This window comes from Lepisma saccharinum, chromosome 3, assembly GCF_977018435.1.
Source record: "Lepisma saccharinum chromosome 3, izLepSacc3.1, whole genome shotgun sequence".
Taxonomy (NCBI): Eukaryota; Metazoa; Arthropoda; class Insecta; order Zygentoma; family Lepismatidae; genus Lepisma; species Lepisma saccharinum.
Genome location: NC_139231.1, coordinates 25,102,614 through 25,246,792, shown reverse-complemented (window position 1 = coordinate 25,246,792; position 144,179 = coordinate 25,102,614). Strand labels below are relative to the sequence as shown.

The window sequence follows — 144,179 nt, the reverse complement described above, 5'->3', positions numbered from 1 at the left end:
GGAATTAAACTTCGTATATTCCATTGTAACATTTTCAAGACTTTGTCTGGCATGCTGGTTGTTGAAATAAGTATTGCAAAATACTTGTAGCAATGCAAGTCCATACCTGGTTAACGTTCAATGTCGAAGTCCCTGCTAGGCTACATAATTGTTCTATAAATAATGAAAAATTATTTAGGAATTTTGTAGAATTTTGTTCTTGTGCCCGATTTGGCTGGATAGCTTGAGCCGCCTCTGCAAGAACAAATAATTTATTTTGTTGGCATGTTGTCGACAAATCCGGAGCATTGTCTTTTCGAGATCCTGACAAAGATTAATCAGGGTTTGTCATTCTCTTTCTATATAAATTTTGTCCAAATGGTTTCAATGTTTGAGAAGATTTCTGGCGTTTTCCTTGAGAAGACTCAGTCTCTTCCAAATATTTTCCAGCTTTCTTTGAACTGTACAATGGCCTTTTATTAGATACACTGTATTGATCTTGTATTATATTATTATGATATGAGGTGCTACTCGAATTGTTAGATATCGAAGCATATGTAAATGGCATTACTGTCTTTTCTATTTCCTGAACATGGCCAGTAGATATCTGTTCATATCCATACATATAGTTCATTTTTGGGACTTTCTTCACAGCTTCGTTAAACGTAACATTCTGAACTGTCATAATTCCTTTTGGCGTTGTTTTTCAGGACAGTTTTTGTCAATTGCAGTGTGCTCCTGATTACAATGGAAACACTTGATCTTATTTGTGCAAGAGGACGATTCGTGATTCTCACCACAGCGTTTGCATTTTAATTTACTTTTGCAATTAGCCCTGAAGTGCCCATAATAAAAACAATTAGTGCACTGTTTAATCAAGGGAATGTACCTATCAATATCAAACTTTTTGTAAAACAATGTGACATATTGTGGTAAGGATTGCGAGTCGAATGTTACAATTACCGTTCGAGTTGGAACAGCAACGCGAGTACCCTCCTCGTACTTATACTTCACAATGCGTTTTACCTTTATTACTTTGGCTCTTGATGAATTTATATTTTGCAAAATTTCATCTTCACTTATTGACTGATGTACATCTTTCATAATTCCCATTCTTCGTACTCGGTGTGATGGAACAAAACCTTCCCAATTATTCTGTAACAGTAATGGATTCGAAAGGAAATCATTTGCATAATTAGATGTAAATGTAAGTCTAGCTAGATTTTTCCCAAGGCTATCTATCTCTTTCAAACCTCTAATATTTTCTTTGCTGACTATTTGGCCTGATTTTAAAATGTGAAGTTGACCAATGTTTCCTTTGCCATTTCCACCTGAGGCATCCTGATGTTTAGATTTCACAAATACTTCATACGGACCTAAATGATTACTTCTGTACTTCAATACCTGTTGCTCATAAACTTTTTTGGAACTTGATTTACTAATTTGTTCGGTGTAATCTATATTATTACACTGAGAATTCAACTTATTAACTTCTTCTACAGAAGTTATGATTTCCACGTTGCTGGAAAGTTCCATGGCACTAATGTCCGTGTCCATATTGGATTCAGCTGGTTTTGTACCAGCAAATTTGGCTTTACGGCCTTTAGATTTTTTCATGAATTAATGTTCACATTGTCGCACATATATTTAGAACGACACTAATATTCAAACAGTAAACTATAAAGTCTCAAATTCTAACTTAGAACACAAAATTATCCTTGCAACAAATCACTTACACAATCACATCTGTAACCACAGACTCAATCTCAAACAATAAAGTTCAGTAATATCCCATGTTTACTTTCCTGTCAAAACCAGGAGTTCATTCATCTGTGTGTGATTTGAATTGAAGGAAACAATGTGTGCGAAAGAAATGCCCGTGGCAACGGTTGCTAAGGACGTGAAGAAAGGGCATTTTCACCCTTAAAAAAGGGCCGATTGAGCGATTTTTTAATATTCCCGGCCTTTTGGGACGATTTCTGGGGGGGATCGTAATCGGGCATTTTTCGCCTCCGGGGCTTCCTTCATGGAGAACATTTATGTCAGTGAGTCAGTCAGTCAGTGAGTGAGTGGTGGGATTGGGGCTATATATACACAGGGTGTCATTTTCATGGCGCCCACGCACCACAGATTCGTATAGAGCAGGGATTTCCAACTGGCGGCCCGCGGGCCGCATGCGGCCCGCGATGCCTTTTTTGCGGCCCGCGAGGCCAGTTTGCAAAATACATTAATTTTATGTATTTTTTAAAAATACAGTCTATTTTTACTGAAGAAACAGTTTCAGAGTATGGATTTCCTTAAACAACTGGCGTTTCTAACAGATATCACAGGTCATCTGAACGAACTGAACTTGAAACTGCAGGAAAGAAACCAGCTGGTGTCAGATTTAAAGGGAAACATAAATGGGTTTCGTAATAAACTGAAGATGTTCAACGTTACTTTGGAGAGGAATAACCTGGTCCATTTTCCAAGCTGTCGGCGGCTAGCAGAAGATGAAGAAACACTGGACTTTTCTGAATTCAGTGCAAATATTAAAGAAAAAATGGATAAGTTTGACTCCAGATTTAAAGATTTTGAAGAACTTAAAAGCAGCATCCAGCTATTTAGCAATCCTCTTGGCGTTAACATCGAAGAACAAGAAACTTCTCTCCTACTTCAATTGTGAGATTTGCAAGGCGATGTGTTCCTTCAAACTAGGGAAGAAAAGGGGCCAGAGTTTTTCAAATAACTTTCAAAATAACGCTTTCCAAAACTTCCTAGTTTTGGGCAAAGAATGACATCGATGCTCGGCAGCACATACACGTGTGAAAGTGTTTTTTCTTCAATGAAGTTCATCAAGTACCGCTACAGAAGTCGACTGGTAGATTCTTCACTGCTTCACCTTTTGAGACTTTCAAATACAGAAATTGAAGTGGACATTCGAACTTTAATAAAATAAGCAAATCGGCCTCAATTTTCACATTGAACACTTACTATGAAGGATTCTTATTTGTATGGTGTGTTTTTCATTTCTTTCAATTCATCCATAAGTATTGGTTTTTGTGAAATAAATTGTAATTATACAATTTTGATTTGTGATTCCATTGTTTTTAATGCCTCATTTTAGAAATTTAGGTCATGCGAAAGTAAGTACTACATTTTCAGTTCAGTACTTACAATTTTTGTAATGTTTAACCCCCCCCCCCAAAAATAAAATGCGGCCCGCCAATCAACGGCTGGATATAATTTTGGCCCTCGTACTTTTTGAAGTTGGAAACCACTGGTATAGAGGACATCAAAACAAACAACTTTTCTTAGTAACATTTTTCGTTGGTGCGTCGTTTCGGCGCTACAGCCGTTCAAAAAGGCCGTTTTGCAGCCTGGATGCTGGCAACCCAACACAACATTTGATTGTATCTGTTACGTCATTTCCTACGGCGAAACAGCACACGGCAGGGTTGCAAGGAACACACAAATTTTGTGAAAATTGACAAAACTATCAACCGCAATATTAGTTGTAAAACGAAGCGAGAAACGCGTCCTGTAGACCGAACATCATAGCCTACCAGCCAGAAGATCACCAGTCATTTCCGGGCAAGGTGAATGTGAACCAACGATATGAGAAATGGTAAAAAAACGTATTCAAAATGAAGTGTCAATATAGAAGTTTCAGCCTACATGTCAAATATCAAAAACAATAAATTTTATTGGACTTACAGCTTACATGTGGCTGTTTACACCCAGCTACATGTCAAATATTTGCAAATCTCTTTGCAAGGTTGGTATCTACTGGTTTGTGTCCAGATGCCTTGTGGCACTTTTGTGCTGATAATTGAAGTATCCGAGGTTCACGTTGTTACATTACGGCTAAAACACGTACAACCACAGTAACAATGTAATGATGAATCAGTAGCGAATATACTGCCCTGTTCAAAGTTGCAAACTATTACATGTGTATCCGGTGTTATGTTACAGAACGTGTTCTCTCGTTTTGTTTTACGGTACATAATATGGTTGATTGTAGCTATGTCATTTTTCTTCTTCTTTTATGAGTGTTCCTGGCAACCCTGGAACGCATGGTTTCACGACGGGATATGACGTCACAAATGCAATAAAATGTTGTGTGTGGTTGCCAGCATTCAGGCGGCAAGACGGCCTTTTTTGAAAGACTGTAGCGCTGAAACGATGCACCAACGAGAAAAATGTTACTGAGAAAAGTTGTTTGTTTTGATGGCCTCTATACGTTTCCGTGGTCCATGGGCGCCATTAAAATGACACCCTGTATATTGGATATTTTCGCTTTAGGGCATGTAGCCTAATTTTACACTTAAAATAATAATTTATTAAACTGTATTGATCTACATTACAATTCATTTTCATGCAAAATATTGGAAATATATTGTGGACCTTGAAATAAGAAATTCATTATAACGTTCGTTGTGTTTCCATTAAATTTGAAATTTTGGACTTGAGGCTATTTTACGTAGAGGTCCTCAATTACTGATTACTATGGACTCACCCTTCTGCCACAGGTTAACATGTTACAAATATTTTTATTTCGGCACATCAAAGGCTTTTTAAATACCTCCCCCTACTTGAGCACAACATGTATTAATATTAAGACTACAAGATATTGGAATACTGCCCTGAAGCTGTCATAAATATTCTCCTATCCTTGTAGCGGCAACAATAATAGAGCATTTTCCCCCTTTTCTATCAACAATAAAAGTCGTTTCGCTGGTTAATTTAAAACAGTAAACAATGCTGCATGTTTACTCAGGTTTCCATTTGAAATTTAATTGAAATAGAAGCTAGGAAGAGTTTTAGTCTTACAAATCTGAAAAGTTAACACGCAGAGTGGGGTGATATCATAGCAGTCTGCAAGCTTGCTAAATTACTAGTTCCCAACCGGCCAGTTTAAGAAATGGATAAGTTTGTAATTAGGAATACAATTGTTAAGGAGCTAAGTTCTGGTGATGGTGAACCTGTACCTAATGTTAGTGGTGTCCAGGGGCGGTTACTGATATTGTTGCAGTGTTGCACAACGACCGGATATTATAAAATGAAATTTCATACTTTTTGTTAGTATATTTTTCATTTGTTTTCCTATTAAATATATTGAACATAAACAAACAATTTTGACTTTTATTGCTTCATAAAGCAAATTCCATTACGATCCGTTAAAAAGAAAAAAAGGAGGCAACCTGCGATATTTCACAGTGTATAAGTAGACGCACAGGTAGGCGTTGCAAAGCCGGAGCAACGGCCTGGTTTCTACAGCGAGGAGTATTGGAGCGAAGTTCAACGCTGTTCTTCCTATCCCCTGCTTCAGTCGGCTTGGTCGTTGCAATGGAATTACAACAGCCCAAGGTCAGGCGACCCGTTTCGGATCCCGCGGCGTGTGAGGGAAGAAGAGGACGGACCAGCAACAAACGCTGGGATTCAATTCTCACTGTCCTGTGTCGTAGAGCAACAGACAAAATGTCCACGTTAGGCAAAGATAAATATTTTCTTTTGGGGAGAATCTTAACCTAATTTAAGTTATGTGTGATACCGATACCAATGTAACAATTTGATTTGATTTGTTTTTTTTAAACCCACTTTATGCACAGAAAGAATAATCGGGACTGGACCTACAGTTTAAAGTGGGATCCGAACCACTGTACAATGTGCCCCCATTTGTAAAAATTAAAAACTGTTCAAAATACTGATTAATATTATTGGGTGACTATTCCAATCCAATTACAAGCATCGATTCATCAAAGTTTTCCGTCAAAATATTTAACAATAGAATCAGAACATTAAATTACTTCTTCCGTAATCACAAGAAACACATTTCTGCATAATATACTGCTGCCGAATAAATGGAAACTTCAATTTTTATGATTATTAATTATAATCCTCGAAAGTGTCACGTGTCACTCACATATAAAATTATAAACATATAATTACATTATAAATATAGGAAAAATTAAAGTTATATAAATATATTATATATTGATGAATGAATATACAATATATATTTCGCTGCAACCACCAACATCCTGAACCACGAGCCGCCATTGGGTGTCATACGTAAAAGTGATTCGACAGGTTTTCGAGTGTTGAGGCAGAATTAACGAAAACTGTTGCAGGGAAAGAAGGGTCGCAGTTAGCCCTCTTGGTGACAACAATCTCCATATTACAATAAGGTAAAATATGCGATGTTTTTGCAAATTTTGCGAACAAATATGTGAAGAAAATCGCACAAAATGGAAATGACTTCTTGAAATTGTTTTTTCGAACTGGAAAGGTGTAGTGGAGGATTTCCAGGATTTTCCAAGAGAGGGGTGTTACGTATACTTTATACGATTTAGTAAATCCTCGTATTGCCATCTTTTCCTGCCTATGACGTTCTTTTTTAGAATACTGAGCCAAATGGAGATTATGACCCCCACCAACCCCCAACCCCCTTGGGCACGCCACTGAAGAAGGGGGTAGTGAAGTGCATGAAAGTTTAGGCTGCCATAGGAAAGCTGAACTGAAAAGAAATGTAAATCCTTAATTCTAATGTTAATGTACTGAGGCAGGTAAAGAAAAAAAGCCGTCCTTGCTTACTAAAATTCATATTCTCCATCCGTTATTTGGTAGTACAGGGGTTTGCAATACGAGATTCGAGGACTGGACATACTAATGAAACGAAACGTTAACAACTTATTGCGCCTTCTGTGCCACGCCAAGAACTTGCAACATGCATGGCTACATTTTTGCCCCCCCTCCCCCTCCCCCGAACATAATATTTCCAAGAATAAAAAGACATGAAGTGCGTGGCACCAAATTTTCATAGTTCTGGGTGAAAAGTTCCTGACGCAACCAAAATTTGTAGGTAAGCGCATTCCCATACTCACCGCAATTCGGACGACGTACGTAGATCGGAACAGACCTCCCGTAAATTTTCTCAGCGCCCTATGGATTTCTTCACAAAGGCTTAATTTATGATATTTTGGCTCTAAATTCACCCTTACAACTCCTGAATACCAAGTTACACCCCATCCAGATGGAAATTTCTGGGCAAAACTCTGAATCGAAAGACTCACTTTCCATACTAGCATCCTTGAAATGTGTGGCCAGATCTTTAAAACTGTATTCAGCCAAGAATGTTAGCACGTAGATGTTGCTGAAATATGATAGTCTGTGAAAGAAGCTTTGGATTACAGTTCTAAACCTGTAATCACTTCCGTATTTAGTGAATTAAGATGATGAATGTATGGATTACAGGTATTCTATTTCAGACTGGCAAAATCTATTGGTCGATCTGAACTCAATGAAATTAGGAAGTTAGAGAGCAAAGTTGCACGGAACTAAACTTTTCTGTTAAATTCTATCAGTGAAGGTACTTCTTGTGATTCTAATAAGCATCACCATGTCAACACTTAAACTATGTATGTCGTCATCACCTTTCATTCTTCCAAACAATCACATATTCGAGAGAGATTTGTCTTCATGGCCTGCACAATACCTTAGGGCCAACCACCAGTGCCGGATCTACAAGCATCCCCCCCCCCCGCAAAATATTACCAAAGCCCTCCCCCCATACCTACACCCACACACACCCACCCAACTCAAAATTTTTAAATAGAAAGGGGGTTGGTTATGTGATATATATAGTACACTGTTTTCTCACACCTGAAAAATGATAGGTACATTTGTTACAATCACGCAGTCCTAACTTTTTCCCTGATTAAAGATGGGTTGAAGGAACCTTTACCCTGGCATTTCTCGTGAAATTCCAGCCTGATTTGATTCTAGTCTGACTGCCACTGGGTGGGTGGGTGATCTAAGGTCGGAATTTTTCCGGCTTTTCCCCGCATAAAGAGGCTCTAGGACCCAACCAGCCTCAAATCAAATGGTATCGGGGGGAGGGGAGTAAAGGTGGCCGCAGCGTGGTGCTGATCACATATCGCCTCCAAGATGGCCGACATCGAAAATATGTGGGGACCTACCGCCCCATTTCCTAAATGTGCCTTCATGGCACGGTGCCATATGCATAGGGAACTTTAACTTTACCTGTACATATTGTACATATTACTTCCGTGCTCACGTGTTTCTGTACTCCTAAGTAACTACGTTCATTTTTTATATACGCGAACCCTCTACTATGTTAATGGCCGAGGGCCCCTAAAGGCTTACTTGTGTCCGCCCCCCCCGCACTGCGGGGTTTTGCGGCTTGTAGATCCGGCACTGCCAACCACTTATATCCGCCATTCGTTGCATTCAACTTTCCCAAAACGAGAAAAAAATATCCCCATCCTGCTTTCAAAGAAAAGCCTTTCCAATTATTATATAGCTACGACAAAAAGTAATGAAATTGTACAATGAGGATGACGGTAGATTCACTTCACGTCGATGATTCTTACCATTCAAATAACCGCGATGACGAAAATGAGTGGACGATTGAAAGAAAGGGACATAAAGGATGAAGTGAAACGCCCGTGGCTTTTCTTAAAGGCGCCAACCGAGCTTTCGAACGCAGGAACTCGCCACACAGGAGGTTTCTGTGTGCTATCGTGATTTGAACCCATGACATTCAGAATACATTTTCAACTTTTCTTTTCTTTTCAAAGTATGCATTATACCTAGATAAGTTAATCGTAACTAAACCTGCAGTTTAAAATGTGTTGCAAACTGTTAAGTGGCTCTGGGAAAAATTGAACGTGGTACACTTTGATTACAAGGCATCAGTCAGGAGCGTGTCCACCCCCCCCAAAAAAAACGGATCGAGTTTTGATTCATACGTCTCATAAACGGTGCATTGATATAAATACATAGATATACATACACACACATACATGCATAGATAAATACATACATACATACTGTACATACATACATACATACATACATACATACATACATACATACATACATACATACATACATACATACATACATAAAGATATTCTCACATTTTTCTCAAAACGATGGGAAGAAACAAACAATAACAACAACAATTTGGTCCCTGAAACTTTCCTTACTTCCGTGCTCACATTCACGTCACCTCCAAGCTATTTTCTGTCTTGCACTTTCATTCTTCGATGCACTGAGGCACCAATAAAGTACAATTTTATAGATCTTCCATTCCCACGTTTGCAAGGTTTGTGTCCCCTTCATGCGAGAAGCAGGCAACCAATGGCTTCTTACTCGACGTCTCGTCTAAGGAGATGAGGAATCAAATCAGATTTCGCAACTGGAAAGGAACTTTGCAGCAATATTCCCCATTATTGTTGGCATAGGCTGATAGATACACAGGATCTGTTGCAAGCATGTGAGATTTAACACTGGAAACATAATATGCGGATTTTTCTACGTAGATTTCGAATGTACACACACATATAATATTCACATCAGGATAATTACAAGGGTTCGTTTTAAGTCCACTTTATGTACAGATAGGCTAACCGAGACTGTATCTACAGTTCAAAGTAGGATCCGAACCACTTCTACTGAATATCGAACTAAAGAAAGAGATAAGGCTGAGAATTCATTTCCTCAGGCGAAACTGTCACAAACATTAGAAACATTTGATCAACAATGCTCTCACTTTTGTGTCCATCAGATAACATTATTGCCTTGTGATCAAGAAGTTCCGGATTTGATTTCTGGTGTCGACTTATTTAAGTGTCTAGTAAATCTAGTCACGATTAATGTATTTCTCCTAGACTTTCTTTTACTCTCTGGTAAATGATTACTCTAATATTTTTCTTGTTCATTGCAACATAATGCTAACAATATTTTTCATAATATTTTAACATATATTTTGTGAGATTCACATGCCCCTGTGCCCCTCCCGCTAAATTCACTAATGATTGTTGACATAAATTGTACACACAATTAATGTTCCTTTCCATACTCTTGTATTGGAATTAGATATACGTGTATGTGTTTCGTAGATGGAGAGACGTGAAATAAGTAGCTCTGTAACTGTCACCTGCTTCATACAGACTGACTCTACATACATAGGTGATCAGTAGCCGCCATTGGATGCCAAGGTTGAGGGGGGCGGGGGAAAGAACCGTTTACTTCCTCTTGGTAGAGAGGGCTTAACATTAAGAGGCCATAGTACGGGGTAAAAAGTGGCAAAAAGTGCGGGGGAAAAATGCCCCCCTGATCGCCGTCACTGTAGGTAATGTAAGTATACGTTTCATTCCTGTGTTGAGAACAAGAGTCCACAGCTATTAATTTGAACTTCCCATAAACAAGGGTCATACTAAAAGTAATGAGCTTCATTTTTTTTCAGGTAAATCTGTTACAGCAGAAGTATGAGCATTGTGTGGTAGTAGGTGGTGCCATGTGTTGTGTTTCCTTCATAGCAGTATGACAACAGTAGCTTTCATCACGTGACCAGTATTACACCTAACAAGATGGCGGACAACGATATTTCCTTTCGTCAGCGTACTGTTACATATGAAGGGCTCGGGTGTAGAACATGATCAGTGACATTTTGGTCATGTTTGAGTTACGAAGTAAAATGTGCCATGTCATACAATTTGCATTGAACTCTGTGAAGCTTTCTGAAATTGGTAAGCACAAAACAAAAATAATTTATCTACAGTATAATTTTCCCTTAATGAACTTAGAAATGACCAAAATTTCACTTATCATGTTCTACACCCAAGCTCTTCATATAATTTCTCGTTAAAGATCCTCGGTGCAGAAATTCGCCAGAGACTTAAGAGTGCCTGTGGAAATGTGTGCATGAGTGCCAGCAGTGTTAGAAGATGGGTGAAAAAAATATTTTATAGATGGGAACACGAACATCGAAGATCTGCTTCGTAGGGGTCGCTCTCGAACAGCATCAACTGAGTGCAATAAGAACAGGGTCGGGGAGATTTTCTTGAACCTGGGCAAACCATAAATACTGCTCGTTATGTCCAGACACTGTACAGCTCCGTCCTGCATTTCGCGATATACGTCCTGGAAAAAAGACCATCCTCCAGGTCCCACTCAGTTTGCTTCACGAAATGGACAAAATGGAGTGGGAAGTTCTTCCACACCCCTCCTACATTACTGAACTGGCACCATGAGATTACCATTTGTTTAACTTGTGAAGGATGAGATAAGATGCCAACGTTATGAGACAACGGAGGCAATTGACAAAGCAGTACGTAAGTGTCTTCGACAGGCTGGAAAGGAGTTCTATCGCAGGACCATATTAAAACTTCCACAACTGTGGAGAAAATGTGTACAAAAAAGTGCAGATTATGTGAAAAAGTAAATAAAGTACTGTAAATTAAGGTTATGTACTTAGTTTTTCAATAATACGACATGATAATATAAAAAAAAGTTTCTCATTAAGTTTGCTATGACCCTTGTGTAATACAAGAAGAGCGCAAAAATTTCATTTGCAGACAGAAAAAAAATATCGACTGTCTATTGACCTGACAGAAGTACCTACTTGAAGGAAGAAAGTGAAAAATACCTAGAATTAATGTAAAGCAATTCCTCTTCGAAAGTGTGTTTTACAAAGTAAATTAATTTTTAGATACTAAAAAAACATTAATTAGAAGACTACTAAGACTTATATAACAAGAGTATTTATCTTCTGCCAGGATTTACTATGTATGTAATGTATTATCCCGTCACACCTCATGGTTGAGGTTTCCAAACGTTTCCGTTCCACGACGCTCTTAGTGTTTCAAGATTTTTCCGCGGCTCCCAAGTCAGAATGTTTGCCTATCTAGCACTTGCAACGCTCAGTTAGTGTGGTTAGGTTGCTTGCATTAAGGGGATGAGGGACAATTTCCTCGGGGGGGGGGGGACGTGGAGCAGCTGTTGCCAACTTAGCTCTTTTGAAGCAAGATCAGGTTCCTTCCTGCACACGTTTGGCTGTGAACTGTGGCATCCACCACCCCACCCCACAATGGTGCCACCACTGGCTCCGGCCCACAAAGACCAACTTTTGCCATGAGTGTACATTTTACACGTGACGTGATATTGTTATTAGTAGCAGTACCCATTCCAAAGATATTGAAATAAATTAACAACTGGTTCGAAATTATCACTTTTTCTATGGGCGCCCGCACTCGCCCCCCCCCCCCCCCTTGAGATTTCTGGAAAGAGTTAATGTAATTCGAATGGTGAAAGTGTAGAGATATTTTATAATAAAAGTTATTTGTTTTCTGTGACTTCCAGGTCGTAAATTACAGCATTATTATTATTATTATTATTATTATTATTATTATTATAGTATGAACGATAGTTCGTCCTATTCTTGAATATGCAAATGAATTATGGTTTCTGACTGCAACCAGTCACCTTCAAAAAGTTGAATCAGTTCCAAAACTTTTTATCAGGTTATTATGCACAAAATTTAAAAAAAATACTATGGCCAACATTACTCTGAATGGTTAACACAGTTGAATATGTTTACCTTAGATGAAAGAAGAAAAATGAAAAGGATAAATTTTGTACAGAAGATATTAACTTTCCAAGTTGACAGTGATTACTTTTTGAATAATATAGTTTATGAAATTCCCAGATATTCCCATAGGTATATCTCAATTCTCCCGGCGGAGTTCCTGGTCTCCTACCGGGCGCCTCCTCAGGTGGCGGATAGAGGAAAGCTCACTAGATATAGTGGGTACTGGGCAATTAAAATACCCAGGGCGGACCAAAACCAGGACTACTGCCTTGTAGTTTGTAGAGGGATCTACAAAGGCTAGGGGAAGAAAACCCTGAAAACAAATTACCTGGCCCTCTAGGTTGGGGGTTGAGCGTAAGGCCGACACCCTTACCTTGTAAAAGAACAACCCGTTGAGAAGCCAATAGACGAGCCTCGGAAGGATGGATTTATAAGAAGACGACCAGGACAGACCAGGAATATGAGAACGGTCAATAAAGAAAGGACAATTAGTATCGCAACATGGAATGTACGCACCTTAAAGAAACCAGGGGCACTGAGAGTAGTTAAAGAAATTGCTAAGAAATATGGAATCAATATAATCGCAGTGCAAGAGACAAGGTGGAAAAGACAGTCCACTTTCAAGTCAGAAAACCACATAGTGTTCAACAGTGGTGGAAACGGAAAGAAATATGGAACAGGGTTTATCGTAGATAAGAAAACGAAGAATGCTATAATAGACTTCACACCAATAAATGAGAGAATATGCACCATGAGGGGTCAAAGGGAGACTGTTTAACATCACAGCAATCTGTGTTTATGCACCAACTGAAGAGAATGATGACGAGATGAAAGATGAGTTTTATGATAAATTGGAGTACGTATACGATACAGCACCACAACATGATGTAAAATTAATAATTGGAGATGTAAATGCCAAAATAGGAAAAGAAGACATTTTTAGAAAAACAATTGGCAAAGAAAGTTTACATAGTAAAAGTAACGATAATGGACTACGGATAATAGACTTTGCCGTAAGTAAAAGAATGGTGGTTAAAAGTACTCAGCTACAAAGAAAAAACATAAAGAAGGAAACCTGGATTTCACCAGATGGGGAGACAAAAAACCAGATAGATCATGTGATAATAGATGACAGACACTCATCAGATATAACAGATATCAGTAGCTGCAGAGGGGCAGATTGTGGATCTGACCACTTTCTAGTCAGAATCAAATATAGACAAAGAATTAATTGCCTGTTATAGAAATAGTAAAGGAATGAAACAAGAAAAATATGATACAACGAAGGTAATAAAAGATAAAAGATACAGTGTAAGATATAAAGAGACATTAAAGAAGAGATTGGAAGAGAAGGAAGAGGAATGGAAAGATTCTGATATAGAGGGAAAATGGAAAGCAATAAGACACAGCATTCAACAAGCTTCAGAAAAGGTACTGGGTAAGAAGAAACCAACGAGAAGAAACGAATGGTGGGATGAGGAATGCGATAAAGCTATAAAAGAGAGAAACGACGCAAGGTTAAAGACTATAAACAGAAATACAAAAGGAAATAGAGAAGTGTTTAAAGAGAAGAGAAGAGTGGCCGATAAGTTGTGCAGAAGAAAGAAAAGAGAGTACGACAAGCAAAAACTTAGTAGAGATAGAAACGACATGGAAAGTTAAGGAAAAGGGAGATTACTTCTTGAAACTGAAAGAAGAGAAGAAAGGATTTCAACCTAGAGTTGCATTTTGCAAAGATAAGGAGGGTAATCTGATAGGAGATAAGGAAGGTATTTTGAACAGATGGGCAGAGTACTTTAGTGAACTTTTGAATGGAGATAAGAATGAACAAGAGAAGGAGAATGAGGATATGGGAGACAGAGTGGAAGAAAGACCCTTGAGGATGGAAGAGGAAGATGAAACTGACATGGAAATGGAAGAGACTAATAAAGATTTGATTAAGCCCCCTTCAAGGCAAGAGGTTAAAGAAGCAATTAGAGAACTAGCAAACAATAAAGCCCCAGGTGACGATAATATAAATGCAGAATTATTGAAGGTAGGAGGGAACATTATAGTGGATAAATTAGAAGAATTATACAAACAAATATGGGAAGAAGAAAGAATGCCACAACAATGGGGAAGAGGAATTATATGTCCAATACACAAAAGTAAAGACAAAACAATATATGAAAACTTCAGAGGTATCACACTCCTCAATATGGCATATAAAGCATTTGCTAAGATACTAGTCAGGAGACTCACGCCACTAGCTGAAAAGATGATTGGAGAATATCAAGGTGGTTTTAGGAGAAATAGGTCAACTACAGATCAAATTTATTCAATTAGAATGATAATGGAAAAATGCTATGAATACAATATAGACCTCCATCATCTTTTCATAGACTTCAGACAGGCATATGACAGCGTCAAGAGAAACAGACTCCTAAAAATCATGAAAGAAATGAAAATACCAACGAAATTAGTTAAATTAACAGGAATGACATTAAACAATACAACAAGTAAAGTAAAGATTGAAGGAGAACTTTCAAGAGAATTCCAAATAGAGAGAGGAGTAAGACAAGGAGATGTCATGTCAACCCTGCTATTCAATATAGCATTGGAAAAGCCAATTAGACATTTAAGTATAAATCCAGGAGGTACAATCTTTAACAGGATGAGTCAGTGCCTAGCTTATGCAGATGATATTGATCTTATATCACGAAACAAAACAAAACAGAACTAAATAACGAATTTAAAAAAACTAGAAGAGAATGCAGGGCATATAGGATTACAAATCAATGTACAAAAAACTAAATACATGCTTGCATCAAGAAAAGAGTCCACAGCTAATGAAAGAACGAAAAAGGTAGGAGACAAAGAATTTGAAAAATGTGATAACTTTAAGTACCTAGGATCGATAATAAACAAAACAAACAATGTATCTGAGGAAATTAAGGCAAGAATAGTTGCAGGCAATAGATGTTCACTGGGACTCAAGAAAGTCTTCTCCTCCAAAGACATAAGCAGAAAAAACAAGATTAATATATACAAAACAATTGTACGCCCAGTAGTGACATATGGGTCAGAAACTTGGACGTTAGTGGAAAAGGACGAAGAGTTACTAAGAAGATGGGAGCGGAAGATTTTGAGAAGAATTTTTGGGCCGGTGAGAGAGGAGTTTTGGAGGATGAGAACAAACGTGGAAATACAAGAACTATATAATAATTCAGATATTGTAACAGAGATCAAGTGTGGACGAATTAGATGGCTGGGACATGTATGGCGAATGGAAGATTGTAGAGTGCCAAAGAAGGTGCTAACAGGAGGACCAGGTGGAGGAAGAAGAAAAGGAAGACCTAGAAAAAGATGGCTCGATGATGTAGAGGGAGACCTGAGAAGACTGGGAGTCCGGAGATGGAGAAGGAAGGCGATGGATCGAGACGACTGGAGGCTCGTCGTGAAGGAGGCCAAGGCCCTGCAAGGGCTGTAGCGCCAAGGAGTAAGTAAGTAAGTAAGTATATCTCAATTCTCACATGCCTAAACAAGGCCAGAGGTTTAGTAGCTGATCTTGTTGATACCTACAATTTGAATTTATGATGCTGTATAAGATTGTAGGATTCACTGTTCTATTTTATAACTATGTTTTCAATTTTTTAATTTTTGTATAACCAGTTTTGACATAGTGATATACCTGGTTGTTTAATCGTTATCATCACTTAAATAAATCTGATTATTATTATTATTATTATTATTAGAACAATACACAGTTAATTGCACAATTATTAGTATCAGAGATATACGTAATAGATCTAGTTGAAAACTGTAACTTCAAGTGTAAATATGATAACTTGTTATGTTATGTTATTCTATAGCTTATGTATTTTTTTCGAGTAACTTTGTACTTTTGTATTTGATTTTTTTAGTGCTGTATTAGGTTTCATACTTTGCTCAACACTTAAAACAAACTATTATTATTATTATTATTATTATTATTATTATTAAAGAAATAGTGTTACATTTAAGCTCATACTCTATTTTACACTGATTAACTATAAAAAGCAGCTTTTGTTGTACATGAATTAATGCTAAGTATACAGTTATGCAAATTGTATATAAAGGGCTTGGGTGTAAAACATGATAAGTGACAAAATGCAGGTTTCGAGATATTGAAAGTTCATGTTTCAAAAAAATCTGAGTAACAAATCAAAATAAATTTCTAAACTATTTACAGTAAATGTGATTCACTTGTATGTTTACTATCAAACAAACAAGATATTCCATCCGGATTATTTTTTCTGTGGTGCTACATGCGATTTGTTTGAGGGTTGTTCAAGGAATTGTTGTAGTTACCATGCTTTACATGCAACGATATTATCAAAATGAGTGATCAGACTCCGCTTTATTCAAGCTGACGTATGATGTCAGTTCAATAATATTTTGACATTAGACTTTTTACAGCAACGATAACAATTTGTAATACAAAAATGAAAGCCTTTAGTAATTTTATTCAATAAACAATAACGCGAGCTACTTGTTTTCCTATGTCACGATTTTTTGTTTTGCCTATGACTGAAATGAACACCTATGAAAAGTATATTTCTTCGTTTTATTGCGTTAGTATTTAAAAAAAGTAAGTTCTGAATGGTTGTTATTAAAAATAACTATCTTATCTCTATATGGAGATCAATATTTGTAAAGAAAAATGTTTTTATATGAATGGGTTTTCAGCTTCACATAATTCGTCGCCCCCTCACAAAGTGTCGTATGTCAAAAAAAGCGAAATTTGAGATATTTCTCCTATGTGTAGTATATGGTGGTTTCCACAATCTGGCAAATCGACGTCCCTGAACTACTTTATTATCCGTTTTCGAGATATTCAGTTTTTTAGGATTTGTCAAAGTGTCGTATCTCAGCATTTAGCGAAAAAGTTATTGTCACAAACTGTCGTATATTGAGTTACGTCTCTTTGCGACGAAATTTTTCCAGCACAAACTGAGATACGCCCGCCTGGTCCCTTGCTTGTGTACCATTTTTCTCGATGGGAAGTTAATATTTTTGACATTCACCGAATTGTTGGACATATTGTTGCGAGTAAAATGTTTTAACTTTGTCGGACGAAAAAGAAACACCAAATGGCTTAGAAGTCATTAACAATCATACAATGTCCCCGGCGGGGGAGAACCGGGACTTTTTCAACTAGTTCAAGCGGCTCCGGCGCCCACCCAGCGTCGTATAAAGTGGGTACCTGGAGGAAACTCTGATCACATCACCCCCCAGCACGGCCGAGATCAAGAGAGTGTGGGGCCCTAACCCCACACAACCTATACGCCTTCATGGCGTGGTGCAAAGCACAGGGGAGCACTTTACTTTACTTTTTTTTACGTATTTACATTGTTTACAGTCTAATTACGACACATATTTCTGAATTTGCTTAGCTCTAGTAATTTGTTACTATAAAAAGAAGCAAGATGAATATTTGAGTTTAGAGGCAAGAATATTGGGTCCTCTAAACATTTGATTTTTTCTAGTGAAAATACTTTAAAACAAGGTATCAAGTTCAAATCGTTGGAAGCCAGAACAAAAGTAGTATACAGGTATCGTGATTATTGCTATTGACAGGAAACAACTGGAATTTCTCATCTGGCAGTGAAGTTCCTTTGTCGCAACATCAAGAAATCCGCCTTTGAGATTTTCGACCTAAATTCATATGGCGATTTCTGTGCTTGTGATAATAACAATCCTACTTACATCCAGATGTCATTTTAGTGTGCTGGGATCATTTCAGAACAATATAAGGTGCAAAAATAATCATAAACCAATTACGATGTTTAAGAAAGCAACCTCTCCCTTTGGGGATCAGTCAACGAATCCTGAATATTTTTAAGTTAAGAGTCAGAACAAGATTGGTCTGCAAAATTAACAAATATAAAGATGCTGATAGAGTAAGAAGTCAAGGTTGGGATCTTAGGACGAAGAAGTTTGTTCCTCAGCACCATCTGAGATAACGATATAATGAACTTGAGTGTAAAAAATTGGACAAATGTGTCGACTAATATCTGGTGAAGAAGAACAAATATTTTATATTATGAAAAAACTGATTTGTTACTTGCTAAGCTGCCTTTACTATTCACAGCAGTACCCGAAATAGCCAATCAGACGAGCATATTCTTGGATTCCTCCCGCGCTCTTACAATGTTGGAGGCAGGAAATAACGCTGGCCGTGTTTAAACAACAGAATCATTTTGTACCTAGGATTTCCTACCAAAACAGTCCGCATTTTTGTTTGGTATGCTACACCTACGGTCCCTTTAATTCATGGCAGTATTTAGAGGGGGGTTAGGGTTCAACTCCCCCCCTCCGAAACTTGTGGCATGTTGGATTATTGGAAGTTCAGAAACCACAATTTGCAACACATTTTCAAAAATGTATTCACAGTTTCACAAAAATACAACAGGGAGACAATCCTGGAATGATTGCGTTAGAATTTTCGAAACGAAGAAACACGGCAAGATGGACGTGTCGCATGTCGCTTAAGTGTCTCTCGGACTGTGTCGTTTTCTCAATACCGTGCCTCGTGTCGCCTCAGTTTTATTGTTCGCTTTAGCGCAGTGAATGTTTCACTCCAACGAGCTCGGAGGTCTTGCAACGTGTTTGAAGCTCAAATTTGTTGATGTAATAAAGTATCAATATGTACAATGTTTTAACAATGTCTTAAGATTTAAACACAACGTTCTTCTCGCTTTATCAAGTTTTTTGATGCAGTTATCGGCTGTAATTTGCCTTCAACATCGTGAAAAGAGGCCGTGTTTTCGCCAATTACGGCGTGACTGCTTTTATTTGAAAAAAGCCAGCATATTGAGGCACTTTAATCCAAAATAGATGAGTCAACATGGTAAAGTACTCTAGTGTATTGTTTCTCAACCGCCGGGCCGCGAACCGATACCGTGCCCTCGTATCAACAATACTGAGCTGCGAAATGTTCTGCTGAAAGTGGTTGACAACTATCATAATCCCAACGTCATATTTAAGTCGTGAGTTTCCGTTTTTTAAGTCCATTTTATGCACAAATATACTTATGAGGGCTCGACCTACAGTTTTAGTGGGACCCGCGCCATTATGTGCCTTCACCGGTTATCAAACCCGGGATGACTTAATTACAAGGAGGCAACGTTTTTATATTTGTCAACAATCCTACACACGTAATCAAACTATTATTACTCTTTATGTTTATGCTAGAATTCATTTATCAATATTTAATTTCATATGCACATGTTAATTCAAGCATAAAATCTTAAATACCGTATACATTTACGAGGAAAATCCTTGGGCTAAGGGCATTGATTAAAAAAAATACCGGGACATGGTTTCACGAAGGTTGAGAACCATTTCTCTAGTGTTTAGGTGTTCGCTTTATTCGGGCTGGGAAGTCAGCTAGCATATACCTTTTTTCTGGCTAAATTTAAATAGTATCCGCATCAATTGAAATCCTGTCCAGGAACCTTTTTTTCCGGATCAATTGAAATTCTGGCCAAGAACCTTTTTTCCGGATCAAGTAAATCCGGTCTAAGTTCCGTATTGAAACAATTGAGACAATACCCATCTTGGACCGAATTTAAATTGTGCGAGAAAAAGGTTCCAGTTCTGTTGCGGAACCCAATAGAACCCATTAGAAATTATGGGTTCCTGGGCCTTTAACAATCCTGATAGATTTAATTAATTTATAAGTGCATCCGTAATATATGTATTTTCGGAATTTGAATCCCATCTCCTGAAAACACCTGGGGTTCAACTATGCCACTACAAGAAAGATGTTAACGTAAAGAAATCCACTTGACTTCTGAGAAATAGTTCCTTTCCTATTTGTTAGTTCTGGTGTTGATTTGCCCGTGAATTTATTGGTCGTAGCTATGCAGTTCATAATATAAGGTCCCACAACTTCAATGTATCAGCTATTTTCCCATGCGCAAAATGCGTGTAGCCTACAGCTCCCACTCGAATAACCAATAGGAGTTCTCAGAAGTCACGTAAATTTTTTTACATTGACTTCGTTCCTACAACGGACAGAGAATAGTTTGAGCCTTGATCGTGGAATGCTGTGAGTAACCGGACGTAATCAATGAAAGCACGTAGGGGTTTTCCATAACTTAATAAACTACTTTAAAGCCTTCCCATTCTTCCTAAGTAGCTACACAATTATTCCTCGTGCCTTGAAGACTGAAACACACAATCCTCGTTCATCTATTTACACATCAAATGCACCATTGAAAGTAAAACTTCACGGTGACTTTCCCAAGCAGTCATAATCTTTTCTGATTCCACTTGCAGCTCTTGATCAATGCACATCTTCAAACAGGTTTGGTGACTTTCCAGATGGATTTGTGTTGCTGAATACTGGATGCGTCGTGTGTTTTTAGGACGAACTGCATGTACCAGTAGATATCCTGTTAACCACGCCATTCTTGATTACTATCTCGTAAGTCTCTCTCCCTTTGTTTTTCCTTTTCATATTGAGGTCTCCTGTTATTGGAGATAGACATGCAAACTAGGTGCAATACAGAGACTATCGGTCTCGTTCGAAACTTTGATAAAGTGTAATGTATAATATTGTATGAAAACCAAAAATTATTTTATTGGAAAGTTAACCAACTGTGCATCGTGGTTGCATACACTCACGCAAGATAAAATGCATGTTTTCGAGGGTCGTAGCTGGAAAACGAGGAAAGAAACGGTATTAAGAAAAGTTCCTTCCCTAAATGGCCTTTATACATATTGCTTATAATCAGTGGAGGCGATTAGGGGTGGCGAGGGGGAGAAGTTGCCCCACCCCACTTTTTCAACTTTTGCTCATGCACTATGCTTAACCTTATCTACCAAGATAAAGTAAACTGTCCTTGCCCCCCCTTCAGTTTTGGCACCTTGCCCCCTCAATTTTGGAACCCAATCGCAGGCTCGGCACATGATCCAGAGGAAACCAAGACGAGAACGAAACATATGTTCATAAACTGATTCATTTGTTTGTTATTTTACTTCGCTTTTTGTGCCACTTTCGGCGGACATTCACAAACACTCATGGCCAGGCCGGGATTCGAACCCGGGACGTTTATAAATTGAGACGAGGCCGAGATAAAGAGAAGCATTCTCGATTGATTGATGGATTTGGCTGCATCGACGTCGCTACTTTTGGCTAGTGTCGACGATAAGGATTAGAGGTGAAGATGAAATTGAGCAAGAGATAATCCACATTTAACGTTGCCATTGTATGACACTGTCTTCTGACAAAGATAACAAGTTCAATATGAGCTAATGAAAGTTTTGTTCACAGTGAAATCTATAAAAGTAATATAAATTTTGCACTAATTCAGAAAATGATGTTAAATCGTACATTCAAGAACTTCAAATATTTTTGTATAGATGGCTGCAGAGAGAAATGTGTAATATAAAAATGATAGACTTCGACACAGAATTAGGTTTAGATTACAAGATCATATTACAGGGAAGAAGTTTACATCATAATTTAGAAACGAGCCCCTTCATACTGCGTACACCAACTCTTACAGCAAACCTGTAATTTTCATTAACTCCCACAGTTCACAGTCGTTTCGTCTTTGATTTATTGACGTGCTTAAATTGAGTGTGCATGCTGCGAGCGCTTAACCTGAGGAGCATCCAAAGAAGAGAATGATAATATTCCGCTCCCAAGGTCTTATCATAATGTTGAACGCCGACAAAGCATGACTGGGTCAGAGATCATGTCACTGGGGGCTCGTCCGGGAATTAGAATCGCCTCCTCGAGTTCCAGTGACCCGAATTAAGGTGATTTTTCAAAGCAAGAAACCTTTCGTGAGATGCACCGGCCTCGGGCCTTCAGATTTCAATTACGTAGTCTCCGTCTTCTTAACTTTGGATATTTAAAAGACCATTACGTGCCATAGCAGGCCGCAGTTATAGTGGAACTTCGTTTTTTCAGACACGAAACTGAACTCTTTCATTCTCTGCATACTTTATACACGATCGAGAAGCATAATTTACTTTTAGACATTACGTCAGCAAGCTGGGAGAAAACAGCCAATCAGAGTGCGCGCTGTTGCATTCATTGACGTGCGTGTACCCGTAAAGAAAGTTTGTCTACATGCTGGGTGTAGACAATGTAGACTATGTAGCGTAGACAATGTATAATTATGTAAACAACATGGCGAAGAGACAGAGCTTAACAATGGATGTAGTCGAAATGGTAAAGGATCAGTGACGGCGATTAGGTCCCCCGGCCCCTCCCCTCATTTTTGGCACCAATCGTCGCTACTGAAAAGGATTATCTATGAAATGATAAACACTTTTCTAAGAAGAGTCAAACAGAATGTATGAAATATTCTTATGGTTGATTAAAAAATTTACTGCTTTTATCTCACGATTTCTTCTCGTCTAGATTTACCTTTTCTCCAACAGATGGTGCTTCAAGGAGATTGTCATAATTTCTTGTTGTAATCAGGATTGTCTTCATCTATATTTGAATCAACATAACAGAAAGGTGACATAATTGTTTCTAAACAGTGCTGTAGGTTGATTTTTAGAATATACTATAAAGTAATGTAATCCACATGTACATTACACGTAGCCAATGTATATAGATGCAGAATGATAGCCAACATATCAAAGGCTGCATAATTTGTGTTTATACTGTTCACAGATACTGCAATAAGACACAATACATTCAAACCATATCGTAATCGGAACCAACACGTGAAATATACTACAAAAAGTATGAGTGTGTATATAATTGTTGAAGGATGGTTATGTTTCTTGCGACATTAATGATATGGTACAAGGATTAGATTAGAATTGAGCAAAGATAATCATATATATGGAAGCAGTAGTGGACATTACAATTGGTGTGAGTCATATTCTATGATGAATGTACCACTTATCAAAGTCCACAAGATCGTAACCACCCTCTCCTCCCCCAAGATATTTGTGGCACTTCATTATAAGTCTGCTACATAAAAAACGTATCTAACTCAATTTGCATTCCGTCTGAAAAATTGCACGATGATTTTTATTAATATATTTATTTAAACGAATTTTGATCATATACTTTAATAAATTGTATATCTATATTTTAATGTAGTTAATTCTTGTCAGGTGACAGTATACAGAGACAGAAAAAATTGAGGAAACATAAAAAATCTAGCCTATAATCCTGACTGAAACCTTTAGCAAATCTGCTATTTCAGATTAACTTCTAATCTGCTGGTCGTGTGGGTAAAAACGAAATTCTAAAATTGTTAGAGAAGGAAATATGCTTTATGTATATATTATGTTAGTCAAGTGAGCAAATCCATTAAATTAAGACATGAATTATTTAACTTAATGTTTTTACTAATCCCCATAGTGTTAGTGGAAATGGCAATAGATTTCCTGAAATTCAAGACAGCATTTAGTTTAAACATTTTTACATGATCGTCACTTATTCATAATGAATTTTAGCAGCTTGGAGTATTAGAAGAACACATCCCTATACACTCACATTTAAACAAATATTATTGATAAAACACTATGTAACATGAATCTAAGAGGTCATTCAAACAATTTTTTTTATTTATATATGAAACAAGATTCCTTAATAGTCATCATTAGGGAACGGATTTTAAGGTGCAGCATCTTTCCAAAAATATAGCTGTTTTCATACCGATCGTTTGAGATATGTGTTTAGAATCAAGTAAAATGAACATACTTTGTTGCACCTTTTTTCACCTTTTACCCCCTCTTTGATGCTTCAGAACCTTTTTCCTTCCATTTCTTTCATAATTTCTTTAAAAAATTCGACAGAAAAATATTCACTCTTCTTGAACAGCTACATAAAATCATATTGTCTCATTTTGTAGAGCAGAACGAGAGCTATAAAATGGAATAATATAAATTGTACGAGGGGCGTTCAGTATGCTCTAATACTCGCCCCCTTCCCCCTCATGCAGAATCATAATTTTAACATGCGTAGAAAGTAGACATCTTGTGATGACTTTATGCCGAAATGCAAGATGTTTTACCATTTACTTTGTTCTTGGCAGGTGTTGGCAGTAGAGCATCTGTAAGAACGTGGTGAAAATGTTAAATGTTAATGTTCGTGCTGTCATCAAGTACTTGAAATTGAGAACCTACAGCCAAAGAAAATTCATGAGGACTTGGTTTGGTACAAACATTAGGGGAGTCTGCTCCATCATATCCCACTGTTGCGAGATGGTGCCGTGAGTTCAGCTGTGGCAGACAGTCATGCGAAGATGCCCATGCAGGTGGCACCAGTAACAGTAAACACAGAGGAAAACATTGAGAAGATCCTTGACGTGATTATGGCAGACAGACGAGTCGCCAATTTAGCAGAGAGTACAGGGTTGTCAACCGGCACAGTTCATAACATCTTAACCAATCATTTGTGTATGAAGATGGGTCCCGCGAAACCTGAATGCTGATCAGAAGAGAAGCAGAGTGACATGTTCAAGGCAACTTCTGGGCATCGCGCAGATCCAGAGGACTTTTTGGCCAGATTTGTGACGGTGGACGAAACATGGGTCCACCACTTTGACCCCGAAGCCAAACAAAACTCCATGCAATGGAAGCACACTAGCTCCCCAATCCCGAAGAAATTTCGTGTTCAACAGTCAGCCAGAAAGGTTATGGCAATTATATTCTGGGATACTTCTGTTGGATTATCTGGAACATGGAACCACAATTACGGACCAGTATTATGCTGACCTTATGACAAAATTGCGAGCTTTAATAAAGAGCAAGAGACGAGGAATGTTGACACTTGGAGTGCTGCTACAGCAGGACAATGCTCCCGTCCACAAGTTCGGTGTTGCCATGCCTGCAATTCGAGCTGGATTTGAATTGGTGCCTCATCCCCCTATTTGCCTGACCTAGCCCCAAGTGACTTCCACTTGTTTCCACATTTGAAGTAGCATCTCCGTGTGCAGGTTTTTCGGGATGACAATGCCGTCAGGGATGCTGTGAATGCATGGTTGCAGGAGAAAGAGGACATCTTCTTCCAACGAAGCTTTGAAGCGGTGATGGACAAAGTGCATTGAAAGGGCATAGGACTATGTTGACAACCATACTTTCATTTCTGTTATATTTTGTTTTCTTGGTGAGTATTAGAGCATACTGAACGCCCCTCGTACTATGATTTCCAGAAGTTATATTATTTTCTACAGTATTGAATAAATAATGTTAATGTAACAGTTTTAGACCTGAATAAAGGCACTTTATCAGCACCTTTTTTTCACCTTTTTGAAAACATTTTCAGAACCTTTTTTCTCTTTCTCGACCATAATTTTGCACCTTAGAATCCGTTCCCTTGCCATAATAATCAGTTTTTGATAATGATTAAACAATGGATTTACACGGAATTGTTACATAGAGTAATGAACAGAAGGTGTTAAGTTCACAGAAATACCTTTAAAAAAACATAGCTTTGTGGATATGGTATTTATTTTGTTTTTCGATGTACCATTACTACTTTCTTCATACTTAATTTTAAATATCAAACTCTTTACATTTTACTTATGGAAGTGGCAATTTTTATCATGTTTAATTACTATTTCTATCTAGGGTAGACCAGGCCATTACGGATCAATTTTTCTTTACAACGGTTTTTATTGGCCAAGGAATTATTCTATCAACACAAAACTCTACCAAAAAATTAATTATAGTTTCTACTACATGTGCATAGTATTGAAAGAACCAGAAGTTGAAAATATAATTCAGAAAAAACTATTTTGTGAGACACTGTAATTGATCCGTATTGCCCTGATAGTAGGGGTAAAACGAATCACTAACGGGGCAATATTGATCAGTTTAATTTTATGTATATAACATAAGATTAAAAACATAAAAACAAATACCGTATACTGTATTACAGTTTTGGGATCTGACATATACCGCGCACAAATTGTTTTCTTCCGACAGCATTTACGCAACGCTCATGATACCGTTTACGACAGGACTGACATTGAATGCAATCTCCCATCTGTGCACATCATGGATCATCATATGAAATGTTATAAAAACTACAAGAATTGCTAGCAATCATGTCTACATTCGACATGACATTTCTTCGTACGCCCTGACTTTTGAAACGCCCTGCTTTCTGCTTTCCTTTCTAAGTGGATGCCGTGCTTGTGTTTTGTTTTGCCTTCATTATTGAAATCTGTTGTGGAGATGTAATGTGCAATGTTGTTCGGCGCTGTCTTTGTACTCATGTAGACATCACTTTCTTTGAGGATGGCAATAATTGTCGAACTTGTTCTTGTGTGCCATCGCCGCTTTCTCTACTGCAACTTGCTGTGTTGCTTGATGAAAGATCAAACTGATCCTTGGTTGCTGTATCTGAATTGTCCCTATTAGCAATTAAATTTAACTTGTGTGCTGGAATTGCACGCCGGTTTAGTGGAAAGTTTCCAGTGGTCTCAAATGCTTTGACACCATTCCCAACTGTTGCGGCCTCTCTCCAAGCTCTGTCGAAAATACGTCCAAACACAAATTTATTAATAGTACGATTATGGTGTTGGTGTTGCCACTGAGTTGCATACTGGTGATAATACGATTTCAGGGGTTTGAAAACAACATCAAGAGGTTGCAATGTGTGTGTGGTGTGAGGAGGAAGCAATAACAATTCAATGTTATTTTCTTGGCATGTATCTGCAATGTCAAGTGCTACGTGTGCACGGTGTCCATCAAGAACTAGAATAACTTTTCCAGGAGCTCGGTGTTTCTGGAAATGTTGAATCCACACTCGAAAAGGATCTTCTATCACCCATCCGGAATCTGTCATACAAAAATCTGTACCCGGAGGCATATCATCAAGAAATTCATCATGCTGTCGTATGCCTTTAAATATAACAAATGGCGGAATAAACACTCCTGTTGCACTTGCACAAACCAGAACAGTTACATTTTCTCCTCTTTCGGCAGTTGTTAATAACACTACATTACGGGCGCATTTCTGTGCTACTACTAGCGGGGGACGATTGTTCAAAGGAAATCCTGTTTCATCTTGGTTGCAGATGCATTCAGAACGATTTTGTAGGTTACAGTCTGTCATTATCTGCTGTAATGTCTCGTGGAATGTATCTTGCCTGCGAGAGACCTTGTGGTTTGCGTATGCTGAGTTCTGGGTGGCGTTGCTTAAATCCATGGAACCCGTCTTCACCTGCTAGTCCTTATTCTTTATTAAAGGGATGCGGTATGTTCTCTTTCTCTGCAAACTTGAAAACGTATCTTCGCACAGCTTTGAGTGTTAGCAGGAATCCTCTTCGAGCTAAATCACACAATCTCGAAGAAAGAACCTGCTCAAACTAATCACTAAACACTTGCTTTACACCAGGACGACCAACGTCATCTGATCCACCAGATGTTCTTCGTTGCAATGAAGTATATGGCACACCACGAAGTTCCGCAGCTTGCCGAATAGTCTTTTCCCCGGATGTCACCAAACGCACAGCTTCACACATTCCTACGACAGACCACGAATTTCTGGTGGACTTATTTTGATAATCGCGAACCATCTGGAAATTGAAAGCGTCTTGTTAGAAGAGATACTGTTAAGTAAAAGTACGTAAAACGTACTGAAAGTGGGAGATCCGTTTTGCCCCGTTCTGGCCGATCCGTAATGCCCTGATTTACATATTCTCGACGTATGTCCATATAAATAATAACAAATAGGGTTAATCATATCAAATACTGGCACATCGCAAAAACACACCCTACCTTATCGCATGTTAAATTGTAGAGCACTTAAACCCCTACATTCTACAATGCAGCCTTACCAAACGTCGAACAGAACTTACAATGGGTACTTTTCCTGCACCGTCTCCACCAACTTGCTTACAACAATCACTTGACAGAGACGCGCGCCAACTGCCACAGCGAACAAAGACAGGCAGCGAGTAAGCGGACAGATGGCAGCATGATCGTGCCTGCAACAGTTTTCTTTGCAGGTCACGTGAACCTTACATTGATCCATAATGCCCTGTGATCCGTAATGCCCTGGTCTACCCTATCTGTGTTTAAACGTCTCACAGTAATGTAAGGAACTGCAATGATATTTTTTTTGTACTGAAACTTTCAATTTAACTGTATAGCTCTATTTTATAAATCAACGAATAACGCATTTGAGTTACTGTTTGACTTATATTGAAGCAGTGGCGGTTCCTGTTGAGCCAAACTGGAGGAAGCGATATTCCGTCCACGAGTAATGTGAGTTAAGATGACGAGTTCCGAATTATTAAAAAATGAACGTGATAAGAAATTGAGATATTCGTCTATATCTCACGTTAGCACCCATTATTTAGCAGTAATATACAGATCATGAAAGATGGGAGAGAAAATAGGATGCTAGTTAATTTATCGGTTGCATTTTCTAACTTAATAAAGAAGGGAAATAAATACAGAAAGGAAGGCTACCAGACAATTTTAGCAAATTTTCAGAAATTTTTAGTAATGAGGTAATCAAACCATGCATTTTAGATGTAAATGACGTATACTACATCACCGTAATCCAAATGTGCTTTCCATTGGACACAGAAAAATAATAAGAACGCACATGTAGATATTTATCCAGTTACCGATAATTTAGTTTTTCTTCATTGAATATTACTTAATTTATTACTCTATGCTTATGTGATCACCATAAGTGAATAAGATTATGGAATACAGAATGATTTTCTTTTAACTGTTGTTATTTTTCCCCTTGTGTTAACGCCCTTGCTTCTGGCAACTCTTCGTTGGTTACAGTTCTCCGGGAAGAGAGCACAGCTTAGGCTAGGAGTTTAGATTTGGGACGACGACACCGTTTGCCTTCCCGCAGAGGTGCAACCACGATTTTTTGTCTGGGGGTCAAGTACCAAGATAAACGTACCAATAATAATAATAATGTTATAATATTATATTATTTTTGTTATTATTATTGATTTGCTTTATTTTACTTCGCCTTTTGTGCCACTTTTGGCTAATTTGCGAAGATGGGGATGAGTGATGATATTGATGAATAGACACTCACAAAACTCCATGCCCAAGCCGTGATACGAACCCAGGACCAATATTATTATTAGTATTATTATTGTTATTATTAGTAGTAGTACACGTAGTAGTAGTAGCAGTAGTAATTGTAGTAGCGGTAGTAATTGCAGTAGTAGTATCAAAGACGTTTATACCCTCGTAAAGTATGCAAAAAGGAGGTAGAAGTTGGTGCTAAACAATTTGTATTCGAACAAACGATTTGAATTATTTTTTCAGCACGTTCAATTTCACATTAGAAAATAGTGGAAAACAAGCACACAAACTATTTTTGAAAGACAGAAAATGCTTTATAAATGCATTCCAAATATAATTATTTTTTGCATTAACATGTATAACGTTCATGCACGATGTACTGTGTGTTTCACATTATATGCAACATGGAGCGGCGTGGTCAATAAATTGTGTACGTACGTATTCAACGTTTCATTAATACATATTATACACAACAGGCATATCCAACTTCAATCAAGACTGATCTACTTTTTATTGTCACAACAGGCAGTGAGCTACTGTGAGTTGAAATGAAATGGCTTACCTTTTGGTTAGTGAGGCGTCTGAGCCTGCATGTCGTTCACCAATCTTTGGAAGTCAATCGAGTATTCAATAAGGGCCAGTTTTAGGGAATCCTCGAGATGCTCATCTGCCATGTTGGAACGTTGTTTACTCCTCAGTCAACATTAGCTCTAATTTGGTTTTGTGCAGGGACGGCGACAGGGGTGGGCACGGGTGGGCAAGCGCCCACCCAAAAATTTCTGTGCCCACCCGATTGCCCACCCAATCAAATTCAGTAAGTACATATACTTGAGGATATAGGAATGATTCAATAAATAAGTGTATTCTGGTGTCCATAACATGTACATTTTACTTGTGAATATTATTTATGCTAGAAATGTTCACATATTATCATCCCATATAAAGCCAATTTTCTCATTAGAAAGTGAAAGTAATTACTAGAGCTATTGAAACAAAAACTGTAATCAAATTAATACTTCCATGATTAAAAGCAGCTAGTAGGCTTAGGAGGCTCAAAATTATGCAGGGTATGATCAAGATTGAAGACTGCAGCTCCGGGCCATCACTAGGAAAGACTGCTTTGAAAAGTACCACATAATGAAAAAATTAGGTACTTCGGATGTGGTAAAAAATATAATAACAAACCATACCATGTAACTTGGCAAGAAGTTATAACTGAAACTGGGTAGAGGGGATTGGAGTGAGGTCTTGGTGCTGTAAGCTTCGGGTCTCCACATACGTATATAAATCCCAGCCTGGGTATGGTTAAAATAATCTCCAAATAAACAAATAAAAACACCATCTTAGCATTACTTCTCCAGCAACACAATAAATTATTTCGACTTTTTAATTATTATTATTATTATTATTAGAATAATTTAATCAAGAAGACTTAGATGGACAGGCCATGTGACACGAATGGCAGAGGAAAGAATAGTTTACAGGATTCTTGTTGGGAAACCTGATGGTAAGAGACCAGTAGGAAGGCCAAGACGAAGATGGAGGGATAACGTTGAGATGGACCTAAAAGAAATCTGTAAGGTTAGGAAAGATTGGATTGATCTTGCCCCGGATAGAAACAGATCGAAGCCTTGTGTTTCTGCAGCCATAAACCTTCTGGTCTAAGTATGCTAGAGAGTATAATATAGTTTTGATTACCTCTGTATGGAAATTCCAGAAGTGTCCTTTTTATTTCATTACAATTTTTATATACCTGTCATCTTCAATTATCAATATGGCATGCGAAATATCAAATTTATATTCGTTCTACTAATAAGAAGGAATCACAATAATCACTACAATACCGAAGTGAATACATTTTAATAAACCAGTTATGTATGTAAAAAGCTACAGAATTATTCAATTGCTAATGAGTGGCTTATCATATTTAGAAATCCTCTTTCGATACACAAATTTTGCCACACGAATCAGCCGAAAATGTCGACAGAATCTGTAGATGTAGCTGAAGTAAAGAAAAAAAGTTATGTCACGAAGTATCCAGAAGATGATTTTGTTAGTTTGTTTTTAAGCCCACTTTTATGCTCAGATGGGCTAATCGGGACTAAGTCTACAGTTTAACGTGTAGTCCGAACCAGTGTGCATTGTGCTTCCACCAGGAGAGGCGGGAGTCTAACACATGATCTCTTCATTATAATGCGACAGCGTTATGCCAGTGGGGGAAAAATATACAGAAAGAACTCTCACCAAACGTGTCATTTTATCACCACAGAGGATGCGTCCATTTTAAGAGGGTGATTGCCTGAGACAAATTGAGACTTTCGGAAAACAGTCATTGCTCACGGAATTAGTTGCCTTGATCCACCAATGAAACGCTGTGCAATTGAAACTACCATCTCAACTTTCTAAGAGGTACGAGCTAATGAAACTCCATTTTTGGAAGAGTAAGTTGTGGTTGATTTGTTTTATTTAAAGCCATTTCAATTGTGATTAGATGAAAGTAACGAAGGGGCGAAAACAAATACATTCTGACACTCAAAATACACTACAAACCCTCATAAATTATTACTTTGACAGTGGTTCCAGACTCCAGAGACTAGTTGTCCTGAAAGCATAAAGTTTCCAGGGTATGCTGCACAGGTTGACATTCTAGTGTATTCGAAATGGTCAAGCCATACAACCCAAGTCATCTATATAAAATAGATGAATTATTACTCTTACGGTGATGAACTTCGATGAATACATTGTGTCCTAAATCATTTTGTTGCCTCAAAAAATATGTTCATGTAACCATACGTGTGTTGCTTCTCCCGCATTAGTAACATGACAGTTCAGAAAACGAATAGCAACTTAGCTATTAATCTCTTCAATTCTGAACAGATTTTTCAATCTTACTTGTTTATTACTTATGAATGATATTTTGTCAAAATAGTCTTTGATTAGCCTAGGACAATGAACAAAGAATTTGTTTTCCGTGTGTGTTTTAAATCATTCCTAATAAGATGTTAATTTTAATCCAAACATTCAGTGGCGGCGGTTAGGAGGAGCGGGAAGTGGGGGATGCAGTTCCCCCACCACATTTTGCCACTTTTTGTCCCCACACTATGGCCTCTTTATGCTAAGCCTTTTCTACCAAGAAAAAGTATATTGTCCTTGCCCCTCAAATGTTGGCACCCAATCGCCGCTACTACAAACATTCAGATAGATTTTTCAGTTGTACAAAACTTGTAAGCTAAGAAAAGTGACTCCCAAGGAGTAAGAAAACTCTTTCAGTTAAAAACTCATACGATGAAAATACTATGCTCAGGAACATGCATTTAAATTACGAGAAACTTCACGATTGTCTAACATCGCACTTTCTATCACTGTCGCTCCGGCTCCCGTGGAGGAGTGGTTAGCACATCGCGCTACAACGCCAGGGGTCCTCGGTTCGAATCCCGGTCTGGGCATGGATGTTTGTGAGTGAGTGTCCATTCATCAATTTCAGCATGTCATCACTCATCCCAATCTTCGCAAATTAGCCAAAAGTGGCACAAAAAGCGAGGTAAAATAAAGCAAATCAATCAACCAGTCAAATCAATTTATCACTTTCGCCGAATACATAAAATCAAGTATGTCTTGTATTTGCAACACAAGCTTAAACCTAATTCACATTTATTTCACTGTATTAACATGCATGAAATAATGTGGTTAGAATGTACGGCTGCACAGGCTAAACACTTCCTTGAAATAATTGTGTCCATCAGAGACAGAGCGAAAGGAAATGGAACAAGATGGGAGGATATATTAGAAAATAATAAAGAGGAAACCCGGATAGGGAAAGGGGAAAGAAGTAAGAGGAGAATTGGGAGTGTAAGAGAGAGGGGATACATACGTCTTACATACACGTATAAACTATAAATGGTCTTACATTTATACTGCCCACCCTAATCTATCAATATGGCACTTCTGCCCACCCAGTCGAAAATTTCTGGCGCCGTCCCTGTTTGTATGATGAAACTGTACTCATCATTTCATCAATGCATTTCTTTTTGCCTTGTAGTGCAAGGTTCATTTCACTTAATTTACCTGTAAAGTCGGCTAGAAATGCCAGATCAAATAACCACTCATCATTTTCTAATTCTGGTTTCTGGTCTCCCCTCTCCTTCAAAAAAGACGTAATTTCACTCAGCAAACTACGAAATCTTTGCAAACATTTGTACCTACTCAGCCACCTGAGATCAATGTGAAAAATGATATCAGGTTGCCTTTCCTCAAGTGTGAGATTAAATAGCCGCCTTTGAAGTGATTAACCACGAATAGAATTTGCTATTTTAAAAGCTACGTCCATGACTGTTTTTGTGTTAAGCCTTTTGGTTGCCAAAACTTGTTGATGGATAATACAGTGGTATACAAGGAAATCAGGGAAGTCTTCATGCTGTCAGCAGAGGGCAGACGATAAAGTCATTAACGTGCCCGGTCATTGATTTTGCCATCAGTAGTAATGGAAAAAAGTTTGTGCAATGGAACATTAAGCTTTGTAACAAAAGAGTGAAACGAATTAAATATGTCCTGACCTGTAGTTCTTCCTTTCAAAGATATCATTCCTAACAGTTCTTCTTTAACTTTAAAATCTAACAAAACCATCCTAATGAAAACTAGTAACTGAGCTGTGTCTCTGATGTCCGTAGATTCGTCCAATTGGACTGAGAAAGCAACACAATTAGAAAGATCTTTCAACAATTGTTCATTTATGTTTTGACTCATTTTCTCGATTCGCCGCACGACAGTGTTTCGTGATAATTGAACATCTTTAACAGCAGCTGAGATCTCTTTCTGGTTCTTATATCCTCAAAAAGATTATCGGCTATTTCCAGAAAACACTCTTTTACGAATTCCCCTTCGTTAAACGATCTGTAATTTTTAACTATCAGGTGGCTAACTTTGAAGGAACACAGGGTAGCTTTGATGGATTGTGAGGTTGGTTTCATCTTAAATTGTTGTTGAGCAACTAAATTTGACTTAAGTTCTTTCAGTTTAGCTTAACGAATGTCAGTTTTAAGCGGAAAATCTGTATCGTATTTATTGCTATTCAGTGCTTTATAATGACGTTCTAAATTGCCCTTTTTTGGCAATGATATTGAGGCATTACAAATTAAACAACAACATTTGTCTTTTACCATTACAAAAAAGTACTCGCTTATTTAATACATTACACAAACAATCAATCCATCTCACAATAAATCATGGTTGCGTCGTCGCCTTGTAATCAAGGGGTCCCGGGTTCGATACCCGGTGGAGGCACATAGTGGTCCGGTTCCCACTTCAAACTGTAGGTCCAGTCCAAATTAGCCTTACTGTGCATAAAGTGGACTTAAAACACCAAATCAATCAATCAATCACAATAAACCAACAGCAAGATTTACATAAATGTTCTCTCAAATGTGCACGCTCCCTTTCTTCAAAACAATTATTAATGTATTTAAAACAAACTCAATTAAAACAAGTCATATTTCTCTCTCTGGTAATTTAAAAAGCATTACAGAGAATTGCGAGCGAAAGGAGCAAGAATATTTTTGATCCAATTTTTTGCAGGCTGAAATCAATATTGATTTAATAGGGTGCCAATAATTTCACGGGACGCCAATTCATTCTCTCCTTTACAACTTTTGTGCCTCTCCAATAGTGCAGTGGTAGCATCGTCGCCATGTGATAAAGTGGTTCCGGGTTCGATACCCGGTGGAGGTACATGGCACAGTGGTTTGTATCCCACCTTAAACTGTAGGTCCAGTCCCTATTAGCGTCTGTGCGTAAAGTGGACTTAAAACCACAAATCAATTTTACAACTTATTTTCATTTATATCGTTCGGCGTCCAAGGCCTACTCCCGCCGACCCTAGCTACGGTTCTAAACTTGATAAGACTAAGAAAAGCAGCCATTTCGAGCGAACCGAACAAGAAAATTTTACGAGAAGTATTTTTATTTCCATAAAATGTGAAGTTGTGGACGGTAATTGCCCCCTGCAGGTACACTTGGCTGCCAATGTTTGACCCCCCTTGCCCCCCTAGAACTTGTTTCCGTCCAAGGTTGGGGTGGGAAATGCACCCTGCTTCCCTGTGGTTGAGCCATTGCCCTCCCGTGCATGTTATTTTCCCCCATCTGCCTCGCCAGAGAATGTCCACAGACACATGAAGCGCATGCGCCTGGAGTGCGGCACACCACGATAAGTATCTCGCCGTAAGAGTCAAGTTTCGTATTCCCGCACTGTGGCCTGCAAACTTCGCACTTATCCCGGAAGAAAAATTATAATAAAATCAACTAACCAGCGATCTGTAATCAACCAAATATTTGCAATTCAGACACTGAGAAAATATAAATCTTAATGTAATGTTTGTTCACTTGTGGTCACACACGGCAGTACAACGTCCCCATCGTCCTTGTGGGGGGCCGCCTCTGGGTTTTTGGGTTGGTGTTTTAAGTCCACTTCATGCACAGTAATGCTAAACGGGACTGGACCTACAGTTTAAAGTTTGATCCGAACCACTGTGTCCCCACCGGGAATCGAACCCGGGACCCCTTGATTACAAGGCGACGACGCTACCACCGCGCCAAATGGGAGGCCCTGGACCACTTCTGCATTGAAGCACAGAATATCCTACGTCTTAATATATTCTTGTTTAGTGAATAATTTGAGTCGTCTCCAATAGCTTTAAATGTATCAAAATAATTAGGCTTTTCAGGTATTCATAGTAGTACTCGTATAATTATTTTCTGTAAGTTTTCAATTCGTGACTGAATTGGCACTGGGTGGGGGTGTGGTGCCCCTCCTGTACCACCATAGGCGCCGACTCCATGGGGCTTTGGGGGCTCCAACCCCCCCCCATGTTAACGATGTGGGGGCAGAGCCCCCAAATAATTTTGCATAAGAGGATCTAATGTGTTATTTCGCTTCTCGTGTAAAGTTAACTCTGAATTGTGCCACATGAACTTAACTTTAAATACACATTTGAAATGTTCTAGACCATCAACTTTGAGGAGGGACTATGACCAGAGACAGCAAAACACATGACTTATTACTATATACTAAGTATATAATTATGAGTATTGTTAACATTTTTACTAAAAAGAGTTTCAAAAGAAGATTTGCATGAACTAGGAGAGTGGATGGGACGTTCGGGCTACAAATGGCTCTCACACGACATTCAGAACGAGAGCATTGATATATTAGGGAGATCTGTTTTGCGCTCCGTGGTAGCAGATATTAAAAGTCGGGAACATTTTGCTATTATGGTTGACGAAACTTGTGACATATTCATCCGTGAACAATTGACATTTTGCATTCGTACTGTATAAATGAAAATTTTAATATTTTTGGGGATTTCATGGGCTTTTACGAGATTCCGAACACAGAGGTCAAAACTTAAAAAAGGGAGGGAGTGAGTCATTCATTAATTTATTCCAGTGATCTGTGCCTCCCCAATAATTTTGACAAGTCGGCGCCCCTGTGTACCACCTATCCCCTTTACGCCAGGTTCTGTTTCTAAACGTGTATATTAATGATATATAACTTATACACTACACTCTGTGCCACAATTGCTAAAAAAAATAATTAAAAAATCGGTACACACGAGGACAAAAGTTTTACCATCAAGAGAGATTTAAGAAATGGAAATTTCACTTTTTTCCCTTTTAGAAGGGAAAGAAAACTGCCGAGTTTTGATGGTTTTAAGGAATTTTTCCCCGTATTGTGTGGCGTTCACAAGTCAATCATTTGCACGATTACATTTCGTTCATAAATATTTGAAACTAAAAACGCGAAGGTGAAGATACAACTTCTATGGGTCTATATATTAGTGAAGGGCCTCCCCCATGGCGCAGTGGTAGCGTCTTTGCCTTGTAATCAAGGGGTCCCGGGTTCGACACCCGGTGGAGGCACAAGTGGTTCGGATCCCACTTTAAAAAACTGTAGGTCCAGTCCCGATTAGCCATACTGTGCATAATGTGGGCTTAAAACACCAACTCAATATATTAGTGAAATAACTGAGCAATATGCAGTTCACTACTACCTATATTTCCATTACTTGTCACACACATTACCACATAATGACTATAAATTCTTGTTGCTATAGCAACGTTAGAATTCCAAATATATCGTTTATACAGCGTATAGTGCAATAAATAACATAAAACATAATTAACGTTGTACAAAGTAATAATTATACATTTTTAAACGTTAATATAAAGTGATTTGTATAATATGAAATTAATAGTTTATATAAACATATAATTAATTATATTGTGAGGATCCACAGGACCGTCACAACATTCCCCTCCTCCGGGAAAATGAAAACTACGAAACAGCGAGGAAGAGTTTTCATTTAAAAATCAGTCAGATGTTTATCAACATAACTAAAACAAAGTTACAAATGCACAATATTGTCTGACATTCGGCAACAACTTGCACATAAACAGATTTGTGCCTAACAGGTAATAACAAATCAGATCATAATAGAACATTCAATTGTACAAAATAATAAACAGAATGGTTTCCTTTTTCCAGTATCTACTCTCATAAATTTAATTTTCAGACAAGAGTTGATTCCTCTTTTCTTCCGAACAGTTAAACACTCGAAGATTTGAAAAGTTCACCTTGTCATAATTTTGCTGGTTCATTGTGTAAAGAATTGCATTATTGTCCTTAATTTCCTTGACAAGGAATGGCCCAATATACAAGTTGAACAATTTATGAATCTGGCTGTTAATTTTAGAACTAACTTGCCTATTTTTTATCATAAACAAATCTCCTGTTTGAAGTTCGATCGAGTTCAATGCATTCTTAGTCTTTCTACTTCTTCTAGATTTTCTAGTCCTGATTTCTGCTAAAAACAATTTGCGTTTCCATGGCAAAGATTTAATTTGTTCTGGCCAGCCGATTTCTTCAAATATTGAGTCCTTCATATCTTCATGTAAGAAAAGTTCACTAGGAGATAATCCGGTAACTGAAGAGCATGAATGATTTAATAACTGAATAATAGAATTTATTCTTGGATACCAAGTGGTGTGATTATCATTGCAGAATAATCGCAGTAACCTAACAATCTCCTTATTGTACCTCTCAATAGGATTAGATTTCGGATTGTATGTAGTGGTAGTAATATGCTTAATTTTCCTTGAATCCATTTAGGTTTTCCACTCATTTGATGTAAATTGGCTTCCACAATCTGATAATAATACATTACATACAGGGTAATGTTTAAAATATTGTTCTTCAAAACGATTGATAATTTCCCTGGCAGTCGCTTTTCTTAACGGATAAATCATAACAAACTTTGACATAACGTTTACAATTGTGAGGAGATATTCATATGTACGTGATCTTGGTAATTTTCCGATTAAATCAATAGAGAGGAAATCGTGTGGTTGGTGAGAAACGACGTGATTTATCTCTCCGCAACGGCCGACCTACAATCTTTGTTCGTGCACATTCTAAGCAATCTTTCAGGTAATTTCTAATTGATTTTCTCATGTACGTCCAAAAATATGCTCTTCTACAAGCTGTTAAAACCTTCTGATAACCAAAATGTCCATTTAAATCTTGCATTTTGTGCAATACCAAAGGTATAAGCTCACGTGGCACTACAAGTTTACAAATTTCATCTGAATTGGGTTTATAAAAAAGAATTTTGTTGTGAAGAAGATATTTTGAAAAGTTTATCCGTTGTACTATCTTCCAGGTGACAGATTATATTATTGCATTTTTCATCTGCTCGTTGACCTTTTAACCAAATAGAAGAAGTATCATCTTGTGAATCTTCCACAATTACTTGATTGATATATAATTTATCATCAAGTACAGAATAAGTAGTACAAGGCGGAAATCTGCTCAACGTATCAGCAATATTATTAGAAACTCCTGGGACATGATATAACGTGAAATCAAAACACTGCAGTTTGAGAGCCCATCTCGTAAGACGAGAATTAAGTGATTGTGCAGTTTTAAGCCAAGACAACGACTTATGATCTGAATATAAGTTCAAATCAGTTCCTTTAAGATATATAGCAAATTTCTCCAGAGCAAATAATATAGCTAAACATTCCAATTCGTGTGTACTATATGTAATCTCTGCTCCTCTAAGAGAACGACTGCCGTATTGTATGACACGAATTTCATCATTATCAACTTGCCAAAGTACACAACCTAATCCTTTCTGGCTTGCATCAACAGAAACACAAAACCTCAACTCAAAGTCGGGTTGACTTAATGCTGGTGCTGAAATTAGAGCATTCTTTAATAACAAGAAAGCTTCTTGACACGGAGGTGTCCAATAAAATGGCACATTCTTGCGTAAAAGATGATATAATGGACTAGCGTTATCTGAAAATCCATGTATAAAACGATTCCTCCAATTTGCCAGTCCTAAAAATTTGCGAAGTGACTTTTTGTTTTGAGGAACAGGAAACTGTAGAATAGCTGAGTCTTTATCATGATCGACCTTAATCTCGGAACCAGACACCACATGACCCAAAAACTTAATTTCCGTTTGGAAAAATTTGCATTAGGGAAATTTTATGGACATGTTCGTCATCTGCAATGTCTGAAGAACATAATCAAGATGTTCAAAATGTTTCTCTATTGTTGGGCTAAATATTAAAATGTCATCCACATATATCATCAGAAATGAATGAGTTTCTGGTCCAAACACCTTATTCATTCTCTCAACAAAAACAGAAACAGCTGATTTTATACCAAATGGCAAGTAACAAAACACGTGCTGTCGTCCTCGATACGAAAAAGCTTTGTACTTATATGAGTCGGGCGTAAGTGGTATTTGAAAATATCCACAGGAGAGATCAATCGAAGAAAAATATCTTGCACCCTTAAAATGTTGAAGTAGCTCATTTATTGGTTCAACATGGGTAAGTGGTGAAATTACATGTTGGTTTAGGCGACGAAAATCCACCACTGGAGGCCACTCACCATTAGATTTTGGGACGATATGTACTGGGTTTAAATAAGGCGAAGACATCTCTTTAATTATTCCCCAGGCTTTCCATTTCTCTAGTTCCCTTTCTAACGCTGCTCTTTTGGCGAACGGTACCGGATATACAGGTGCCTTGATTGGTTCCTTTGTGTCTAGTTCAATTTGATAAGGTTCTACGAATGCAGATCGGGCTCGATCAGAAAACAACCTATGATATTCTATTATTAGATTCTCAAGCTGAGACTGCTGCTCCGTGTTGAGTGATTCACACGACCGCACCTTCGTTGTGATCTGATCTAGAGAAACGACAAGTAAATTTTCTGCTTCTTTGACTATAGTAACTTCCTGCATCTGGCAGCGATCCCTATCAGTTGTGATTTTGCTAGAGTTAAATGGCTGAACCAATTCGGAACCAGTAGACGCCATCAAACTAATTTCGTTTCTTCTAAAATCGAGTACAGCTTTGTATTGCCTTAAAAATGGTATTCCGAGAATTAATTCAGCATGCAGTTGCTTCAATACAAACATCTCCAAAGAAAAAACTTCCGAGTTAATTGAAATACTTATAATATTCCGACCAGCAACACGAAACTTCTGATGTCCTGCAAACGGCAATAACTTAAGTTGATCCACTGTATCCAGTTTGGCACTAGCAATAATTGATTTTATACTGCACCATAATTCATAACTGCCTAAATTACACTGGCTTCCACTGTTGATAACACACTGTATCGTAATACCGCAAACTGTTCCTGTGATCAAAGGTTGATCAGTAATAAGAGTAGGTATACCAGTATCATTTAAAATCCAAGTAGGTTCATCTTCGTACCAATCTAATTGGAAAAATATTGAAAGTGGATAACAATGATCAACTTCAGATAAAACGGAATTACTTAATACAGCATACTGACAAGTTGTGCCTATATTATCACTTCGATATGATTTAGACGGACCCTCCATTATGTTAGTGCGAGCAAACTGGTCCACGTTCACCCGCGACGTTCGTTTAATGTTGCTTCAGGGACAGAAGAAATGAACTGTTTACAAGAAGTTTCTCTTGGATCGAAAGATGGAGCATTTTCATTTAATGGAGTATTCGCCACTGCAGTTGCATTGCAACTGTTTCCCGTTGACAACTGAGAAGACGAATATCCGCAATTGGCACATACACTGCATGGTTGGAATGAGTGGAAATTATTGTTACAGAACTGAGAGTTAGGACGCAGTGTAAATTGCTGTTGTTCTTGCTCGTTTCTGGCACTGAAACTGTTGCTCATAAATCTACCATTATTGTTGAAGTATCGTGAGCTTTGTGGACTTCTATTTTGCCGGAAATTTTGAGTTCCTGCACCATTACGTCTGTAAAGATTACATGGTATGTTAATTAGGTTAGGTTTCCCAAAATTATTATTTCTATTAAATATCATCGTCTTCTGGCTGGAGTTTGATTGTTGGTTTTCAGCAACAAATGGAACATCTGTACGTGGAATCTTAATTCTTTTATTTTCATCGCTAGAAGAAACAAAATTAACACTATCATTAGGTCTTACGTTACGTCTTGAACCTTCATTTCCATTAGGTTCATCATCGTTCACAAACGATGAACTTTTAGCAACACTTTGAACTCTCAGTTTTGCCCTTGCACTATAACTTTTAGAATTATTCCCATCATGTCGGAAATTTTTTTCACGTACATTATCATGAACATTAAAACTCTTGTTTGATCTTGAATTCACTAAATCCAACCTCTTTAGTAACGCAATTACATCATCCATTTTAACTAATCTAGCAGCTAATATTGTTTGTGCAATAGATGTGGGCAACTGATTGATTAAAATATCAATAACTTCTGCATCATTCTGACCATCAACTAAATTATAATATGCTGAATGCGTACGAATAGCAAAAATTTCCATACTACTCGTCGATTTAGGATCATATTTACGACTTCTAAGTTCAGATAATTGAGCCTGAGTTAACGAATAAGACGTGTAGTGATTCAGAAATTCGTCAACAAACTGTTTGTACGATGTAAACGAATCGACATGAGTATTATACCAACCTTCTGCAGGTCCTTGAAAACAATTAGTAATACATTCAAGCCTTTGCATGTCAGGAACTTGCAGTAAGTCTGAGGCTACGGCCAGACGAGCGATATTTACTGCCAGAATTCTGCCGTAAATGTAGCTGAAGAAATGCACCCTTAGGTCGTAAATGGGAGTGGCCAGAAGCAGCAGTAATTGTAGCCAGTTTGGCGCGTCTTCAAATCGTGTCGCGAAGGAATGCGCCGGGACCCATTTTTTCCGCAGTATTTGCCGCGTGAGCGTGGCCACGCGTAGCGATATTTGTAGCTGCCACATTTACTGCGGTAATTTAACTGTCGAACTGTACAACTGTGGATTATATTGACAGTGAACATGTAATAATTGAAGTCCAAAAGTATCCCTGTTTGTTTGACACGAATTGTGAGGACTACAAGAACAGAAACATGAAGATGGATGCGTGGATGAAAGTGACAATGGATGTGGTTGGTGAGAAGTGGGGAGATATGACCTCTGAAGAAAGAAACGACATAGGTAAGTACTTGAAACGAATCAAAATGTATTGAAAATACAAAGTACATAGTTATTATTTTTTACACTATTACGTCAATTAGCAGGTTAGGATTTTTGTTTACTACAAACATTGCAATGAACAAGACGAAATGAAATGATATTGATAGTAAATGAAAACATAGTATAATGTATTACTATGCTCGTAAGTGGGTTAAACGAAAGTAAATAATTACAGCCAATGCCAATGGTGTGTTCCATGCAGGGGTGGGGGAGCATAGTATAGAAAAAGTTTTGAACATTTTGAGAACAGCTTTACAAGCAATCGTTTTGCCAGGGAAGTGATCCTTGATCAGAACAAAAATAGGTAGTGAAAGCATCTCTCATCCGAACACCACTTTTATTTCCTCTTGTTCCCTGAGCAGGTATACTCTCTAGTGGACATGAAAGTGTATCCTCAAAGTTGTACCCATCTCTCTTCCTAACAAAATTGTGTAGTACACAGCATGCTTTGATAATACAATCGGCAAACTCCGGGCTAACATCAATGGGGCGATGGAACAGCCGCCATTTATTTGCTAATATGCCAAATGCACATTCAACAAATCTTCTTGCTCTGGTAAGTCGAAAATTGAATATCTTCTTTTCAGGTGTTAGGTTTTTGTTAGGATATGGCCTCAGCAAACTTGAGCAGAGTGCGAAGGCCTCATCAGCTACAAACACATATGGAATTGGATCACCTGCATGTTCACTTGAAAATGTCTTGGGCTCTGGTAAAGATAATGTGTTAGAATAGATTTGTTCCCCCAAATCTGTAGCCTTTAATACATTTGAATCACTTTCTTTTCCATAAGCTCCAACATTTATGTACGTGAAGCAATACTCAGAATCAGCTACTGCCATTAGTACTATGGAGAAAAACTTCTTGTAATTGAAGAACTCGCTCCCACTGTTCCAGGGTTTAATAACCCTGATGTGTTTGCCGTCAATAGCGCCAACACAATGCGGAAAATTAGCTCTGCTTTCGAACTTGTGGCTAATCTGAAGCCAGTCCTCCACAGACTGTTGTTTCATGTATTCAGCATGAAGACCATGCCATATGGCCACACAGGTTTCTCTGACAATGTCAGCAATTGTGGCACGACCAATTAGAAAATCGAAATGCAATGTCCGGAAAGAGCATCCAGAACCCAGGTATCTGAAAAAAAAGCAGGAAGTGATCTTAAATATAGAATAATTTAATTGTAAAAACAAATGTGTAAGTACCATCTAGTTGATGTCCTGTGATTTAAACTGAGATGAGTATGTTCGTTGTGTTTACAGAGTTGCTTTCAGTTACAATTATGCATAAATTGTTTTCAGACACTGTCATGTGGTATATTGTAGCTATAACCATCTCAAAGCTAGTGGCGATTTTATTAGGTTAACGCAATATAAAATACATGTTCAAACTAAAATCCAAATAGCTTTGGTATTGTACTTTCGCCACATGCCAACTGTAGAAACTAGTGATTTGAGAAGCGTTTTCAAAGACATGACTGATCATTTACAGGTTTAATTGTTTATTTAGTTACGTACACAGGAGACGCCACTAGTTTTGAAATGTTTGTACCTTTAAAGTTACATTTGTGACATAGCATTTTGCTTGTAATAATTGTGTGAACAGAGTTCGAATTTTCCTCATGAATGTTATGATTAATTTAGGTAAGGAGGTTCAAAAACGTTGGAAAAGCTTGAAAGATGCATTTACAAGATCTGTGAAATCACAAGATGGACGTAGTGGCAGTGGTGCGACTACAAGGAAACCTTACGTTTACCACAAACAAATGTGTTTTCTTCTTCCGACTTTGCAATCTAGGCAGTAAGTACTACCTTATTTAATTACTACACTAAACTGTTGTTGGACATAGATTTTGTTTCACATTCCAGTACATTAATATATAAATTTCAAATCAGCAGTTTGCGTTTGTTTCCTTGAAGCATGGGCGTATATATAGTTCACGTAAGGGGGGGAGTTAACTTTTGGTATGATTAGGGTTGCTATATTTCATATGTGAAAATCAGAGACGCAGCTGATCTGAAACTTGTTGGAGAGCGGGGGGATGGGGTGGAGGTTCTGGACCTAACAAAGTTGTATGTATGTACAGTCACGGACACTGCTGGGTTGTAACGATCCTATTGAAGAAGCACTGAAGCAAGCCCTCCATGTCTGACCATCATGCGCCGTGTGACTAGACAACCCAACCAACATTGCAATTTTTCGGCTTGTATGCCAGTCACGAGTATACATCTCTGTAAATTGAGCAGTGATGCTAAAGAAAAATACGAGATGAAGATTGTCGGAAGTAATGTCTCGTGTTCACGACATGGAATAATACTCGGTCCACGTTACGTTCCTTTATTTAATGTTGTTTGGGAACGAACCTGATGGACTGGGTTTATATTTTCACTCCTTGCATTACACTGCATTATCGATGATGGGAATGAGTGATGATATGATGAAATTGATGACTGGACACTTATGCCCCGCCTGTCTCTTGATCTGTTCTTCTGTATTATGCTTTTGTAACATGAATGTTTTTCTTTTCAATATTGTTCTGCAGGACGTCCGGAAACATGGATCAAACTGATGACCAAATTGACCACAGAACAGAGGAAGAACTCTCGCAGACCAATACCAGCAATGCCACCTCTTCGACGGAACACTTTAAAGCTGTACCTGCCAAACGAAAGAGGAGATCTGGAGATTCATTTGAGAGGGAATTGTTGGACGTTCTTGGAAAAAACTGGCCCGACCCACATGAAAATGATCCTGACAAAATGTTTCTATTATCATTGCTACCAACTGTGAAAACACTACATCCTTCAGATAAATTAGAATTTCAGATAAAGGTCATGCAGTTGCTCAAGTCTTACGATGATGCTGCTGAACGCAGGGGTTCATTTCAAGCAGTTTCCCCTACAAATTTGCTTCCCCAAACTTCATGCACATCATCATCATCCAGAACTACCGTTGAATCAGATGTTGAATCAGAGTCAGTGTTATCTTTCTTTAGTAGTATAAAATACCCTATTATAAACTCAAGAAAGTATGAACCCCCCTCAAGCAGATTTGGCTATACTTAAAACAAGCTCAACATGCCCATATGAGCTTTTTGCTCAAGTGTGGAACCCCGTCTAATCCAAGATTTTTGTAAAAATGCCCTCAAATATTTCCTGAGAAAGTATGAACCCCCCTCAAGCAGATTTGGCTATACTTACAAAAATTGCATCAGCCGGATTTTTGTCCATAAACTTGTCAAAAATTGATATTTTTTGGCTATACCTGAAATTAAGCTAAAACCCATACCTACATATACATATTTACTTCAGGTTTAAGTTTAATTGGATGCCAGGTTCAATTTTTTTATCTATATGCAGAGCCCCTCTAGAATGGCAATGACCTGGCACTGTGTTATGTATTGATTTTTGCTTCCCAAGTAATGAAGCTTTGCGTGCAAACAATTGCATCAGCCACTATTGTGAGAGTGGTTGAGAAAAACAGATGTGTTGTTACAGTGCTTCTCATACTTACAGGCCTGTTTGTTTTAATATCATATTTCTGGTATATTGAACAATATTTTGCCTGACATCTAGCTTGTTTGTTGTAATCCACTCTTATTTAGGGTCAGGCTTATATCTGTCCCAGCCTGTTATACAAAAATCAATACATAACAAGGTTATTGCCATTCTAGACATGCATGTCCGTGCAGGTATTTGTGCTAGGTCAGTGTGAATGAATATTTATTCTCTTTTTCCACTTGTAGGCTATTGGCTTTACAACCTGTCATAAGATAAGCATAGAGTTTTTGATTTGGACCCCAAGAAATTTTATATAAATACCAAAGCCAAAAAATATTAACACACATACACATACACACACACACACACACACACACACAAAATATACAAAGCACAGTGCTGAACCTAGCTGATATTTTTTATCCAGCATAGAGTTTTGATTTGAAACCCAGGAAATTGTATATAATAAACAACAACAAAAATGCCAAGTCAAAAATATTGTAATCAATGCAATAAAAATATATCCAGCCCCAATTGGGCCAAGCACCAAAAGATTTGTAACCCGGACAAATACAGAACTCCCACAAAAATATGCCCCAAATGCCATAGAAAATATAACATGCAATACTTCACATATAAACATAAAGATACTTGCTCTGCACAGTTATCAATATTGCCCTCACAACCATCTACTTCTGGTCTGAAAAGAAAGCACGAAGCACCTGTTAATGCTGGACCGGCAAAGCAGCCACGCTATGCACCACCTATCCATAGCAGTTTTAATGCCCAATTAAGAGATTATCGGTTTGTATCAGAGCCAAGATGTGGTATTAATAATTTTTTGAACAGTATAAATTCTGATCTGCAGGCAATTCTAAATGCACAAAATGGCTCTTATAAGCTGTCCCTCAAATTGTTTACACAATATAAAAAGCCAAATGGCACAAAATTTACACAGCCCCACATAACAGAAACTGTACCGGTATATTCAAATGCAAATTCAGACAAAATAATAAGCAGTTTAATAGATCAATTGAATATTAAACACTCTGAATTTGCAGCAAAAGAGTCTGGATGGAGCCTATGCGGCTCTCCACACAAGTTATATATTAATATTTCTGAATTCAGCCCATTACAAGGATCTACATATTTGCCATTACCTGCCAATATTAAAAACAAAAGAGCCGTGGTCAATATTGAAAATACCGACCAGAAATGCTTTTTGTGGTGTATTTTAGCTGCTTTGTTTCCAGTTTCAAGGAATCCTGAGAGAATAACTTATTATAAACAACATGAAAATGATTTTGATGAGGCAATGGAGGGTTTAGAATATCCAATGTCTGTTCAGAATATTGATAAATTTGAAAAAAGGGCCAAGCATATCAATGGCAAACAATTATCTATTAATGTATTTATTTGTTCCACTGGCAATTGCTTGATAGCACCTCTCAGAATCAGTACACTTGATGATGAATCTGCAATTCCGATTGATCTGCTCTTAATTGAAGGGGATGGCACATATCATTACACTCTGATACACAGTCTTGAAGCTTTGGTGAGAACACAACTAGACAAATCCAATACAATATTTAAGTTGTGCAGAAGATGCTTAACTGTATTTGATGGTCAAAAAATGGTGAATGGGGTTCGGGAAAAAAATGCAGAAATTGCTAAAAACAAGTTAATTGAGCATCTGAAATACTGTAAAAATCATAAACCTGTTCATATGGTGATGCCCAATCCAAGTGAAAATTGCAAATTCAAAAAGTTTGAAGCCTTGTTGGAACACCCAGCATATATTGTCTGTGATTTTGAATCAAACCTCAAACCTCTTGCATTCTGCAATCCAGATCCTGATGAATCTTCAATTACACCATACCAGTTACATGAACCTTCCAGCTTTTGTTATGTGGTTATACGGGATGGTGTAGCTAGTGAGCCACACTTATACATGGGACCAGATGCCATCAAAATATTTGCACATAGAATAGAAAATGAGTGCCGTGACATAGCATCTAACATCTTATTAAAATCAAAACCCATGTTGCCTTTAACAGAGAAACAGATTGAAGATTTCAACAATGCAGAAAAATGCCCGGTATGTGATTCTGAATTTTCAGATACAAATATCAAGGTGAAACACCATTCTCATACAGATGGTAAATTCTTAATGGCCCTGTGTAATAGCTGTAATATTAAGATCAAGAGACCAAAATTTGTCCCCATATTTTGCCATGGAGCATCCAATTATGATTTTCATCATCTGATCAGGTACGAGGGGTTTGACAAGCAGAATTTAAATATTTTAGCTGAAAATGATGAGAAATATATATCTATTAGCAAGATAATTAAAGTTAATGGTGTTCCTATTCACATAAGATTTCTTGATTCTTACAGAATTTTATCTGCTAGCCTGGCTACACTGGCCACTCAATTATCTGATGATCAATTCAAAATCACAAGTGCCTTGTTTCCAAATCAGGACCTGAAATTAATTAGGCGGAAGGGTGTATATCCATATGACTATGTTACAGATTTTTCTAAATTTGATGAGTGTTCCCTGCCACCACAAGAAGAGTTTTACAGCAAAATCAGAGGATCTGGAATCACTGATGAAGATTATCACCATGCCCAATTGATGTGGAACAATTTAAAATGCAAGATATTTGGTGATTATCACAAGGCTTATTTGAAACTTGATGTCACCCTCTTAGCTGATATATTGCAGGCATTCAGAAAATCTTCTATGCAAAATTATAAACTGGATCCAATATATTTTTTCAGTGTTTCGGGCCTAGCATGGGCCGCAATGTTTTTCAACACCAAAAAGCCATTGGATCAGATCCAAGATCAAGATACGTATCTGTTTATGGAGAAATGTATAAGAGGAGGGATGGTGCAATGTTCCCAGAGATATGCCAGAGCAAATAACAAGCATATTCCCAATTATGATCCAGCACGGCCATCAAATTATATAGTGTATGTAGATGCAAACAGCCTCTATGGTCATGCCATGATGCAAAAACTGCCATATGCAGGGCTTGAATGGGTTGAAGATTTCAATATTGAAGATCTTCAGGACTTTGATGACAGTAATTATGGCCTATTCTTAGAGGTTGATCTGACAATTCCTGATGATTTGCACAATAAATTTTCTGATCTGCCCCCAATTACCGAGGTTCAGTGCTCACCTGGCTCTAAACAGAAGAAGCTAATGATGACTCTGGAGCCGAAACAGGGTTATGTCATATATTACAAAAACCTCCAGTTCCTGATGAAACATGGTGTTCAAGTGACCAAAATTGGAAAAGTTTTGAGGTTCAGGCACTCAGAATGGTTGAAACCATACATTGATACAAATACAGAGCTTCGAACATCTGCAAAGAGCCAATTTGATAAGGACTTGTTTAAATTGATGGTTAATTCTGTGTATGGCAAAACTATTGAAAATGTCAGAAAACATACCGATGTTAAAATAATTACTGACCCCAGCCTGAGCAAAAAATTGGTTGCAAAGCCTAATTTCAATTATAGAAGAATTTATGATGAAAATATGGCACTTTTCAACATGAAAAAAACAAAGATTAAGTTTGATAAACCTATTTATGTAGGGGCTGTGATATTGGAATTGGCCAAATTACATATGTTAACATTGTATTATGATGTGTTGAAACCTTTTTATGGTGATAATATAAAATTGATGTACATGGACACGGATAGTTTTATTCTTGATATTAAAACAGAAGATGTTTATCAAGATATGTCACAGCCTGAATTGTTTAAATATTTTGATACCAGTGAACATACAATAATTCAACCCCACAACAAAAAGGTGCCTGGCAAATTAAAAGATGAGACACTTGGTGATGTTATTGTGGAATTTGCTGGGTTAAGTGCCAAGGTGTATAGTTTTAAAACATGTAGTGGCGCTGTTGCCAAAAAGGCCAAGGGCATTGGCAGAGTGACTGTGGAAAAAGAGTTTGTATTTGAAGATTATAAAAATTGCCTCAAATCCCAGAATTTAATCAAAACATCAGAATCCAGAATTCAGAGTGTGGATCACTTATTGACTTCAAATCTTGTAAGAAAAGTGGCCCTGGACCCACATGATGATAAGAGATGCATTTTATCATGTGGCATACATACTTTACCTTGGGGGCATTGTGATTTGAAAAATGGAAATCAATGCCCAATTACAGAGTATGATTTGAAATAAATAAACATGCCTATGAACTTATTTGGGTTCAAAAAACAGGCTATTATGGAGCTGCCAACACCACAACCCTCTTCTGATATGCTGTCTAAACTGAGTGGCTTGTTAATTATTCATCTGAACAGCATATTTACAGATAATGATGATGAAACAGGTAAAATATTGTACATATTTAACAATAATTTAAATCATTACCAATTACCTGTAGGTGGGCAATTGCAATTTATTACAACCCCTGAGGGTGATGTTAAAATTTCAATAGGGAGAAATATTTATAGAATTAAGCACTCAAACATGATTTCTGGCACTGTTTATACTGTTTCTGCTGGTGACTGCTTATATATTGAGATCCCTGGGTCATATGACAAGCTTATACCCTTTTTTATAGAATTAAGAATCAGATACTCTATAATAAATAACCACTAAAACAAAAATGCCTAATGATATATTTGGCCATACAAGACATGAAGATCACAGTGATGAGATTCTGATGCTTGATGTCAGAGTCAAGAAATTAAGAAGTGATTTACAAGCTTTACAGACCACACTCAATGCCAGTCTTCAATTAGAAATTACAAATTTACAATCACAATGCATGGACCCTCTTCTTAAAATTGATTCTGAACTCAAAGTGCTGCTTCAGAAATATACTGATCTGGCAACATTAGATAATTTTCAAAGTTTAGAAGAAGCTGTAGCAGCTCTTCAAGCCAAATTTAAGACCCAGGCTACCAATTCTGAGCAATTGAAACAGCAATTGGAGGAGCAGATAAATAATGTCCAGACACAGCTCCAAACAATTGTCAAAAGCATAAAATCACAAGAAGATTTTGATCTAGTGATTTCCACTCTAAAAGAACAGATTCAGTCACTCCAGATACCTAATCTGGACCCCCTGAACAATGCCATAGCCGAGGTTAAAGAAAAAATTGAGACACTTGAAAATTTTATGAACAACTTGCCATCTTCTGATGCTTTGAATGCAATAACTCGGAGTGTAGCAAATATTAAGCTGCAACTTGAAACATATGAAGATTTTGGAAAAATTCAAAGTTCCATAACCGATCTTGAAGGTACAATAGCAGCAGTGCAAAGTGATTTGGCAAATGTACTAGAATCCCGATTGCCTGGGATTGTAGATACACTTGTCAGTGTCCAGCACCAAATCACAAAGCTTGAAAACCTCAACACTGAATCTGAGCTATCTCATTTTCATCACTTGATCGATGATATCCAAACAAAACTTGAAATTTTACAACAATCCACACCCACTCAGGCAGATATAGCCCTGCTCCAAAATGCTATGCAAAATGTGGCTGATGCTTCTGAATTAAATAATGTGAAATTGGCACTTGAATCTTTGCAAAATACAGTATCAAATCTGCCTACATCACAGGAACTTAAAAATATAAAGAGGGCAGTGAATCGCATATTGAAATCAGAAGATATCAAGAATATCCAGACAGAGATCAAACATCTCACTCAGACAGTGGCCACTCTACCAACCAATCAACATATTAATGAACTGCATGCCCTGTTTGAGGATATCAGAAGACAGGTCCATGATCTTACTGCTCAAAATTCAAAATTGGCAGTTATTGAAAATTTGCAACAAATTGTAGCTAATATCAAGCAACAGCTAGGGACCATGGAATCCAATCAAGCAAATGCTCTGTCTGTTTTTGCCACCCAGCTTCAAGAGATTGTGCAACAATACAAGAAACTTGTTGTGGACATAAAAATCAAGCCAGGCCATGATGATGTTGTTAGGACCATGAATGAGCACCTTGAATCTGTAACAAGCAGATTGCTTACAGCAGAAAAAGAAATAACAGGCATAATCGAGAATCCAAAACATTCAGTAATTCTTGAATTGTACAGCATCCCCAACAAAGAATATGATTCTCCATTTACACCAGGTGGCAAAATATATATGCTGTCCCCTGCACAATTTTATTACCAATTTTTTGTTGGGGGCACATTGAGACCAATCAAGATCAAATATTGGCTTCAACCACAGGCACACCACTACCCCACCTTATCAATAACAAATGCTGATAACAAAATAAAAATCACCAGTGTAGAATTGGAGGATTTTACAGATCCCAATACATTAGAAACAGCCTATACTGAAGATGATGGCTCTTTGGAATTTAAAATACAAATAGGGGACAAATTATATTTAGAAAATCCTGCAGTATCAGCTGCTGAACACCCCATAGTTGCAATATTCTTGTTTACATATTATGTCTAGAAAAATTATTGTTGATGAATTACACAGACAAGCCAGACATAATTTTAAGAGACTGCCAGTAGTCACAAAAGGCATAGATGATTTATGGCAAGGGGACTTGATTGAGATGGCAAGTGGACAGTTGAAAAACTTAGACAAAATCAACAAGGGCTACAAGTATCTACTCACTGTAATAGACACATTTTCAAAATTTGCCTGGGCTGTGCCACTCAAATCCAAGACTGGAAAATGTGTTACAGAAGCCATCAGGACAATCATCAATCAGAGTGGAAGATCACCGCGCTATTTGCAAACAGATAATGGCAAAGAATTTTATAATTCAGTGTTTCAACAATTTATTAAAAGCCAGGCAATAAAACATTACTCGAGTTACAGTGATCTCAAAGCCTCAATTGTAGAGAGATTCAACAAAACCCTAAAAAATCATATGTATAAACAATTTACCCTCCAAGGTAATTATAAATGGATTAATATTCTTCCAGAACTTCTACATAAATATAACAACTCGGTCCATTCCACAATCAACATGAAACCCTCTGAAGTAACTCCATCTGATGAGCAAAAATTGATCAGCACTGTTTATTATCCTAGATACCAGCCAACAAAAAGAAGGGCCAAATACAGGGTGGGTGATCAAGTAAGAATCAGCAAATATAAGCACTTATTCAAAAGAGGCTTTACAAGAAACTGGAGCACTGAATTATTTACAGTGGTTCAAGTTAAACCTGGGACTCTTAACACATATATAATAAAAGATCACCGAGGAGAAATTCTCAAAGGCAGATTCTATGAACAAGAGCTCAGCAAAACTAAACAGCCTGACACATATCTCATAGAAAAAATAATCCGCAGAAAAGGCAACAAGTTATTTGTCAAATGGCTAGGACTTCCGGAACACAGCTGGATCGATGCAGACAAAATAATAATATGAACACCTGGGATGTTATAAAAAGGCTGCCAGAACCTGAACAGCAGAATAAGAGAAATGGCAACTTGCTGCCTGATAATATTAGGTGTCTTATTGTTGGGCCATCTGCTTGTGGTAAAACTACACTAATGGTTGATAATTTTTTATTGGCCCCCAACTGGTTAGACTGGAAAAACAGGCACTTGTATGTCTTCTCTAAGAGCTTGGAACAATTAAAATATCAGCAGCTGATGAAGCTATATGATGGATTGGATATTGCCACTTTTGAACCAGATGTTAAGCCACTTGATGAATGTCTCGATAATTCTGTTGTTGTGTTTGATGACATTATACTGGATAATCAAAACAAGATTAGAAATTTCTTTACACAGGGCCGACACAAAAACATTGATTGCTTCTACCTGGCACAGACTTTTTCTAAAATACCGAAGCAGCTGATCCGAGACAACAGCAATTTTATATGTGTGTTTCATCAAGATCATACCAACCTCAAACACATACATGATGAATATGTAGGTGGGGACTTGAGCTACAATGATTTTTCCAAGTTTTGCAGCAGGTGCTGGAACCAGGACAGTTATGGGTTTGTCACTATTGATATGACAAGAACACCCAATAGCGGCAAATACAGAAATAAAATCAACAATTTTCTAGACATTGAAACATAAATAAATAACCATGAAAAGGCCAATAATTGATGATCTTAAATTAAGAGATTATCTTGTAAAAAGATTTAAGGGATGGAAATCAGAGAACCGGGGAATTTATGAAAAACACAAACAAACAGAACAGCCCATAATTGATGCTATTAGTGAATTAGGTAAGAATATCAAAACTGTTACAGAGCAAAATCAAAATTTGATCACAGAGCTTGTGCCTGTAGCTGCAAGAAACATATTAGATTATCCATTCACCCCACTTTCCAGTATTCATACACCTAGTCCTATTGCTCCTAGAAGAATTGAAGCTACTCAGGATCCTATTGAATTGGGTCTTCTTGCTCAAAAATATTTAACCACACCTAAAGACAACAAAGATGAGGTGTTTGGCTTATATGCTGACACAGAGCTTGATGGCAGTATCATACATAGAATTGGCAATTTCAGAGTAACATTTATGGGAGATGATCTGATTGTTTATTCAGAATCTCATCTTGGACAAAGAGGTGGTTTTGTTAAATATCCCGGCACACCTGGGTTGTGGGAACTGATGACTAGGAAAAGGCCTGGCAGCTATACAGATCAAGATTATGAACATTACAAAGAAATATTAATAAAATCAGATGCTCTATACCAGAACAATGATCCCACACAAAAAAGAGTCAAGTCTAGCAGTGGAGCAAAATACAACAATTTAATCAAGCCCATATGGTCACAGATCAAGACTGGCAGTGGAATCAAACAATACAACACCCTGCCTAAAGAATTTGTGTGGGTTGATGATGTCAGGAAACTTGTAGATAGGTTATTGGTGATAGCTGGGGAGGAAAATGCTGGGAACCACAATTTTTACAATGAAAAGGTTGGAATTATGGACATGATAAGCACAAAATTGTCTAATTTTATAGTGAATGACACTAAGGGGATTGGATATCTTATAAAAATTATTAATACTCTACCACCTAAATTTTGGAATATTTCTGAGGGTCGGGGGTTGGTTAATGACATTATAAACAAGTTGCCATTTGAACTACACATTCCAGGTTATCAGTATTGTGGTCCAGGCACAAAATTGGATCATAGATTAAACAGAGGGGATCCTGGTGTAAATCCCCTAGATGCTGCTTGTAGAGACCATGACATAGCATACAACACACATTCTGATCTTGACAAGAGACATGTTGCAGACAAGAAATTAGAAGAGGCTGCATTTGGTAGATTTGTAAGCAAAAATGCTTCTTTCAGTGAAAAAATAGCAGCATTGGGAACCACCATAGCTATGAGCACCAAACAAAAACTGGGGTGGGGGCTGTGAATATGTATATAATAAACCTAGAATGAAGGCCAAGGGTGTTATGTATCAAATACCTTATGCAGGTCTTAAATCTCTTAAAACTATTGATAGTCTTTTAACCAAAAAGCAGCGCAAGAAAAAAAATCTTGTATTGCCAAGGGCCATGGTATGAAATTGTTGCTTAGTACCCCCCAATTAAAAAAATTACAACAATCCAGGAAAAAATTGCATACAGGGGGTTTCATATTTACTATCCCGGCCATCTTAGCTGCTCTCGGGGCTGTTGGGAGCTTGGCTGGGGGATCAGCTGCCATAGCAAAAACAGTAATAGATGCCAAGAAGAATAAGGCAGAATTAGATGAGCAGAGGCGCCATAACCTGGCCATGGAGAAAAAAGGCAAAGGTGTTAAGAGAGCCATGAATAAGTTTAAAAAAAACAAGAGCCGCTTACAAACCAAGATATTGAAGCTTTAATCAAGCCACTGGGCATCAAACATTTTAGAGGTGTGTACATGTCTGATTCTTTACCAGAACAACAACTCAACAAAGAGTGTGGCATTGTTAATTTGGATAAGTACAAAAATCAGGGCACTCACTGGATCTGTTATCTTAAATATTTAAAAAATGAGGCATTTGTGTTTGATTCATTTGGAGGTGTTCCACCTGAAAATTTAATAAAATATTTAAAATCACCTAATCTTTATTACAATAATGCCCTTGTTCAAAACTTCAAAGATGTTAATTGTGGACATTTGTGTTTATCTGTTCTCAGATATATGTCTCAAATAAATAAACCATCAATTGAAAATTTTCAAAAGGCCTTGTGGTATCTGAAACATCATGGGGGTATTCCATCTCACCAGCCAAAATTCAATATTGAAACTCAGATTACATGATGACATAGTGTATCCCAAAACAATAGCTCTCAGAGCATTTTATGGCATGTACTTGATACCTAATATTACACACCACAACAACAAAATTGCAGTAGGGGATCAAAAAATTGTCATCACTCCAGGGCAATATAATCTGTCCACTCTAAATGCTCAATTACCCAGAGGTGTAGTGTTAAGTCAAAATTCTGTCACTCACAGAGTAGAGATTGTATCTGCTACAGAAACAGTGGATCTGGGTACTATAGGAGAGCTGTTAGGCTTTGAGAACAACACAAAACTTGAACCAGCCATCAAACACACTGCTATGAATATACCTAAATTCTTAGCCATAGAGACTCTGAATATTCACTGTAATGTGGCCGAGGGTATGATCACCAAATCAAATGGCATAGGCACTCACAAACAAACTGGCATCATTGCAACATTCAAACCTAATTCCGAATTCATGGAGCCAATCATCTACAATCCATCCCCAACATTATATTTTCCTGTGTGCCATAATAGAATAGATTATATTGAATTGATGGTCACTAATGAAAAAGAAGAATTAGTTGATTTTGCTGGAGCCACAACAACTGCTATCATAGAGATTAATATTTAAATAAAAATACATACAATGGAAAATATTGAGAGTTATGAGCTACAATCATTCTCCCCAAACAGGAGGACATTTGCAAATTTAAATCAACCCAACACAGAAATTGAGGTTGATCTTGATGTTGGGGATGGATTTATACACCCCCACAGAGCAGATCTATACATCAAATTTGATGTTGTAAAGCTCGATGGAACAGATTATCCGGTAAATTCAAATATAAGATTGGTGGATAATTTTGTGCCGCATCTGTTCTCTGAAATTGAGATCAGAAAGCATGGTGTTGTTATAAACAGAGTGGATTATCCCGGCATTACCTCCACAGCTTTGGCCACATTAAAATTATCCAAAACCGAGGCTTCTTACTACAAAATAGGTGGATTTGAGGCTGGTGAGAAAATATTATCTAAGAACCACACAGTGCTGTTCCCCATGCGCCTGTTGCCAGGATTCTTCTCAGATTACAAAGATATTATGTGGAAGGGTGGTTTAAGAATCACATTTAGAAGAGCTGCCAATGATAACAATGCTTTGATGAGGTACAGTACATTAAACTCTACAGGGGAAGCTATGCCTAATACCCTACCTGATGAGGGCAAGTGCATTATTCAGACTATGGAGCTAAGAATCCCGGTTGTTGAATATGAGGCCAGTTATGCTCTTAAACACAAAGCAGATATAGTAAAAAATCCACAGATTCTTCTACAATTTTATACATATCAATGCGTACAGAAGCCCGCATCTGGCACATATTATGAGTTTGATGCTACAAATTCATTCTCCAGTATACAATATGACATGCCTGATTTTGTGGTGGTATTGTTTCAGACTGGAAGACACAACAATCAGGAAAAAAATTCAAGTAGATTTGATAACTGCAACATCAAGAACATATATCTTAAAAATGGCAGAAATGAGGTATTCCCTAGAGAAAATTACAATTTAGACATGTCCAAGAATGATTTCCTTAAATTATATGAAGCATTTACATCCTTCAAAAGGGTCACTACTGGCAATACTGACATGTATTACACACCAGATGAATTCAAGGCACAGAGACCCATGTTTGTCATCAACACTTCAAAAAGGAAACAAGTTGTGGTGAATGACAGGACAAAAATTAAAATTATCTGTGAATTCCATGAGGCATTACCTGATGACACCATATGTAGTGTTATTCTCATAGGTGAAAAATCATATGTTTATGATGTAAGAAATGAGAGGGTCACAGAGCAATTCTAGAAGATATTTGCTCTATTATGCTGTTGTACAACACACTTTGGCAGGTTTCAAACCTCAACTGTATATCAGCTAGCAGTGAATATCTCATGTGTGGGCATATTATTTTGTTGTATGTATTTCAATCTTACACATTTTATCAGGACTCAAACCCAAAGCTCCTGATTACAATGCAGCAATATTAACACTTCTCCATATGGAATATATCCACATTTTACTGGGTTCTGAGACCTTAATACAGACAAAATTGGATTTTGACTGCAATGAATTATTCTCCAAGCCTTGCCTAGGCTCTTATTATCAGAATAATACAAAACTAGAATTGCTTTCAGCATGAAAAGCAGTTCATTGCTACTGTGTCAGAAAATATGTATCTTTATCTCAATAATCTTTGATACACTTTTACATGTTACACAGAAAATGTGTATCTTTATCTCAATAATCTTTGTTACATTTTTACATGTCACACAGAAAGATTAATGGCCCCTTCAGTGTATCACACACAAATATTATTAATGCCCCCTTTTAGCTGTGTAGATTATATCTCTTGCGTGCCGGCAAGACATGCTAACAATTAATTATGTTTGCCCGCTTTTCCCCTATTGTATGGCTGAGCGGGTGGTTCCCAATAGAGAATAATTTTGCTCTGTTGAACAACACTTTTTACCAGGTTTCAGATCTGGGAGTTGTATATCAACAGAGCAAAATTATTCTCAAAATCTCACGTGTGGAGATATTATTTTGCCACATATATTTCAATCTCTCAGAACTCAAACCCGAGAGTAGATGAAGTGGGCCTCACTACCAACCGAAAATGGGGCTCGGTGGGGCTCGCCTTAATGGATTTCTCTTGTAAGGCATGAGCCCCATTTTATCGCAGTGTTGCCAACTTCTCACTCGAAAAAAATCACCAAGGTTTTTTTTTGGTCTAACCTAACCTAAAGCAAGGAGCTGGCAATCTTGCTTGAGGCTTCTTAATGGTTTGCTCTTGTAAGGCATAAGCCTTATTTTCTCGCAGTATTGCCAACACCTTACTCGAAAAAAAATCACCAAGGTTTTTTTTCTTCGGTCTAACCACCTAAAGCAAGGAGCTGGCAACTTTGCTTGAGGCTTGCCTTACAGTGCATAAAGCAAGGTTGCCAACCTACTGGTTTTGCCATAGCTTTTTACAAAAAAAAGAGAGAGGAGAGAGAGAGAGGGAAGAGTTAAACAACCGACAGCCTACCTACAGCTTTTTTTGGTCTAACCTAACCTAAAGCAAGGAGCTGGCAACTTTGCTTGAGGCTTGCCTTACAGTACATAAAACAATTTTTGCCAACCTACACACACTGGGCAAGGAGAGTTGGTACTGCCGTAAAAGAGAGAGAGGTGGGTGGATGGCAACACAGTATGTATGTGCGTGTGTGTGTATAATATGTAGCATTATTAACTAGAGTGTGTTGGCAAACCACCTGCAACTAAAAAAATAGAGATGCCAACGTTGCTGTAAGATGAAGAGAGAGAGAGACCTACGGCTGGCAACAGTAATAAGCGAATGCGCCATATCGTAATTTTCCAACTCCGTATATCGTGACTTTTGTAAACCTCTCTCGGGGGAACGATGTGCCACACACACACACGCACACACACACGCGCGCGAGCGCTTGTATTCTTAAATAACTAACAAGAACAATGAATCTTTTTGTCTTCCGCAAACAGATCAACATGGAGACTGCACCGCCAAATTTCAATAACCTCTTACCTTCCGTGTTATCTAAACTCAATGGTTTACTGATCGTTCACCTCAACAGCATTTGGACAAAACTGAATGACGATGTGGGCAAGATGTTTTATGTTTTTAATAACAATTTACATTTCTACGAAATTCCGATCGACGGGAAACTTCAAATCACGGTGAATCCGGTGAACGCAGGCGAAATCAAAATTTCTACCGGCAAGAACATTTTTCGAATCAAGCACGACAAGATGCTTTCTAACATTACGTACGATGTTTCCGCTAGAGATTACCTGTACGTGGAACTCCTCGGAGATTACGACAAACTTATTCCTCTCTTCGTAGAATTACGAATCGTCTATCCTATTATAAATAACCGTTAACCAAAAATGCCTAACGACATTTTCGGCAACACCAAGCGTGTAGACCATGCAGAAGAGATTCTCATGTTGGACATTCGAGTTAAGAAGTTGAGGAGCGATTTGATTGCTTTGCAGGAGACCTTAAACAAAAGTTTAGAGTCGGAAATCGCCACGCTCCAAACGCAATGTCTCGACCCCATTCTGAAAATCGATTCCGAACTGAAGACGCTGATAAAAAATTATGTCGACGTACCTTCTTACGACAGCGTTCAAAATATACAGTTGAGCGTGGATTCGCTTCAAAATGATTTGGCCAAATTACAGCAATTTCAATCGAAAAATGAAGATTTGGAAAAATTGAAACTCGAAATCGAAGAACGAACTTCCGCAATAGAAAAGAATTTCTCCGAACTTCAAACCGTCGTGAACGATATAGACGCAGAACGCTTGCACGTCGTCGTTTCCAAATTACAAGAAGAATTCACCGGCACGTTGGAAGAAATTAAATCCAAGTTGCAGACTTTGGAAATTACCATGACGAACCTACCATCGTCGGACGAACTGCAGGTCATCGGTAAAAGCGTCGCGAACATAAAAATTCAATTGGAGGCGTATCGAGATTCCGAACACATTCAAACCACCATCGCTACGCTTCAGGCGTCTCTGGAATTGATCAACGAAGAAATTAAAAATATTCACGCTGAAGCGAGAGCGTTGACGAGCATTCAAGACACGTTGAGCACGGTTCAGCAGAAGATCGAATATTTAGAAAATTTGAACGTCGAAACGAATCTCGCTCATTTTCATCACGTACTCGACAACATACAGGGTGACTTGGAATCGTTACGGACGAGCGTGCCTTCGAGCGAAGATTTGGAAAAATTGAAAACGGCGGTGACGGCACTATCCGATTCGAGCGACATCAAAAGTTCATTGAGCGATCTCGAGAGTAGGGTGGCCAATCTCCCCACCTCCAAAGAATTGCACGCTTTGAAAAGGAACATATCACGAATGCTGAAACGACTGGAAACGGAAACGGCGAACGTGGAACAGATTCGAGACGAAATTAGTTCGCTGGTGTCGACGCTGCCCACTTCGCAGAGCGTCGCCGACCTTCACGCGCAGTTTACAGAGATGCGAAGCATTGTGAACGATCTTACCGAGAAGAGCTCGAAATTGAATCAAGTCGAGAACCTTCAGAACATCGTCGTCAACGTCAGAGATCAAGTTGGAGTGCTGGAATCCACGCAGGAATCGACGCTGGCCTCTTTCGGTGCCAAGTTGCAAGAACTCAACGAAAACTACAAGCAGTTGAACGTGGAAGTGAAAATCAAACCGTCGTTTTCTACCGTAACGGATACCATAATCGAGCATTTGCTGCCCATCGAAAATAAACTCGGACAAGTTCACAGTAATCTCGTCACCTTCGACACTAAATTCGCCAAATTGTTCACCTTGCAAGCCATCGAAATCAACAGCGTTCCCAATCAACAGAGAATCTCCACGTTCGTCGAAGGTAACAAACTGTACATGTTGCATCCTTATCATCCGTACTACAAGTTTCTCCTCGATGGGGCAATTCAGATAAACGAATTTTCGTACTGGTCTCACGGCAGAAAAGCTAGCGTTCCCACCATGACCTTAATATCGAATCGTGGTGTCCAGAAAGCGGGAAACATTCCTCTGGCACGTTGGAACGAAACGCGCAACATATATGAAATACACGAAGACGAAGATCTCACTGTTTTCGACGTGAGTGCCGGCGATAAGCTGATCATTCAAAACACGAGCGAGGTGCCACCTTCTTTGAATCCCATCACGCTGGTGCTTCTCTTGAAACGTAATCTCTAAACAAAAAAATGTCTAGGCAAGCCATCGTCGAAGAATTGCATAAACCTGCACGCCGCAACTACAAACGATTGGCTGTGGTAACCAAGGGCATCGACGACCTCTGGCAAAGCGACCTCGTGGAGATGAGCAGCGGCAATTTGAAAAACGTACATAAATGGAACAAGGGTAACAAGTACCTCCTCACCGTCATAGACACGTTTTCGAAATTCGCATGGGCTCTACCTTTGAAGGCGAAAACGGGAACGTGCGTCACGGAAGCATTCAAATTAATTTTTTGCGAAAGCGGCGTCAGACGACCACGGTTTCTGCAAACGGACAACGGTAAAGAATTTTACAACGCCGTATTCCAAAAGTTTATTCAAAAACATGGCATTCGATATTATTCGACCTTCAGTCACATCAAAGCCAGCATCGTGGAAAGATTCAATCGAACCTTGAAAACACACATGTGGAAACGATTCACGCTTCGGGGAAATTACAAATGGGTCGACATCCTGCCGGAACTCGTCGACACCTATAATGATACGGTACACAGAACGATAGGCATGAAGCCAGCTGACGTTACGAAATCTGACGAGCAGCGTTTGATTTCTACAGTTTACTGTCCAAAGTACACGCCCACGACAAAGAAAGCTAAATACAAAATTGGAGACCGGGTGAGGATCAGCAAATTCAAACGCACCTTCGAGAAGGGATTCACAAAAAATTGGAGCACGGAACTCTTTACCGTGGTTCGAGTTTTACCCGGAAACCGACACACGTATATAATAAAAGATAGTAGCGGCGAGATTTTGAAAGGAAGATTTTACGAAGAGGAACTCTCTAAAACGAAACACCCCGACACGTACCTCATCGAGAAAGTATTGCGTAGGAAAGGTGACAAACTGTTTGTCAAATGGCTGGGACTTCCGGAAAAGAGTTGGATCGACGCGAACGAAGTGATCTTGTGAGTACGTGGAACGTGGTGAAGCGTCTACCGGATCCGGAAAGTCAAACGAAGAAAAAGAACGGTGAGTTGCTTCCCGACAGCATCCGCTGTCTGATCGTAGGTCCTTCGGGGTGTGGGAAAACGACACTGCTCGTGGACAATTTTCTCCTCGCACCGAATTGGTTAGATTGGAAGAACAGGCACCTGTACGTGTTCTCGAAAAGTTTGGAGCAATCCAAATACCAGCAACTGATGAAACTGTACGATGGTCTGGACATTGCAACGTTCGCCTCGGAAATAAAACCACTCGACGATTGTCGTGAAAATTCAGTTGTTGTGTTCGACGACGCCATCCTGGAAAATCAAAATGAAATTCGCAACTTTTTCACGCAAGGTCGTCACAAAGGAATGGATTGCTTCTACCTAGCTCAAACGTTTTCCAAAATTCCAAAACAGTTAGTACGCGACAACGCTAATTTCATATGTTTGTTTCGTCAAGATCACACCAACCTCAAGCACGCGTACGATGACTACGTAGGCGGAGACATGAACTACAATCAATTTTCGGAACGCTGCTGCTCTACTTGCTGGAACGGTGACGATTTCGGATTCGCGACGATCGACATGACGAGGAAACCCAACGACGGAAAATACAGAAACAAAATCAACGACTTTCTAAACGTTGCAACGTTGTGAGAAACGACGTATATAAATAACGTTATGACGAAACGAAAAATCGAAGACGAAAATCTCAAGCTTCGCGATTACCTCGCGAAACGCTTCAAAGGTTGGAAATCCGAGAATCGCGGATTCTACGAAGAGAAGAAACGTCAGGATCAACCTGTGATCGATGCCATCAGCGGTCTAGGTAAAGAAATTAAAAGTGTCACGGAACAAAATAAAAATTTGATCAACGAACTCGTACCGCTCGCAGCTAAAAGTTACGCCGTACCCACTCCCATTTCGAGCATTCCTTCGACGCCGTTCGAACTGAAGGATGCACCGGCACGACGTCGAGCCATAGGTAGCTCGTCGTTGTCTTCGGATAAAATCGAGTTGGGACCTTTGGCACGAGACTACCTGAGTACGGGGAAATTCGACAAGGATGAAGTGTTCGGATTGTATCCCAGCATGGAAACCAACGAAGGCGGTGGTGTGGTGTGGAAGATTGGGAAATCGAAGGTGACCTTTGAAGGCAACGACATTAAAGTCAATTTAGGCGAGAAGGATAGTTGGGCCCGGTATCCCGGTACGGTGGGACTGTGGGAACTCGTTGCCAAATAGCAGCCGAAAGATTACACCGACGAAGATTACCAAAGTTACAAGGAAATTCTGATCATGACGGATGCCTTGTACCAAAACAACGACGCCTCGCAGAATAGGGTGAAATCGAGCAGCGGCGAGAAGTACAGGAATCTCATCAAACCGATTTGGAACCAGGTCAAAACAGGCAGCGGCGTCAAACGCTACAACACGCTACCCAAAGAATTCGTTTGGGTGGACGACGTTAGGAAACTCGTGGACCGATTGTTGGTGATAGCCGGCGAGGAGAATGCAGGCAACCGTAATTTCTACAACGAGAAGGTTGGCATCGTGGACATGATCAGCACGAAACTTTCCAACTTCATCGTGAACGACGACAAGGGCATAGGTTACCTGATCAAAATCATCAACACGCTGCCTCCGAAATTTTGGAACGTGGCCGAAGGAAAGGGTCTCGTGAACGACATCATCAACAAGTTACCTTTCGAGATGCATCTACCTGGCTACCAGTACTGCGGACCGGGTACCAAACTCGAGAAAAGATTGGAGAGAGGAGACAAGGGTGTGAATCCGTTGGACGCCGCATGCAAAGATCACGACATCGCCTACAACACCACGCAGACGGATCTGGACGCACGTCACGAAGCAGACAGAAAATTGGAGCATGCAGCTTTCGAAAGGTTCGTGAGCAGAGACGCATCGTTGGGTGAACGGGTCGCCGCACTGGGTACCACCATCGCCATGAACACGAAACAAAAATTGGGGTGGGGTATATAAATAACATAGAGTAAAAAACAACATGGCTTGCATAACCGATTTGCCGCCAGAGCTACTATGTAAAATATTCAAACACGCAGTAAACGGCGATTCTGAGGATGTAGGCGCAAGTCTAAGCAGGAGACGCAAGATATCATTACGCACATCATCGCGTTTTCCGAAGCACGGGCTTTCTTCCTCTGTTAAAAATAATAATATATATATACGTGTCAAAAAAAACTTGATATATAAATAACACACATCATAAAAAAATAATCTTCGGTATATATAAATAACACACATAGTGAAAAACAATTAAATTTCTCTCTAACACTCTGAAATTTTTTTGATATGACGACTGAAAAAATGAGTGATCTCCAAGCATTAAAACAAATGCTAAATTTGTCAGTCGAGTATGTAAAAATTCAGGAATTGGAAGTCGACAAACCTTACACGATAACTTCCGCTTCAATCGTTTCTACCCAGTATGGTCCCAAGGTACGCCTGTTGCTCAACGCACAATACAGTCTATTTTTACCAGATCGATACGCTAACATGTTATCCGACGAGAAGCTATCTATTTTAATCGAGAGCAAAACTCGAATCGTGTACAAGGGGACAAAGGAACTTCTTGGCAAGAAAACGAAGCACGTAATAGAATTTGTGTAACGACTGCGAGGCCGTGAAAAAAAATCTCAGAACATTTATATATAAATAACATACCGTAAAAAAAACTACACGAGAAAAATCTCAGAATATATATATAAATAACATACCGTAAAAATAACACATAGAGCATCAACATGAAGCCCAAGGGTGTCGTGTACCAGATACCATACTCCAATCTTAAAAATCTAGGTGTCCTCGATGGGTTACTCACCAAGAAACAACGCGAGAAGAAACGTTCTTGCTTGAGCAAAGGACACGGAATGAAATTACTTCTCAGCACACCTCAATTGAGACGCTTGCAGCGTTCGCGGAAACAGCAAAAGGTCGGAGGTTTCATATTCAGCATCCCGGCCATCCTGGCAGCATTGGGGGCCGTTGGAAGTTTAGCCGGCGGTAGCGCCGCCATCGCGAAAACCGTCATCGACTCGAAGAAGAACAAGGCGGAATTGGAAGAACAGAAACGTCACAACCTGGCCATGGAGAAAAAAGGAGGCAAGGGCGTGATGAAAAAGTTTAAAAAAAAGAAACAACAGCACTCACCAACCGAGATATTGAATCTCTGATCGAACCGTTACAAATCAAACACTTCAGAGGAGTTTTCATGTCCGACTCGTTACCTTCAAGCGTTAAAAGAAGAGAATGCGGAGTAGTCAATTTGGACGGTCAAGAAAATCCAGGCACGCATTGGATATGTTACCACAAAAATAATGATAAAGCATTCGTTTTCGATTCTTTCGGAGGTATTCCACCTACAAATTTAATTCATTATCTGAAAACGAACAAAACCTCTATATACTACAACGACGAACGCATTCAAAATTTCGAAGACGTGAACTGCGGCCATCTCTGCCTCTCCGTGCTCGCGTTTCTCTCTAAAATAAATAACCCTACGATCGAGGATTTCCAGAAAGCATTGTGGAACCTCAAACAGCATCACTAGGATGGGCGTGTTCCATCTCACGAGCGAATCTTCAATCTTGAAACTCACGCTGCACGACGACATCGGCTATCCTAAATCCGTGGCTCTGTGTGCATTCTACAGCATGTACCTCATACCTAACGTCACGCAGCACAACAACAAAATTAGCGTCGGAAGCGAACACATCGTCGTCACGCCAGGCCAATACAATCTTTCCACTTTGCAAGCTCAATTACCCAAAGGCACGTACTTTTCTCAAAATTCGGTCACGCACAGAGTGGAAATCGTATCGGCGACGGAGACCGTGGACCTGGGCACCATGGGAGAACTTTTAGGTTTCGAGAATGACACAAAACTCGAAGCTGGCATCAAGCACACGGCAACCAACATTTCTAAATTCTTGGCCATAGAGACTCTGAACGTACACTGCAACGTGGCGGAAGGCATGATCACGAAATCTTCGGACGGATTATTAGGAAGTCACAAGCAGACGGGAATCATAGCCACTTTCAAACCAAGTTTCGAGTTCATGGAACCGATCATCTACATGCCCTCTTCGCCGATCTATTTTCCAGTATGTCGCAACCGCATAGACGACATAGAGTTGGTGGTGACGAACGAGAAAGGAGACGTGGTGGATTTCGCAGGTGCCACTACGACGGCCATCGTGGAGATCAACGTATAATAAATAACACACATAGTGAAATGGAGCAAATCGAAAGTTACGAATTGCAATCTTTCCCTCCCAACCGTCGCACGTTCGCCAATCTCAACGAAGCGAACAGGGAGATCGAATACGACGTGGACGTAGGGGATGGGTTCGTTCATCCTCACAGAGCGGACCTCTACCTTCAATTCGACGTGGTGAAGAAGGAAAGCGGAGACGCGTTTCCCGCAGCAGCAAATTTGATACTCGTGGACAACTTCGTGCCTCACCTGTTCTCGCAGGTGGAGGTGAGGAAACACAACACCGTCATCGACAGAATAGATTATCCAGGCATCACGTCGACGGCAGTGGGAACGTTGAAATTATCCAAAACGGACGCAACGTACTATCAGGCCGGGGGATTCGAAGCCGGGACCAAAATATCGACGACAAGTCACACGGTGCTCTTTCCCATGCGTCTGCTGCCTGGTTTCTTCTCGGACTACAAGGAGATCATGTGGAAGGGAGGATTGCGCGTCACGTTTCGAAGAGCGGCCAACGACAACGACGCACTGATGCGATACGCTACTTTGGGTCCGGACGGCACCACGCCGCTGCCCAACACTTTACCCGAAGCGGCCAAGTGCGTCATCCGGAGCATGGAATTGAGAATGCCGGTGGTGGAATACGAAACGAACTACGCCCTCAAGTACAAAGCGGAGATTTTGAAAAGTCCCCAGGTGCCGATTCACTTTCACGGTTACCAGTGCGTGCAGAAGATGGCGTCGGGAAGTCACATGGAATTCGACGTGACGACGCAGTTCAACAACATACAGTTCGACATGCCAGATTTCGTCGTTGTGCTCTTTCAGACCGGACGCGATAACGACCAGGAAAAAAATTCCAGCAAATTCGACGACTGCAAGATCAAGAACGTTTATCTGAAGAACGGTAGGAACGAAGTGTTCCCGCGCGAGAATTACAACCTCGACATGACCAAAAACGATTACCTCAAACTTTACGAAGCTTACACGGCTTACAAACGCGTGACCGAGGGAAGCGTGGACGTGTACTACGCGCCCAGCGAATTCAAAACACGCAGGCCGATGTTCGTCATCAACACATCTAAGAGAAAGCAAGTGGTGGTCAACGATCGAACCAACATCAAGGTCGTGTGCGAGTTCCACGACGCGCTGCCTGCCGATACTCTGTGCAGCGTCATCCTGATTGCAGAGAAGTCTTTTGTGTATGATGTCAAAAATGAAAGAGTGACCGAACAGTTTTAAGTACAAGAAAAAAAAATCACATAATTCTCAAAAAATTATACTGACCGCAGGTTCAAATATTAGATTAACCTGCAACGCAATGTTTAGGATGTACTGCGAGGAACACCTTCTTACATTTGTGAGAATAATCTGGAATAAAAAAATAATAATAAAAAAAAAAAAAATTTTAATGCATTTATAATAAATCACACTTGAACGCACAAAGGAACTTCCCCTTTGGCCCTGCGTGTGCCTTATATTCACCCCGTAGGGCGCGGCAGGGAGTTAGTCCCGCTAAAAATTCCAAACCTCCACCTGTTTTTTTTTTTTGCATTTGAAGATAAACAAAATATTGTTCTAATATTTTGGCTATATTAAATTAGAACTTCTGTTACATGAATTGTTTTTTTTCATACATACATACATACATGCCATTTACCACATTCTAAGCTAATTTTTAGATAATAGTGGCCCCATGGGAGCGTGTGAATCCCACATTTCAGAACGCACCTCTTGTCGTCGCGTGCGTCCAGGGCAACCTTTCTCACCTGGTTGGTTGTCAACACATGGTCGACGCTCTGGATGCGCTGCTCCACTCCTGCAATTGACGTCCCATTTATAAGGGCTTTGACGTAATGCAGGAACTTGAATAACTCTTGGACGACCCACCTGTCCACACCCTTAGCTTTTTTCGTGATGGATCCTTCTGCCTGAATAGCATAGGTTTTGGAGCGAAGACCGACATCCTCGAGAGGCACATCACCTTTCTTCTCGTCTTTGAGTTTGCCAGCCACCATCTTGTTGCGAGCCAGGATGCCGTATCGGTTCGGCTGGGGATAGTTTGAGGTGTCGAAGAGGTCAACCAAAGATGGAACCGTGGCCATATCCTTGTACGCGTCGGCTGTGTGAACCTGGTATATTAAACTGTCCGTGTCTATGTAGAGAAGCGAGATGTTGTGACCGTAGTGTGCACGTAATATGTCGTAGTACGTCTTGAACATGTGTAGCTTGCTCAGATCCAGAACCGTGACTCCAACGTAGATTGGTTTGTTGAGCCTCACCTCACCTCGCTTCATGTGAATCAGAGCCAGCTGCTCATTGTAAATGGTCCTTGATTTGAATAACGGGTTTGCTACGAGCCTGCGACATTGTGCTTTGTTTGATATTAACCTCACATCTACACGATTTCGCACATTCTCCATAGTTTTTCCGAACACCGCATTGTTCATTAACTTGAAGAAATCGCGATCGAAATCAGAAGTGGCGACTGTGCGATGTTCGGTGTTGAGCTCGATGTATGGCCTCATCCATGGAGAATGCTCGAACATCAAAACTCGATGTACCGTGCGGACGGTAACCCCTCGCTTCATCAACCACCGGAAGTTTTGGTAGTGCAGGACATAACGCTCTTTGGGCACGAAGTCCATGATGAGCTTTGCTTGGTTCGAGCCGGGTGGGCATTTGAATTCCGGGACTGGCGGAAGATCGCAGAACAAATCCTGCACCTTCTCGGAGAACTCGATGTCCACCTCGGCAAAAAATCCGCGTTCCGAATCGTCGAAACCTTCAACGTTGAAGTTGGAGGGATCGGCCCACTCGAAGCCTCCAAAGGGGAGTGGCTGCATCATGGAGTGTCCGTAGAGGTTGTTGACGTCCGTGTGCATGATGTAGCGAAGGGTCGTAACCGGTGGCCATGTGGTGATTGTTGGAGCGTGCGTATCGCAGCGGCACCTGGACCATTCCACCCCGCACGGCACGTTCCACGAACAACATCATGTCCACGTCCGAAAGAAGCTCAAGCCTGATTTTCGTAAGAAGAAGCATGGCCGACCAGGCCAGTCCGGGAAGACTGTAGAAGTATGCAGGGTCCAGCTTGTAGATGGTCTTCGCAGTTGCACGAAACGCCTGGATCACGTCGGCGAGGAGCGTCACATCAAGTTTGAGGTACGCATCGTGGTAGTCCCCGAGATTTTGGCAATCCAGCTCGCGCCACATGGACTGAGCATGGTTATAGTCATCCTCAGATATGTCCGAGCCTCGCAGCTTGCTATAGAAGTTTGCTCGAGGAGGTAGCGACGTCTCCGCGAACTTGGTAGGGTCCGTGACGTATTCGTAGGGGTAGACCCCCTTACGCCTGAAGAGACCGGCGTCCAAGTTCGGAAAATTCGCAGAGGTGATGAGTGTTTGCTCGTCGCTGAGTTTCCCCGCGAGAGCATCGAGGCTTGCCGGGAGGAACCTCAGGGAGTCGAGGAAGCGAAGCTCGACGGTAGAGCGTGATCCCGGGATTCGAACCCACTTGCTCAAGCTAATGTAACGCTCCTCGTTCTGCGCCAGGACGTTGATTCGCATGTCGTCGTACCCCAAGTGATGCACCAGATGGTGGAAGTCGTATCCCGAGCCATTGTGAAAAAACACAGGGATGAAGCGCGGGTCCCGGGCCATTAGGTTGCATCCGTTGCACCAAGGACCAACATACCTACCGTTAAAGTGATCGTGGTGTTGGACTTTACAATTTTCGGCGGTGTACTCTTTAGCGCAAACGGGGCAAGCGGTGGCCTTGTTGTGTTTACGTTGATCGTCGGGGGACAGTGGGAGCATAGGCTTGGGGGCCAACAGTACCTTCCCTATCTCGATGGCCTCGACAACCATCCTCTCGAGGAAGTGTTTAACTGCGTCGGGACCGCGATACACGTAGGGCTCGGGGGCGATGTGCTGGTCTCGTCGCACCACAACGTAGGCGAAACTGGATGCCTCGTGGAGTTGGTAAGGGGTGGTTGAGGAAACTTCGGGATCGGGATCGCAAGTGGACAGGGGTTTGAGGAAGGCCTCGAAGTCCGCGATGATGATAGCGCGGTGCTCCACCATGGCACCGTGCATGTGGAAACGCTCCACGGTGCCAGGTTTGGGCAAGACTGTCACCCCAGGCTCGTTGGCATCGCAATAAAATTTGTGGCGAGCGAGCTTCTCTGCAGCGATGTTGGGACCTCTGATGCGCTGGTAATCCTGCTGTTCTCGATTATCAAATGTGGACAAGCACCTGCGACAAACTTCTATGTGGTGTTTGTGTTTGCTCCGTTGGCTCGAAACAAGTCTAGAGAGCGAGCGAATGAGGGTGTAATGGTGATGGGTCTCGTCCTTGATGAGCAGAAGATGAATTTCCCGCACACCATTGTTGGCTACATCGCTCACCCGGATGGGGTACACCACATTTTTGTCGGTGAGGCCGTAAACGTTGATGGCCAACCGAGGGTTGTGTGTACGAGCCTCGAACTTGCGAATGCCCCGGACCTCCACCGGGTAGTCGATCCCAGCCATAGCATCTTCCAGTTCCGACTCGTAGGGTAGGTAGTGGTTAACTCGATGTGGTTGGTTTTTCCAGTGGACAGGGTGCAACGCTGCAAGCACCGACCATACGAAGCACTTGGCGTCACTGTTCTGAATGTTCAGGACAGCCTTCTTTGCCGCGATGGAAGGTGGTAAAGGGACGTAGCTGGAGGCGGAGAGAGGCGTAAACTTGCAAAGTTTGACGCACAGTTCGTGAGGCCCCCCACACAGCGAACCCCCCGAGCCCTGAGCTTCATGTTCTTCTTGTTTAACCACCAGCTCCTCGGCAAACTGGTTGTAGATGACCTCTAGGTTTTCGACATCCGCCAGATGCAGCGTCTTCGCCTTGGTGTTGTGGCAGAAGCTGTAAATTTCATCGGACGGCTTCTTGTACTGGCAACGTAGCGATGCGTAGAATTTAGTGGAGGAGTACGTAGCCAGTGCATTACAAAGAATGGAAATTATCTCTGCTCGCTTCTCCTCTAAAAAGCTACGAACGTCGCATAAGCCCTCCGAAGTGAGGACAAAATCCTCCAACAAACGCTCGAAAGCAGATTGGTTCGCTTTCATCGCAGGCTTGACGCGTTTCGTGGGTGGTGCATTGATGGAGGCTGCTTCTGCCTTCCTCTTGGTGGAGGTCGAAGGCTGAGCCCCAGATGTACTTTCGCTTAGACAAGTAAGCTTATGCTTCTTGGCATACGCAATTGTGATGCGTTTATTGCATCCGGATCACAGTTCGGTGGCAGCCAAATGCTTGCCTGGCACGCAGGTGCGACAATGTCTTGCAAAATGTTTGCTTGATATGCTTGTTTTGCACACAGGGCAACTTTTCATGGAGCGCATTTTTTTGGGGGTATGTTTATTTATATGTGATCTGTTGGTGGTAGAGTGTTTACGAAAAAATATCTTATGAGAAAAATTTTGTAAGCTAATTCTAATTAGCGTTAGTTTGGGGGGTTTATTTATATATGGGTGGTGTTTATTTTTGCTACAAGTAAGTGTAAGTGGCAAGTAAGCTGGTGTCGCTTGAAGTTGGCAATAGAAATATTTTTTCCACACTTAGAGCACAGTTTGGTCGCACATATTTGTTTTCCCGGCACACAAGTACGACAGTGCCTTTGAAAATGTTTACTTGACACAGCAGTTTGGTACGTAGGGCAATTTTTACAGAACGTATAATGCAGAGATATTTTGAGGGTATGTTATTTAATATCCAATGCTGTGCAATGCAAAATATAATTGTTCACTTTTTTTTTAACTATTCTCTATGACCTTACTTGGGTTTTTGTTGTTTTTTTCGCCAAATTATATGCTTCTAGTCTCCTATACAATACAATATACGTACAATATTGTCAACAGTATCATATTTGAGCAGGTCGCTTGTCACCTAAACACTACAGCTCACAGGTTGGCAAAATCTGACATGAAAGCAGATAATACGCTTAAGTCTTATTTATATGTAATTTTCACGGGCGTACAATATTGTCAACAGTATCATATTTGAGCAGGTCGCTTGTCACCTAAACACTACAGCTCACAGGTTGGCAAAATCTGACATGAAAGCAGATAATACGCTTAAGTCTTATTTATATGTAATTTTCACGGGCGTACAATATTGTCAACAGTATCATATTTGAGCAGGTCGCTTGTCACCTAAACACTACAGCTCACAGGTTGGCAAAATCTGACATGAAAGCAGATAATACGCTTAAGTCTTATTTATATATAATTTTCACAGGCGTACAATATTGTCAACAGTATCATATTTGAGCAGGTCGCTTGTCACCTAAACACTACAGCTCACAGGTTGGCAAAATCTGACATGAAAGCAGATAATACGCTTAAGTCTTATTTATATATAATTTTCACGGGGCGTACAATATTGTCAACAGTATCATATTTGAGCAGGTCGCTTGTCACCTAAACACTACAGCTCACAGGTTGGCAAAATCTGACATGAAAGCAGATAATACGCTTAAGTCTTATTTATATATAATTTTCACGGGCGTACAATATTGTCAACAGTATCATATTTGAGCAGGTCGCTTGTCACCTAAACACTACAGCTCACAGGTTGGCAAAATTTCACATGAAAGCAGATAATACGCTTAAGTCTTATTTATATGTAATTTTCACGGGGCGTACAATATTGTTAAGAGCGTCAGTTTCCGTAGAGCTCTCTTTTTCCATCTTCCCTCTATACAGTGAAGCTGTAGAAGACACAATTAGCTAACCTAGCATACAACATACTTTCCTAATTAATATGGATATTGTCACACATTCCTCTTATTTTATACTGCTGTAAATGGAAAAGATTATGTACGGTAAATGTTTTGTACATTATAGGGAAAAAATGCAAAATATCCCCCAACTTTAATTCGATCCACCTCTGAATCGAATTTTTACATATTCTCACGCCGGCACATATGTTGTTCTATTTTGCTTCTTTTACTTGCCTTGCTTAATTAACTCTCGCTAATTAGCATTTTTTTTGGAAGAAGTCAACTAGAACAACATATGGCGGTATGAGAAATATGCAAATTAAAGAATATTTTAGCAATATAAGGGCCCTAGCAATTAGCTTCGTCGACTAAGAGTACTCTTTTAAACGTCTTCAGCTAGATCGTATTACTACGCGAGGACGTTTAAAATGTTTGGGTGTTGAAAAAGTTTGACCTATTTTTTTATTTCTATTGCTTGCTAATAGATGGCGCTGATAGTACCTCCTCTCTCTCTCTCCCCTCTTCTCCTCTCCCCCTCTTTCTCCTCCTTCTCTGCTGTATGACAAATAGCACAAACATAAAATCAAGATTTTGGAGAGCAAACCATAAAATTTGCATGCATCTGATGTCGAACTAGGAACTTTATCTTTCGGGGAGTCAACATTATTTTTTTACTCAGTCGTCATATAACATGAACACACGCAAACATTCACATGTGCTTTTATTATTTTGTGTTCGGTAAGTACAAGTATATTCTTACATAAATTATTGTTTAATTTAATAAATTGTAAACTCGAAGCCTGCTATACTAACACTCCTTCTGTGTTTCATTATACTATTGAAAGCGAATGTTGCGTGCATACGGAAATAACACAGAAAAAAAAAGCGGATGGAAGCAATTTAAAATCAGTGGAGCAAGGTTAGTATTACGAGAACGTAAAAACATGTGCTTTCATTCAACTTCGAAAAATAAGAATAAATATGTGCATACAGAACACATATGCTTTCTTTTCACAGTTGTAAAATCATATAAATTGTACATGAAGTAAGTTTATGTCTGTGTATATGTATGTTGTACAATTAGGTACAAGTATTGTACAATTAGATACAAATTGTTGTACAATTATTTCCCCCAGTTGCCCAGTTGGAGTTGGGGGCATAACACTGGTACTATTTGTTTAATATTTTATTTCAAATTCACTGTCAGAAACTAGTGTTGCCAGTTCCTGGATGTAGGTTTACCTACTCTGTTGGTTGTCACTGTCAAGCTTCCAGTATTCGTACAGCATAAAAAGCTATAACCCCCCCCTCTCAAAATATATACATTGTATACGCCAAGATGCTCAATAGCCTAGCAACACATCATGAAAAAACATGCCAAGAGGACCCAGTGGGTTTATAAGTCAGTGCTGCCAACTCCTATTTGTAGGTTAGCTTAGCCTGTGAAAAATCATATAGTAGAATTTTTGTAGAGTGGGTAGGCAACACCGACGAGCATCAAATAATAATTTCGAGCCTCAAATAATAATTCGAGCCTCGTCAGTGTTGCCAATTCCTATTTGTAAACCTTTACTTTTTGGTTGGGCACCACGCACTCCTGGCGGGGTTATGGGGGTCAGGAATCCTAAAAAAAAAAACAATTATTATTATTTTGTTTGTTTGTTTGTGTTATAATATAAGTGTGTGTGCGCACGCGCGTGTGTGTGTGCGTGTGTGTGTGTGGCACATCGTTCCCCCGAGAGAGGTTTACAAAAGTCACAATATACGAAGTTGGAAAATTACAATATGGCGCATTCGCTTATTACTGTAGGTCTCTCTCTCTCTTCATCTTACAGCAACGTTGGCATCTCTATTTTTTTAGTTACAGGTGGTTTGCCAACACACTCTAGTTAATAATGCTACATATTATACGCACACACGCGCGCGTGTATTGTGTTGCCATCCACCCACCTCTCTCTTTTACGGCAGTACCAACTCTCCTTGCCCAGTGTGTGTAGGTTGGCAAAAATTGTTTTATGTACTGTAAGGCAAGCCTCAAGCAAAGTTGCCAGCTTCTTGCTTTAGGTTAGGTTAGACCAAAAAAAGCTGTAGGTAGGCTGTCGGTTGTTTAACTCTTTCCTCTCTCTCTCTCCTCTCTCTTTTTTTTGTAAAAAGCTATGGCAAAACCAGTAGGTTGGCAACCTTGCTTTATGCACTGTAAGGCAAGCCTCAAGCAAAGTTGCCAGCTCCTTGCTTTAGGTGGTTAGACCGAAGAAAAAAAACCTTGGTGATTTTTTTCGAGTAAGGTGTTGGCAATACTGCGAGAAAATAAGGCTTATGCCTTACAAGAGCAAACCATTAAGAAGCCTCAAGCAAGATTGCCAGCTCCTTGCTTTAGGTTAGGTTAGACCAAAAAAAAACCTTGGTGATTTTTTTCGAGTGAGAAGTTGGCAACACTGCGAGAAAATGGGGCTCATGCCTTACAAGAGAAATCCATTAAGGCGAGCCCCACCGAGCCCCATTTTCGGTTGGTAGTGAGGCCCACTTCATCTACTCCCGAGCCTTTTGCTTACAAAGCAACAATATTAACATTTTGCCATCAGGGGAGGCTTCACATTTTACCAGGATTCAAACCCGAGCCTCCCGATTACAAGACAATAAAAACCATGCACCACACTCTACTGGGTCTCAGAACCCAGTATATCAATTCAAGATTCCTGGGATTTTGACAGAAAAACACACTATAAACAATAAAATCATATGGGAACTTGGCATTGTTTTAAGTGTAGCAAATCTGCTTGAGGGGGGTTCATACTTTCTCAGGAAATATTTGAGGGCATTTTTACAAAAATCTTGGATTAGACGGGGTTCCACACTTGAGCAAAAAGCTCATATGGGCATGTTGAGCTTGTTTTAAGTATAGCCAAATCTGCTTGAGGGGGGTTCATACTTTCTTGAGTTTATAATAGGGTATTTTATACTACTTTCTTTGATTTGTAGAGAACATTTTATCTTGTTATGTTCTAGTTTTATCAATGTCTGTGTAGTATGTATTACCTTTTTACTTTCAGTAATATTAAACTAAACTTACCGTAATGTAACTGCGAGTTTCTCTTCCACACTTATGCAGTCCCTCATAACTGTACCTTCTCTTTTCAGGCTACCACTCACAGTTGCAAGTAGCAGTTCAAAGGAGCTTGTAGACATTCTATAATATTCAAAAAAACTTATCTGGATAGTCTTTCAGTTTCCTATGAAGAAGCACAAACTTTCCTTTGTACGATCTTTCACTAATAATAGGATGAATCCACCACTGTCTCTTACGCTTTTGCCGACGACGACGAATCAGAAGCAAGCACAGAGCTGCTTTCGACTGGCAATTCATTGTTACATGCCACTATGAATGGAGCAATTTCTTTCAGCAAACTCAAGACACGTTTTGAACACAATGCTTTTCGTAGTAAATGTCGCTCGTCTGGCCGGGGCAGAAATTTTGTTGCTATATTTAACGCAGAGTAGAGCGACATTTACAGCTACCGTGTGACCACCCACTTGCGATAATTGTAGTTGCGACATTTACGGCAGAATTCTGGCAGTAAATATCGCTCGTCTGGCCGTAGCCTAAGTAGGACGTTAAAGTTTTAATAAACTTACGTGGGCTTGATTTTTCAGGATCTCCAGAATATTTAGGAAGAACAGTAAGTTCATTCAATCTTACCAACCGTCGAGGTTCTTGAGTAAGCGAACGCATACAATTGTCAGGATAATCACATCGATGATTCTGCGGATTTGCTGACTTTTGGTATACTTGCCTCTTTCTTTCCTGACCAGAACCATCAGAATATAAAGAACGGGTTGATTGACATAACTTGTTAGTATTACTACTTCTCACTCGATTATTTCTAGAACGTTTGTGTCTTTGTGAAGCAATGCGATTGTGTTCATCATCAGAAACATCACACGCTGAAGAATCAGATGATTTAGGTGAGGTTAGGTTCCGTGCAGGAATACCAGGTTGACAGTTACTATTCACATGAGAACTGTAAACTTGTGCAGGATTACTTGATTCAACATTAGTCGAAATATTAGATGTTAACTTAGTAATATTTTCCTCACATGCTCCCACGCGCTTAGTTATTTCGTCCTTGCTCTCAACGACTTAAAGTCTTTAAACTTGCCGAGACAACCCTGAAACATTGTTCTGGCATTCTGTAATCTGATCATTCAATCCAGCAAGTTTATCAAAATTCTCTGTACAAGTAGTGTTGACTTCCTCGATTTTCTCTGTTAGTCCTTGCACTTCTCTTTCCATTTCCTGATGTAATGAACGTGTTACTAATTTGCAGAACTCGGCAACTTCAGCTAATTCCTTTCGTAACGAGGTACTCAATTCGTGGAAGTCAAGCTTGAGTAGTTGCTGTGAATTTTGAATTTCTTGTTGAGATTCCCTGATTTTTATAAACTCAAGCTGATGAGACTCTTGAGTTTGCCTCATTTTTGTAAACTCAAGCTGTTGAGATTCTTGAGTTTGCCTCATTTTTGTAAACTCAAGCTGATTAGATTCTTGAGTTTGCCTCATTTTTGTAAACTCCGTGTCATTCTATAGAATGAAGGGATCTGAACCAGTTGATCGATGGGGTGATGTAAACTACTCATCATTCATCCTCTTGATGAGACCACTCGTCATTGACATGACGAGTTATCGCTTGGCATGCGAAAGGTACAAATTACACAAAGGAATTAAACTACTGAAAAGACAATGGTCACTCGTTGGGTTTTGCGAACCGTTGAACCTGTATCATGGCTGGGTGTAGGATAATTACCTGTCTATCTGAAGTCTTTAGCTGAATGAAAATAGCGAAGTCCTCTGTAAGCTTCTCTCCTATTTGTCGACCAGAGCGTTGTTCTACTCCTCACCTACTGCCTTGCTGACCACCTTTCTCTCTCCACTCAATCTCCAAAGTCCGTCACCTCCCAGCTTGTCTCACCTCTATATTCCCTGGCCATCGAGCTCTTCCTCGATGCCGAATCGCCGAATCGTGTGATTATCATAATTGCTACCATGCAAACCGCTGACACCATAACTAGAAGTATTACCTGTTCCTGAATGCTCAGGAGGTTTGCATGGCACAACACAATGCATTGTAAACATGCCTAAGAGGCTTGAGACAGCTGAGAAAAACAAGTGAATGCCCTGGTCAACATGAAGCGTTCAGAGAGACTTAATAAAATAAACATACAATCTTAGGGATTGTTACGACTCAAGCTGATGAGAGACTTGAGTTTGCCTAATTTTTGTAAAGTCAAGCTGATGAGACTTGAGTTTGCCTCATTTTTGTAAACTCAAGCTGTTGAGACTCTTGAGTTTGCTTCATTTTTGTAAACTCAAGCTGTTGAGACTCTTGAGTTTGCCTCATAGAATCTTGAGTTTCCCTAATTTTTGTAAATTCCATCTGTTATGACTCGCTGATTTTCCTTAACTCTGCCAGCAGATCAAACATTTGAAAAGGAACATTACTTTGCCCTGTTGACGTCTCTGCCAACACAGAAGGACAAATGTCAATTTCTTGAAAATTTTCTTGACTTCTTTTCCATTGCACGAAAGCTTCAATACTGAACGGATCATAAGATGGATCACAATCTGTACAGAAATAATTTTCATTTAACTGGTTTAACTCCCAATGCTTATCGGACAAACCCAAACATTGTAAATGATACCAATGGCCACAATTTTCACATGCTAACAACCTTTCCTTATCGTGATCTTTGCAGCACTTCACCATATTCATGGCACCATTCTTATTTTGTGATTCATCAGGTTCATCACCACAATTGATAGATCTAGCTGTAAGACTTGTTTTGGATCTCAGATTATAAGGATTACTTGATGCGTACATAATATAAATTTAAGTAAAAACTAGATTCACGAGAACAATGGTGTAAGTTAACACGCAAAACACATCACTCAAGATCGTGCTGATAACGTTCCACAATACTGGACCACCAATTATACTGTGACGTTCACAAGTCAATCATTTGCACGATTACATTTCGTTCATAAATATTTGAAACTAAAAACGCGAAGGTGAAGATACAACTTCTATGGGTCTATATATTAGTGAAATAACTGAGCAATATGCAGTTCACTATTACCTATATTTCCATTACTTGTCACACACATTAACACATAATGACCATTGATTCTTGTTGCTATAGCAACGTTAGAATTCCAAATATCTCGTTTATACAGCGTATAGTGCAATAAATAACATAAAACATAATTAACGTTGTACAAAGTAATAATTATACATTTTTTAAACGTTAATATAAAGTGATTTGTATAATATGAAATTAATAGTTTCAATAAACATATAATTAATTATTGTGAGGATCCACAGGACCGTCACAATTGCAAGGTATTTAGTTTTTAAAGAGCAACATTTAATTGTTCGGTTTCAAAAACATCATGTTTCCAATAGTAGAAAAACAGACTTACCTTTGCCGCAGACATATTTCCTCCTCCTCTTTCCTTCACTTCGCGATAACGTCCAACACATTTCCGGGCAGTGACTGTCACACCACGACAGAACAAAGTCTGGAGAAAAAAGTTAAGAGTGTTACTCAAAAAATGGCAGAATTAAAGACAGCTTGTATTTAGCACGTTGTAGCATTTAAAATTATAACCACTTTTGCGAAAATTTCCAGAAACTTCAACTAATCAATTGAGACAAAAATAAGTTGTATCATGGAAACAGCTCATTACAATGGCTATTGTTACGTCAATTTAAAACGTTGATAGTTCCACATGAAGATTAGAATAAAATAGATTGTCATATGCTTTGTACTTAAAGCAGGGATTGTACGTAGCCAAAAACGTGCGAAATATATAGATAAATATATTGAATAAATTAGTCATACATAAATAATATGTAATTACTCGTATATGAAAATAAGTAATAATATTTTTCGTAGCCTTCGGTTATTTTCTTCATTCCTGAATTATATTTTAGGTTAAACGGAAATTTTGGCAGTCACTATATCCACAACCAGCAGGAATTTTATGCAAAAATATGGCATTAGTAGTGAAGAAAAAAGTACAAACTGAGCCTTGATTTATGCGGTATGATTTTCATGGATTAGAACAAGATTAAGTGAAAGTTGCAATAACAAAAATTACTGAATTTGTAGAAAAAAATCATTTTCTAAGTGTTTGTCCCAAAAATATGTCTGCATTGATCAATGAAATACATTATATGTAAGAATATGTATTTACTCTAGACCAAAAATTGTAAAACTATGTAACATGAAATTTATATATGACGTTTCGAAGAGTGTACGTCGCCGATATTTGTCATTTTTGAAGGGCTACAGAGGAAAAAATATGTAAGTATGTACAATTCCGGACTTTAGTCGGTTAACCGTAAGTTGTTGAAAACTTCCTCAGTTTTTATGAGTATTTTTTATTTATTCAAGATGTCCCATACGTTTTGTATAAAAACAATAATGCATGTTTTTTATGTATTTTACAAAGAATATGGTTCTAAGTAGAGAAAAGTTTTAAGGTACTTATTAGTAAGAACTGATAAAAATATCCTCATGCGACGACCGTATCTGTCTGTCTATCAATCCGTGAAACTACCTGTAACTCAGAGACTACCAGATCACAAAGAACACAACTTGGTGAACTGATAGGACTACCAAATAATAACCAAATGCAACATAAATAACTCTATCAACCTGTTCGTTTGACCTTCAAAGGCGACAATTGACAAACATTGATCTGTTGATATCTCGTAAACTTAAAAAAAATCTAACAATTTCTAAAGTTGACGACCTAGCAAATTCTCGTTTACGTCAAAATATTTCAACTGTTTATGACAGTAAAAAAAAATATCGAAAGCCAACAATCTATTAATATTTGATGTTCCTCTATCTTCAAAATTATTTAAATACCTATGGATCACATCGGCTTGCAACGTAAACGTAGCTATAACTTGTATGCAATTGGCACGTTACTTCTAACTCAAGCACAGGCACTAAAAAGTGTTGAATCATTTTTGGTTAACCGCAAAAATGAGAATGCATAATGATTAGATGAAATATTTGAAAGAAAAACAGAAGGACTGGAGTCCTGTACCTACTATGACTCACCTATTTTTGCACATTCTTAGAGATCTAATCTTTTTTATACATTTCTCCAGTTCCGGACCTTCTTTTTGGCCAATATTTTCTTATTTCTACTCCTCCCATGTTCCTTTCAGCCTGTTTTTGAAGTCAATTTTGTAATTGCAGTTCTTCTTGTAAACTTGTCTTTGTACATTTTTCTAAGTTTAGGTTTTCCTTAATAGTTAACTTTGTACATTTGTAGGTATTCCTCTCTTGTTGACTTTGTATGTTTTTTCCAGTAGTAGGATTTCCTTTCTTGGTAATGTTTTTTATGTCTTCTTCTCGGCCTATCTTACACTAATTACTTAATTAGAGACAGTTAATTCTTCGTTGAATCGTTCATACTAGCCCTCAATTAAAATACAAATGATTATGCTATCTTCTCACGGTCAAAAATATCGCGACCATTAAACAAACGTCACTGCGCAGGCTATACCTCATATGACACATGAAGACATGTTTTTGATAAACAGGCGAGGACAGTTTCTTTAATTAATTAAATATATTAAATTATAATCAAAGCACTAATTCGAAGCACATTTCCTTCTAACTGTCTTGCCGACCTATGACTTCATCAATTTCATCATATCATAACTTATCCTCATCTTCACGATTAGGCAAAAGTGGAAGAAATGCGAAGTAAAATAAACCAAATCAATCAATCAATTCTAACTGTATTTGTTAACTGTATAAGTTCCAGGTCTTCCGGTATGTATTCAGTTAAAACTTCACTTTGTATTCTATCTGACGTTATTCTCATTAGTTCTCGGCTCACGCACGTAACATTCTACCTAACGAATTTTCGCCCCTTCCTCTCCATGCACGCTCCTACGTCCTCATGTACACAGACTTTCTCACTCATTACACCATAGAGTTCATTGCCAAGTCATATTCTGTAGGCGTGATTTAAGTCTGCTGTCCTACATGTTTTCAAGACAAATTTAGGATGGGCTGCAGACAAAGGAGTTTTAGTGGCGCTTGAGTAGACTTGATTGGTTGCAACAAACAAAAGGGAAGCATATAGAAAAACCATCATGCTATTGCTTAGCCTTGACAAGCGAAGTGGTTGATGAGAAAATGATGATCCTCTCGCGAACTTAATACATATATGGAGGTTGTGTTGCCCATATGTTGTATGAAGTTATACACAATAGCTAATTGTAAGTACTTCAATCACATTTATAAAGAGTTATGGAAAATCTCAGCCTGAAATGTTGAATCTTTATTTTTTCCTAGTTCAAAGATATATTTATTTATATGCTCATAACATAAAAACAACTCATTTCATTTCCTGTTCAGGTTGCTTTTCAGCCTCATTTTGCACATTTTAATCTAGATTTGGATTTATTTCAATTAGTTAAACCAATGTTTTTGTATAAACTTGTATCCGGGAGGCTTCTGGTTCGAATCCTTGAGTATGTCAAATAAGCGCAGTTTCTTCAATAGGGTGACCATAACATTTTGACCAAAAAACGGCACATCCCAAGAAACCTCCTGAAAATTCGGTTAGGCCTAATTATAAAATTGTTGTTATTATTAAAGTATTATTATTATTCATTAAAGTATCACATTAATGATACATCACAAAGAATACAGGAATACCGTTGTCAAAAGGGAATTATAATTATTGTAATCTTATTGTATGACTTGCATAGTGTTTCTGGTCCCATTCTTATCAACCTTTGATGTTAGTCCTACGCTGACGTTGAGGAATGCTAGAAGTATTTATCAGACGAACCAATCTTCTTGAGAACAATTTTATTCTTCGCCAACCGTTCATAAAACTCCCCACATATCTGACACACAACACAAGATTTTTCTTTTGAGTTAGTGTCAAGATGCAGGAATTGAAACTGTCGTTGCATGTCCGTATTGAAACTACATTACGCTTCTTGGTCATGCTTATTCATTCAAAAAGCAGCTAAATTAAACAGTAAACTGCTTTCTGCTCGAACATTCGACGTCAATGAATTGATTGTTATGAAGTGCTTGAAATGAAACGAAGTCCAGTTGTTTTGCCACGGTGTTGCCATGACGCTAGTTTAAAAATTCCATCAACATTTTTTTCCATTATATTTAGATTTGGTCTTCAAGCAAACTCTTACACTTTTATAAAACGGGACAAATAGTGGTTTTTAATAGTATGGACGGGACTGCCGGGACACGTCTCTGAAATGGGACTGTCGAGGTGAAAACGGGTCGTATGGTCACCCTATTCTTCGAGGAGTTACTTTGTGTCTAAACTCAGAGCCAGTATAAGCCTCTGCAGGATTTCAATTCCGTCTCTTGTCCATATGCGTTTATGATAGTCCCTTCATCCATCATCATCATCCCGATTACTCAAAAATGGTAGAAATGTGACGTAAAATAAATTAAATACAAAGAAAATGCACATTAAAGAAATAAACAAATAATACCATCACGTTTTATTTATTTTTGTGACGATCCAGCTTACATGAAAATTCTATGACAAATGGAGATGATTATGTAATACTTGAATAGAAACGAAGATGAAAGAGGCTAAAAAAGGAACACATCATGAGATCTTAAACAAAGCTAAATTCTGTGACATAACCAAGTATGAATTCCAAAGCTGAAATATCACAGTGAACTTCACCCAAGAAATATAGAGTATTATAGGAAGAGCATTCCGAGACACTGCGCTCTCCCATTGGCCAGGAGCTGCTACAAGCACTGACGTGAGGTGACGAAGGGGTCCGTCAAGCGCGCGAGGCTCACGTAGCAATGGAAACTTACGGGAAATATCTTCATTTTTAATTGTCAATATATTGGTTCTATCAACCACTTGCAGTAGGATAATAGGCAGAAAGCAAGGAATAAGACGTACGCAATAATATGAAGAAGTTTACAGCACATAATTACAATAAATTGCTTTATACAAATCAAGCAAAAAGTAATCACGACTATTATATCACCTCTACATTGAAATCTGAAGTTGCGTATGGGTAAATACATACAATTTTACGTATTAAATATTTCGCTACAACACCAATACTTATTATCCTTCATACCTTCAAATTTTCAAAGATGTCTGTTATTTATAATGGCGTGTTCATAATAATTTATATATATAGTATATGTAGAATGTCGCTGTTGTTATTCTACGTCTATAGGGTAACCGCAACAATACAAATGAATGATGAAATGATAAATTTGATGGGAGCATAGGCTAGATGAGTGTGGCAATGCTATTCAAATCAAAATTTCCCTGGTAATTGCCACATACTATGAGAAAACTGCAGAAATATTCTACCTAAAGTAATTTGTGTTTAGATAACCGTAAATAAATAAAATATATTTTATTTTTGAAAAATGAAAATATGCTTTTTAGAAATTGTAAAAGGATAAAATCTAATGTCGTGGGAAAACGTAATCCCTAAATAAAAGATTAACCCCCTCCCCCTTTGTGGATGAATCACAAAGAAACTCTTGCCAGCTCGATGACCAATGTGGTGAAGCGCGTTATGTGTTCGACTTTGGATCCCGTCACTGAAGTTCCCGAGTTCGAATCACGTCGTGGGCATGGATATTCTTTGTGACTGCCATTTCATCAATTTCATGTGATCATCACTCATCGCCGCAATTAACCAAAATTGGTAGAAAAGCGACGCCAAATAAAAAATACATAAACAACAGACCTGGCCTCTTTCTTGGTTTATCAATGTGATTTGTTAATCACTATACGGTGGAGGCTACACATGCTTCCACAACACACACACACAAATATTATATATATATATACTGAGGACAGCCTAATTGTATTCACTTCCACGTAGTACACCCTGTACTGCATTTTGCATACTAGCGAGGCTCTGGCGTCTGGACTCGTGGCCAGTGTAATCCTTGTGGGGCTCATATTGTGTTGTCCTTACATGTATATGATTGTCCCTTCATCCACCTCATCTTCTCACCATTCATCCTCACCTTCGCGATTAGCCAGAAGTAGCAGAAAAGTGAAATAATAATAATATAACAATATGCGTGTATGTATGTGTCCTTTATTTAAAGGCGAATTTGTACCTCTTGGGTTGATCGCTACGATCAGGATGAATGATGAACTAATGAAGTGGAGAATGAGACAAACATTGCTATATGCCTTACTATAGTTCGAACTGGGGCCTATGGCTTCCTAGAGCGTTATGCTGTCATAGAGACCGGTTATATACATGTAGAGGGACTTACTAAATCCTTTCCGTCCAATCTTACTATCTCTCGATCCTCTTGCACTTATGTCCATGGTATAATAAATTATGTTAGCCAACCACTTGCATGAAAATGTGGCCACGAGACTCTACCCCCACCCCCATCCAGCACACGCACAAGCCTTTAAAATTGTTTGACTTTACGATTTTTCGGGTATTCTATTGTGTACGTCTCAAGATGAGACTCTCATAATAATCATTTAACTTAATTCATGTGCCTTGTAATCAGGGGGTCCCGGGTTCGATACCTGGTGAAGGCACATGGTGGTTCGGATTCCACTTTAACCAGTAGGTACAGAGTGCCGATTAGCCTTACTGTGCATAAAGTTGACTTAAGACACCAAATCAACCAATCAACCAACTTTATTTGCTGCGTGTAAAAGTGTAGACAAATAATGTTAAAGAACCAAAGACATGGATTCCCTTTTTGCTGAATTCAGCATGAATTTGTTCGTTTGCCAACCACAGTTAACTTGAAAAGGTACGGGAAAGCAGTGAAAAAGAACTACATGTTATTAACATTGCTTCCCAATAGTGATAATCGCCTCCGTGAGGTGATGAACCTGTATGATTTTACATGTTATCGAGCGGCCCTCAACCGAGGAGCCCCCTTTTTGACGTCACCCTAGCAGAAGACATTCACGCTCGCCGTAGCGCGGGAAGCCGGAATAGCACCCCCTGAACTTCACCAATCAAGTATTTAACTATTTTTTTTTTTTTAGAAATTAAAAAAATAAAAATCTGTATACGAAACAGTTTAACAAGAGGTATGTAGAAGTAACATTCCAAAATATATTTTTTTGGGTATTGTTTCTGAAGCACATCAATTATTATAACAATAGGTATTGCAATGTGTCGAAAGCTTTCGAACTGTCAAAAAGCTACGGTAATACGGTAAATTCTAATGAAATGTCATTGTTCTTCCTCTTTACTCAGCTAAGAAATTATTGAAGAAATATTACGTGCAAGCAGAAGATCGAGAAATTAATGCAAATAATGAATTCTTCAAACATTGAAATTATACTTTTTACTGACATCTACCAAAATTAATTTGAAACTGGAAATTATTAGCGATGGCTCAAAGGTCTGTTCATGTTGAGTCCCTCGAAACTTATTTATGGAACATACAGCGCCGTCTCTAGGTGAGTGCGGGTTCAGGATCATACTACAGATAAAATATTATAATTTAAACATTATTACAATAAATGAGCAATTAACTTATATATTTCGCATTATTACTTACGAACAATAAGCAGAACATGTTGAAGGTTCAAACCAAGAATTATGGGCGCCTAATAAAGTTATAAATAATATATATATATATATATATATATATATATATATATATATATATATACACACACACACACACACACACACACATATATATAGTATGTGTATGTGTGTGTATGTATACAGGGTGTCTCATAAGTAATAGCGCAAACTGACACAGGTGAAAGTACACGATAATAGAAGCCAAAAAGTCTCAGTAAACATGGGTCTGGAAACAAGCCGTTTTCGAGATAATCGCGAATGTGTGATTACAAGCCGCCACTGACTTCATTGTTTGTAAACGTCGTCCTAGTTGGTAAAATGCTAATAATACCCCAGTCAACAAGGTAATGTTACCACAACGTTGTGGCAACGTTAGCCCCTAAGATACCTAACGTTGTTACAATGTTCAGTGTATGTTGATACAACGTTGTGAAAACATTGTGTCAACGTTTCAGGGTCATTTATTTCAACGTTGCTGCAACGTAGGTTGACAACGTTGTGGCAACATATACTGAACATTATGCGGCAACGTTAGGTATGTAAAGGGTTAACGTTGCCACAAGTTTTTTACAACATTACCTTGCTGCCTGTGTAATTTACGAATATAACAACAATGCATATTTAAAATATGGTTATTTCGCATGGTAAGCTATTAGCAATCTTGCCAAGGCATTTTTGTATATAATACATATGCGTAACAGAAAAAAACCATGTTTATAACGTCACAGTTTCTCTTTGCAGTTTATAGAAACTTTTCGTGCTCCCCAAAATAGGCAATAGTTAGGATGAAGCAGTAGCATACGCAGGATTTCATCAAGGGGGGGGGGGTTGTTTCTAAAACTTTCTCCAAATTCACATTACCATTGTTTTATTATACTTTAATTAAATAATAATAATACCCCTAATTAATTAATAATGCTCATAATTAATTAGTTGAATTACAACTAGTAATATTACTAATACAGTATTTATGTAGTACCTTGTTTAGAATATGATTTCAGTAATTTTGGATATTTTTAAGTGTCAAAGCAATCCATGAAATCAAGGAGAATCAAATTAGTTGCTGCATTGGAAGCAGTAGCGTCCTATGAACTCGTAATCAATCATACAAAAACAATTATTTTTATCTGCCGCGGGGCTCCCTGAATCACGGGCCCTCAGGCGAGTAGTTGTTGCCCCACCATAGGGCCGGCTTTGGGAAAATATACCCTATCATGTAGTACGTACAATTTTGCCACTTTGTGTGGAATGGGTTGTCTATCATTAGGGATATATGACGAGGAACTTTTCCGTAACAACCTTTTGTTTTTGGCTCTGCTATTATTGATTGATTGATTGAATTTGTAATTTTGAGTGCGTCATCACTTAGGCTATATTGCTAACGTCACATTATACGGGGTCCAGCTCCTTACCATAAGTAAAATATAAATAATATATCATAATGTAATGTACTGCAATGCCGGACTAAAATATTCTTACTTTGGTTAAATGCTGAGGCTGTAAAGGGAGACTCAGCACACGCAAGGACAAAGCACAGGACAATACACACACCACCCTACAAAGATTATACTGGCCGTAGGTCCAGACGCCAGGGCCTCGATAGTCTGCAAAATGCAGTCCAGAGTGTACTACGTGGTAGTGAGGTTGGAAGGGTCAGTCCTTACACCTCGGCTCTGCCATATAAGAAATCAATGTTATTCGCTGAAACTTGCTGGCTTGAACCAGTGTTCTTCCATAGGACAACCATATGAAGATGCCGCATGACACCACGCAGTGACGTGTATACTTTTCCTCTGCCCACTCCGAGAAGGGAGGTCAAGGAAAAGTTGTGCAAGGAGCAGATGGGCAGCGAAAGTTTGGTCTTCAGTGCAACACCCACTCTTGGGAAAGAGACGGTCGTCAACGGGAGACGTTCGATGAATCTGAATGATCATCAACTTCCATAAAAAATATTACTTGCGTGACCTTACGCTAGATTCGAAGTGGAATACCGTGACCATTTCAAAAACAGATTTTTCTAAAGAGTCTCTTTGAGGATTTTTGAATTTATAGGAGGGGGAGCGTAGATATTGGGGAAATGTGTTTATGATTACTTATGATCATTTGCTCAGTCATGGACAGATTAAGGGGAGGGCATAGGCACTAGTCCTTGACTTCTAAAATTAAGAGATCACCCCAGAAACGTCTAAAAATAGCAATAAATACTCCATTTACATAATGGTAAAAGTGGTCCTCTTTATGTCTAAAATTAAGGGATCACCTACCTGAGACGTCGAAATCTAGCACTAAATTGTCAATCAAAGTAATAATAAAAAGCGATCACATTTATTAAAGTAAAAAAAATAACTTATCGCCTCCCCCCACACACACAGAAAACTAATGCATCAAATTCATTGATGCACCAGAAACACATCGATTGCTGCACTAAAGTGTGTTTTATGGCTTCTGCGAAGAATCAGGTAGGTTTGCAGTTTAATGCATTTGTGTATGTCGTAAAGGTAACACTATAGTTCATCATATGATGAAAATCAATTCTTGTTTCTGTCCATATGAATTTTATCGCATCAGTTGATGCGTGTTTTATGCACCTCCCTGCATCCTTCTCGATGTACTTATTCATTTGGCTACAGACTTTATGCATTTTTTTTTATTTCAGATCGGAGACAAGTATAAATCTAGCAATAAACTTTCAACGAACCTCAGCACATGACCGTTGAAAAACATTACCCGCACATGACAACAGAAGTTTGTTACTTCGCCACTCATTTCAGTCAGTGTTGGCAGAGCCAGTTTTTGATTGATTGATTTGCTTTATTTTACTTCGCTTCTTGTGCCACTTTTGGCTAATTTACGAAGATGGGGATTAGTGGCATCGTAGCGCGATGTGTAGTTCTTGATTGAATAATTGATTGATTTGAACTTTTTTCTGTGCTTCGGCAGGTATGCCATTTTGCGCCCCTTCTAAGTATACGTGGAAATATTCCCTTGTCTAAAACTCCTTACTTTAACTTTAAAAAAGGTATGTAAAGAGCTGCTTGAGAAAGGTTAAAATTGAAAGTTGCAATAGGTCCTGCAGAGGACAAACACAACATATTAAAAAAAGTGTGGAAAGTGTAAAAGCTTCCTTAGAATCAGCGTTAAAGGCCTGCTCTTCTCAAAAAACTAAAAACAATTGTTAAAACAGTGTCATCGTCTCACAATATGGATGATTTGATTAGTTGGTTTTGTGTTTTAAGTCCACTTTATGCACAGTAAGGCTAATCGGGAGTGGACCTACAGTTTAAAGTGCGATCCGAAGCACTATGTGCCTAACCCGGCACAATATGGATGATAAATCGTTGGAAAGGCTAAAACTCTGTGTGAGGAAATTGATATCGGCACATTCTAGGAGGATGCGTCAAATACTTAAAACAACCTTACTGACACGACACAGCGGGGGTACAGCCCTTGCAGAAAATTACGATGTGTGAGACGGCTGTGTCCGATTCTAAGCCGAGTTAAGATGACTTCCTGTCGGCGGGAAGGACGGAACGAGGAACGTCATGCACCAATAGGGACAGAATAACAGAAATATCGAAAAAAAATGTTTTCTCCGATGGCTGTGTTCAGAAATAAAGTTATCTGTGCTATTTGCAATGGTATAGCTGTAATCAAAGATTGAGATTACACTGACTATCGAACCCAGAACACACCATTAGACACTCCATGATGTTTAGCTACTCAACGCCAGTGAGCAGAAACCACTTCCTTTTCATAATGCAGGAAATAATTTTATTTCTTGAATAATCTATTCATTTTGAATTGTTGTTTCAATTCCACTTTGTACACAGAAAAATTAATCGCAACTTCAACTACAGTTTAAAGTGGAATTCGAACCACTGTGCCATGAGCCTCCATTGGGTATCGAACCCGGGACAAGCTGATTACATGGTGACGATCGGTATGGGGGAGGCAAATGTATTCACTGTAAGTAATTTTCAACTAGCTGTTTGAGAGAAGGTTTTCAGATTTTTAGCAACAAATTAACAAGATTAACATTAATAAACGCATAATAACGCATAATAATTCATAAATAAAACGCAATGAAATGCATTAAATTTTGATTCAAGTACAAAAATGCATTCCAATATTCCAATCTATGTGTGCATTCATCTTAACACTTCATTTTCTCTTGATGCATGTATTGGGTCAGAAGATTCGGTCGAAGCTGAAGCAAGAAACCAACACACGGTTACATGAACTAACGCATTTGAAGTGTATAAAATGCATTTAATGCATTTTCCTTTCTGTGTGTAGAGACCGGTTAAGAAATAACCTATGCACAAAATGCATGTGGCAAATTCATTGCTGAAAACTACTGGAACCATCTTTGGCTGCAGTAGCCAGTCAGGGACACCCATAAATTCGCCTACGCTCTCTTTTACCTTGTTGATACATCTCGTCAAAGGGTGGGGCAGACTTTGGTTTATTGGCTGTTTTTTACTGCGGTGAAAGGCAATAACTACTCAGAAGGTGTTAGCAAGAGTGTTTCTGTGACACCGCGAACTCCTTTAACAAGAGAACAAATTCCCTGAAGTGAGCGAGGCGCTCCTTGCATCCTCCCGACAGCCTTCACCCACTTCAGCCTCGGAGAATCTTCCATGACGGGCTGAGTGAGTCAGCACACTGGAACTGAAATAGTGACACTACATGTGGCCTCCCTCTTTGATGTAAATTGTCCAGTTATGGATGCTCGATGACCTTCATCATTTGACAATTATGCACATTGGAGGAACTACCCCGTGGCTCTGGGATGTAAGGAGTGTTTAGTGAGGCCAAGATCTGGTAGCTAGGGGTCGAAAGAGAGTTTGATTTGGGGGGGGGAAATTGCATTTTTTTTTTTCGAGCTTTCGATCTCCTCTCTATTAGTTTCCAATTTTGTAGTGTTTCATCCTTCCTCTTTTTCACTTTCTTTTTGTCTCTATCACTCTCTTAATCTGGTTTCTCGCTCTCAGTTTCCTCTCTTTGCTTTCCTTACTTTGGTTTATTCTCTGGTTTTCTTTATTTCTATTTCTCTCTCTTTCTCTCTCTCTCTCTCTCTCTCTATCTCTTTATCTCTCCTTCGCCTTGTCTTTCGCCTCTTATTCTCTTCTCTCTTTTTCTGTCCCTCCTCTTGGATGTACCTTTCCTTTTCCCTATCCGTATATTCCTTTCTACCACTGTCTTCTTCTATTGTCTCTCGTCCACCTTCTTTATCTCCTCTCTCTCTCTCTCTCTCTCTCTCTCTACCACTCCGTCTCTATTTTCTCTATCACTTTCCTATTCTATAGAATCGTTTCCCATCTCTGCTTCTAAGCATTTCTATTTGTACTTTTGTTATTTTAAGCCATATTTCTGCCACTTTTGGATAATCGCAACCTCTCCTCAGTTGTCTCTATCTACATCTCTTTCCTCTTTATGAATCTGTTTCTATCTCCTCATCTTCCTCTCCATCTCCTCATCTCTTTTTTCCATCACTCTCTTTCCCCTCAGCTATAGCTTAACCCCCCCCTCTCTCTCTCTCTTTTCTCTCACTGTTCCAGTTACAATTAATATTTCCCACCCCCTCAGAAAATACATTTTAAAATGGAGCTAATATCCTATTATGGTGGTTAACACTGATTCTATTGGAAATTTTATCTTAAAACGATGACATAAGGACCCTCGTAAAAACACACTAATTTTAAAGACACTGAATTGGAAGAACAACTTTTTTACATGAGATTCTTATCAGAACAAATTAAACACAGTGAAAAACCAAAAAGTACCCCGTTGGCAAAAACTGGCCCACCCAAAATCTAGTATCTAGTATAAAGCACGGGAAAAAAACACAATAAAGAACAGGGCAACAGACAACTAACTCCACAGAGGATTGATTATAATGGAAGTGAGTTCACGTGCCAGAGCTTCAAGCATGCAGTTCCCGGGTGTACAGTCACGGACAGTTGTGATTGTGGGTTGTAATTATTCCATTGAAAGTCAACGTGGTTGTTACAACGCAAATGTGTCCGTGACTGTACTACGTGGTGTCTTCGAAGCAGGTCGTCGCTTACACTGCGGGGTAAAAAGACTACAAGCTAAACAAAACAATGACATTGAAACCGTAGAACCTTTAACTGAGCAACGAACGACGTTATGAAAGGTGAGACAGAGAGACAGGATCTACAGGTAGGGTGTCCTATTATGAAATTCCTTCCGTTTTACCTTTTCACTTATTCCTGATTCCCAATTCGCAGGAGAGAGCGAGAGCCGATAACCACAACAAAGGAATGAGAATGTTTTGCGGCTAATCGAAATTATTCTCAAGTCAACAACCAGCCTTAATAGACACTCAAGCGTGGAGTAACAATGGCAAAACGACACCAATCAGTGTGCTTCCGTTGTTTTCCTCTTGCAATGCGTTTTCATGGAATAACTCTGTGTTCACGTCGGAGAATGATTCATTCTTCACTTTGGGATCACTCAAGCATGAACTTTGCTTGGAGAAGCTACCAGAAATTTAACAACTTTGTTCTTCCATTAAATTTAAATCCATTTCCCGGAAATGCATCTCTTAGGTTTGTCTTCGTCAAATCTTATCAACAATGTCTCATCAACATAACCCTCACATTTTCCGAATCTTCAATCGATTTTTCAAGGAAGTAAAGAGAAACAACTGCAAACGTATTGTACTGTACATTGTCGTACCAGTTCGTTCACTTGATCTGCACTCTGGGAAAACTTTTCTAAAGGCATAAAAATCTTATTTGACCGCCCTGAAAAATTTCAAAGTCCGGAATTCGTAAATCTGGCAGCATAGCGCTTCAGAGCCAACTAAGAGTAGCCAACTTTGCAACATTTCTTCTTCCTGAATGAAAACGCTCGTGATATTTTTCATTCTTTCACATTCCATAAAGTAAAGATACCCTAAAGCAGTAATAAAATATATGAGTAGACAACAAAAAATGTTAAGTAGAAATACGAATCTTGAAAATATTTCAAGATTCTTAGTTCTGAATTTGAAAATAGGAAAATGTATGTGCATTGTGAAACACTGAACAGGTTCTCATTCACCTGGAAAGAAGTGCGGTCACATTTGAATGCAAGAAGGCAAATTTATGATGATTTTATGCGAAATGTTTAGTAAAGATACCTTGCACAACACCAAACGATTCTGCAAAGTGTGTCTTTTCCTTGGTTCTTGACGAAAAATGGTTCGAAACTCAGGCACAATGTTGCTTCAACTGAGATTAACGTGTTTTACTGAGTTTTTTTTAGCAATCTCCTGGAGTAGTTGGTTAGATAACAGAACTTTCTTTTTTTTTTTGCTGTTTTCGTCAATATCGAAACATCGTAGGTTCAAATCCCACCCTTTCCTTATTATTTTTCCTTTTTATTTACCGAGTACGAAGTGTTCTAATAACGTAATATAATATAATATGATATTACTGTAAATATTTATGCGATGCATGCTCAGTGGCGGCGATTGGGTTTCAAAACTGATGGGGCAAGGTGGGGGGAGTGGGGAGGGCAAGGACAGTTTCTTTCCCTTGGTAGATAATGTTTAGCATAGTGCTGGGTCATCTGCCCCTCCACACTCCATAATCGTCGCCTCTGTGCATGCCTCAAGTAATGCTTCTACTAATGTTTTTAATCTTTCAGTGATTGGCAGGATTTTGGGAAATACTTTTCCTTTCATTCAGCTGTTATAAGTTAACACATATTAAGAACTTACATGTCAACTTTCTGCATCCGAAAATGGTGGACATAAATCGCATAAATATCAATGGAAATATCCAAGAATCGTAGATAAGCATTCTCGTCCAAAGCAGTTTACTTCCCGAGAAAGATTTCGCAAAGAAGTAGGTTTGAACCCATGACCTTCCATTCCATAAGCAAACGATCCCCCTACACCACACGGTTCACGTTATTTTATGCACTCGGTTCGGATTCCACTTTAAACTGTAGGTCCAGTCCCGATTAGCCTTACTATGCATAAAGTTGACTTAAAACACCAAATCAACCAATTCATCTCCTTTCAGAGTGGGCCTTCTATGATACTGTAGTCGGCCAGCATCCGAAAATACAGTTCTGCTTCGCGTACACCAGAGTGTAATTGCATTTAATATTGTGACTAATTTTACTTTAAAACTACAGATTAAAGCGATAATAGGGTCCAGAAAAAGAACCTCAAAGTAGATCTTCACACAAAGTATTCTAATCCATTGCCAAACATTTCAGTTAAGAATAAAATTATGCTTTTCCATTGACCGTATTTTCGATTCATGGTGAATTTGCTAAAAGGACCATGTCAAGAAATCTAAATATGTAAGTTTTACTAGTAAATGCATTTAAAATGCACGAAACAACAGGGGAGGAGAAAAAAATAAACCTCAAAAATAAGTAAAAATGCAACAAAAACTGTTAAAAATACTGACAAATAAACTAAAAGCCAAAAAAGGCCGAAAAATGCAACAAAGAGAAAATGTAAAATATAAAGTGTTTTCCGACTCTAACTGAAGGGAAACGGACATGATATCAGGTTTAGCATTGTTTTTAAGGGTCAGAAAAACAGTTGATTTTTCATCAATTTCCGGACCCTAATTAGTAATTATAACCATTGAAATAGTTGGAGGTAGCTTACTTAAAATTTTCTTGCTGAGGGATCGTATCGTCCCATATCTCCACTTCATAATAAAGAAAAACATCAAGTTCATATTTCGAAAATGACTTGGAGTTTTCCACCACGAAAATATGTTTTTCATAGTTTGAAGTTCGTTAGTATTATCTTTCAAGGTTTCCATTGTTTTAATTTCACACATATTTTATATTTCATACGTTCCTCTCTCTTTTCATACAGTCTTTGGAAAAAAGCTGAAGTTTCTTGTCAAACGGGGTCTGGTTCAAATGACTCCTTTTCGCTCTCCTGTTCCTACTTTAAACAAACAACAAAATACTTCGTAACTAAACGATTGCTTGTTCAAAACACGGAATTTTTACACAATTTACAAAATATGACAAGACGCCAATAGACATGTTCATCATTTTTCCCTTTCAGCGTTTCTCGATTTTATCTGAATTCGTTTCCTCATGAAATTTGCCATGAGGAAATTATAGATATGACATTATGTGTAAATTCGTTTCTTCAAACTGGTAGAAAAATTTTAACATGAGCTATCTGGAGAAGAGGTAGCGTGCTTGATTGTTACGAGGGAGGTCGTAAGTTCGATTCTCCATCTGGGCAGGATTTTTTTTCAGGAGTATATCGTTGGGTGTAAAGTTTATCCACCGTGCTAAGAAGTTAACATTGGTCTCTGTATTTCACGAGAGGAAAGGAAATAGTCAGAGAAAGTTATTTCGGTGATAGGAGGAAGTCACATGCCACGTGGAATGCGCAGAATCAAGTTACATAGGTCTAAGTCTGTAATGGTGGTATCGAATATTGCAAAGTTAGTGCGGAAAGTTTGTTATATCTGATACTCGGACTTTCTGTTCAAAGAAGACAAACATTTTAGATACAAAGCAGTGAGGAATTAACGATCATTATGAGGTTTTGAATTTTTTTGTTTGTCACTCACTATATAAATACTTATTAGTAGTTTCTTATCGAATCGGCCTTCGTCCCAATAACAATTTATTTATGTTAATTAGCGATTTACTATTAGTTTTAGACGCTTGGTAAGATGGTGGTGAGGGGATTGACAACAGTCATTACGAAGGAACTGACATAAAATTACCAATCTTAGCAATTTGAACTCATTAAATGCTCTTCTTCGTTACAGTACTGCAGTAGATCACTACTTAACATAACTGTATATCTTTTTTTAGTATATCAAAATCAAATAATCAATATTTTAGGCGTCAGTGAAGAACAAACAATACATAACTTAAATAACATTACATTTTGCATCCTGAATACATATATGTGATTTGTGAATTAATCATGATGTGTGTGATAACACAAGATGTGAACAATAACTAAAAAGAAAAGTTTTAACTTTAAATCCTGGAAATCTCCAACTTCTAATATGCTCAGAAGGGACGTCCCTCAAGTGTGCATCGGATTCATTTTTTAAATATTCTGTTCAGCAAACAAAAAAAAAGAAAAAAAGAAAGAGGAGAGGGTGGGATTTGAACCTGCGACCTTTCACGCTTGATGAAAAATAAGGATAGCAGAGCCTAACCAACTGCTCTACGTTAACTTAATGACGTTACATCCTTAAAAACATGTTGACGTTTATGAAGACTCCCACCTTCCTGTGTTTCAAGCACATTTTCTCGGCAAGTCGTGTAAAATATATGTTTTTAAGAACTGTTCGATATTATGCAAGGTATTGTAAATAAAATGTTTCATAAAATCCTCACAAATTTGCTTCTTTCTGCACAAACTTGATGGCAATTTCCTCCAGGTGGAGAAAAATTCTATTCAGTGTTTCAAACCCCCCAAATTTCAAGTCGAGCAAGCAGAATCGTAAATATCCTTCAAGGTTCTTTTTCCAATTTATTATATCTGTTTGATTGTGTATTATAATAGCGGTTTATAGTTTCTAAGTTCATGGAAAGTGTTAAATTGAAAACCTATCACCGCAGCGTTTATCGTCTAGTGGAAGGACCTACTCAAAGTTGGCTACTCTCACCTGGAGCTGAAGTGCAATGTTGCTAAGTTTACGATTTCGGGACTTAGAATTCTTTCGAGGCGGTCAAATAAGATGTTGCGAAGTGTACAATGGTTGATTATAATAAAGTTTGGTTTTAGGAAATTAAGAAACTTCAGCTTATCTGTGTAGGGGAGTACACAGTTCTAAAGAGATAATATATAAGTATATATATTATCTCGTTAGAATTACATAAATGGTATAAATTATACACACACACACACACACACACACACACACACACACATATATATATATATATATATATATATATATATATATATATATATATATATAAGGTATAAATATGCTTCAGAAGAGTAGCGTTGAGCTTTGCTTTCGAATTTTTCAAATGGAATTTTCAGAAACTAAGTATTTCCACTATAAAATATTAGTTATATTATGATCTTATCGAAACTATACTGTAAGGTTTGAATATGAAATTTCTGTACAAGAAGTCTCAGTAAATACATTTTACATGGGAATGAGAAAATGAGAAAGCTTGTTCTGAACTAATTTTTAACGGAGAAAGAGTAGGACAGGAGGGAAAAATTTGTTATCAAGTCGTCTAAGTATTCAACGTTGAAAACTGAACAACTAAAATATACTTCTGCCTAATTCTGACAATTTAGGGATATCGTCATTCGACGTTCTTTTACAAAATTACGGTGAAATGTCGGAGAAATAAATGACTGTTCTTGCATTTTAATGCAATTACTTATAATGCCAGAAAGTCGTCAGGGTTTACCGATTTTCTGCACCTATCAATAATGGACTGACGCATCACAGACAAACACCAAGGATGGTAAAAAGCCCATGAAATTTTGTTTTCTAACTTCTGTAAAAGCACAAGAAATAACTCTTTAATAACAATAGTTAATTTTTCAAGTCACTCTTGGCCAAAATTTTCTTTCTTCTTTATTTCTTTGATGCGATTGTCACAAAGGATGTAATTGTGAATTTTTACTGCTCGCAACACATAAATAGAAGCTTTTCATATTCCGTCATTGTATGCAGAATTCATATTTCCCTCATTTCGTGCATAAAAAAGGCACTGAATATGCCATGTAATTTTAACAAATAAATAGTTTGCAGATATTTCTATGATCCTACACAGCCAACTTAGAATAATGAAAGACAATAGAATGAATAGACAGACTGAATACTCCCATCGCCCTATATCATATTTAGTATTCACCAGCTAATTTCCTGAGTATTTCTGAGAAAACTCACCGATCTTTTTTCTTAACTTTGTCAGAGGATGCTGATGCTTTGTCGTGTTTGCTTGTGGAATGAATCGAATGTCCTGGGTTCAAACCTCCTGCTTCTTTGCAGAGACTTCTTCGGAAAATAAACGACATTGGACAAGAATGCTTATACGTATATTCTGGGAAGTTTCCGTTTATATTTATGCAATTTACGTCCATCATTTCCGGAAGGCATTTTAATCGTAGTAATCAAGGTGCAATGTGGAATGAGAAGAAACGTGTGATGGAAATTCTGAGGTGTGTAGTTTCAAACGCTGAATACAGCATAAAATTTGTGGTTGTATCATAGAAAACAAAGCAAAGAGCGCAAACAAATAACATCCTCTTTGTGCATATGTTTGTATTGTTGCTTTAAGTCTACTTTATGCACAGATAAACTAAACGGGACTCGACCTACAGTTTAAACTGAAATCCGAACCAATGTGCAATGTGCCTCCACAGGGTGTCGAGCCCGGGACCACTTGATTACAACATCCTATTTAAGAACAGATTTTAATGACATGTAAGTTCTTAATATGTGTTAACGTAACTTATGACAGCTGAATGAAAATATATGTTTTGACTAAAATTGCCAATCACTGAAAAATTAAGAACATTGGCAGAAGCGTTGCTTGAGGTATGCACAGTGGCGACGATTACGGGGTGTAGAGGGGCAGTTGCCGCCGCAGTATGCTAAACCTTATCTACCAAGGAAAAGTAAACTGTCCTTGCCCCCCCCCCCTCCATTTTTTTGGCACCTTGCCCCCTTAGTTTTGGAACCCAATCGCTGCCACTGGGTATGCATCGCATAAATATTTACAGTAATTTCATATAATCTTATATTACGTTTTCACAACACTTCGTACTCGATAAATAACAAGGAAAAATAATCAGAAGAGGGTGCGATTTGAACCTACGATGTTTCGTTCTTGACGACAAAAATAAAAAAAAAAAGTTCGGTTATCTAACCAACTCCTCCAGGAGATTACTAACGAAAAACTCAGTAAAACACGTTGATCTCAGTCGAAGCAACCTCTTGCCGGAGCTTCGAACCATTCTTCGCCACGGATCAAGGAAAAGATACACTTTGCAGAATGTGCAAGGTATATTTACTAAAAATTTCGCCTAAAGTCGTGAGAAATTTGCCTATTTGCAATAAAATGTGACGGCAATTCCCTCCAGGTGGAGGAGAACCTGTTCAGTGTTTCAAAATGCACATAAATTTCCCTATTTTCAAATTCAGAACGAAGAATCGTGAAAAAATGTCGTTTTTCCACTAACAATTTTTTGTCTAATTGTGTATTATATTACTGGTTTAGCATCTCTAACTTCATGGAATGTGAAAGAATGATAAAAATTCAAAGTGCGTCTCCATTTAGGAAGAAGAACTGTTGCAAAGTTGGCTACTTTTAATTGGCTCTGAAGTGCTATGCTGCCAAATTTACGAATTCCGGACTTTCAATTTTTTCAGGGCGGACAAATAAGGTATTGCGAAGAGTACGTTCAGCTGTATATCTCCAAAAACATTAAAAACGCCGAAGTTCACAGGAAAGATGACCATTCTAGATACTTTTAGTAGCTGATGTTAACGTTTGGAGATTTGTGAAACATTTTTCCCCTTAGCGATTCCGACTTCGGGAAATCGTTTCCGGAATTTTCGGGATCCCGAACAGTCAGGAAATTGAAAATTGTCATGTTTAAAAGTGATTGAGCATTAAGTGATTAAGGTGTTTTCTGCATTTTAAGTGCCTCTAACGTCTCGGAAATTATTAGTTTTTATTGTAGAAATGCAGAAACATTAATTTTAAGGTAGACCATGACCGAAACGTGCCCTTATATGCCTTTTTCTAAGTACGCTCAAGTATCAACCCTTTCTTCCAGTAGTTTATGGAACTAATATGCTCTAACAAAGCAAACTGATCCACAACCAGGTTATTCATTTTGCTTTATCATTTCAACTGGTGACATTGAAGCATTTGTTGTAAGAAGCACGTTCACAGTTTTGTCGTTGAAATAGTGGGGGTTAAACATATGCATTAGTTACATTTATTTCTTTTATTTTTGGACACGTGTGCTCGAGTTCTGTTTTGTATAATTATTATTGGTAGGATACCCAATCAGACAACAGGCCCATTTTATTGCCAATGTTTCAGTCATTCAACGAAAGTTATCTTAGTCCTTTCATATACAGCAAATTGTACAGAAACTGACAACGTCTTCTTGTAAAAATAAATAAATAAAAAAAAAGTTTTAAGATCCACATTATTTTATCTTGCTGTATAAAAATTCGCATTTCTGCTTAAACATTATGCAATTTTCTTTCTTCAGTTTTCATCATCTTCACTTGTATTTTCTACATATTTTTTTTTTACTTTTACTTTTCTCACGCGCTACGACATCAGGGGTTCCAGCTTCGAATTCCGGCCTGGGCATAGGTGTTCTTTGTGAGTGTCCCTTCATCAATTTCATCAGTCATTCATCGTCGCGATTTGCTAAAATTGGCAGAAAACCGAAGCTAAATAACAAAGAGCAAGATCTTACATTACTCTCACCATTTATCTCTCTCTCTCTCTCTCACTCTCTTCTTCTTCTTCTCTCTCTCTCCCCGTTTTTCCTCCGTATATGTACGTTCCAAGTTCCTCACTCCACTTTCTTACACAATTTTTTTTCTTTCTTAAACTTTACTCTCAGATTTTCTTTTATCTTCTCTCTATTCTCTGTCCGCTGTAAGAATGAGGTTAATGTAAACAAATGGAGCTAGCTTGTGAGAAATCTTATTAGTTATTAAGGAGTCGGATAGTTATGCATTTTGCATATTCCATATTGCATATTTTAGAGGTGACAATCACTACTAGAATTGCATTTTACGTCTGTTCATTGGGTATATTGTCTTTTTAATAAAATAACTTCCTATTTCCTTCGTTAACTACTGTTTATTCTCCACGTTCTTTAACAAAACAAAGGGATAACATTTCTTTTGTCGTTCTCGCTAGAATACACTACAACTACTTTTTCTATTCTTGAGACAAATAACAATAATGCAATGGGCAGTCCAGTGGCGTACGCAAGGGGGGGGGTTACGGGGTTTAAACCCCCCCCCTTGAGCTTGTGAACTATTATGAAAAATGCTGTGGAAAAAAATGAAATGGCCAATTTTTCACAGTCAAAGATCTGGGACAATAATATTACTATTACTACTTCTACTACTATTACTAATAATAATAATAATAATAATTTGAATTATTATTTCCATGCAGCATGGAGAAAAGCACAGCATTCCAAACACACGTGTCTTTCAGAGTGATGCCTTGAAAATAAATACGAGTTTATGAGGTTAGGTTAGGGTGACTATGATTTAAAAGAGAAAAAAAGTTTTTGTATCTCAGTTGCAACAATGTTCAATACACTGCCGTACGCAGGATTTTTTTTCGGGAGGGGCTGGAATAGTAAGTGTGGATATCACATGGCTTCGTTTTGGAGGGCAGGATGCATAATAAAATATTTCGTATTTTTGGAGCTTTTCAGTCTATTAAAATTGTATTCAAAGACATAAATGGTAATCGGGATTTACTTTAAAAGAGGTTTCGCATTTACACATTTTGATTTTTTAAAGTTCTTAACGGATTTTTATTTGAAAATTCTGATTTTCTCAAAATTTCGGTAGGGGCTGGAACACCATCGGCCACCCCTCTACGTACACCAGTGTTCAACGAACATGTATTTTTTTGTGTGTGAACAATGAGAATTAACTAAATAAAGTTATTGGTACGTTGTAAGAGGCTAATTTATAGACGAAGGCTAGGCGGACAAGAATACAGTCACCAATTTGCCTTCCCATGTATTGTTTACCGCAGCACGTTTGAATGTCTCTCTTTAAAATGTGTCACCTTGTTGACTAGACAATCATTCAAACGACAATAAGCTTAACTATTGTAAAATGTTTTATTGGTAAGAACAGGGAGACAATCCAGATGTGAATTATCGGGGACATTTATGCGGGGAAGAAGCCGGAAAAATTCCAACCAATTTCGGGAATCGAATCCGGATCTCCCGCGTGATTGTCACTTGTCAGACGCTCTACCGACCAGATCACCGCAGCTTTTTGGATGAGTTCCATACTTTGATTATTTCAATTTATTTTAATATATTTTCTTGTATTTATGAATCTTCTTCACCCTTGAAATGTCTCACCTCGTTGACCAGACAATTTTTTCGTAACAAAGAAACAAAAAAATGCTCCCAGGATTTGATAAAAATCGAATGACTAGAAAGTAATTTCGTTCTAATGTTTTCATAAATACTATATTTATGTAGATCTCTACTACTTAATAGTAGTAGTAGTGGTATTAGTAGTATTATTAGTATTAATTTAGCTAATTAATTAATTATAAGTATTATTAATTAATTGTGATTATTATTATTTAATTAAAGTATAATAAAACAATGGTAATGTGAATTTGGAAAAAAGTTTTAGAAATAACACCCCCCTTGATGAAATCCTGCGTACGCTACTGGGGCAGTCTATAAATGATCTTGAGCTTGTCGTGTCAGATACTGTTGCCTTAAAATATTGTTCAATTGCATCTAGTGAAATAAAGCTAGTATTTTCAGAGTATAAAAATATTCTTGCCGAACACAGGAGGAGTTTCAAGGTTGAAAATTTGCACTATAATGTTGTAAATTTTCTTTCATTTATAAAACAACAGTGTAAAGTAAATAGGAGTGTGTGAAAGAATTCAGAACTGCAACTTTTTTACATTTATTACATGGTAAATTATTGTATGAGCTGAAAAAAATAAAAAAATGTTTGCGGTAACTGAAAGGAAACATTTAAAAAAAGGTAAGGTGTTTTTCTAAAGTGCATATTTATTTACCTATTTTGCACATTTTAGTGCATATTTTAGATATTTTAAGTGCATAACTGTTCGGGCCCTAGTTATTACCAGGGAAAATTTATATGTAAATACATATTTATTGATTGATTGATTTAGTGTTTAAAGTCCACTTTATGCACAGTAAGGCTAATCGGGACTCGACCTACAGTTTAAAGTGGGATCCGAACCACTATGTGCCTCCATCTGGTATCTAACCCGGGACCCCTTGATTACAGAGCAACGACGCTACAACTGCGCCATCGGGGAGGCTCTAAATACATATTTATGTATGAAGCTGAAATCAGTTATAATTTGTATTATCTTTGTGCATCATGGCATGTACACTCAAAAAAATCAGTTCTTATTTTCCATATATGTACATATATTACGTTTTGGCTCATATTTTACATATTTCTTAAATTTTTTTATATATTATTTCAATATTTCAGAGCATTTCTCAATATATACTCGATATTCTCGCAATAACTATATGTCCCCATGTGACCGAAAGATTTGAGTGAATTTCTTGCGAATAACTGCCATTACTTTTTCGATTTTGAACGTAGTTTTAATCAATATGAATCCATCTAATGAGACAACAGAAGGAAATTCACATACTCACAACAAAATGTTGTAATTCATTGTTTTAGTTAGGTCTCCCGATGGCGCAGTGATAGCGTCGTCGCCTTGTAATCAAGGGGTCCCGGGTTCGATACCCGGTGGAGGCACATGGTGATTAAGATCTCACTTTAAAACTGTAGGTCCAGTCCCGATTAGCCTTACTGTGCATAAAGTTGACTTAAAACACCAAATCAACAATCATTGTTTTGGAAAATGAAAACACATTTTTACAATTAATGTCAATGTAAGCGTACTGTACTTTATGTAGCTTGTGTAGTGTCTTATATTATTAAAAAGATAACTTTCTACACTTTTAAGTCCATATTTACCTCCATATTTTGGTGAAAATAACTAAATATGTATTTACACATATATATTTAGCACATTTTTACTACATATAAATCTGTCCTCTGGTTATTACAATGGCAGATATGCAGAAATCTTGTGCATCCGATAAATCCATACTCAACGTAGATGCTACGAGGGTCACTATTTATATTTTGAGCCTTGGCAACACTGATTGAAGTTAGGCGCGATTTGACGTTTGCACGGAATCGTCTGACATTATTGACCATAACGTACTTCAAATGTTTTGTCAATAGCTTCATTTGTGTTGTTTATGTTGCCTTGCAGATTGCGCGACAACAATAAAATGGAATTAGCTCGTGAACATTTTCGTGCGATGATTTTTTACGATTTTCGACGTGGATTATCAAGACAAGAGTGCATCGATCAACTTACTTCCACATTTGGCGATGAAGCCCCATCCTTTGCCACTGTGAAACGCTGGTATAACGAATTTAATCGTGGCCGCCATTCGCTCACCGACGACATTCGCGAAGATCGTCCAAAATCAGTTGTTGTTCAAGAAAACATTGATGCTGTGCAAAACCTAATACTGCAAGATCGTCATGTGACATACTGTGAGATTGAGGCAACCATAGGCATTAGTTCCACCAGCATATATAAAATATTACATGTTCTCGTTGGATCCCACATAATTTGACAAAAACCCAAAAAGACGCTCGCGTCAATTGGTGCAAACAAATGCTCAATAAATACAATCGTGGTGCTTCAAAAGACGTATATAAGATTGTAACAGGTGACGAATCATGGATATATGTATATGAGCCGGAACGTAAACAGCAGTCGACTGTATGGGTGTTTCAAGATGAACCCAATCCAACAAAAGTTGTTCGCGCTCGAAGCACATCGAAACAAATGGTCGCCTGTTTTTTCGGGAAAACTGGTCATGTGGCAACTGTGCCTTTAGAGGAACGTAGAACGGTCAACTCTGAATGGTACACAACAATTTGTTTGCCAGAGGCCTTCGGTCAAATACGGAAAACAAACAAACGCCGTCGGATCATTCTTCATCAAGATAAAGCCAGCTGCCACACATCTCGTCTAACAATCGACTTTATGAACAGTCAAAAAATCGAATTGATGGGTCATCCGCCGTACAGTCCTGATTTGGCACCCAATGACTTCTTCTTGTTCCCGAATGTCAAGAATAAATTGCGTGGACAACGATTTTCGTCGGCGGAAGACGCCGTTGATGCGTTCAAAAACCATATTATGGAGGTGTCTCAAGAAGATTGGAAAAACTGCTTTGACAAATGGTTCGAACGAATGCAAAAGTGTATTGACCATAAAGGAGAATACTTCGAAAAACAATAAAGCAGTTTTCAATGCCAAATTCCTGTTTTTTCATTGTTAGGCTCAAAATATAAATAGTGACCCTCGTATATTAAGTTGTGGGATCTAACATTATGTATTATGAGCTGTGCAGCTTCTACGTGGGCAAAATAACCCCAGAACAAACATAAATGAAAGGAACTATTTATCGGTTTGTTTACATTAAGTTCGTTCTGACTGTAAATGGTGAATGTCTCCTTTTATTTCTCTAACATTTCTGCTTCCTCAATATGCCTTTCCTCTTCTCTCTTTTTGAGTAACTCGCTTCAAACTAATAAAAATAACATATATTACCCTTTACTAAGCACAATGTAGGCTACATTTTCTTGGAAACTTTCAGAACTTCAACTGTAAAATGTAGTATTACGTTCGCGTATTATAGTTGTCTCTCCTTCTATAATTCTCATTTTTGTGCTCTTGTCTTCTCCCCCCTTCTCATACTTTCTTCCATCTTATCTTCTCAGCTCCTTTTTTTGTGATAAGCTGTATTCTTTCCATCTTCTTACATGGAAAATTCTTCAATTTATGTAGGGTTACTGAAGGGAACTAATAGAACATAACTGAGGGGAAAATGATTTAATTCGACACTATTCTGTCAGTGCTTAGGATAGTACTTTGATTAATATCAGTTGCTTCAATATTGATTCAAAGTACTTCAAGTTACAGTAAATATTTTTACAAAAATATAAGCTATTTACCCTCGTGTGTGTATATATATATATCTGAAAACAAATGTAATTTTAAAAAAACGTGTTGTTTTCGTCTTGCTTCAACAGAAGCCTCTCCCCCCTCTCTATCTGTGTTATATTATGATGTAAAATATATGAATCTTTGGCATCAAAGTCATTTTACAGTGCAATTTATTTGGACAACGAGAGGGGCTGCTGTCCGATGACAGTAGACGTGCCGTTCAGTACTCAAAAACACTTCATTTCTAGTTTATTTTAGTATTTTTTTCTTTTCTTACGTTTTTGTACCTATTATTTTGAGAATCGAAATAGACACGAGATCGAAACAAACCATGCGAGTAGGAATATTGTTCATATGATAAAGCCACACTTCTCAACGTAGCTGCTATTATACAGCATTGTGTTTGTTTGGCATTTTTGACTAATTGTTGTCAGATCTTAAAGACGCATGTAGGGTCGTTGACCGAAAGTGTCTGGCAACTGTGATTCTATTGGCGATTAGACTTCAATTGCCAAGCATGTACACATTCTTAACAGGTAGCGCGTCTGAAGCGTTTTCAGAAATTCATGCCGTCTCTTACATCAGTTTGCTCAACCTAGTAAACGCAAACCGCTTACGGCAACAGGAAGTATTTGGGGTGCCTCAACGTTCGAAGAAAAATGCAAACAACAAAAAAAGGAGTGAAATTGCTAAGGCGGGTATGATTGAAATCTAGCAGAGCTGCGATGCACAATTGTGCAGTGAGAAGGAGGAACGAAGGGCTAAAACCTGTTCAATAACGCTTCTTCTTGAATGTGTGTCATCAACACGCCGAGAGGCAAGTTGCCAACGAAGAAAAAAACTTCACAGCATGCAGAGGAAGAGGTGATGGTCAGTCACTGTGCTATGACTACTTGTGTATTACGTAGTAGAACGAGCTCTTGTCGTGTACAAATTGAAATAAGTATACAAGATGATTAATACATGTGAAGTATTACTGAATAATGTGCAACTAATTATTTCCTTGCTCGAATTCTGGGTGGTATTTTTAGAGGGCAAGGGGCTAATTGTCTAACCCTTTCTCTGGTTACAAATTATTAGGCTCTTGAGAGTATGCTATATACAATATCCATGTGCTTTGAAAGGAGTTACTAGATTCGTCATCCCTTGTACTGAAAAATTTTCAAATATCACACTGCCAATTTTTTTATATGTGGTAGCCTGGAACAAACAACATCGGCTCTCTCCCCTCATATACAATTTCATTATGACGTTTAGGTCCTTTGTATATCACCTCTTTTATTTCTAATTTCTCTCTATTGTTACATTTTTCGCTATCACGTGCTTTATTTCTGCGTGTTTCTTTCCCTCACTATTTAAATAGTTCAATCTTACTATGATCCTTAAAAATTACATCACGCAAACTTCAGTATATGTGCAGGCATCCTTGGATTTGATCTCTTCTTCCATCAATATCCACTAATCTATCTTTCTTCTCCAGTCTCTAATATGTATTCCTCTCTGGCGGTATAGCTCTCGGTGAGTCACCTTCCAATCTTAATTACAGCTCTGCTTCTCCAATCTCTAACCTCCACAGATTTCAAATCATTAGCGTTTGTCCATCCACCTGCATTTACTTAGTTTCTTCTTTCTTTTAATTTCTTTTTTAGCGGACTGACTGGCAGTCCTTGTTTTGGAACTATATCACAAGTATGTAGTGTGGATTAGACATTATCCATTGTCTACTGCTTTGACGTTTACCTATTCTGACATTACCTTTCGAGACTTGGGGGTCGGTATTGGCTCAGTCCCAAGGATATTTCATTATCACTTTGACTGTTATAAAATGTAATGTGGGATATAGTGGAACACATTGAAACTTCTAAGTTGATATCTGTGTTTTATCAAGCAAGTTTATAGAGTTGTATTCAAAGTTTATAGATTTTTTTACTTGTTACTAATATGAAACCCAACAGTAACACTGTCCAAGTGTGTTTAGGTTATCCTATCATAAATTTCATCTTATTAGCATTCATCCTTATCTTTGCGATTAGCTTAAAATGGTCAGAAAAGAGAAGTAAAATAACAAAAATACAAACCAACCAATGAAATACATAATTCGAACTTCCAAGCGGGATATACTTCTGTTCGAATTACCTAGTAATTCGAATTATCCACGTTCGAATTAAAGGGAGGACAGTATACATGAATTTCCTGTTTACATCTCTCAATCCTCCAAACAAAAAAGTTAGCACCCTAGTAATGTCTTGGATTTGTTGGCAGAAAGATGCTTGGCAATTTTGGAGGAAAGTCTGTCCAATGCATTGGAAAATGCATTGTCGTCTGAAAACAATCAAAACCAGTCGGAATAAAAAAAAGAGGAAGATCTCTTTCGCAAGATGGTGACTTATGGCCAGTTGTAAGCTCGCCCGTAGCTAAATCGCTTGACAGGAACAGTGGAAAGGGGGTCAGCACAAAGAGAAAACTCGAATATTCAACTCCTTTTTTTCCCTTTCCTGTGCTGCTTCTTCGCCACTCTCGCTCTCCGAGCCAGAACAAGAGGATGGCGGTTTTACTTTTCATGCACAAAGCAGAAGCATTGACCTCAGAGGAAACCTTCTCTGGCGCTGCATTGTCCATAAGTTACCAGGCCTTGTCGCTAGTTGAGTCAGTACCTAGTGTTTTCCCCCTTGTACGTACGTACGTTATTTTTGTATAATACGAGGCCCTTAGCAAGGGGTAGGCTAGGTGGCTGAAGCCTAGGGTGCCATGCACAGAGGGCGCCATTCTAGCTTTTTCTTTATTCATTTGAAAAATACAAAGAATATGAACAGAGATAAGGAGAGAAGTAAAACATACAAGGCGTTACTCGATCCTTGTTCCCATTGAAGATATGCAACTGATGAAGTAACCCCTAGATACTTGCTTTGGTGGTTACCCTGTATAAATACCTAGTATTTTTCTGAACTTTTTATTTCTTTCGTCTTTTACTTGGAGACTTACATTCTAGTAACACATCGATGGAATTTTATCCTTCCAAAAGTAGTAGTAATAGCACATCTATAAATATGTTCTTCAAACACTAAGACATAACTAAAATATTCTTAAATGTGCTAAACTTTTTAAAATCATAAGTGCAAATCATAAATCTTTAAATATAACATGTATTATTTTAATGGCGTTTTTCTTTGTTCCCTCATTTCAAAATTTGTAGGATGTAAATATTACAAAACATGGCATAAGAAAAGATATCGAAGAACACACATAAAATATCTGTGCTGGTAGTGCGGGGTGGGGGGAAGGCAAACCACAATCCTACCTAGTGTGCCAAATTATCTAGCTACAGGGCTATAGTATTGCAATAAAGGCTGGCATGCTTTCTTTCTTAGTAGACGAGCCGAGAGATGTGGTTTGCGATCGCACCTCTCCGCCACTCACCCAAATATCTATGATGTAGTATATTTTACTTCGCTTTTCTGTCACTTTTGGCTTGCCGCAAAGATGAGGATGGATCATGATAAGATGAGTTCGATGAAGGGACAATCGCAAACATGTGGCACATTCCAGCGTTACGTGTGTGACATTTTACAAATAAAATGTAAGGTTCTAGACATGAGATTGGATTAAAATATTCATAATGAACTGATTTCATAGAATTATGAAGTACTTTGTGGTGTCTGTCAACAAATGAAATTATCTTTAGTATGATAGCATATCCTGAATGCATGAAAAGCATTAACGATAGTGTGTTATGTGTGTGACGCTTAAAAATGTAGCAACGTTTTACTTAATTTATTTGCGAAGCATACAGATGATCGTAATCTTCGTTGCTGAAATATAAAAATTAGGTGCATTCACAAACATTAAAAATAATAATAATTTTTAAATTGATTCATTTTGCTACATAGAGTAAGGCCACTTCTAGTGCCCCATGTTCCACAGAGGAATAAACTGGCTGTGAGACCAGACGCCAGAGCCTCTCTAGTCTGCAAAGTGCAATCCAGGGTGCACTACGTGTAAGGGAGGTTGAAATTTGATGTCTTATGAAAGGGTCACTCCTTACACCCCGAAATAGAAATAAAAGAAAGGTAAAACTACGCTTTGACATTGCAACTTTCTGTGAAGGCATATGGGTTTGTCGAACCCCTTTCTCCCGCGTGGCCGTCTACTGGATGTTATGAAATAGTAGTATTAACAATAAAGCATAACAATTATCTTCTTTGTCAAATTTGAAATCACACTATTGACCATGGTATAAAGATAAGAGCATGTTGACAATTGGTGTTATAAAATAGAAAGCTAGTGATTTCTAAAGCGAAATTTCAGTACAAACAGTTGGCACATTACTCAGCTATACAGTATTTTGTTGTGTGTGTATGAGAGAGGGACAAATGCAGATATAAATTCCATATCAAAAAGGACATGAACACAAGAATTAATGTGACCAAGACAAACTTATTACAAGTTGTATAGCTTTAAGACATGCTTTAATGAATAAACACTTACCAACATTTGTGTGTGTGTAGGCTATTCAGAAGGTTCAATCAGGCTTTTAGAAAACAGCAAACCGATTTGTCACAAATTTATTATGGTTAGAATTTATATGCAGATGATTCAGTGAAAGCCTGCAAAATGAAACGAGAAATAGATGATGCACCACTCAACAATTTGAGGTAGGGAACCTAAGATCGAAGAAGCTAGCATATCGAAATACGTAGCATCATCTCACTTCAGTGTTGACGTCCGCAACCATATATTATCTTTCCTGTTCGCTGAATTGGATGCAGAGGCTCTATTCTCTGGCCTGCTAGGTCACCCAACCTGAATCTACTCCATATTTCGTCTGGAACCTATCTCGAATCACTTGCATGAATCACTCCCCAGTGGGCATGGACAAGGAACTAGTTGCCAGGATTGTCTGTCTCCACTTGTGATGTTAAGGGATAAGTTTAAAATGTGTGACACAATGTTGTATATCGCTGTCATGCTTGCATTCTGGTTGGTCGTCGTCATTTTGAACAACTATTGTTAGGTGCATAATTGTGCGTTGATAACACCTGTTTGTCAGAGCTATGAAACCAGTTTTGAAAAGTCATGCATGTGACTCATATGCGTAAATTAATGTCAACAGATGTTGGTACTCATTGTACGTCGGAAATGTCCATACATGTCATTTATTTGTCATTCCTATGGACGATAGTACATGCTAGAGCTCGACATGTTTCAATCCATGTCGGTGGCTTGTCCGACCTTAGGTTTTCTATGGAGGTTATTCTTGAGTAAACAAAAAATGATCGATCAGACAATTCGATTATTGATGGCGGGGAAATAACTTCCGGTTTGGCGATTTTTCCAATGTAAACAAGTGGAATATAGATCGTCACCGAGCTTATTTTCTTATAAAAGGTCGGAAACAAAATGGATCACTTGAAATTTTTGAGTGATATAGAGAAACAAAGGTACCTAGAAAAGATTGGCAATTTCCCGGATCCTTTGGATGAAGATATAAGAGACAATCCAAGGCAATGTTGATCTTCTACCATCAGATTCGTTTTTGAAAGACTTCTCCAGGTTGAAATGAAGCTTACATTAATTATAAACATTGAAATACTTCGATTACAACAGTAGTAGAAATAATAATAATTACTACGGTTAAAATTATTGTTATACACTAATAATATATACCTAATTAAATAAATGTTATTCGAATCATTATTATTGTTGTTGTCTATTATTATCATGCTATTCGATCCACAAGCCGAGCGAATATCGAACACAACTATTTTCCATTAATCCTTTTACATTTCATAGTTACTATACTTCTGAAATGCACAGTTATTGTATTTTGTTATTAAATTTTGCAAGTGTCGTTCAAGAAAGGACTTAGAAAATAATATTCACAAAGTTTATATTGTATGACGTCATCTAAAATTATAATTTTTAGAATTCTGAAAACTGTGGAACCATTTATTCTTTGGATTAAATGGTAGAATATGAAAATAATAACCTGGTTCCTCTATTTTTCACTCAGGTTTTCGATCTAATGCATATTTTACATTGATTACTCTGTTCGAATACTAACCAAGTTAACTTTATTTCTGTTATTAACAATAAAAATAACAAACTGCCTGCTTTTTTTGCAACTTGAAATGAATGATGCCAATTTCCAAGGTGGGGGGGGGGGGAGGGGTCGACCGACCTACCGACGCACATGGAGAGAGCGCTTATCAACAACCAAAAGTCAAATGCGTTATATTATGATTATAAATAGTGTAACGTGCCCACCGTTACATGGTGGTATGGTAAAGTGTGGCATGGTTTGGTATAATGATGTATATATATTTAAAAACATTCTGCCGGCACACTGTCGATGGCTCACATGTTAGTTTTGTAAGAAGGACGCTATTGATTTAAGTTATCTCTTTTTCGGTCAAATAATGTGTTCTTCCCATTGTTGTTGGTTTGTAACTGATAAAGAATTGTCTATTTCTTCTGTATAGAATCGGTACAACGCAATGTGCTTTTAGTTTAGTAGGATTGAGAGAATTTTGAACGTACGGTTTGTATCTCTGATTAAAGTGAGTTGGCAACGCGTACTCATAGTTAGGTTTTTCGCCGCCCATGCGCCACTCCCAAACGTTATAAAAGCAGCGCAGACGGGCCGAGAGCTCAGTTGACTGCCAGATGCCAACTGCGGAAGGATCGGAAGATCTGGTCCCCAAGACCTCGGTCTAGGATAAGTCCCCGACCACATCTTCCCTAACTGATGTTTCCCCCTTACTGATCCGGTTCCAGGTTCAAACCTCGGACAAGCCCCCGACCGGGTCATTTCTTCAACAGTACCTTGGTTCCCAGGTGCAAACCCCGGGAAGGTCCCCGACCAAGGAACTGAAATGGATGTGTCCCTCACGAACCGGTTCCTAGGTGCAAACCCTGGACAGCCCCCGACCGGTTCTCCCCGTAGATCCTGGTTCCAGGTTCAAACCTCGGACGAGTCCCCGACCAGGTTCTCGCACACCGTCCGTCCTGATTCGTTGGGAGGTACCGACGCTTGTCACCTGGCTCACGCCCAAAAGGAGGTACCCGCGGACCCTGTGCATCCTGTTTCTCTACCTTCTATTTCTATCCCCCCCAGTTGGCAATTTTGATAGAGGGCGTTTCTTTTGGTCACGTGGGGTTTTCTTTTATGTAATCACGTGGGTCCCTTTTTACTGTTAATTGGTTTTTGTTAATTAGTCACGTGGCCCCGGATAATTATTAGTACATTACGGAACTCGCGTATTTGTATCAAGTGGGATAAAGTAGAGTAGTGTGTTGTTCCCATGTGGGCTAAGGGTTGTATTATTATTATTATTATTATTGGTGCCTAAGTTGAATAAAATTGTCACGTGGCATGAAAACAGGAGGTCCCTAACTGAAATAAACTTTGGCTATTTGGATCCAACTGGTACTGTAATTAACTCTAATCTATCAGGGATAAAATTGTATGCAACCACCAGAGTAAATGTAAGGTAAGTTATTTTGTCATGTAATAAGTTTGTTAACGGGTCAATGCTTTACCCGGGGGTCGAACTGATTATCATTTAACACAACATTTCTGTAAATACCTTGTATTCACTTTTTGCGGTAAAATATAAATGACCATTGCTCACACTCAAAAAGGATATTCATGGTTTTCATTTCGAGCTTCACTGTTGTTCACGTTTTACCCAGCAAGCCCTGAGATATCTAGAATCTGTGTTCAACGACTGGTAAGAAGTTAGCATTTAGGGGTAGACTTTTGCCGTCCTCCTAATTGAAGTGTTTAGAGTGTGGTGGGACGTTGCAATAGTTCCAACTTTTAAATTTAATCAACACACGTGCGTTAGACAATTATAATTTTCGAAACACGTAAAATATTATCATTTGATTTGATGAAGTGCCGACTTCATCTCTCTTGTTGTGTCCAATCTTTTCGCTTTACTACCTAAATCCACTAATTTTTCCGTATCGGGTCTGTCTGAAAACGATGCATAGATACCTGAGAACAATTGTTTGTTCCCTATCTCATGTTGAAACCAAAAACCACACAAATATTGTCTCCTTTTCCAAAGACACTGCTTTTACACCTTTGAATTCAATTATATTCTTTTCAAAACCGGAAGTGCAGTCCCCGCCCGCGCCAAGGAAGCACAGAAATGTAAACATCCGGTGAATAGGGCACGTATCAAATTGTTCAGTGGTGTATTTCCTATTTCTTGTCTCATTTTTGAGGGCCTTTACTGAATCACCCCGTATAGTCAGTACCAGTGATAGGACACTTGTCATAATGGAATATAAGGTTTTGTAGACCCTATTTGAAGACGTCTGCCATCCATCACGTAATTTGAATTGTAAAAATGGGGGAAACCACTTTACAGCCCGGACATTCTATCGAGTGACTTCCTGTTGTGAAGTTGAAGATCCTGAAGGTGATGAACTGAAAAGTGATTCTGCACGCAGATGCATGATGTCTTCGACGAGGGTCTACGCAACCAGTATGCTTTAGTAATGGTGGTGACTACATAAAAAGGTAGCTTATGAGGTAAGGGTCTGAACACATTAATTTGCCACAAATTTCTTGAGTATTGCCAGTTGTGTCAAAAGAGGCGTTCTTTCTAAGGGTACAAATATGTATGTTTCTTGTCGATCTTCTGGAATGCCAAGGGCGCCCGCAGGGAGGGGCCAGGGAGAGCACTTGCCCCCCTGAGATTTATGGAAAGAGTTAATGTAATCCGAATGGTGATATTGTAAAGATATTTTATAACATAAAAATGTTGTTTTCTACGACTTACAGGCCGTAAGTTACAGCAACTATTATTATTATTATTATTATTATTATAAGTAGTAGGGTTACACTTAAGATTACAGTCTATTTTACACTGATTATCTAACTATAAAAAATAGCTTTCTGTCATTATCCAGTTATGCAAATTGTATATAGATATACAGAATATGGAAATTACAAATGTATGTTATTTTGAAAAAAATAGTAGTAGTAAAAATAATAATAATAAAAATAGAAACAATAAAATCAGTAACAATAGCAATAATAATAATAAAAGTTTCTACGACCCTACCCCCCGGAGAAAAAATCCTGCGTGTGCCCTTGTGGAATGCATTGAAGACGTGCCTGAGGACGTCTGTATACTCACAAAATAACTTTTACTTGAAGCCATGATAAATACTTTTTCATTCTAAAGCCTGTTATAACTCTGAAATAAATGCACCATCCTCAGCAGTATAATTTTTTTATAAATCAATAATATAAATCGCTACAATAAATTCGATTTCCAACAAGAATTCAAAGCAAACATTAATCGCAAAGTTGCCGATTAATCGAGTGAAAGTCCTTTCATTATTGTGATTACTTGCATGTAATAAAGAATGTCCTCGGGGGATTCTCGTTAAGGTGAGAAGAAAGTGCAGTATGACTTCTACGAATTTCCAATTGAACAAACGCTTGATCACCACGTGGGATGATCTGTCACCCATGTCAAATTAATCAGTGACAGAGAGTTGGCTATTTCAAGCCGCAAGTCTTAATCGATGACTCACTGGATGCATATGGTCGAAGAAAGTAACATATTGAAGTTGAATGCAATCTCTCTCCAGTGAAATTAGTACTCCCTTGCAAAGGATAGAGTACAGGGTGTCCGGCTTAGACCTTTAACATTACAAAAGAGCATAATTTTGCAGAGAAACGCAATTTTATTACCAAAATTTACATTTTGGTAGAAAAACTCATGCATTTTTTTGTCCCAGCACCAGCACTTCACACAACATCGATATGACCCCCCCCCCCCACGGCAGATGTCGAACCGATATTCCAATTCCGTCCAGGTATTCACTAGCATTTGAGGGGTCACATTGTTAATCGCCTGATGAATTCTGTTACGCAGATCTTCCAAGTTATAGGCGGACATACTGTAGACTTGGTCCTTGATGAACTCCCAAAAGTAAAAGTCTAGGGGGGAAAGATCCGGCGAGCGCGGAGGCCAAGCAAGTGGTTTAGATCCTCTTCCTATCCATCTTCTGGGAAAATGCTCATCGAGAGATTCTCGTACAATGAGAGCAAAATGTGCCGGGTCTCCGTGTTGTTGGAAAATGGTTTCTGGAGGCATTTGAGGCACAGCGTAATGCTGAAACATGTCTAAATAATTCGTTCCTCTCACTGTTTCTTCAGCAAAGAAGAACGGGCCTATTATCTTCTCTTTCATTAACCCACACCACACATTAACTTTTGGCGAGTCTCTCATTATTTCACGAAACTCATGAGGATTGTCACTTCTCCAAATACGGCAATTTTGCTTGCTAACTTTGCCACACGTGTGGAATGCAGCTTCATCAGAAAAGCATACCTTGTCCAGAAAAGCATTGTTGTTGTCAATTTCGGTTAACATTTTTCCCGAAGACGTCTGTCTTTTAGGTTTATCATCAGGATAATTTCGTTGATCTAACTGGATCTTGTACGCCCGTAGACGTAACCTTTCGTGCACAACGTCATGGATAGTAGACCGAGGGATGTTGAGCTCTAAACTTGCACGTCTTATTGATTTTCTTGGACTTCTTGTGAATGCAGTGCAAATCACTTCAATGTTTTCCTCTGATACCTTCCGCTTCGCGTATTTCCCACGCACCGACACAACACTTCCAGTTTCTCTTAGTTGTTTATCCCACTTAACAATACTCACATAGGAAGGAACATTGCCGTGACGTTGAAGATTGTATTCACGCCGAAAAGCACGTTGAACAAGCTTCACAGATTTGTTTGCTGCCAGTGAAAGAACGCAGAACACTTTCTGCTGAACCGTCCACTCCGCCATCTTGGAATTTATGCGTTACACGCGCATGCGGGTCACGTCAACTCGAAGTACAGGTGATTCTCGCAAATGGCCACAGTTGCCAGTCTCACATAAACAATAAGTTTCATTTGAAGTTGAATGTAACTAAAGTTATACTGTTTTGTAATGTTAAAGGTCTAAGCCAGACACGCTGTATAATAGAGTCAACCAGGGTTCGGAGCCGCTGAAGGCCTACCTGATGGCGCAGTGGCAGCGGTGTCGCCTTGTAATCAAGGGGCACCGGGTTCGATACCCGGTGGAGGTTCGGATCCTACTTTAAACTGCCCAGTCCCGATTAGCCTTACCGTGCATAAAGTGAACTTAAAACATCAATTCAATCAATAAGTTAATCAAATCGGAGCCGATGCAGAAAACATGTTGTCTCTTATAAAGGCCGAATATGTGTTTCCATAATTATGACCCGGCACGTCTGCATTTTTCGTTCTTATTGAAGCCTGGGTGTGTTCCACTAATGTTTTTTGGCAATAGTTCAGTAAACTTAGCCAAAGATAGCACGAAAATTGAAATTCAAGAAGAAATAATTTAATTCTGTCGTGATCATTTGTGGTTTATTTTTCTTTTAAAATAGATCGCTTACTTTCACTTTGTAAAAAGTTGATTCATGTTTTCTTAGATAGATATTTATGCAACTGCAATTTATTCGAACAAGTGTTCTCGAGTTACCAGCCTGGTAAAATTGAAGTTAGCTTCCAACGTTTCGAGGGCATACATTACTCTCATCTACATTAGCTTCATCGTTGGAAGCTAACTCCAATTTAACCATGCTGGTAACCTGAGAACACTTGTTCGAATCTCATCGCCAGGAAAGCTACAATTCCTAACTGCAATTTATGATAATTGAAGGCTAAAATTGGTAAACGCTGTAAGTGCCACAATAATTCAATCACCGTTTTCCACGTTAAACTGTGAAATGTGCCATGCTTGATAATGTGGTAAACCTGAAATGTAGCTGGTAGCCCTCTAAGTAGTTCAAAGGGTGTCTCTTGTACAGTAACGGACACTACTGAGTTGTAACGATTTTAGTGGAGACTTTACAACGCAAAAGTTCCCGTGACTGTACGTGTGTTTACATGGCAGTTATCTCCGTAAAAATGGATACTTAACAGAATTTAGAGACATGTTGAGCCAATCATTTGAGTCACCATTTTATATTTGGAGTTGGGCGGAATAGGGGAGTGGATGTTACAAATGGATTATGACTTTGTTGATTAATATTCAGATATGTGTGTGGGGGGGAGTGTTCGTGTGTGTGTGTGAATTTTGTGATTTCATTGTACGTGTAGTTCTTCATAATTACTTTCTTATTAATTCACGGAATATTATTTAATCTAGACACGTTGAAATGTAAATTCCAATTCTTATTGCTAAATTTTCAAAAGTTTTCATTCTTCCCTATAACTTATTTAATCTAATTGTTCAGTAAAAAATAATAGAACAAAGATACATTATATTTAGACATAATGATTTTCGTTTCAAAATAATGAATTTAATTTCGTTCTGACACCTATAAATAAAATAGAAACTTGGGATCTTTATCAAAAGTGGGAAAAGGTCGTTCTTCTATGGTTGGGTAAGTAGGACATTAGATTAATTTAAACTGTCAATTTGGCTTGAGAAAATGAAAGTATTAAAGTTATTGTAATGCAGCTATTTACAATATAGTATTAAATATTAGTATTAAGATTTTCATATTCCGTATTGTTTTCGACAGCCCACACATCTCAGTTATTAATAACCCTATTATAATATTCCATCCTTATTAATTCATTATGTTGAATACACATCTTATTATTTTGTTTGATGGGCATTTTCATTTTTATGACCAAGGGTAAACAGAAATAATAATCATTATTATATTATTACTATTATTATTATTATTATTATTATTATTATTACACGATTCCGCATTTCCAAACATAAACCAGGGCATTTGTTTTCAATTCGAGTATTACAGTATGGTGAAATAGCCCACATCTTGAACTGAGCATACGTCACTGCATATAAAATATACGAAAATACACTTACTAAATATAAAAAAATATTATAAACTTACTTAAACACACGAAAATCATGCATACATAAAAGTGTTATGCAATATAATTGTACTAACATATTATAAATAAACACAATATTTGAAATGATCCAATATAGCAAATTACAAATAAGTATTTTGAATTTAAATATTAAAGAGTTCCATAACTAGTTCATGTATACATGGAAGGGAGGAAATGAAACCAAAAAGTTTAACAATATTCTATACCTGAAGGCTTTGGCATGTGTTTAACAAATACCTTGAAATAAAATAAGCTTAAGCAAATGCATTGTTTTCATTGCCAATAGGTTCTTCGCATGTGGATAAGGTCAAGGGAAGAAAGGTATTGAGAGAAAGTGAAACCTTGAGTTAAGAAAAGTAAAAGCAGAACGAACACAAACGAATGAGAAAACAATATCTGGCGAGTTTTCTGTCAGGGACAAAAACGACGAGGTGATGTCATAAAAACAGCAAGGATGTTAGGGGGCTGGAACGGATTACATCGCTAAAACCAATAAGTGCAATTTGGTTCATGGGCGTCCAAGAGCTTTTCTGAACAAAACCAATCTGTCCTTGACGCGTCGCGGAAGATTCATGTGTGATCTATCTCCTCTGGAACTCTGAAATCATTTTTTAGTCAACGATAGGCATAATGCAATAGCATTTGTGATATATTTAGCATATTGAGTTGTATTAATAAAAAAATGAGTGCTCATGGGCATATAATGCCAACAGAAGTGGACCAGATACTCAAGTAGTAAGCACGTGATCCATTTTGGTATGTGTAAAGTCCTCTCACGCTACACATGCCACATGTTTACTTCGCCTTTAATTATCGACACCAATTCTTAATATCGTCAATATCACTTTCAATTTACCCCTTTAAGGACGAAGCACATGGCAACAAGGCATTTTCCATTCTCATTGAGGCTAAGCATTCTAAGTTGGATATTCAAGCACATTAGATCAAAAATCACACATTTCCAACTATCGTGCGTCCATTTCGATCTTCAGCCGAGAGATCGGGAGAAGCGTGGCGGGCGGCGCTGACGGAGATGCCGACATTTGCGGCCTGTAATGCCCGCTTATTTTTATGGACATATGCAGACTTTTATATAAATATTGCAAAACGAGCACTAACCTGTGTTATAAGAGTTGTTCAAACTGATATCCACCAAGTGCCAATCGACTTTCGGGGAGAATACGTTGAATAGCCTGAAACTTTCGTGCCTGTAGCTAAAGTCCTTCTGGGTCGGGCCGAGAACTTATCAGCCCCTCTCGTAACGTGAACCTTGTGGCTCTTACTGACACAACACACATACACACTGCAATAACACAAACAAGTAACGGCAAGTAACCAATAATAACACTCTTGCGCACAGTACGAAATTAACACGCTCTTGGTTTACATCTGCTCGTCACTATATTCACAGCTCTGTCGCGAAGGAACAAAAAAACTCGAGCTCGGAGATTTCGGATTGCAAGGAAGCTCACGAACACCATTGACTTTTAACGGTTTCGTCTACAGCGTAATCTTGATACAGTGTTGCACATTCGAAACTTCCAAACGATCCCCATCCACACAAAACTCTTTCAAGGATATAAACTTAAGCAGGACGTTACTGGTCAAAACTATGATTAAAATGTTTTATTATCTGTGGCTCTTTACATTGTTTTTTAAAGCGTATTTTTTGTGTATATAAGGGCAGAACTTGGATGAATTACAGATGATAAATTATAACACAGGTTAGTGCTCATTTTGCAATATTTATATAAATGTCTGCATATGTCCATAAAAATAAGCGGGCATTACAGGCCGCAAATGTCGGCATCTCCGCCAGCGCCGCCCGCCACGTATCTCCCGATCTCTCGGCTGAACATTGAAATGGACGCACTGTACTTTCCCCTCTTTTCATTTTTTGCTGTATGCACTAATAACCTAATTGTCCCATGATGCCCGACTTTTGAATACATGAAAGCATGACACTGCTTGAGCGGGTGCTCTATGAGAAAACAGCACGTGCTCCAAAAAGTTTGGAAATGAATACAGAATAATTTCTGCCTTAGGAAAATAGATGGGAAACAGGATCTACAAACAAATATGAGGAGTTCCAACAAAATTATTGTGATCAGGGATCATCCCTGTCGTAGTTGTAAAAGCGGCTTTAAATTCCTTAAAAAATTACAGTCACGTTGACTGGCAATATGACTGCTCCTTAACAAATGAGGATATTATTAATAACTAATGATTTTTCTGCGGGCTATGCTAATGAATTATATAAAACTAAAACATGCACAGATGGCCGATCAATTACTCGCCCTCTACCAAAACACAACAATAAAATCTACTGAGGTTATATATATCGACCGCAAGGAAAAAAAACCTTGGGACGAAAAGTCCCCGCGCAGCTTTCCCTTCTTCCGTTCAACTCGCGGGCCATAAGTAAGCATGGTCCACTCTCCCCCTCCCTTCCACGCGGGAGTACGGTGCACAGGAGTCGCGGGTCTGCGCAGGTTTCTTTGCTTGTGGTTTCACTCTAGTACTGTATATAAGGTACTTGCGAAAGATCTTGCAGCTTAGTTTGCAGTATTTAATAGCCTCATTCCTATTCTGATTCATCAGGTCAATTCACTGAAATTTATGGTCTTGACTGTAAAACTGGGTTTGTATGTCAGCATGATGGGAAATGACATACAGCCGTATCAAGAAGAGCCTACCTTCGTGGCGGAGTGGTTAGCACAGCGCGCTTCTGCGCCAGATATTCCGGGTTCGAATCCCGACCTGGACATGGGTGTTCATTGTGATCGTCTCTTCATCAATTTCACCATATCATCACTCATCCTCATCTTCGCAGTTAGCCATAAGGGCAGAAAAACGAAGTAAAATAAATCAGATCAATCAATCGTATTAAGAAGAGAGAAACCGCAGACAACTCGCGAATTGGACAGTCATTTGTTTACTCCTTAGCAGTCACTGCTGATGGAAATGTTCTCCTTCGTTGTCAGTAGTGCACCCATGTTGCCGTATTGATAACTTCTCTCCCTTACTTTGTCGTTAAAAAATTCAACAATGTTAAATATTTCGTCTCCGCCTTCGCTGTGTACGGTTTTCCCCTTCACGATGGTACGAACACTTGGAACTGAATAAAGGTGATGACGATGTGTTGAAGATCGCCGCAGATCCTGGCAATGCAGGGGTAGGATTACGTGGCAAGCAGCTGATTGCATCACTCTCTTTGCTTCCTTTGGGGTGAATATTCGACTACAGCGCCAGAAGATTCTTACCTTCTTGGTAAAGCAGTACAGCACGAATTCATAATAGACAAGTGATCACTGATCACATAAGCAAAGTGCATAGCTCAAGTTCATGCTAATAACGGCCCCGTGTGGTCCAGCAATTTTTCTGGAACGTCCACTTTGTAATAAAATTATATAATTTCAATCAGTCATTTTTTATAAATCCCGTAAAGAGAACCAGAAGGCGAAGATATTACTTCTCTTTTAGAAATAAAACAATGCAAGATGCACTTCTGTCTTAACTGTATTCGTTGCCTTTCTGCACAGAAAGACTAATCGGGACGGGACCTACAGTTTAAAGTGGGATCCGAATAACTTTGTGCCTCCCTCGGGTTCTATTCCTTGTCCATCACACACTGATATTATATGGATTGTTATCTATTGGTTGATTGAATTGGTTTAGTATTTTACTTCGCTTTTCTGCCAGTTTTCACTAATCGCAAAGATGAGGATGATACGATGAAATTAATGAAGGGACACTCACAAAAGAACAACCATGCCCAGGTCGGGATTCAAACCCGGGACACCTGGCGTCATAGTGCACTGTGATAAACACTCCTCCACGGAGGCCAGCTTGTTATTTATTAAATAAATGTTCAATATTTTACAGTATGTACATTGTCTAAAAGTTAACGAGTTTAATAAATATATTATCTAATGATATTGTGAGGATTTCATTTGATCACCACAAATTGTAAGGACATATGTTCACGGTTAGGCAAATAATGGAGAATATTGGTAGCTCATCATACATTTTAAGCGGGTCTATAAAAACAATATCCTAGGAAATCGTACAAGGCAATGATTCAGCCAGTGATTGCAGGTAAAAATAATAAGACTGGTTAGAATAACCTTAAGAGAAACAAATTTCAGGGTTAATTGAATTGGATTCAATTGATTTGGCGTTTTTGAGTTCACTCTATGCACGTTAAGGCTCATCGGGACTGGACCTACAGTTTAAAGTGGGATCCGAACCACTATGTGTCTCCAGCGGGTATCGAAACCGGGACCTCTTGATTACAAGGCAACGACGCTACCACTGCGCCATCGGGGAGGCCTTAAATTTAAGGGTTAAGAGTGAACTAAAGCTCACGAAAAAATTCGTACTGCTGAACCAAGCTTTAATGTAACTATACTAAAAAATATAAGTGAGGAGAGTAGAAGAAGGGCGCAATCCAGGAAGAACCTTCCTCAACTGGTTGAGTCGACTGCAGATATGATGAATCGATGATTGAGGATGGGTTGAAATTTTTGGACCGATAAATGGGACTCCGGATAAATCGGGCAAAGAATGAGTTAATACTATAGTTCGAACTGAGAAATTTATGGAGGGTAAACGCATACAGTTGAATGGAGGCACTTTAAGAAATCTTATAGATCTATACCTAGAAACTTTACTTACAAGTAAATAGCATTAATCAGGAAAAAGGCAAGAATAACACCGCGTAACTAGAATTATTTTGCACTGCTAAGTGTGTTGAAATTGTATAGTCCGAGTAGAAAATGAGTATCGGGTAGTGATAAAGCTAGTGATAACATAGGTGTTGAGGCTTGGACATTTGCTAGTGCAGACGAAGAACTTCTCCTAAGATGTGACAGAAAGTTGCTAAGGAAAATGAAGGGTGCAGAAAATGACAACTGAAATGAAGAATAAGGAAGATTGACTGTGACACGAACACAACAGTTAACTTTTCTAATGCTATAATATGGAACCTATGTAAACTACAACAGAGTTCCAGGTGGATTCACATGTGAAACTAGAATAAATATAATTTGTAATGGTGATTTATTGACGTGTTAATATTATTGAACATTGGATAAACAATACTAAAGATCATCTGAGCCTCTGCTGCCAATTCAATTACAAAATAGAACTTACTTTTAAGTGTTGACATTTACAACTCATTAAATTTTTTACGGGTTTAGAGAAATTGAAAGCAAACTTTGAATTCAACCGTTAATACAACTCAACAATCCAATACAGTATGAACAAAACAATACTTTGAAATGGATATGACAACAATGAACACGCAACAGCCATTATTACCAATTTCGAAGAAGATGTATGTAACCACTGTCTCCGAGTGGTCAAGTGGATTAACTTTTTAATATTAAAACTGACTGCACATTGCAAAAACATTATTTAATAATCTTTATACAGATTACAATTATGGCGCATCAAAAAATTTATCTCTTCCAAAAAATAGTGTTTTCTCACATATTTTAATAAAAATAAGAGCTGAGCTCTGCTTGGACCCCTCTTAGGATTAGGAAGGTTAAAGAGGTATACAAATGGAGGTCAGCGGAGAGGAGAATATTAGGAGGAAGAACAATAAAAATATGGTTGGATGATGTTGAGGAAGACCTAAATGGATGGGCAAAAGAAGATGGAGAAGTGCGAATCCCCCCGCAAAAAATGTCAAGGAAAATTATTTTTATCCCTGGCAGGGATGTTTATCCTCCTCAAAGAAAAGGGAATTGAAAACATACAGTAGACCATTTCTTAACTATGTAACAAAAACAATAGAAAAATAATTCGTGTCCATTAAAGAAGATAAACGATTAAAGTGTTCACAAGAAACGTGCAGGTAGATTAGATGGATGATATGTATGAACTTGGAAATAGAAGTTTGGTCAAGTTTTGGGTGTTTTTAGTTGGATATCTCATTTTGTGCATTAGTTTGAGTTATCTTAGAATATAAATATTGTGTTTCTAAAATACGTGTAAATGTTATCATAAGATTTTATGACCACTGTTTTAAGGTGCGTAGAACCTTAAGGCAATAATTTAGTTTACTGACTGCTAACTAGGGCTCGGATAATTATGCATTTCGCATATTGCATATGCAAATGCACATTTAAGGATTTTTAACAAAAATTCATATTTCATATGCAGGTGCATATTTGTATGAAAATAAGTTGATGTGCATATTTTTGTATCGACAACCAACGCCAAGCATACACTGTTCTTCTCCTCGCTTCTCTTCTTTTTTCATTATCTTTTCTCTGCCTTTCTTGTAACATGTAGCAGTGTCCCCGTTACAAGAATATATAAACTTAATATTTTTTGTATCCATACTTCTATATATTAATGGTTGATTACCTAGTGATGTGGAACACACCTGGTGTTAATATAAGTCTCAAGGGTTTGTTTCTTTCTACCAGCAAGCTGAGCTGGAAGTTGTTACAGGTGACAACAATGCAGGAAAGCTATCGCTATTGTGTAAGAGCCAAGCAGACACGATCTTATGAAAACGTTGTCACAGGAAAAAAGACGAAAGATTAGGCTGTCTTTCCCACTCAATATTTGTCGTGTCCCTTGGCGGACAGTAATTAAATTTATATCATAATAATCCATGATTCTTTAGCTGCGAGACAGTACTTTCAGAATTTAGCTAAATGGACGCAAAATAAAGTTATGCCCGCGCAAAACAAAACCTGTATATTTTATTTTACTCAACATTTTTCAAGTTGTAATTATTTTTGTTTGTTGGCTTATCGTTTGTACGTTGCGGGGAGAGAGGGGAGTTGAAAGAAGCCATACTCCCTAGTCAAATTAAATACTGTGTATAACGTATAACGCCCACCCAGCGTCGAATAACATGAGTACCTGGGGGAAACCCTGGGGGGTAAAGGCGGTCAGGGGCGTGATGCTGATCACATCACCCCCACTCACGACCGGATCAAGAAAGTGTGGGGCGTTACCCCCACATCCCCTATACGCCTTTATGGCGTGGTGCTATGCACAGGGGAACACTTTACCTTTTTGCATAACGTTTAATATTCCATTGTATGTTTATAAATCGCAAAAAGGTCAAAGTGATAATTTATACATGTAATTAATTATGTTTCTCATTGATACCTTATGGATTTGTATTTTATTGTGAGGTAATGTTTGTGCAAAGATAAAAGTTTGTAAATCCATCACGGCACCGAGAAATCAGATGTAAGCAGCGGAGCTCGATTGCATTTTGTTTGTTGGGATCTTGATTCTTACAGACGTATTGTTTGCCAAGCGGCTAGCAAGAAGAAAAGAGACCAGATGCAGAGAAACGTTTATGACCAACGCCGAGCAGGCACCAGAGACCGACGAGGGAAGATGACACTTTCACCAAAGGAAAGAGAAGCTGCCAAACTCAGAACAGAGCAAAGAGGCCGGGAATTTGAAGAGAGACTTCGAAAGAAGTGGGCGCAACAAGATCTTGAAGAACAGAGGCAGAAATCATTAGAACTAGAAAGCTAAGCAGTAGAAAAGATGGAGATAGGAAACAACACCAAATCTCAACCCAAGGAAGAACCGCTCAAACCAGAAACTCCAATCGAGAAGCAAGCCAAGAAAAGGGAATACCCCTGCAACTCTTCTAATGAAGAAGAAAACATTGACGACCCATTTATTCATCCCAAAAAGCCAGTACGTGCTAGACCACCACCGATTGTCAAACCGATAGACACATCAAACACATACCAAACGTTTTCAGATCATGATGAAGAGACAATACACAGACTGACCGCCAAGATACCAGCAGTCTACATCTACAATGCAGAAAGAAGCCATCAATTCATCACTTCAGTGACGAAGATAATAGATGACCAACAAGCCAAGATCCGAATACTACATGATGGAATGAAGATGGAATCAACTGAGGAAATACAGACAGAGCTATCAGCGCAAAACTACCGAGTACAACAGGTTCAACAGATGAAGAAACGAGACCCCAAGACCTTCATCAAGAGACCGATGCCACTGTACCTAGTTTCACTGAGCAAATACGAGACAACACGAAACATCTTCAATCAAGATAATCTCCTGAACTACGAGATGAAACTGGTGCCATACCGGTCTCCAGGAATACTAGAAAGCCATAGATGTCAGAGAATAGGGCATTCCCAGAGCCAATGCATGGCTCAGCCAAGATGCGTGAAATGTGCGATAATCATCTCACGGCAGAATGCCAAAAGAAAGATCGGAGACTCCCTGCAAAATGCTGTAATTGTGGAGGAGACCATCTGGCCAACTATAGGGGCTGTAAAATGTTCCTATCAGTACATCAGATGAAACCAAACCATCAGATGAAATCAAATCCAAAGCCAGATGATGGGAAGGAACATGAGAAAAAACTACCAGTCAACTCACCGCAAGAGAAGCCACCAGCGAAGACCAAACCACCGACCACCATAAATAATAGCCAGAAACTTCAGACTCTAACTGAGGAACAAGAAGAGACAAACGAGATCATCAAGTGGATCCTGACAAAATTACAAGACAAGAGAATCAGAACGCTCATCAAAAATGTGAAAGATAAAAGACAAGAAACGACACAGATAAAGCCATTACTATCGTACAGACACTGATTGAGTTCGTCACAGAAGCATTCTAAACAGACAATCAAAAACAACTCAGACGCAACATAAATTGCCATAGCATATTGTCAGGACCACAACTTTCAGTTCACAATCGAACTGCCAACACATACCGAACCTCGAGCGACAGTTGCAGGAGTAATAGAAGACCAATCATCGCACTACGGCAATACCACAACCTTAAAACAGATGGAAGTCAAGGAAACGGCACTTCAACAAGAAAAATCAAGAAACTTCAGCGTCAGCGTGGCTCATGGCTAGTGATGGGTTATGGCCGTTCCTTTTCTGGAGTCAGTTCACCGGAGCTCGCTCACCGCAAGGAGTCGTTCAAAGGAACGATGCAGCTCCTTTTTGCGAGGCAGTTCACTGGAGCTTGCTCACTGAGGGAGTCGTTCAAAGGAACGACCGACACCCCTCGCCGTTTTTTTTTTCGTGCCGTTGAGCGAAGTGGGTGGGGAGGATTGTTGCTGGAGTTATTCTGAGTGAAAAGGATTAGGGAGGGAGGGAACTTCGCTTACTTCTCAACATGAAAAAAAGGAGAAGAGAACATACACAGCAGGAAGAAAACTAAGTAAAGGTCAGGGTATCATTGAAGACTGATGGGGAGGGGTGAGGAAGATCTTAATGCATTTCAACTTATATTTTCTTTGGTGTTAGATAAGTGTGTCTTCTTTGTTGGATTCAGATGCGTAACCAAGGGAGCGTCTCGGGAGGCTGAAATCCTACAAATGTGTAATTTAAATAGTGTATTATGGTAATTAATTTTACTCCCTTAGCAAGATTAAACACCTTGCATAATAAGTTGTAATACACTGAGAAATTTATCTCCAGAGCTTCTACACCCCTTTTTTCTACTTTAGATGGCGGCTGCTGATAAGATATGAGCCCCTCCCAGAAATGAAATTTCTGGCTACAGGTCTGGTTGGATTCGTTGCTTACGTTGCGTCACATGCGTTTTCGTACCGTTAGATTAACTGTGACAATTAAACATGGACGTACGCAGTATTTTTTTCTGGAGGGAAGCAAACAAGTCATTTTTCTCCACGTAATAGTGGGACAGTCCTAAAGCTACCATATTTTCAGAACGTGAAATCGGGACTTTTTTACTACTCTATGAACGACCCATCACTACTCGTGGCCTTTTGTATTCGAACCTCTCATAAATGCGGAACTCGTATAACCGTCTTTTCTTTCAAAGCTTGAAGTTCTGCCTTTACATCCACATCGATCTTAGAAATTAGTTCATTCTGGGATTACCTTATGACAGTTACTTAGCTCTTCTGGTCAGAAGGCGTATATTCTCTCTATTCTATGCTCTTGGTCAGGAGATACAATTGAGAGAGTAGTGATTGTCTTGAGATATGCCGGAATTCGGGATCTGCAGATAGACTGTTGGTAGTCAACGTTTGTATCCCTGGTCAGGGTACACCTTTTCTTATTCTGTGGTCACAGAAGAATCTTCGGTTCTCTGGTCAGACGCTGGAGAGAGAAAAGGAAGTTGGATACTTTACTGCATATCTACAGAACCTAGTGGGAAGAAGGATTGTCGACTGCTTGTAGGATCTTGGTCAAGATCTATAAGTAGATTGAGAACCTTTGACCCAGAATTACGACGGACCTTTTATCGAGAACTGAAGCAGCCGGATTAACCCGAACCTTGAGCTGAGGAGCCTCAAGCCCCGAAGAATTACTGAGCGTGAAGCCGAGGCTCAATAGACCCATCAACCAAGTAACGATCCAGGGCGGATCTTACATTCTTCTTTAAACAACTTAAAACAAGTTACAACTTCAAACAAGCATCATAATTATAGATGATGTTAAAGAGGTCCTCGCCCATGTTGAAGATCCTGTGTATGTACAGAAATTGGATGCAGTATTGAAAAAGAACAGTAGGTATGCAACAATGGTAAAAGTTTGCAAAATTCTGCATACAAATGGACAACGTGTGGATTATCTGGAACTTGATGTGTTGCCCTAAAATATAGTCGACTTGTATCTTGCGAAGTACAACGTGTGTTTTCTGAATATAACACTATTCTAGCTGAAAACAGAAGGAGTTTCAAGTTCGAAAATTTGAGACATCATGTTGTTATAAAATGCAATCATGATCTTGATCATTAATGTATTGTGTTTCATTTAACGCAGAACCATATTAATTTTTTAAAAATCTGTGTAGCGAATGAGCATTCAGAATAAATCATATTCATTGCCTGGCATGTAATCTTTCATAGTTTGTAATATACAGCATTTATAAATTAAACAGGTTTTTAAAGTGCATATTTAAGTGCATATTTTACACTTTTTAGTGCATATTTTGCATTTTTTAGTGCATAACTATCCGAGCCCTACTGATAACATATATACAAATATGCATACCCAAAAAACCTGCCTCCAAAAACAAAATCACAATTGCGCCACTGAGTGGGTATTAGGGTAGGTCGAAAAAATCGATTTATCGAGTATCGAATTCTAATAGGGCTCAAAAGTTACGTATTTGCATGGTAACCAACAGAAAAATATTTTTAAAAAATTATGCGTTGGATCTTCAGTTCGCGCAAAGGGCCTAAAGTTTGGGTTTGGTTTGGTTTGGTTTGAGTTGGTGTTTTAAGTCCACTTTATGCACAGTAAGGCTAATCGGGACTGGACCTACAGTTTAAAGTGGGATCCGAACCACTTGTGCCTCCACCGGGTATCGAACCCGGGACCCCTTGATTACAAGGCACTGACGCTACCACTGCGCCATGGGGGAGGCCACTAAAAGTTTGGGAAAAAATACAAAAACACCAAATTTTATCTTTACGCTCAAAAAAACAGGTAACGGTTTTTGGCCTTTAATAGCATCTAAGTACTTCATTTTAGTTGCCTGATGACAGAAAAATTACAAACAGGCGCACTGTGGTATTTTAAATAATGAAAGGCCATCTTTCTTAATAATTCGTTAATGTGAGTGATTTCATAGAATCTATTTTGATAAAGAGTACATCATTTTGCCGCTCTTCACCAATTTCACAATTTGTTTTATAAAATGACCTAGAACTCACCACGATGAGGTGGCTGCAATTCTAGTTCCACCCACACCCTACCCAACCTCCAATCAAGTAGGATGTGTTAAATTATGTTGACTTAGTCAAGGACGTTGTCTTAAATTCAGATTTTTGATCAAATTTTGGCATTGGGGATATTGAGAGCAAAGTTACTCTAATGTAGCTATGTCTGTTTTCTTGTCCGCACACTTTTCCTGCAGCCTCTGTGACATGTTTGAAGCATCTTACAACAGCTTAGTTATGGCATGGAAAATTTAAAGAATCAAACTCAGGCAGAGTTTTATCTTGCAGAACTAACGAAATAGTCTCTGTTGTCAAGCTTTCCATCATTGGAGGGGGCGACAACTTAAATATTGTCCAATCTATAAGCTCAATGTAGTTCGTGACATCAACATTTATTGAGTGAGTCGTAAAAGTTCTAACAGACTTCCCCTTCGGATTTTGAGTTCTTGCCTTTAGTACCCTCCCGTAACCCAACTCTCGTATGTGTTGTCTCTCATCCACTATCATAGCCAACAACATGTTCTCTGGGTGACAGAAGAACGCGTTTCTTAATCACAGGATCGATGATTCCTTTTAATGTCGTCTGGCAAATGTCTCGTTGTTTTAACAACCTTAGGACCATATTTCACTGACTGATATCTCTTAATGTCGAACCAGACAGAAGCATATGTCTTCACAATGTAGTCTACAAGCATCTTGAGTTCGTTTGTAGGACTTGTTTGGGAAATGAACAACCATGAGATCCGGTTTGCACATTGAGCCTTCGGAAGTGACTAAGAGGTCCAGGATCTCTTACAGCCAGCCAGATCTGGAGCACATTGTCCTGTCTGGATTCCTCTGACAATATCAAGAAGGTACTGTTGGTCTTTGTAAGATCAGTTTTATTTACATTGATTTCATCTCATTCAATTGCTTCGAAATATATAACGGGTAATTTCTCACAATCAGGCAGTTGTTTGCCGATTTTCTCAGAGAATGACGCCGGTCCCGTCGTCTCTCCTTCCAAGTATTCAAATAAATGTCTGAATGGTAGCTCTTGGAAGTGAAGTGAGCAAATGAACCACTGCAATGGGCGCTGTATTTTAATCTTTATGTTGCAGATAACACCATTTTTCACCTTGTGTTTGTTGCTGTGCCATCACAAACAATCGCTTCCAGTTCATTAATGTCAATATAATTTTCTTCCAGGTACTTAAGGATGCACTTGGCTATTTCACTACCGGTTCCACTCGCCGGTGTGACGTGACCGACATATTGCCCACCAGGCTCACGAATCACGCAATGTGCTCCTCTTTCCTTACCCTTGGGTATATTTTAGCTCCTATTTTTTCTTGAAAGATAGTATTATCTTTTCTACCATCCATGTATATATTATATTACCTTTCTTACTAAAGGCCGGTCACCGGTTGAGGCACATAGTGGTTCGGATCCCACTTTAAACTGTAGGTCCAGTCCAGATTAGCCTTACTGTGCAAACACATTCGAACAGGATTGCAAACATAAATAACACGCAATGGTTATCTCATTTATTACATATACGAGTAGTAAAATGCTGCGCATATTTGTAAAGCCATAAAATCCTGATTTTTCACGAAAGTTCGAAAATTTTAGCCCTAATGCGCGAACTCAAAATGAAGTGTGTGATTTTTCAAAATATTTTTTCTATAATCATGCACCAAAGTTGAAGTACTTAGACGCTATTAAAAGTCAAGAGACGTTACCTGTATATTTTGAGCGTAAAGGTAAAATTTGGTGCTTTTTGTCATTTCTTCAAAACTTTAGGCCCTTTGTGCGGACTGAAGATCCAACGAATGATTTTTTTCAATATTTTTCCGTTGATTAGCATGCAAATACGCAACTTTTGAGCCCTATTAGAATTCGATACTCGAAAAATCGATTTTTTCGACCCACCCTAGTGGGCACCCCCCCAAAGCAGAAAGCGTAATTCGCACAGTGGTGAGAAAAATGTAAGTAAGAACTGTTTCACCAAGGAGTAAGGAGTAAGTTAAAAAGATATCTCAACGATGAATCATGATCAAGGAGCTAAATGATTAATCTCAACGTTAAATGAACACAAGTGCTATTTACTGAACATCCCTCGAATACCTAACCCAGCAGAGGGTTCACATGATTCATCTGAACTTCTATTTGATCATGGCTGTGAAACGACTGAGGTAAGTAGAACAGATAGCAAGGAGAAAACGAAGCATATCATGTGAAATCACCATTCTTCATGTCGACATGCATTAGATATGCTCATTTGTCTGCCTGAGAAATACTACTGGCAGCATTAATTCATGAGAGTTCTTTTCCTTCCTTCTTTTCTTTCGCTAGTGTGTCGAACAAAGCTATTTATTATCCCATAAAGAGTTGGAGGGCCTTAATTAAAGATCATGAACGAAGTGCATCTGAAGACAATATATTTTCTTTTAATCTTTTGAAGCAATTAGTAAGCTAATGAACGTCGTGTAAGCGATAGCAATCAGTCCATTTACAGAGCCACCTTGTGGGCGTTTCTCGAAGCTTGGCGTTGTGAATGTGCAAGAGATAAAATACTTACTAGAGAAAATTTTTCTTCTTTCTTTTCGTTCAATTTGATCATAAGAAGTTCGTTGGAATTGAAGACATGTTTCTGCACATTTCTCCGAAGCCAAGACAAGAATTATTTGTGTGAATCTTGAAAGCACTATTCTCTGCGAAGCAGACAATCGGGTGTACATAAGTGTGTCGCAACAAGCCATTTTTTCCGACTTTGTTGTATTGTTTCCAACCAATGAAAGAAAGGATTTTGTTCTCAATATTCTGCCTCCTGACATTAGAAAAAAGTAGCAGCGATGATATTGTAAGTACTAGTTTGTTTTCAAACAATGAATCCTAGATGTAAAGGGTGAGTCAAAAGTCCCAGGACACCCTAATAAGTAGAAAACGGAAGGAAAAATGAAAGATTTGAGTTCGCAAGCAAAGAATGGGGCTGGGGGCGAACCTTTTGAAGTAGGTCAGGAGTGTGACCGCTATCTTGGAGTCCGTCATCTAGGAGTCCGCCATCTTGGAGTTCGCCATCTTGGATCCAAGTCAAAATTTTCAAATGGCAAGGGGGTCATACGGCATATCAAAATGCATTGAAATTTTCTCAGGAATTCATTTCCGTAAAGAGATTTTACCAATCTGGTGTTGTAAAAAAGTTATGGTACAAAACATTGGTCACAGCAAATGTTCAATATGCCCATTGCCCACCCTCATGCTGAACACAAAGCCGCAGGCGCCTGATCCAGTCCTGATCAGTGACGGATTAAGGAGGGTGCTATTGATGCTGCAGCGTTAGGCCCATTCCTGAAATAGGCCCAGATGAAAACAGACGAGAATTTTCCGAAAGCTGAACATTTTCTTTTGCTGTATTAACCTGAAAATAAATCTTAGAATGAAATTTGGAGCCCCAATTTCGGACGCCTAGACACAGCGTTACTTATAATACAGTTAAAATTTTTCTTTATGCTGTGTTTATTGTTCACCAAAGATTTCAAGTTAATGCTATCAATTTTACGTTAAACAGTTTATTTCGTAATTTAGCTGCGTCTTTTGCAATGTCTTGGCGATTGTTGCCACTTTATTGCAGCATCAGGCCCAATTGCGTCTTAATCCAACCCTGGTCCTGATGCACTTGTAAGAGGGTATCTGCAGTAACTGTGCTGTCGAGTGGCCACTAAGATCACCCAACCTAACACCACTCGATTTTTATCTCTGGGGTCATCTGAAACAACTTGTGTATGCGGTGAAAATTTGTGATCGGTGTCATCTTGAGCAACGCATCGTGAAGTTTTGTCACACAACTACTTCAGATACTCTCTTACAAGTGCATCACGACTGGATCAGGCGGCCTCCTCGATGGCGCATTGGTCCTCGCCTTGTAATCAAGAGGTCCCGGATTCGATATCCGGTGGAGGCACGTAGTGGTTCGTATCCCACTTTAAACTGTAGCTCCAGTCCTGATTAGCCTTACTGTACATAAAGTGGACTTAAAACACCAAATCAATCGAATCCAACGACTGAATCAGGCGCCTGCGGCTTTGTGTTCAGCATGAGGGTGGGTATATTGAACATTTGCTGTGACCAATGTTTTGAGCCATACCTTTTGTACCACATCAGAGGGGTCCAATGTCTTTACGGAAATGAATTCCTGAGAAAATTTCAATGCATTTTGATATGCCGCATGACCCTTTTTCTATTTGAAAATTTTGACTTGGATCCAAGATGGCGGACTCCAAGATAGCGGCCACATTCCTGACCTACCTCAAAAGGTTCGCCCCAGCCCCATTCTTTGCTTGCGACCTTGGATCTTTCATTTTTCCTTCCGTTTTTAACTTATTAAGGTGTCCTGGGACTTTGACTCACCCTGTACGTACATACCGTATGACATGAAACTATGCAGAAGCAGGAGCAGGTTTGACCCACCTTCTCTGAAAATAAAGAAGCGGATGTGGTAAAACATAGAAATGTGATAGCTAAAGAAAGGATTTATCAAATACATCATACCGGTATGTAGTCAAAGGAAAAATACTAAGAAAACTTGCGCTCAAAATAGTACATTGATCATTGGCGACTGCTGATGGTTTATCCTGAGTTTTGCAATTTTATAGCGCGCAAAGGAGGAGGGCAGGAATTCTGAGCAACCTTACCTGGTCTTATAGGCATGTAAAACAGTGGCGGGCGGCGATTGGGATCCAAAACCGGGGGGGAGAAAATACAGTTTATTTCCCTTTGTAGGTAAGGTTTAGCATAGTGTGGGGGAAAACTGCCAAAAAGTGGGGGAAATGACCACCCAACTCCCTAATCGCCACCACTGATGTAAAATAAATAAAAAATATTCTCAATATTCGCAAATAATACCAACTGATAATTCAGTACTTACTCTCTCTCTCTCTCTCTCTCTCTCTCTATATATATATATATATATATATATATATATATATATATATTTTGCTGGTAAGGTTAGTGTATTAGGTTATGATTCGCCACAAAGCAAATTTATATACTATTTGCCCAACGTGGACATTTTGTCTGTTGATCCACTGCGCAGGACAGTAAGAAAGATCCAAAGACTTTCCTGCTGCTCTCTAACAGTGTATAAAAGAGTTAGCATCCCAGCGTTTGTTGCAGGTAGTCTGTAACGACAAGTGGACTGAAGCACGGGGATAGAAAAACCAGCATTGATGCTCGCAGCAATAGCATGCGCTGTAGAAATCAGGGCGTTGCTTTTGCGCTGCAACGACCACCTGTGCGTCTACTCGTATACTGCGAAATCTCGCAGGTTGCCTCCTTCTTTTTAACAGATCATAATGGAATTAGCTTTTTTGAAGCAATTAAGGGTAAAATTATTTGTTTACTTGGAAGACCTAAAATTCGTTTTCTTCAAAGTACAAAAATGACATTGATATTTGCTCGAAAGACCGAGTATGACTAACGGTCTATTTCCCTTTGGAAGGAAGGTTGACGCCTGACTATGCAACCAGTGATGAGTGTCACTCATCTACTTACTACTGTAATTTTACTTCTTTTGTGGTGACGCCTTTTAAACTCGACGACAGTGCATAAGTAGACCTTTTTAATGAACCACTTGCAACTTCCCTACATGGTCGCCATATTATACACCGTGTCCCAAAAGTCCGGTAACACTTTTATTAATTCATTATACAAAAACTACAAGTGATATAGCTTTCGTGTATATGTCATATGAAAGAGTATCTCAAATGTTTTTTTTAATGTATGAGTTCACAATGCCTCGATATGGGAATCATGTATAACACGACATATGTCTACATGGTAATCAAATTCTTGCCATACTCTTTGGAGCATATCTCTGGCAAGAATTGTATTACCGTGTAGACATATGTCGTGTTACACATGATTCCCATATCGAGGCATTGTGAACTCATACATTAAAAAAAACATTTGAGATACTCTTTCATATGACATATACACAAAAGCTATATCACTTGTAGTTTTTGTATAATGAATTAATAAAAGTGTTACCGGACTTTTGGGACACGGTGTATTTTGTTAAGAAGAATGCATGCTAAATGTCCCTGCGAGGCGTACGCTTTTAGTTTAAATGTGTTAACGGATCCACCTCTACGTATTATTTGGCCCTGCGTGGTCGCTGTATTCTGTAAACTCTAACGGATCCACCTCTACGATTATTAGCTTCGCTTATTTTTAGACCCTGCGTGGTTGCTGTATTCAGTAAATGTTATCAATTACTGTCATTTACACTGTTCAACTCGATGCTTAGAATTGCAGAGTCCTGCGATGCTCAATATTAATTGTATGGTCTGAATGCACACAGTTTTAGTTTATATTAACACGTGCATCTAGCGATTTTCCCACTAGTGATTTCTCAATATCAAAACCTTGATAATTCTCAGTACGAAGTTTGCTATATGTAAAAAAATGAGTTAGCAACACGTACTTGTAGTTAAAATTTTCACCACCCATGCGACACCGCGAGTATAAAGCCAGCGCAGTGAGGCCCGGAGCTCGCTCTGTCCGAAGGGATCTGGAGTGGAAACCTCACGGTGCCCAACGAAGCTCCAGACCATCGAACGTCTAGATCGCCGCGGCATAGACACGCGTTCGCGCGATGTCAGTAAGGAACTTTTCAACCTACCCTACCCCGTCCAGGGAAATAATGGAAGACGTTCAGCAACCCAATCATCCGATAGGCCAACGAGCTTAACCATTCAGGGGGGACAATTCGTGTTCCCAATTCCTCCCTCTGATAGGCTATCCAGGCAACCAATGATAGATACAGAATGCCTTAGCGATTCTGAAATGCACAATATCGACAACCGGGAACCTCAGGGCACTGCATCGGAGTACGGTTACACATCAGATTCTGTTGTAAATGAAGAGAGAAGAGTATCCGCTCACACGGGAGCCATCTCCAAATCGCAAGGAGGGAAAATGCGCCCACCACGACGAGTATATTCCAGATCTTCCGAAAAGTTATTTATGAAGCCAACGGATAGAAGAGAACGTTATATGCAATCCACACAAAACAAGACCGTTGATACCGATGGGTTTCAACTCGTACCTCCAAGAAAGAAATTTCCGGCCAGTACTGTGACTGCTGATCCACCAGCAACAATTGAAACATCAAATAGATATGATGCGTTCACATCAGACCAACCAGAATTACCACCTGAAAATATGCAGATTCAAACAGAGGGAGAAAACGAAATACCTTCCGCTTCCACACCAAAACCTACCTATCGGGCCTCTCCGATGGCGCAGTGGTAGCGTCGCCGCCTTGTAATCAAGGGGTCACGGGTTCGATACCCGGTGAAGGCACATATAGTGGTTCGGATCCCACTTTAAGCTGTAGGCCCAGTCCCGATTAGCCTTCCTGTGCATAAAGTGGACTTAAAACACCAACTAAACCAACAACCAACCAACCAAAACCTACCAGAGAGCCGTTGATCTATGTCTATCATCAACCGGCACCTCATAATTTTGTCATAAAAACTATCGAAACTACCACGATTAACCCAAAGGTGCGTTACACAATGGATAGTATACGTTTCCAATGTACTTCATCAAATGATTTCAACAAGTTGAAAACATATCTTCAAACAAACAGAGAAAGATTCGCCATACCTCCGAATCGTCAAAATCGTCCACTTCGGGTTGTCATTCGACATCTTCCTATAGATCTAGATACGAAGTTCATCATGTCGGAGCTCATTGATTATGGATTTGAAGTTATGACTGTTCACCAAATGAGCCAGCGTAACCCAAAAGGTCCCGGAAGGAAGAACATACCACTATTCCTGATTACTCTCAAGAGATCACCAGCAGCATCAACGATCTACGATTTGGAAAATATTAACATCTATAGGATTGAGGTCGTAGAATATCTGTCCCCAACAGTCATACAATGCCATAAATGCCAACGTCTAGGCCACACCCAGAAACAATGTTTTACCATACCCCGCTGTGTTAAATGTGGTAAACCTCATGAAGCATATAAATGTCAGAAGAAGAGGGATGATCCCCCCACATGTGCGAACTGTGGGGGAGAACATCCCGCAAACTTTAGAGGCTGTCGGATCTTCACTGTAATAGATCAACAACAGAGAAAACCTCAGATGATAACTGCCAGTCAACCTGTCAGAACCAGCACTACAGCTCCAGCAGCTTCAGCTCCAGCTCCAGCTTCAACATCTATCAGGCCCACTGAAGCAGCACGTTATACATCTTATGCCTACAGAGCTGACCCACAGTCTCGAATGGGACAACGTCACCAACCTACAACAAATACTGGGAAAGCTGGCCAAGGTCTGCAAATACTCCTGGATCTGGCTAATACATGGAACTTTACCAAGATATGGCAACATGTATCCCGAGGACTACGAACGATCTCCCAAGCAACCTCGGGAATGTCTATAATACCAATCATAATACAAATACTGATGGAAATGCAATCTGATGGCTGTTTTTAGTCGACATAATTTGCTTCAACATATCAATTTGCTGATATACAATGCCGATGGCATAGCAAATCAGACACCTGAACTCACTCATCTACTTTGCAATAAAAATATAGATATTGCACTAATTAACGAGACTCACCTCAAACCACATATGAAATGGATCATCTCTCGTTATAGAATTTTCCGTGAAGACCGACTCCAACAAAGAAAAGGCGGACTTCTCATATTAACAAGACAAGGAATCAACGCAGCAAGAATAGCACTACCCACATTTACATCAATTGAGGCAATTGCAATTAAGGTGCATACTACTTCAGAAGATCTGATATTAGTTGCAGCGTATCGGTCTCCAGCTACAGTGCTGGATTATCAAGACGAACTACAATTGGACACACTGGGATCCAACGTTATTGTTGGAGGCGATCTTAATGCCAAGCATCCTATATGGCATTCCAGAATATCTAACCCGTCTGGAAATATTCTACTGCAAGCGCTGCCAGATACTGAATTTTCTATATCTGCTCCACTGGACCCTACTTTCTACCCTAGGGGTAGAGGAACACCTGATGTCTTAGACGTACTTTTGAACAAAGGAGTAGGCATTAGTACTGCACCACATGTTGAAGACGCTCTTACCTCGGATCATCTCCCTGTTATCGCAGCTATTGCCCAGGGCATCTACTATCAACTATCATAGGTTCCAGGTACTACAGGAACCCAAAACAGATTGGATTGCTTTTCGCCAGCAATCACATATGAGACTGAACCTCCATCAATCAATGAATACGGCTGAGGAGATCGATGAAGCAGTAAACAACTTTACAGAGGTTATTAAAACATCTTGGAGGCGAACAACGATTACCATGTCTACTTTACCTACGTCAAACACTTCTCCAGTACTGGAAATTGTACTTTGTTTGACACGATGGGCCCGACGTCGCTGGTATAGAACTCAATCACCCCACCATCTTTACGAATGGAGGTTGCTTGACAAAGAATTACATAATTTCCTAGTAAGAGAGCGGACCTCCCAATGGGATGCACGTCTACGAAAACTGGAACCACAAGATAGGCAATTTTGGAAGTTAGCGCGCACTCTCAATGCAAGAGATAAGCCAACGTTGAATTCCTTAAATTCTCCAGAAGGACCTATAGTGAATCCTCAGGAAATAGCGGAAACTCTTGCAGACCAATTCCAAACGCATTTCAAACTTAATGCAGAACTTAATGATCAAGAAACAGAGCAAGAGGGTTCAAAATATATACGACCAACTTCTACAACTTCCATCGACTCTTGATGCGCCACACGTAACACCTCGTGAAGTCCAAAGGCTGACAAAAAAGCTAAAACCGAAAGAAGCACCTGGTCTAGATGGTATTCCACCTGCGGCACTTCAGAATCTCACAAGAAAGGGGTTTGTGTATCTTGCCAAACTTTTTACTAACATTATACGACTGGGCTATTTTCCAACACAATGGAAAATGGCAAAGATAATAGCTATTCCAAAAACGGGAAAGAATCCGCACGAGAAGACAAACTATAGGCCTATAAGTCTATTATCTCATGTTAGTAAGCTTTTCGAAAGGGTGTTGTGCCAGCGTCTCACAGTTATTATAGACGAACATCAGCTAATACCAAACCACCAATTTGGCTTTCGGAAAAATCACGGTACTACCTAACAACTTGTCAGAGTCGTTGACTATATTGCTGTTCATAACAACAGAAAGCATCGTGTCGCTGGTCTATTTCTGGACGTGCAGCAAGCATTTGATAGAGTATGGCATGGTGGACTAATGCTCAAATTACAACAACTTCCGCTACCTCAGTGCCACTTAAAAATTATGATGAATTATCTGCAAAACAGAAAGTTCATAGTAACTGTGCAAGGGCAGAAATCTACTTCCAGATCTATTGAAGCAGGGGTGCCTCAAGGCTCTGTCCTTTCCCCTACGTTATACTCATTATATACGGCAGATATTCCATATCCGAAAGAAGGATTACTAGCAACATATGCAGGTGATACTGCATTGTTAGTACATGCAAAATTACTGTTCACTTGCGAAAAACGAATTAACAAGTATGTGCCAGAATTAATAAAATGGACTCAGAAATGGAAAATACAAATAAATCCAACAAAAAGCAACACCATAGTTTTTGCATCGAGTGGAGCTAGGGAGAAAATCAAACTCCAAATATTCCAGACGCCTGTCCCTACGGTCAATAAGATAAAGTACCTAGGAATAAGCCTTGATACAAGACTGACTTTTGACCCACATCTAGATGAGGTGGCAAGAAGGGCAAAACAAAGAACAGGATACCTCATGCCTCTACTAAGATCACCAGCGTTGTCAATTGAAACAAGACTCCATCTGTATCAAATGATGATTAGACCTATATTATTATATGCCGGCCCTACATGGTTACAGGCCGCTAAAACACATTTACAGAAATTGCAATACGTACAAAACAGTGCACTCAGATACATTGGACATTACCCGTTAGCGACACGTACACAACAACTCCACGAAGACATGACCAGCCCAGGATTGAAGATTTACTACATATTGCCCGGGATAACCTGTGGAGGCGGATTACGATGTTTCCAAACCCATTAGTGCAAGCTATAGGTCAAATAAAACCCAGAGTAGAGAGGGTTTCACTTCCCCGTCCATGACTGTTTATATAAACCAGATAAATGAAATGACAATCAAGTTAATGTAATGATTGTGATTGTAAATGTTCATATATATGTAGTAGTGAGTAGATTTTGGGGATTTTCTAGGAACATTGTAAATTGTACTAACGCGACAGTTGCGTTAGTTTTTGTAAAATATTGATGTAAAGAAAAGTAATTATTGTAACACTGTTGTAAATTATTGTCGATTCCAGTTAATGTTAAATAAACAATATGCTGGGATACACAAATCCTGACGTCAAATCCAAAAAAAAAAAAAAAAATCCCGGAGCTCAGTTGGCTCCCTGATGTCAACAGGCAAACAGCCAGGGTTAACTGGCCTCCCAGCCTGAAGACTAGAAGCCATCCCAGAAGGAAGGACGGAGAAAGAAGAAAGAAGAAGAAGAGCCTAGCTGCAATCTACCTACCTGGTCCGCTCGCTTAGGATGATAGGTGCCCAGGTCCTACCTGCCCGGCTTGACTGGGAGCACCCGGACCTTCTTTTCTAACCTGCCGTCCCTGCATAGGAGACACCGGTTGGCTTGCGAA

General features: G+C 38.7%; 2 protein-coding genes across 2 annotated transcripts; one reads left to right on the top strand and one right to left on the bottom strand.

The window, feature by feature from the left end:
- Positions 1–26,582: 26,582 nt before the first annotated feature.
- Positions 26,583–27,428, bottom strand: LOC145985494 (uncharacterized). The gene has a single exon (XM_083119565.1). The coding sequence runs from the start codon at positions 27,426–27,428 to the stop codon at positions 26,583–26,585; it is 846 nt and encodes a 281-aa protein (XP_082975691.1).
- Positions 27,429–42,823: 15,395 nt separating this feature from the next.
- LOC145985493 (uncharacterized) lies at positions 42,824–128,304 on the top strand. The gene is made up of 4 exons (XM_083119563.1): positions 42,824–42,911; positions 44,592–44,748; positions 45,491–45,922; positions 128,061–128,304. Exons 1-4 carry the CDS (start codon positions 42,824–42,826, stop codon positions 128,302–128,304), a joined length of 921 nt encoding a protein of 306 aa, XP_082975689.1.
- Positions 128,305–144,179: the final 15,875 nt, after the last annotated feature.

Coding starts and splice junctions, on each gene's coding strand:
- LOC145985493 (XM_083119563.1), top strand. CDS start 42,824: ATGAAGATGGATGCGTGGATGAAAGTGACAATGGATGTGGTTGGTGAG. Junction 44,749..45,490: donor CCGACTTTGCAATCTAGGCA/GTAAGTACTACC, acceptor ATTGTTCTGCAG/GACGTCCGGAAACATGGATC. Junction 45,923..128,060: donor GAATCAGATGTTGAATCAGA/GTCAGTGTTATC, acceptor TGATTCTTACAG/ACGTATTGTTTGCCAAGCGG.
- LOC145985494 (XM_083119565.1), bottom strand. CDS start 27,428: ATGACAGACTGTAACCTACAAAATCGTTCTGAATGCATCTGCAACCAA.